The sequence below is a fragment of the Coregonus clupeaformis genome, chromosome 7, assembly GCF_020615455.1.
Source record: "Coregonus clupeaformis isolate EN_2021a chromosome 7, ASM2061545v1, whole genome shotgun sequence".
Lineage (NCBI taxonomy): Eukaryota > Metazoa > Chordata > Actinopteri > Salmoniformes > Salmonidae > Coregonus > Coregonus clupeaformis.
The window spans coordinates 37,535,008-37,679,186 of NC_059198.1; the positions used below are offsets into that span (position 1 = coordinate 37,535,008).

The 144,179-nt window shown below is 44.6% G+C and overlaps 5 protein-coding genes, 1 non-coding gene and 1 pseudogene across 10 annotated transcripts; 4 read left to right on the forward strand and 3 right to left on the reverse strand.

Annotated features, from left to right (window-relative positions):
• Positions 1-21,942: 21,942 nt before the first annotated feature.
• Positions 21,943-23,369, forward strand: LOC121570490 (arylamine N-acetyltransferase 2-like). The gene has a single exon (XM_041881950.2). It carries the CDS (start codon positions 22,445-22,447, stop codon positions 23,291-23,293), a length of 849 nt encoding a protein of 282 aa, XP_041737884.1. The 5' UTR covers positions 21,943-22,444; the 3' UTR covers positions 23,294-23,369.
• A 1,181-nt stretch (positions 23,370-24,550) lies between these two features.
• Positions 24,551-53,557, reverse strand: LOC121569335 (E3 ubiquitin-protein ligase MARCHF6). 2 transcript variants are annotated; one of them, XM_041880208.2, is made up of 26 exons: positions 53,208-53,557; positions 52,496-52,595; positions 50,367-50,440; positions 49,928-50,071; positions 48,791-48,863; positions 48,409-48,580; positions 48,159-48,327; positions 47,947-48,008; positions 47,798-47,830; positions 46,625-46,676; positions 46,440-46,498; positions 46,159-46,239; positions 45,978-46,046; positions 45,677-45,751; positions 45,409-45,543; positions 43,476-43,595; positions 39,082-39,182; positions 37,846-37,983; positions 37,219-37,435; positions 36,593-36,662; positions 35,332-35,513; positions 27,599-27,733; positions 27,388-27,477; positions 27,027-27,159; positions 24,979-25,123; positions 24,551-24,733 (listed from the first exon to the last, which is right to left on the reverse strand). In XM_041880208.2, the coding sequence occupies exons 1-26, from the start codon at positions 53,224-53,226 to the stop codon at positions 24,646-24,648; spliced, it is 2,736 nt and encodes a 911-aa protein (XP_041736142.1). In that variant the 5' UTR covers positions 53,227-53,557; the 3' UTR covers positions 24,551-24,645. The 2 variants fall into 2 exon arrangements, with proteins under 2 accessions (XP_041736142.1, XP_041736141.1); XM_041880207.2 differs by having other exon boundaries at positions 24,979-25,132.
• Positions 53,558-53,867: 310 nt separating this feature from the next.
• Positions 53,868-53,941, forward strand: trnat-agu. The gene has a single exon. It is a non-coding gene; the product is annotated as a tRNA-Thr (tRNA).
• cmbl (carboxymethylenebutenolidase homolog (Pseudomonas)) lies at positions 53,930-58,684 on the forward strand. The gene is made up of 6 exons (XM_041881949.2): positions 53,930-54,251; positions 56,130-56,344; positions 56,479-56,586; positions 56,948-57,090; positions 57,522-57,613; positions 57,860-58,684. Exons 2-6 carry the CDS (start codon positions 56,130-56,132, stop codon positions 58,040-58,042), a joined length of 741 nt encoding a protein of 246 aa, XP_041737883.1. The 5' UTR covers positions 53,930-54,251; the 3' UTR covers positions 58,043-58,684.
• Positions 58,685-65,756: 7,072 nt separating this feature from the next.
• pkia (cAMP-dependent protein kinase inhibitor alpha) lies at positions 65,757-80,420 on the reverse strand. 3 transcript variants are annotated; one of them, XM_041881948.1, is made up of 3 exons: positions 80,351-80,420; positions 66,489-66,666; positions 65,757-66,203 (listed from the first exon to the last, which is right to left on the reverse strand). In XM_041881948.1, exons 2-3 carry the CDS (start codon positions 66,637-66,639, stop codon positions 66,127-66,129), a joined length of 228 nt encoding a protein of 75 aa, XP_041737882.1. In that variant the 5' UTR covers positions 66,640-66,666; positions 80,351-80,420; the 3' UTR covers positions 65,757-66,126. The 3 variants fall into 3 exon arrangements, with proteins under 3 accessions (XP_041737882.1, XP_041737881.1, XP_045077598.1); XM_041881947.1 differs by lacking the exon at positions 80,351-80,420 and adding an exon at positions 69,224-69,274; XM_045221663.1 differs by lacking the exon at positions 80,351-80,420 and having other exon boundaries at positions 66,489-66,697.
• A 4,338-nt stretch (positions 80,421-84,758) lies between these two features.
• LOC121570181 lies at positions 84,759-102,849 on the forward strand (annotated as a pseudogene).
• A 19,481-nt stretch (positions 102,850-122,330) lies between these two features.
• On the reverse strand, positions 122,331-130,456 carry LOC121570485. 2 transcript variants are annotated; one of them, XM_041881946.1, is made up of 5 exons: positions 130,320-130,456; positions 123,616-123,682; positions 123,430-123,510; positions 123,209-123,328; positions 122,331-123,029 (listed from the first exon to the last, which is right to left on the reverse strand). In XM_041881946.1, the coding sequence occupies exons 2-5, from the start codon at positions 123,670-123,672 to the stop codon at positions 122,763-122,765; spliced, it is 525 nt and encodes a 174-aa protein (XP_041737880.1). In that variant the 5' UTR covers positions 123,673-123,682; positions 130,320-130,456; the 3' UTR covers positions 122,331-122,762. The 2 variants fall into 2 exon arrangements, with proteins under 2 accessions (XP_041737880.1, XP_041737879.1); XM_041881945.1 differs by having other exon boundaries at positions 123,616-123,744.
• Positions 130,457-144,179: the final 13,723 nt, after the last annotated feature.

Genomic DNA, 144,179 nt, shown 5'->3' on the forward strand with positions numbered 1-144,179 from the left:
TGTAATGTTCGTCAGATGTCTACAAGCCCATAGATCATCTCTAATAGTGATGGTCTAGATTTTGGAGCTGGAAAGGCTTTCTTACTTGATCTGCCCTTCTAAACATTCTATATTTGAATGTGTGATAATATACGGTATTTCTGGGAAACTGTATATCGTTGATCCTGAATTCCAGAAATAAACGATGGCATATCCTCATTAGGACCATAAAAATTCACAATAAGCACTTCTGCATTGCCCAATATAACATGTAGCAAAATTAACCAAACCGTTGGGGTCAACATTCTGAGACTTTATCTTGTGCTTAGTAGTATTCTTGAACAGCACTGTCACTGTGATGGGTGATTTAAAGGAGTCAGGCGCAGGAGGGTAAATCACAGAAAACAGAGTTTATTCCGGAATACAGAGTTACGCATAATAGTGTCTAACCATCCCGTGCGCAAAACAGGCGCACTGGAACAAAACAGGCACACGAGCTCAACCGAGCTACACTCTCCTCACAATAAACAATCACCCACAAGGACAAGGGGGCAGCGGGAACACTTATACACATACTAATGAGGGGATATGAACCAGGTGTGTGTAATAGACAAGACAAATGGAATGATGAGATGTGATGCGGCAGTGGCTAGAAGGCCGGTGACGACGAACGCCGAAGCCTGCCCGAACAAGGAGAGGAGGCAGCTTCGGAGGAAGTCGTGACAGTCACTCCTCGCGCTTTGGGTGAGTAAGATGTTAAATATATTTATCCATCCCAGTCTTTTTTAATTTGTTCCATATCTTGTCCCATTAAATGAGTTTCTTGCAACAGGGCTATGTCACATTTTAATTTCTTTAGGTAATTAACTATTTGTTTCCTTTTAATGTGATGTGCCATAGACTTCACATTCAATGAAACTATGTTCAATTCAGAACATTTCTTCTGTCTATTGACCATATTATTTTCTTCTAAAAGGACTAAATGAATATCATGCCTATAGTACCATAGGATGAAGTAGAATTTACTGTCACGATCGTTGGAGGAAGTGGACCAATGCGCAGCGTGATGAGTGAACATACTTTTATTTGATTCACCACACGAAACAAAACAACAAAACGATACGTGAAGTCCTAGGTAACAGACACAAACCATACACGGAACAAGATCCCACAAAACACTGTGGAAAACAGGCTGCCTAAGTATGGTTCCCAATCAGAGACAACAAGCAACAGCTGACACTCGTTGCCTCTGATTGAGAACCACCCCGGCCAACACAGAAACACATGAGCTAGATAACGAACCTAGAACACAAACACATAGAAACTACACACCCTGGCTCAACATAACAGAGTCCCAGAGCCAGGGCGTGACAGTACCCCCCCCCCCCCCCAAAGGCGCGGACTGCGACCGCGCCAAACATAAACCGAACAGGGGAGGGCCGGGTGGGCATTCCTCCTCGGAGGCGGTTCCGGCTCCGGGCTTGACCACCACCCTCCAACAATCCCCCCGTAGTGCCCATGGTCCGGTCTGGCCCCGCTGGCTGGAGCTGGACTGGACATCGGTGGAGCGGATTGCTTAGGCTCCGATGTGGAGCAGCTGACCGGTACCTGACCAGGCACCGGTGACCCAGGCACGGGCTGTGCCGGACTGACGACGCGCACCACAGGCTTGGTGCGGGGAGCAGGGACGGGCCGAACCGGGCTGACGAAGCGCACCACAGGCTTGGTGCGGGGAGCAGGAACGGGCCGGGACCAGCTGACGACGCGCACCCCTGGCTTGGTGCGGGGAGCAGGAACGGGCTGGACCGGGCTGACGATGCGCACCACAGGCTTGGTGCGGGGAGCAGGAACAGGCCGGGCCAGGCTGGCGACGCGCACCATTGGCTTGGTGCGGGGAGCAGGAACAGGCCGGGCCGGGCTGGCGACGCGCACCATTGGCTTGGTGCGGGGAGCAGGAACAGGCCGGGCTGGCGACGCGCACCATTGGCTTGGTGCGGGGAGCAGGAACAGGCCGGGTCGGGCTGGCGACGCGCACCATAGGCTTGGTGAGAGGGGCAGGAACAGGCCGGACCGGGCTGACGACGCGCACCATTGGCTTGGTGCGGGGAACAGGCCGGGCCGGGCTGGCGACGCGCACCGTAGGCTTGGTGCGAGGGGCAGGAACAGGCCGGACCGGGCTGGCAACGCGCATCACAGGCTTGGTGCGAGGGACAGGAACAGGCCGGACCGCACTGGGAACACACACCACTGGCCTTACCCGGGGATCAGGAATGGGCCGGACCGGACTGGCAACACACCTCAGTACCTCTCGCCGTGCCTCTACATTTTCCTTCCCTCTACTCACCAATGGCTCCCGTAACCCGGTGGCCTTCTCTCCTCGTCCACTAACTCGCCCCTTATCTGCCTCCAGCAGCCCCGTCGTCCACGGTGTGAGCCCCCCCCTAAAAATGTCTTGGGCTTGTCTCTCCCCCATGGCTATGGCCTCCATGGCTCTCGCCAGACTCTCCATCCTCTGCTCCCAAGTCCAACCTATCTCCTCCTCACGCTGCTTGACCCAGTCGAGGTGGACATCCGCTAAATTTACCTCCGGCGTGTACTCCTGGACACGCTGCTTGGTCCAGTATTGGTGGGATCTTCTGTCACGATCGTTGGAGGAAGTGGACCAATGCGCAGCGTGATGAGTGAACATACTTTTATTTGATTCACCACACAAAACAAAACAACAAAACGATACGTGAAGTCCTAGGTAACAGACACAAACCATACACGGAACAAGATCCCACAAAACACTGTGGAAAACAGGCTGCCTAAGTATGGTTCCCAATCAGAGACAACAAGCAACAGCTGACACTCGTTGCCTCTGATTGAGAACCCACCCCGGCCAACACAGAAACACATGAGCTAGATAACGAACCTAGAACACAAACACATAGAAACTACACACCCTGGCTCAACATAACAGAGTCCCAGAGCCAGGGCGTGACATTTACTAAACATAGGAATAAAGTTCATCATATGCAATGCTGACAAAATGTACTTTATATAACGTTTGTGCCGTTAAAAATTCAGAACAAAAACAGGAAAGACTAGAGACAACATTTTCACAACATACAAAACACACAATACCCTCTACCATCCTCCCCCCTGCCCTATGATCCAATTCCTGAGCAAACAAAATCCCTCCTACATCTCCCAAACGTATTTACATATGAAAACATATTTATAGTCTTATTTTAACGTTTTAAACCAGATTAATTCATCCACCTTTTATTTTTAAAGTATCATTGAGCCTAAAAGGCTCTCCCCCTGAAAGGGATTATAGATGGACATTCTGGGATAGCGCACCTGATACTAATAATTAGCTGGTTGATAAGCTGAATCAGGTTAGTTACAACTGGGGTTGGAGCGAAAACCTACAGGAGGGTAGCTCTCCAGGAACAGGGTTGGAGAACCCTGGTGTAGATGGTCAATCTAGCAAAATTAGGGGCTATATTGGAAAGCAACTGCTTTTCCTAAATGGGGTTCTTGAATGCAGGGAGAACTCTTCAGAGTTCCAGCAGGGTGATTCTAATCTAGAACCCTGGTAGCATGCACCCCACCTCAGTGTAACGAAGGTTACCATATTCTGAGTGACATTTCAGGTTAATTTGTTTATGAAGAGGGAGGAGATAAACAAACAATGACCATAGTCGGGGTCAGGAGGCCAAACCAGGAAATAACAACTAGAGGGAGTTCAAAGGTCGCCCACTCGAAGGCCCTATTCCAAATTAAACCCTTTGCCCATTAACCAAGGGCACTTCACCATATTGCTTATACCCAGTGCCGCCTTTAGCCTTTTGGGGGCCCCTAGGCGAGATTTGGTCGGGCATTGAACTTATCCCAGAGGCTGCTCCAAGACGCCGCCGGCAGAGAAGAGGTATTCGGAGTAAACTGTTAGTCCGACTCAGGAGGTGTACACACCATCCACCGCTTCCGAGTATATTACTCGCTAATGTTCAGTCCCTGGACAATAAAGTAGATGAGCTCAGGGAGAGACATCAGGGACGGTAACATACTCTGCTTCACGGAATCATGGCTCTCACTGGATATACTGTCCCCGTCCATACAGCCAGCTGGGTTCTCAGTACATCGCACAGAGAGGAATAAAGAACTCTCCGGGATGAAGAAATGCGGAAGTGTACGTTTCATGATTAACTACTCATGGTGTGATTGTGGTAACGTACAGGAACTCAAGTCCTTTTGTTCAGTCCTGGACTTCCTGGCGGTCCGCCCCGAGGTGGTGAAGGTAGGCAACAACACCTCCACTACGCTGATCCTCAACACAGAGGCCCCACAAGGGTGCGTGCTCAGCCCCAACTCAATCATCAAGTTTGCAGATGACAACAGCCTGATTAGCAACAATGATGAGACAGCCTACAGGGAGGAGGTGAGGGCCCTGACGGAGTGGTGCCAGGAAAATGACATCTCCCTCAACTTCAACAAAATGAAGGAGCTGGTCAAATCAAAATCAAAATGTATTTGTCACATACATGTGTTTAGCAGATGTTATTGTGGGTGTAGTGAAATGCTTGTGCTTCTAGCTCCGACAGACTTCAGGAGACAGCAGAGGGAGCACGCCCCTATCCACATCAATGTGGCCGCAGTGGAGAAGGTGAAAAGCTTGAAGTTCCTCTGCGTACTCATCACTGACAATCTGAAATGTTCCACCCACACAGACAGTGTGGTGAAGAAATTCATCTTTGCCCCTAAGACCACGCCTTCCGGATGAAGTTTAAGGGATCAGTACAGGTGCATCAAAGCCGGGACCAAGAGACTGAAAAACAACTTCTATCTCAAGGCCATCAGACTGTTAAATAGTCATCACTAGCCGGCCTCCACCCAGTATCCTGCCCTGAACTTAGTCACTGTCACTAGCCGGCTACCGCCCGGTTTCTCAACCCTACACCATAGAGGCTGCTGCCCTATGGACATGGGCATGGACCACTTTAATAATGGAGCACTGGTCACTTTAATAATGTTTACATACTGTTTTACCCATTTCATATGTATATACTGTATTCTAGTCAAGTCCATCCTATTCACCTATTACTGTACCTATACTATTCTATCCTACGTATTCTTCAGATATACTACATGTTCTATCCACATACTGTCTATAATGTCTATAAATCCCATTACATACAGTATATATATATATATATTTATACTCCGGACTCCGCACGTCCTAATATTTCTATATTTCTTAATTCCATTCTTTTACTTTTAGATATGTGTGTATTGTTAGATATAACTGCACTGTTGGAGCTAGGAACACAAGCATTTCGCTACACCCGCAATAACATCTGCTAAATATGTGTATGTGACCAATGAAATTTGATATGAAGTGTAACAAGATCTGGACGAATTACATAGTAATTAGCATTTTGCCTGTACTTTTCATAATAAAAATGTTTTTCTAACAGGCTTATATATTGTTTTGGAATGTTGTTTAAGACATCCATTAAGATTGAACTTGACTGTTATTTTTGCAAACACAATTATTTTGGATATAGCAGTCAGGCTAGCTAGCATGCTAGCTAACAATCATAATGGCAAAGACAGTACAGTATGAAGATATGCAGAAACTGATTCTCCAATAGAAAACCCCGATCACACTTTCAGGCGATGCGATGGCTGCGATGGCGACGTTGGCTAGCTAAGCTCATGTGCAGAAACACGTCATTGGGTTTAACGGTGTCATATCAAAGGCACTCTGTCGACATAAAGTTGATTTAGATGAAAATGAAAACATATCAGTTTGTCACTTTCACATGGGTGGAGTAGCCTAATAACATGTTCAACTTCTTAAGACATTGGTTCCCAGAAGTATTGCGATGTTGTGCCTCTGGGTTGAAAAACTATGTGATAATGGGTTTGGTTAGCTAGCTAACTAAGCTAGCCACTGTCGTCAGCCAGATTAGCATCTGAATTTGAATTATTTGGAGTGTATTGCAGTTGTTTGGTGACAATGGTATCAACATGCACTGAGTGTACAAAACATTAGAAACACCTTCCTAATATTGAGTCGCACCCTCTTTTGCTCTCAGAACAGCCTCAATTCGTCGCGGCATGGACTACAAGGTGTCGAAAGCGTTCCACAGGGATGCTGGCCCATGTTGACTCCAATGCTTCCCACATCTGTTCAGCTGGGCTTGTTAACGTTAGCCCTTGGAGCATTGCATCCTGGGAGTTGTAGTATAAGGTTATATTATAAACTAGTGGTTTGAGCCCTGAATGCTGATTGGCTGAAAGACGTGAGATATCAGACCGTATACCATGGTATGACAACATATTACTAGTTACTGCTCTAATTAACTTGGTAACCAGTTTATAATAGCAATAAGGCACCTTGGGGGTTTGTGGTATTCAACCAATATACCACAGTGAAGGGCTGTTGCATTGTGCCTAAGAACAGCCCTTAGCCGTGGTATATTGGCCATATACCACACCCCCTTGAGCATTATTGATTAATTATAAGAGGTGGAATTTTTAACACTTGACCTCAGAATGTAATGCTGCGTGCGCTTGTATGATGTAAACTCTGTGGTGGTATTGTATTTGTTAAGCTTGTGTTCCACACACTATCAAGAATAGTTTTGTTTAATTTACAAAGACTGAGTGGAGCTATTTTTTACTGCTAATTCGTAGCCTACTGATTCAATATTTCTTTCAAAATGCACACACTAATTATACATTTATTCAATGTGATGCGTAGAATATTCATTATTATATATAGCCTATTGTTCTGTATAGCCTATTAAAGGCAATTAGCTATGTTTGTATGATTTGTTGATCAGAAGTAACAAAGTGTAAATTGGCTCATCAGGCTAGGTTCACCAAGTAGCTACTCTAGGAATCCACTGAGGCAAAGCATCCTGGCTACACAATTCATGAAGCCAACGCAGTAAATTACACTAATCTGATCCTGTCAATTCATTTTAGGTCTGTATCAGCAAGTATTTACATTTAAGTCATTTAGCAGACGCTCTTATCCAGAGCGACTTACAAATTGGTGCATTCAACTTAGGATAGCCAGTGGGACAACCACATCTTGATCACAGTAAGTACACTTCTTCAAACAAGCAGCTGTGAGCAAAGTTAGTGCAATCAGGGACAACTACATCTCGATCACAATAAGTACATTTCTTTAAACAAGTCAGTGCTAGCAGGTGAAATAAGTCAGGTGTTAGATTAGACAAAAGACAGTGGTAGTAAAGGGGGGGTGGAAGAATGACTTTTATACTATTCCAGGTATTCCTTAAAGAGGTAGGGTTTCAAGTGTCTCCGGAAGGTGGTCAGTGACTCCGCTGTCCTGGCGTCGTGGGGGAGCTTGTTCCACCATTGGGGTGCCAGAGCAGCAAATAGCTTTGACTGGGCTGAGCGGGAACTGTGCTTCCGTAGAGGTAGGGGGGCTAGCAGGCCAGAGGTGGATGAACGTAGTGCCCTCGTTTGGGTGTAGGGTCTGATCAGAGCCTGAAGGTAAGGAGGTGCCGTTCCCCTCACAGCTCCGTAGGCAAGCACCATGGTTTTGTAGTAGATGCGAGCCTCAACTGGAAGCCAGTGGAGTGTGCGGACGAGCGGGGTGACGTGAGAGAACTTGGGAAGGTTGAACACCAGACGGGCTGCAGCGTTCTGGAAAAGTTGCAGGGGTTTAATGGCACAGGCAGGGAGCCCAGCCAACAGCGAGTTGCAGTAATCCAGACGGGAGATGACAAGTGCCTGGAATAGGACCTGTGCCGCTTTCTGTGTAAGGTAGGGTCGTATTCTGCGAATGTTGTAGAGCATGAACCTGCAGGATCGGGTCACCGCTTTGATGTTAGCAGAGAACGACAGGGTGTTGTCCAGGGTCACGCCAAGCTTCTTTGCACTCTGGGAGGAGGACACAATGGAGTTGTCAATCGTGATGGCAAAATCATGGAGCGGGCAGTCCTTCCCCGGGAGGAAAAGCAGCTCCGTCTTGCCGATGTTCAGCTTGAGGTGGTGATCCGACATCCACACTGATATTGGCTAGAGACGGCACGCTCAAGAGTTTTGGAGAGAAAAGAAAGAAGGGATACTGGTCTGTAGTTGTTGACATTGGAGGGATCGAGTGTAGGTTTTTTGAGGAGGGGTGCAACTCTCGCTCTCTTGAAGACGGAAGGGACATGGCCAGCGGTCAAGGATGAGTTGATGAGCAAGGTGAGGTAAGGGAGAAGGTCCAACACACCCAATGAGCAGCAAATGGGCCAATTTCAGTAAAAGCCATTCATTCACCCAGTAGAAAATCAATCCCATCCAATAGCCACTACTTACTCTTCTCTGCTATGCTGGGGATGGTGACTGCAGGAGGCAAAGGGGTGAAAGAAAGGAGAGAAAATAAATGTTAGGGGTTGCATTTCGTGTTCGTTGTGGGTGTCAGACTTACTGTATGTAGCTAGCTACAACAAGACACATTGCTGTGAACATTGTTGAATGGCTCATTATTTTTCTTGCATCAACATCAATACAGACGGAGGCGAGAGGAGGAGAAGAAGCCCATGTCTAGTGCCATTAATGCATGAAGATTGAACAGTTTCACTCGATATAGGTGGTTGGCAGTAGCAAGCTATCTGCTTTAGTTTTCGAGATGATCGGACCCTGGCGAGGGAGCAGCCGTTTTTCACATATTGTGTATATTTATTTCTTCTGAACACATTTCAGTTTGTTGTAAATTCCTGCAAATTGTTTCAAACTACTTACTTTTATGTTAGCTAGCTGTACAGGCAAACGCTGCCGAGTACTAAACTGTAAACCAATCAAAACTCATGCACTATCCATGGTACAATTCAATTCAATTTAAGGGCTTTATTGGCATGGGAAACTTATGTTAACATTGCCAAAGCAAGTGAAGTAGATAGTAAACAAAAGTGAAATAAACAATAATTATTAACAGTAAACATTACACTCAGAAGTTCCAAAAGAATAAAGACATTTCAAATGTCATATTATGTATATATAGTGTTGTAACAATGTGCAAATAGTTAAAGTACAAATGGGAAAATAAATAAACATAAACATGGGTTGTATTTACAATAGTGTTTGTTCTTCACTGGTTGCCCTTTTCTTGTGGCAACAGGTCACAAATATTGCTGCTGTGATGGCACACTGTGGTATTTCACCCAGTAGATAAGGGAGTTTATCAAAATTGGGTTTGTTTTCAAATTCTTTGTGGATCGCTGTAATCTGAGGGAAATATGTGTTTCTAATATGGTCATACATTTGGCAGGTTAGGAAGTGCAGCTCAGTTTCCACCTGTCTTCTCTTGAGAGCCAGGTCTGCCTACAGCGGCATTTCTCAATAGCAAGGCTATGCTCACTGAGTCTGTACATAGTCAAAGCTTTCCTTAAGTTTGGGTCAGTCACAGTGGTCAGGTATTCAGCCACTGTGTACTCTCTGTTTAGGGCCAAATAGCATTCTAGTTTGCTCTGTTTTTTTGTTAATTCTTTCCAAAGTGTCAAGTAATTCTCTTTTTGTTTTCTCATGATTTGGTTGGGTCTAATTGTGTTGTTGTTGTTGTCCTGGGGCTCTGTGGGGTCTGTTTGTGTTTGTGAACAGAGCCCCAGGACCAGCTTGCTTAGGGGACTCTCATCCAGGTTAATCTCTCTGTAGGTGATGGCTTTGTTACTATCTCTGTTGATCAGGTCTTTCAATCACGTTATCTGTATCTAGACAGCTGGTGACATCTCGAGAGAGATCTCCGGCAGACAAACTGCTATCAGGTAACATTTATATTATTATTATTGGTAATCGAACTAGTTACAGAAACGTGATAACATCAATGCAAGCTGTAAAATGACTCCCAACTTAGAACACAGCAACGTTAGTAATGTGGCTAGCTTGCTAGGTACAACAAGTAGATCTGTTGTTAGCTAACAGGAGCAGATAGCTTTATCACTAGCTAGCACAGCGGTTCCCAAACTAGGGGTCGCGGGAGAATTTTCAAAATCCTGGTTTAAAAAATATATATAATCTCGTCTTTGTCGCTCAAAATCATTCTAATGTGGTTAACCTTAATCTAAATGAATATTATTCTAATCTAAAAGTTAAAGTTCAACCAGAGAGCGCCCTTAGATCGTGTCAGAGGAAGGCCCTCAAAATTGTCAAAGACTCCAGCCACCCTAGTCATAGACTGTTCTCTCTGCTACCGCACGGCAAGCGGTACCGGAGTGCCAAGTCTAGGTCCAAAAGACTTCTCAACAGCTTCTACCCCCAAGCCATAAGACTCCTGAACAGCTAATCATGGCTACCCGGACTATTTGCACTGCCCCCCCACCCCATCCTTTTTACGCTGCTGCTACTCTGTTAAGTAAGTATTTATGCATAGTCACTTTAACTCTACCCACATGTACATATTACCTCAACTACCTCAACTAGCCGGTGCCCCCGCACATTGACTCTGCAACGGTACCCCCCTGTATATATAGCCTCCCTACTGTCACTTTATTTTACTGTATATATAGCCTCCCTACTGTCACTTTATTTTACTTCTGCTCTTTTTTTCTCAACACTTTTTTTGTTGTTGTTTTATTCTTACTTTTTTGTTTAAAATAAATGCACTGTTGGTTAAGGGCTGTAAGTAAGCATTTCACTGTAATGTCTGCACCTGTTGTATTCGGCGCATGTGACCAATAAAATTTGATTTGATTTGATTTGATTTGATTTGAAAAGTCTGCACTAGAACGTTACACTTGACTCATTCCCACGGTAAATGGCTATGCCCGCTACGCTATGAAACCACACACTATTGCAGAGACTTCGATATTACCGGACCCAATTGTTATGGTGAAAACAATGTGTGGGGAGGCAGAGGCACAGAAACTCACATCAATACCTTTGTCAGATAACACTGTGAAACTAAGAATTGATGCTATAGCTAGCAATCAAAAGGAAACTGACTGAACGACAAAAAAAAAAAATCCCCTTATGCTCTCCAAATAGACGTTACCTGTGAGGGCTGAGACGACCATGCATTGACTTTTGTTCGCTACATGTCAGGGGATGCTATTCACGAGGACATATTGTTTTGTCTCACGATTCCCGCACCGGGGATGTTCAGTGTGCTGCGTGGCTATATTGATGACAAACAGATTCCATGGGATCGAATGGTGGGCTTTTGCACAGATGGGGCTCCATCTATCACGGGACGGCGTGCAGGCCTCTACACTCTAGTTATGAATCTGTCTCCCACTGCCATATGGACGCTTTGTATGATACACACACTGAGCTATAATGGATCCACCGAGAGCAACTGGCGGCAAAAGAGCTGAGCGCAGAACTTGGAGATATGCAGCAGGTAACTTTGATTGTATACTACATCGCGCATGCCTGTTCGCAAAACTATGTGGAGGATATGGGATCAGAGCATGACAATGTTCTATTTCACACCGAGGCTTGGTGGTTATCGAGGGGACGCGTTGGAAATATTTTTTTAATTGAGAGATGAACTGTTGTCATTCGCAATGGATGTAAAAGACAGATTTTGTTGACTTTCTGTGTAATGAAAAGAGAATGTGGTTCCTTGCCTATGTAACAGACATATTTGGGAAACTGAACGCAAGCATGAAGGGCAAATACAAAAAAAATAGTGACCGAATCAGCGAAATCCGTTTGACTGTGATCCTGGGTCAGTTGACATGCCGGTAAGTTAAATCGAACAGCTGATCGAGCTGACAAATAAGAAATGCCACATTATCCCTTCCAATAGTTGGAGTAGGACGGCTGTCAGGATGTTAATTTTCTAGCTCACAAACTACATGCCTTTGCTTTGATGATTTATTTTATTCATTCTTGTCTCCCAATTCTGTCTCCCATGATCTATTCAGTTCTCATCTCCCTCCTGCTCCCAGAGATCAACCAAGTGCTATTCACCAAGCATGGGCTGATTCACTCATCTGTGAGGAGAACCATCCTACTGCAGTTTGAACTAGCCCTGCCGTCACTATTTAGACAATGGGACCACATATGCATTTGCCTGTTGTCTTTTCTTTCTGGATTTTGTCTTACACAGTCTAGTGCATTTTAGAGTTGAAGAACAGCCACTACAGATACACGTGCTTGTTTGAGCATCTTTATTAATTATTGTCTCTCATGATCTAGTCACCAAGTCCTGCAGTTTGAACTAGCTGTCACGAATTCCGCCGAGGCTGCTCCTCCTCCTTGTTCGGGCAGGCTTCGGCGTTCGTCGTCCCCGGAGTACTAGCTGCTACCGTTTGATGTTCTCTGTGTTTGTTTGGTTTTGTCTGTTTGGTGCACCTGTGTCTTATCCTGTCCTGATTATGTCACCTATACGTTTCTTTTGGTTTTGTTTGTAGTTGTGTGTTGTTGTACGCCTGTCCGTTGAGGTTTTGATTTTGCATTCTTGTATTTAAGTGTATTGACGCACTGTTTGCGCATCGCTTATGTTTAGTGTTTTACGCACTGTTTTGCGTATCGCTCGCCTCCGTTATTTGAGGCCCTTTATTTTGTATTGTCATTTGCTGACAAGTAAAGTCTGTTTGGACTAAGCTTCTGTGTCCTGCGCCTGACTCCAACACCACATCCACTTCAAACACTGACAGAACAACACACCATTCATGGAGTCAGCAGGAGCAGCGGCGGCGACCGAGTCGCTGGAGGATCGGGTCAGCTGCCAGGACGCCAGGATCCAGCAACTCGGCTCCGCCATGCAGGAAGTCATGAACACCCTGCGCCGATGGGAAAGGGGAGGCGTGCCCACACCTCCTCCTACAGTACCACCACCATCGGCCAGTCCCACCAGACCGGTTCCGGAATCCAGTGGGATTCGGCTCTCGCTCCCGAGGGCGTATGATGGCACAGCAGCCGGGTGTCAGGGGTTCCTCCTGCAGGTGGAACTCTACCTGGCCACCATACACCCGGCGCCCTCGGGATACGAGAGCGTGTCCGCCCTCATCTCCTGTCTCTCTGGCAAGGCGTTGGAGTGGGCCAACGCCGAATGGAGGGGAATAGACGCCGCCACCATCAGCTACGCGGAGTTCTCCCGCCGCTTCAGGGCTGTTTTCGATCACCCTCCTGAGGGTAAAGCGGCGGGGGAGCGTCTGTTCCACCTCCGACAGGGGAAGAGGAGCGCACAGGATTTCGCCCTGGATTTTCGGACTCTAGCGGCGGATGCGGGGTGGAATGAGAGGGCCCTCATCGACCACTATAGGTGTAGCCTGCGAGAGGACGTTCGTCAAGAGCTGGCCTGCAGGGACACCAATCTGTCCTTTGACCAGCTAGTGGACATGTCCATCCGGCTGGATACCCTGCTGGCCACCCGCGGACGTCCCGAGATGGGGCCGTCCATTCCATCCCCCAGCACCTCCGAGCCGATCCCAATGGAGCTCGGGGGTGCTGGCGCTAGAGGGAGAAGGAGAGAGAATCCGAGGGGTGCCGTCCCCTGCACCAGCTGTGGCCGTGGAGGACACACTGCGGCTAGGTGCTGGGGAGGGTCTCCAGGGAATGGGGACAACAGGTCGCGCACTGGAGAGTCATTTCAGGTGAGTAGGCGCCCCACTCACCCAGAGCTCTCTGTTGTTCACCTTTGTATACCTGTAGTATTTCCTCAGGTTGCATCTCATTCCCAGCATAAGGCGCTAGTCGATTCAGGCGCAGCTGGGAATTTTATTGATCGGAAATGTTGTTCTAGGTTAGGGATTCCCCTCCTGCCCGTTGATACACCCTTTCCTGTCCATGCCCTAGATAGCCGCCCGTTGGGGTCTGGGTTGATTAGGGAAGTCACAGCGCCACTAAAGATGAAGACGCAGGGGGGTCATGAGGAGATTATTCAGTTGTACCTAATTGACTCTCCTGCAAATCCCGTGGTGCTGGGGCTTCCTTGGTTAGTCACCCATGACCCCACCATTTCGTGGCAACAGAGGGCTCTCAAGGAATGGTCTGGCCAGTGTGTTGGGCGATGTCTAGGTGTTTCCGTGGGGGCGACCACAGTGGAGAGTCCGAACCAAGTGCCCGCAATGCACATTCCCCCTGAGTATGAGGATTTGTCACTCGTGTTCAGCAAGACGAGGGCGACACGATTGCCACCTCATAGGCAGGGAGATTGTGCGATAAACCTCCAGACAGGTGCGGCACTTCCGCGGAGCCATGTGTATCCTCTGTCTCAAGAGGAGACGGCGGCTATGGAGACATACATAGCTGAGTCCCTGAAACAGGGATACATACGGCCCTCCACTTCCCCTGCGTCCTCGAGTTTCTTTTTTGTGAAGAAGAAAGATGGAGGTTTGCGCCCGTGTATTGATTATCGTAGTCTCAATCAGATCACTGTGAAATACAGTTACCCTCTTCCTCTGATTGCGAGTATGTCTGAATCATTACGCGGGGTGCGGTTCTTCACAAAACTGGATCTCAGGAGCGCTTATAACTTGGTGCGCATTAGGGAGGGGGATGAATGGAAGACAGCATTTAGTACCACCTCAGGTCATTATGAGTATCTTGTCATGCCATACGGGTTAATGAATGCTCCTTCAGTCTTCCAATCATTTGTGAACGAGATCTTCCGGGACCTGCATGGGCAGGGAGTGGTAGTGTACATTGACGACATCTTAGTGTACTCTGCTACACGTGCCGAGCATGTAGCCCTGGTACACCAAGTGTTGGGTAGACTGTTGGAGCATGACTTGTATGTCAAGGCAGAGAAATGTCTGTTTTTCCAGGAGTCCATCTCCTTCTTGGGTCATCGGTTGTCCGCGTCAGGGGTGAAGATGGAGATTGACCGTGTGTCAGCCGTGCGTAACTGGCAAACCCCAACCACTGTGAAAGAGGTGCAGCAGTTTTTGGGTTTTGCCAATTACTACCGGAGGTTTATCCGGGGTTTTGGACAGGTAGCAGCTCCCATTACTTCCCTGCTGAAGGGGGGCCCGGTGCGTTTGCAGTGGTCAGCTGAGGCGGACAGGGCGTTTCGTAAACTGAAGGACCTGTTCACCTCGGCTCGGTGCTGGCGCACCCGGACCCCGCTTTAGCGTCCAGGTAGAGGTGGACGCGTCAGAGGCCGGTATTGGGGCAGTACTGTCGCAACGCTCAGGCACGCCACCTAAGCTCCGTCCCTGCGCTTTTTATTCTAAGAAGCTCAGCCCGGCGGAGCGTAATTATGACATAGGGGACAGGGAGCTGTTAGCCGTGGTTCAAGCCCTAAAGGTGTGGAGGCATTGGCTTGAGGGGGCTCAACACCCTTTTCTCATTCTGACCGACCATCGTAACCTGGAGTACATCCGGGCAGCTAGGAGATTAAACCCTCGTCAGGCTAGGTGGAACATGTTCCTGACCCGGTTCGTTTTTAAGATCACGTACATCCCAGGGTCCCAGAACGGTAAGGCAGACGCCCTGTCCCGGCAGTATGACACAGAGGAGAGGTCCATTGAGCCCACTCCCATACTGCCGGAGTCTTGTCTGGTGGCACCGGTGGTATGGGAGGTCGATGCGGAAATTGAGCGGGCGTTACGCACCGACCCTACTCCCCCAGAGTGTCCAGTGGGTCGGACGTACGTGCCGCTCGAGGTCCGTGATCAGCTCATTTATTGGGCTCATACGTCACCCTCCTCTGGACATTCAGGTATTGGCCGGACAGTGCACTGCCTTAGTGTTAAATACTGGTGGCCAACATTGGCTAAGGACGTGAGGGTTTATGTCTCCTCCTGCTCGGTGTGCACTCAGTGTAAGGCGCCTAGACACCTGCCCAGGGGGAAGTTACAACCCCTGCCCGTTCCACAACGGCCGTGGTCTCACCTCTCGGTGGACTTTGTCACGGACCTTCCCCCCTCCCAGGGGAATACCACTATTCTGGTCGTTGTGGATCGGTTCTCTAAGGCCTGTCGTCTCATTCCTATGCCGGGTCTCCCTACTGCCCTACAGACCGCTGAGGCTTTGTTCACCCACGTCTTCCGGCACTACGGGGTTCCCGAGGATATAGTGTCTGATCGGGGTCCCCAGTTCACCTCTAGAGTCTGGAGGGCGTTCATGGAACGCTTGGGGGTCTCGGTTAGCCTTACCTCGGGTTACCACCCGGAGAGTAATGGGCAGGTGGAGAGAGTAAACCAGGATGTGGGTAGGTTTCTGAGATCCTATTGCCAGGGCCGGCCGGAGGAGATGTCGGGGTATATCCCCTGGGCAGAGATGGCTCAGAACTCTCTCCGCCACTCCTCTACTAACCTGACTCCTTTTCAGTGTGTGTTAGGTTATCAGCCGGTTCTGGCACCATGGCATCAGAGCCAGATCGAGGCTCCTGCGGTGGATGAGTGGTTTCGGCGCTCGGAGGAGACGTGGAACGCTGCCCATGTCCATCTGCAGCGGGCCATCCGCAGGCAGAAGGCGAGCGCCGACCTCCACCGCAGTGAGGGTCCAGTCTACGCCCCTGGAGATCGAGTCTGGCTCTCGACTCGAAACCTGCCCCTTCGCCTGCCCTGCCGGAAGCTTGGCCGGCGGTTTGTGGGGCCATTTAAAGTCCTGAGGAGATTGAATGAGGTGTGTTACAGGTTGCAACTGCCCAATGACTATCATATTAACCCCTCATTCCATGTGTCTCTCCTCAGGCCGGTGGTAGCTGGTCCACTCCAGGAGAGTGAGATAAGGGAGACCCCTCCGCCCCCACTGGACATCGAGGGGGCTCCGGCGTACTCAGTCCGGTCCATCGTGGATTCGAGACGTCGGATGGGGGGTCTACAATATCTCGTGGAGTGGGAGGGGTACGGTCCGGAGGAACGGTGCTGGGTGCCTCGGAGGGACATTTTAGATCCATCCCTCCTGACTGAGTTCCATCGCAGTCATCCTACGCGCCCTGCTCCATGTCCTCCTGGTCCACGTCCTCCGGGGTCGGCGCACGGCTGTAGCCGCGCGTCAAGGGGGGGGTATTGTCACGAATTCCGCCGAGGCTGCTCCTCCTCCTTATTCGGGCAGGCTTCGGCGTTCGTCGTCCCCGGAGTACTAGCTGCTACCGTTTGATGTTCTCTGTGTTTGTTTGGTTTTGTCTGTTTGGTGCACCTGTGTCTTATCCTGTCCTGATTATGTCACCTATAAGTTTCCTTTGGTTTTGTTTGTAGTTGTGTGTTGTTGTACGCCTGTCCGTTGAGGTTTTGGATTTTGCATTCTTGTATTTAAGTGTATTGACGCACTGTTTGCGCATCGCTTATGTTTAGTGTTTTACGCACTGTTTTGCGTATCGCTCGCCTCCGTTATTTGAGGCCCTTTATTTTGTATTGTCATTTGCTGACAAGTAAAGTCTGTTTGGACTAAGCTTCTGTGTCCTGCGCCTGACTCCAACACCACATCCACCTCAAAACACTGACACTAGCCCTGCCGTCATATTTTAAAGTACTTTTAGGGGGATCTGTACTTTACTATTTATATTTTTTGAAAACTTTTACATCACTACATTTAAAGAAAATACTGTACTTTTTACTCCATACATTTTCCCTGACACACAAAAGTATATCGTTACATTTTTTATGCTTAGCAGGACAAGAAAATGGTCAAATTCATGCACTTATCAAGAGAACATCCCTGGTCATCCCTACTACATCTCATCTGGCGGATTCACTAAACACAGATGCTTCATTTGTAAATGATGTCCAAGTGTTGGAGAGTGCCCCTGGATAACAAGAAAATGGTGCTGCCTTTGAGGGTTTTATCTTACAGAGTCTAGTGCATTTTAGAGATAAAGCATACCAACTACAGATACACGTGCATGTTTGAGCACCTCGAAGACTAAATTAAATGTAGAATCAATTTAACAGGTGACAAACAGGTTACTATTGAAACATGCACTGAGGAGAATTATATTGTCCCCATCAGGAGCCCAGGCTTTTGCCATAGATGGAAGAGTTCTCATTTCTGGACCGCACAAGCTTTTAGATTGCATTCTGCTAAGGCACTTTTCTCTCTCTACATCGGTCAGCTACATTGGTGACCGGGTGGGATCCTTTCAATATGCCTATGGGTCCTGGGCACACAAATGCTCCTAGAGAGAAGGGGGAATACTGAAGCACGTGTTGATGACAGTTCTACAGTCTCCATCAGAGGCTCAGGCATTTGGCATAGCTCTCATTTCTGGACTGAAACATTGTAAGATTGTCCAGGATCTTTCTGAGCCTGTGTAGGGACCTGATTAGAACAGAAAGGTAGGCTGATTTAGTTTAAATTTCGTTATTGATTGTTTGTATTATTAGGTTTTACCCTGCATGTTTAACTTTTTGTGATCTTTATTATTCACCTGTACGTTACCCCTCGTGATGAAGACAGCCAATGGCCTGTTTCTATGAGAGTTCTGATTGGTTCCAAGTTTAGCAGTTCGGCAAATTTGCCTGAGCAGACGTTGTTGAAATACACATTTTATGAGAGAATGTGCAATAATTTAAGGTGCCAACAAATGCTACAGTCATCATAAGAATGTTTTAATGTCATATACAAAAATCAGCTCATCCCTCTAAGGGGATCGATCAACATCACGTTTTTCGGCTTCGGCCCACCACATAACGTTACCTAATAGCTTTTGCTAGCTAGTGAGACAGTTGATTTTGGCTAGCTAGCTCTACCTAGGCAGGACCTAAACCTTTGTTAGGTAACTCCATTCACTTGCTGTGCACAGCTGGCTAGCTAGCACAGATTCTAGTAACTTACATTTCAACATGTTGACTCAAAAGCTGCACTGACAGATAACGTTAAGCTAACTAACTAACGTGAGGGACTACCCAGTCTAGCTAGCAGTGCTGCTTCATTAGCAACGTAGCACACATTTTGACAGTACATGTATTGATGAGCTATCTGGACACTGAATCCAACTGCTGGAGCTCTGTTCACCACCCGACAAAGTAACACTAACTAACCAATTCACGTTACTGTCTAATCAAGTACTGTCCAAATATGTTAAAAATCACTAATAAAGATAGCTAGCTAACTTAAGGCTAACATGACGTTAGCTACTTTTGATAACATCAGCTCAATTAGCAATCTATCTGTTGAAAAAACAAAGCTAGATAGCAGAGTTAACATTTTTTTCCAATTTATAGAATATGGACATACGGAATTAAAGATGCAGCTCATCAAACACAGAGACTGAATGCATTGTGTGTGTTTACAATACAATTATTTACCATCTAGCTACATAGATGGGTTGGCTGACAACGTCACGAAAACGATGTGAGCGTTTCCATGTGGCATAAATCAGCCTGTTGTGTTTCTGGATGGCCAGATTGCTAGCAAGAGTGACACTGCCATGTGGGGAATCATAAGTGGCTTATTTCAGCATGTTTCATCATGTTATTGATACCATGTCTTGTTTTGAGGTGTTTTGACTGATTTAATGTCAATGCAAATATGGCTAAAATTCGCTAGCTAGCTAACCAACAACTGTAACAATGTATTTGAAACAACAAGTGGTCATGGTGCAAATGTATTTGTTTTCATTAAACATTGGAGACTAAATATAGCTTACATGTTAACAATCTAAGCCAACTTAATCTGTTTTGCCCCATGGTTGCACACATTTCGATTTTGTTGCTAATGCGACAGAGAGAACACAGGTATTGTGGTTAGTGAAGGGTAAAACAGTTGAACGTTAATCAGGTTTAAGATTGAGTGAACTGCTAATATGAAGGAACAGAAATTATCCCAGATTTTACCTTTAGCACAATTCAGGTAAACATTATTTGCCTGTTGTTCATATTGTGTGTGCGTATATTGCTTGTGTGTGTGTTTGTTCAGAATACTCCATATTGCTACGGCACTGATACTATGCCATCTGTAATAATATAGGAGATCCAGGAAAGCAGAACTTCAGACAGCAAGGAAGAGAGGGGAGCAGACAGGACAGAGAGAGAATACAGGAGAACATAGAGAGAGGGGAGGCCCACACAAATAATAATATGCCATTTAGCAGACGCTTTTATCCAAAGCGACTTACAGTCATGCGTGCATACATTTTTTTGTGTATGGGTGGTCCCGGGGTTCGAACCCACTACCTTGGCGTTACAAGCGCCGTGCTCTACCAGCTGAGCTACAGAGGACAAGACAAACATGGCATATTCCTCTCAAGCCAGAGAAAGTAGTCCTCGCTAAACATTACCTCTCAAAAAAAGAAAGATGCCACTTCTGACATGTCCTGTTTGTATAAATTGTTAGACCCTGATATGTTCCCATCACTGAAGGCAATCATGCAGGCCGCGCTGACCATCCCAGTTAGCAGCTCTGAGAGATCTTTCAGTACATGAACACGTCTACATACCTGGTTTAGAAGCCCAATGACCCAAGATCGAATGCGTCATGACAATTGACAATGATATACATACTAACACGCTTGGGAAAGAATGAAGTCATAGACAGGTTTGCACCTACAGTTTAATTTCTCATCTTTATGGATGGACTAACATCCTAGTACTGTGTAATTTAACTTGCAAACATTGTGAATATTTAGTTGGAGAAAGGATTGTATGCTGGTATGTACATGTGTGTAAAATTGTAAAGTGTTACTACAGGGGTGTATTTGTTTTTATTGTAATTAATTAGGTAGAAATATTGTCCTGTAGCTAATTGCGGTCCTCTGTAGCTCAGCTGGTAGAGCACGGCGCTTGTAACACCAAGGTAGTGGGTTCGATCCCCGGGACCACCCATGCACAAAAATGTATGCACGCATGACTGTAAGTCGCTTTGGATAAAAGCGTCTGCTAAATGGCATATTATTATTAATTATATTATAATTGACCTTGGAATATTTTATTTATTACCACAAATATTATAAGATCATGATTTTCAAGCATGTTTGGTGTGTGCGTTTGTACATATCTACATAAGTTCTCATCACCAACCACCCTACTCTACAGTTATAATGAGAGACTGGAAAACAGCCTCTATCTCAAGGCCATCAGACTGTTAAACAGCCTCTATCTCAAGGCCATCAGACTGTTAAACAGCCTCTATCTCAAGGCCATCAGACTGTTAAACAGCCATCACTAGCACATTAGAGGCTGCTGCCTATAGACAGACTAGAAATCACTGGCCACTTTAAGAAATAGAACACTAGCCACTTTAATAATGTTAACACCCGCAATAACATTAGCTAAACACGTGTATGTGACCAATACAATTTGATTTGATTGAATACAAGCCTACTGCTAATGTGGGTTTATGCCGTTCCAACATGATCCAGAGGATGGCAGCCTAAAATCCCAATCCTGCTATATTGCACGTAACGAGAACATGTTTTCATGCAAAGCATTAATTTGTGGTTTAGGCTGCCACCATTTGGGTTATTTTGGAACAGCACAGCGCGCGCAGCATGATTAGATCACATTAGTTAGCGGTAATGTGACCAACATCAACATTAGGCTTTTTTTTATGCCAATCCAATATTTGACAGTGTTTATGAATACATTGCAAGAAAATTAGAAATACTTTTTCCAACAATTTTTCTTCATGGAAAATTACGATATAGTTATGCACTTGTAATTTGTAGTTGCTAATGGATTAAAAAATATATCTTATTGACACCATATTCAATAATAATATGCCATTTAGCAGACGCTTTTATCCAAATTGACTTACAGTCATGTGTGCATACATTTTTACGTATGGGTGGTCCCGAGGATCGAACCCACTACCCTGGCTTTACAAGCGCCATGCTCTACCAATTGAGCTACAGAGGACCACGGTTCCATAGGTTTACTGACCACAATCCATTGAATTAATATCAAGAAGTGTACATTATTTGGCGTCAGGAGAGCCCCCCCCCCCCAAAAAAAAAATTATAATTTTTCTGTCTGTTGCAAAACACAACAGAAACCGGTTACTCCAAACGGAAAATGTTTTCCAACGGTAGGTCCCTCCCCGATTCGTCCCGTTCTCTGTTTGCTTCCGTTTGGTTCTTAAAAAACGATAAACTGTAATGAATACGCCCTGGCCCGAAAATAAAATTCGCGCAGAAGCGTTGGAGGTCCAGCTGTGTTGCATGATTTTGTTTATCTCTTGATTTTTAGTGTCGATTTTGGATGCCTTTGTAAAATTAGCCTTAATCAACACTAGACAGATTCTGCTAATCTAGGCTTCTCTTTTATTAGGATTGTATATTATATTAGTTTTAGGCCTGGGCCTACAGTACCTGCTTGCTGAATGAACCTGCTTGGGCTATTCTCCTTCAATCACTACCGATTGGTGTCCACCAGGAGGCAGGACGTCCGCTTACTAGGGTAACATTATAAAACCTCTGGCAGGGCTGAAAAGAAACTAAGGAAAATCCTCCACTCACGGGAACTGCAGATTTCTCCTATTCTAAATCCGAAGTCCGAGGCATAGCATGTCTTCCCTTCGCCATTTTGTTCTTTTAAGATAAATCGTATTTTGTATCAAGTTAAACAAATTCATTTTTTAAATATTTTTTTTAAACTTTCGATTATAAAGTTCCCGATTAGAAATGGATGTTCAGAAGTATTTGCTACGCATTGGGTACGCGGGACCAGCTTTGCCAACGCCGACCCTGGACGCGCTCCAGCGTGTACACTGCTGTCAACTGAGGACTGTCCCGTTCGAGAACCTCACCATCCACAGCGGGGGGCGCGTCCGACTCGACCTCCCGCACCTCTATGATAAAATTGTTAACCACCGCCGCGGAGGGTTCTGCTTCGAGAATAACGGGCTGTTCTCCTGGTTTCTGTCAGAAATGGGATTCGAGGTCACCATCCTAGCGGGACAGGTGAGAAACGCCATCACAGGGCGGTATGGCCCGCCGAACGACCACTTAATCTCAATGGTGATGCTCGAGGGGCACCGGTGGCTGAGTGACGTGGGATTTGGTGGGTCAGGGTTCGAGTTCCCCATGTCCTTAGAGACTGAAGAACCCCAGAAGCAGGGCCACAGAGTGTACAGGATCAGACAAGAGGGAGAGATGCGCTTTCTGGAGTGGCAAGATGAAGAGAAGAGAGAAACTGGGCTCTGGACTGAGCTATACAAGTTCACTCTGGATACACGCTGCAGAGAAGACTTCATAGAGATGTGTGACTACCATCAGAGCTCCCCTAGCTCCATCTTCTTCTGTAAGTCTCTCTGCTCCATCCTGAAGCCCACCGGGAGGCTCACCTACATGGGCCACAGACTCATCACCACCAAGTTTCCCTCAGAGGAAGGAGGGAATGTGACTAAAACTACCAGAGAGCTGACTGAGGAAGAGATTCCTGACATACTAAAGGAGGAGTTCGGAATCGTGCTGGAATCTCCACTTGTCCCAAAGGATGAAGCTATCACACCACCCCCCATCATGTATTAAGTATTTTTTCATGAAAAACAACAAGACAGAAACAAATTGTCTGTTTGATTTAATAAATTAATATACATACACTTAAGATGTACAATGGTCATTGCATTAATCAAAATAATTTAGAAACCAAAGTATTTACACATGTACAATTCTCAGGTTGCACTTAACACTTAGCAAGGCATGAACATGACTGAGAGGGGGGGAAGGAGAGAGAGAGAAGGAGAGCGGGAGGGAGGGAAGAAGGAGAGCGTGAGGGAGGGAGGAGAGCGGGCGGGAGGGAGGAAGGAGAGCGGACGGGAGGGAGGAGAGCGGGAGGGAGGGAGGGAGGAGAGCGGACGGGAGGGAGGAGAGCGGACGGGAGGGAGGAGAGCGGGAGGGAGGGAGGGAGGGAGGGAGGAGGGGAGAGAGCGGGAGGAGGAGAGCGGGAGGGAGGAGAGCGGGAGGGAGGGAGGGAGGGAGGGAAGAAGGAGAGCGTGAGGGAGGGAAGAAGGAGAGCGGGAGGGAGGGAAGAAGGAGAGCGGGAGGGAGGGAAGAAGGAGAGCGGGAGGGAGGGAGGAGAGCGGGAGGGAGGGAGGAGAGCGGGAGGGAGGGAAGGAGGAGAGCGGGAGGGAGGGAAGGAGGAGAGCGGGAGGGAGGGAAGAAGGAGAGCGGGAGGGAGGGAAGAAGGAGAGCGGGAGGGAGGGAGGAGGAGAGCGGGAGGGAGGGAGGGAGGAGAGCGGGAGGGAGGGAGGGAGGAGAGCGGGAGGGAGGGAGGGAGGAGAGCGGGAGGGAGGGAGGGAGGAGAGCGGGAGGGAGGGAGGGAGGAGAGCGGACGGGAGGGAGGAGAGCGGGACGGGAGGGAGGAGAGCGGGAGGGAGGGAGGGAGGAGAGCGGGAGGGAGGGAGGGAGGAGAGCGGGAGGGAGGGAGGGAGGGAGGAGAGCGGGAGGGAGGGGAGGGAGGGAGGAGAGCGGGAGGGAGGGAGGAGAGCGGGAGGGAGGGAGGGAGGAGGCGGGAGGGAGGGAGGGAGGAGGGAGGGAGGGAGGGAGGGAGGGAGGAGGAGAGCGGGAGGGAGGGAGGGAAGAAGGAGAGCGGGCGGGAGGGAGGGAAGAAGGAGAGCGGGGAGGGAGGGAAGAAGGAGAGCGGGAGGGAGGGAAGAAGGAGAGCGGGAGGGAGTGAAGAAGGAGAGCGGGAGGGAGGGAAGAAGGAGAGCGGGAGGGAGGGAAGAAGGAGAGCGGGAGGGAGGGAAGAAGGAGAGCGGGAGGGAGGGAAGAAGGAGAGCGGGAGGGAGGGAAGAAGGAGAGCGGGAGGGAGGGAAGAAGGAGAGCGGGAGGGGGAGAGAGGGAGAGGGAGAGAGAGGGGTGGTTTCCAAAAGCAAACTTGACTACTCTGGGATTGAGTTAGGGGGCAGGACAGAGCTGGTTCCCCTAGCCTTGCGTTCGTAGTTGACAAGCCGCTGGCCAACCAGGTACCTGCAGGAAGGCAAAGAGGGCACATGGGAAAAAATAGTCACATGTCAATCACAATATTAGAGCATTTACCTAGTTTGTGTGTCAGCTGCAGATCAAGACCTTGAATAGTTAAATCAGGTATGGTAGTGCTGGGCTGGAAAAAAAGCCAGCATATCCTGAAGCTCCCCAGGACCAGGGTTGGACTATCCCTGTACAAGGAGCTCTGAATGAACATGCCAGGTACGGAGATAGGGGTGGGTGCTTACTTATCGTTCTTGATGTGTTCGTAAAGGCGTTTGAACTGTCGTATCTGGAAGGACAGGATGCCAATGATGGACACCACCATCAGGAGGAATGGGTAGATCCTCCTCTGTATCAGAATCTGCATCTCTGGAGTCACACCTGACACACCTGACAGACCTGACACACCAGGAGGATATAGAGCTATTAACAGAGTTATCTCTGGAGTCACACCTCACACACCAGGAGGATATAGAGCTATTAACAGAGTTATCTCTGGAGTCACACCAGGAGGGTTATACAGTGGGGAAAAAAGTATTTAGTCAGCCACCAATTGTGCAAGTTCTCCCACTTAAAAAGATGAGAGAGGCCTGTAATTTTCATCATAGGTACACGTCAACTATGACAGACAAATTGAGAAGAAAAAAAAATATCCAGAAAATCACATTGTAGGATTTTTAATGAATTTATTTGCAAATTATGGTGGAAAATAAGTATTTGGTCACCTACAAACAAGCAAGATTTCTGGCTCTCACAGACCTGTAACTTCTTCTTTAAGAGGCTCCTCTGTCCTCCACGCGTTACCTGTATTAATGGCACCTGTTTGAACTTGTTATCAGTATAAAAGACACCTGTCCACAACCTCAAACAGTCACACTCCAAACTCCACTATGGCCAAGACCAAAGAGCTGTCAAAGGACACCAGAAACAAAATTGTAGACCTGCACCAGGCTGGGAAGACTGAATCTGCAATAGGTAAGCAGCTTGGTTTGAAGAAATCAACTGTGGGAGCAATTATTAGGAAATGGAAGACATACAAGACCACTGATAATCTCCCCTCGATCTGGGGCTCCACGCAAGATCTCACCCCGTGGGGTCAAAATGATCACAAGAATGGTGAGCAAAAATCCCAGAACCACACGGGGGGACCTAGTGAATGACCTGCAGAGAGCTGGGACCAAAGTAACAAAGCCTACCATCAGTAACACACTACGCCGCCAGGGACTCAAATCCTGCAGTGCCAGACGTGTCCCCCTGCTTAAGCCAGTACATGTCCAGGCCCGTCTGAAGTTTGCTAGAGTGCATTTGGATGATCCAGAAGAGGATTGGGAGAATGTCATATGGTCAGATGAAACCAAAATAGAACTTTTTGGTAAAAACTCAACTCGTCGTGTTTGGAGGACAAAGAATGCTGAGTTGCATCCAAAGAACACCATACCTACTGTGAAGCAATGGGGTGGAAACATCATGCTTTGGGGCTGTTTTTCTGCAAAGGGACCAGGACGACTGATCCGTGTAAAGGAAAGAATGAATGGGGCCATGTATCGTGAGATTTTGAGTGAAAACCTCCTTCCATCAGCAAGGGCATTGAAGATGAAACGTGGCTGGGTCTTTCAGCATGACAATGATCCCAAACACACCGCCCGGGCAACGAAGGAGTGGCTTCGTAAGAAGCATTTCAAGGTCCTGGAGTGGCCTACCCAGTCTCCAGATCTCAACCCCATAGAAAATCTTTGGAGGGAGTTGAAAGTCCGTGTTGCCCAGCGACAGCCCCAAAACATCACTGCTCTAGAGGAGATCTGCATGGAGGAATGGGCCAAAATACCAGCAACAGTGTGTGAAAACCTTGTGAAGACTTACAGAAAACGTTTGACCTGTGTCATTGCCAACAAAGGGTATATAACAAAGTATTGAGAAACTTTTGTTATTGACCAAATACTTATTTTTCCACCATAATTTGCAAATAAATTCATTAGAAATCCTACAATGTGATTCTCTGGATTTTTTTTTCTCATTTTGTCTGTCATAGTTGACGTGTACCTATGATGAAAATTACAGGCCTCTCTCATCTTTTTAAGTGGGAGAACTTGCACAGTTGGTGGCTGACTAAATACTTTTTTCCCCCACTGTAGAGCCATTAACAGAGTTATCTCTGGAGTCTCACCAGGAGGGTTATAGAGCTATTAGCAGAGCCAATAGAGCTAAACACGTCATACCACCCACACGTGTGCATGCAAACACTTCCCATAAACGTGCACGCATGCAAACAAACACACGCACACTGCTGACTTACCTACGGCAGGTACGACCCCGGCTGCTATGACATAGGGGACACAGAGGGACAGCAGCAGCACTGAGATGACAGGGGCAGCCAGCTTACAGATGATGAAATGGAGGTCGATGTTCCTGATGCCGTTAGCATACACCTGACAGGAGGAGAGGTGGCAATGTTATCCCTCACGGGTCACTTTACACAAGGTCAAACGCTGTATTGTTCACGTAGGGGGAAGAGAGAAATGTCTCATTCGCTTCCATTCCACAGGTTCAATTACCGGTAGTCAGAACGGAAAGAGTTGGTCAAACTTAAGTGTGAGATTGATAATAGTAGTTCTATATTAGGTTAAGGGATAATGACGTGGTGTAGGGTAACACACCTGTTCTATGACAGTCTTCAGCCACCACTGTGGACCCATGAGGGTGATGGCAGCGATGATTTTGGCATGGAGTACCCCCAGAGCCCAGTCCTACACACACAAAAGATACCATATAAAAAAAAACTGTGATCTTTACTATTGAACACACGCACGCACACACACACACACACACACACACACACACACACACACACACACACACACAGTGTACCTGCCAGGGGTAGAGGAGAGGCGTCTGGTCCAGAGGAACGCGTAGGGGAGCCACGATGACCAGTTCAAACAGCAGGCCCAGCAGTAGAGGGATAACACCAGCCACTAGCAACGCTACTACCAGTGTCTTCAGGATCTACACACACAAAAAGGTAAGACGTGACTGGATGTTGAAATATAAATGATCTTGGCATGGCCATCCACCTCCATAACTATTACAGGCTACTACAGTATATCTTCGTCCATATACAGTTCCGGCAGAGTGGATTTGGTATTTATTAGGATCCCCATTAGCCGCTGCAAAAGCATCAGCTACTCTTCCTCGGGTCCACATGAAACATTACGTAATACATAGTACAGAACATTATTAGTCAAGGACTGAAACACAATCTAAAACGTCACACAGTCTACATATGAGTACTGTGATGTCACGAGAGGCTGTGTCCTGGAGGGACGTTACATCCCCCTGAGGTGGCTGCAAACCCAGACAGCTATGGCTCCATCTGCTGGTATGGTCGGGAACTCCACCCCTCTATGGCCAATCTTCCCACGCAGCTGAAACAAATGAGGAGCTGATGAGCTGAAGGTTTGGGAAGGGAAGAGACACACTGAGGGAGTGTGGGGGGGGGTGAAGAGACACAGTCTCCAACCTGGGCTCTCTGGAGGACAAGAGTGCTGCACGTCCACTTCCATGAGGAATATAAGGATTTGGAGATACTTACCTTTGGGAAATACTCACCTTTGGATATATGCACCTGTGGAAATACGTGAGAGACATTTGGAAGGACTTTTTGCTGGGTTGGCCACTAGCTGCAACGTGGACTACAGTAAGGCTGGGGAAAAGTTATCTGAGCGAGTGAGAATTATGATTTTGGATGTGGAAGAGACATCCCTGAACTGTTAACCCTTAAAGAGCCACAAGAGAACATAATTTTGTTATATTTTCGTTAATTTCCCAAGACCTTTAATAAAATCCTTGTTTTGTTTGAACCTTGTCTCCTTGCACTACTTGAGCAATCCCGCTGAAAGCTGTGTAGCCTCTCGTGACGTCACAGATGGTGGAGAATACGGGCACGCTCAAGCGTTAATAGTGCATGTCAGAGGAGGATACCGAAGCTTTGATCACCCAGTTTTCCAAGTTGGCCGTAGGCTCCCCGCCGACTGAAATGGAGGACATATTGAAAGCCCTTGTTGCTGGCCAGCAAGCCCAGATGCAAGCAAACGTGGCTCTCTTGGAGGAGCAAAAGAAAGCCAACCTTCTGAAGGCAGAGGAATTGCAGTTGCAGAGACAGAGGGTTGTCCAAAATACCCGCCCAATAAAGGCAAGTGACTTTATATCTAAGATGGGAGCTACCGATGACATTGAGGCATACCTGCATGCATTTGAGGCCACGGCCACTAGGGAAGCCTGGCCCAAGCAACAGTGGGTTGGTCTGTTAGCCCCCTTTCTAACCGGGGAATCGCTGAATGCTGTCCGGGACCTGGGCCCTGACCAGGTTACTGACTATGATGCCCTGAAGTCTGAGATCCTCAGCAGATATGGACTCACAAAGTTTGGTATGGCCCAGCGCTTTCACAGCTGGACCTTCCAACCAGACCAACCTCCTCGGGCGCAGATGCATGAACTTGTCCGAATCGCAAGGAAATGGCTGGATCCGCAGAGGAATACAGCAGCGGCGGTGGTGGAGGCCGTTGTGGTGGATCGTTACCTACGCGCCCTGCCTTATGAGGCAAAACGGTTCATCAGTCAACAGGCCTTGACCACGGCTGATCTGACCGTGGAAGCTGTGGAAAAGTACCAGGCCACAGCGGAGATGCTGAATGCTTCTCGAAAAGACCCCAGGAGGGCGGCCCCACCACAAATGGGGAAGAACCCGTCCAAAGGACCCCAAGGTCTCGAACCCAGCCACGTCAGGACTTATCCCGGCTCCAGGGGGAGCCAGAAACCAGGCGGGTCCAAGAAGAGTACACCAGGAGGGGGAAACTCGACAGTGTTACCGGGGTGGGGAGATGGGACATATCTCCTGGCAGTGTGGGAAACCAGCCGATGAACCTATGCCCACTGCGGAGTCCTCCAGCTCAGCACCCACACACCGTTTTGACTCGCTCTTGGGAGTCGTAGATGGCGGCCCAGATCGACCCCCCCACCTGCCCGGTAACTGTGAATCACCATGATGTGGAGGCCTTACTGGATTCTGGTAGCCGGGCCACCCTGGTGCGTAAGGATTTGGTGGGCCCAACGTGTCTGACCCCGGGGAAAGTCCTCCCAGTTTCCTGTGTCCATGGGGACACCAGAGAATACCCCATTACTGAACTTACAATGACCAGCACACGGGGAACCATACACACGACGGCGGGGGTGGTTGATTCCCTCCCCGTCCCTGTCCTAAGTGGACGAGACTGCCCAGCCTTTTACCCACTCTGGAGAGAGTCTCAGGAGAGGATAACCCGAGTACCTCGGAAACGGAGAGGCAAGACTCATCCTGGGAAGGCTCCGGTGCAATCCTCCGAGTTACTCACTCCCGCCCGGGCTCGGATAGGGATGGCAGGTGCCCAGACCGACACAGAGACGGAGCTACATAATCTGGACAAAGAACTGTCTGGTCTGAAGGGGACCGCTGAGAGGTATCGTTTGTTAAAGCAACAGTTAGACATGAAGACAGAAGAGTTAGATATCCTCCAGGCTAAACTCCAACAGAGCTCCTTCCCTAAGCAACAGGAGGAGCTGGAGAGGCTGCGCAGGACCATCGAGGAGTGTGAGGAGACCCTGCGCAGTAGTAAGGAGGTCCAGAAGAAGGCAGAGGAGAAGTACAAGGTGTTGGAGAACAAGATGAAGAATGCGGAGGCAGAGAGAGAGAAGGAACTGAAAGCTGCTCAACAGAAGCTAAACTCTGCTAAAACCAAGGCTGATGCGTTCAGTAAGAAACTCAAGGAGAGACAACAGGAGGCTGAGTCCCTGGTCCTAGAGTTGGAGGAGTTGAAGAGAGAGCAGTCTGGCAAGCACCACGGCAATGCGGACGCCCTCTCCCGGCGTGATGCCTTCTTCGCTGCCTTTACCCCGACGAGGACGTCGGTCCCGAGGAGGGGGATGTGTGATGTCACGAGAGGCTGTGTCCTGGAGGGACGTTACATCCCGCATTGTCTCCGTACTCCGTACTGCTGTGCTGTTTGTTGCTACTTGGCTACCTGCCAAACTATTCACGTTTTACTTTTAATAAACGTTTAATCAATCTGGTTTGTGCTGTGGTGGAGACCTCTGTGGGCTATACTCGGCCTTGTCTCAGGATTGTAAGTTGGTGGTTGGGGATATCCCTCTAGTGGTGCGGGGGCTGTGCTTTGGCGGAGTGGGTGGGGTTATATCCTTCCTGTTTGGCCCTGTCCGGGGGTTTCTTCGGATGGGGCCACAGTGTCTCCGGACCGCTCCTGTCTCAGCCTCCAGTATTTATGCTGCAGTAGTTTATGTGTCGGGGGGCTGGGGTTAGTTGGTTATACCTGGAGTACTTCTCCTGTCTTATCCAGTGTCCTGTGTGAATTTAAGTATGCTCTCTCTAATTCTCTCGTTCTCTCTTTCTCTCTGAGAACCTGAGCCCTAGGACCATACGTCAGGACTACCGGGCATGATGACACCTTGCTGTCCCCAGTCCGCCTGGCCTTGCTGCTATTCCAGTTTCAACTGTTCTGCCTGCGGCTACGAAACCCCTACCTGTCCCAGACCTGCTGTTTTCAACTCTTTAATGATCGGCTATGAAAAGCCAACTGAGAGACCTGAGCCCTAGGACCATACGTCGGGACTACCGGCCGTGGTGACTCCTTGCTGTCCCCAGTCCGCCTGGCCTTGCTGCTATTCCAGTTTCAACTGTTCTGCCTGCGGTTATGGAACCCCTACCTGTCCCAGACCTGCTGTTTTCAACTCTTAATGATCGGCTATGAAAAGCCAACTGAGATTTATTCCTGATTATTATTTGACCATGCTTGTCACTTATGAACATTTTTGAACATCTTGGCATGGTTCTGTTATAATCTCCACCCGGCACAGCCAGAAGAGGACTGGCCACCCCTCATAGCCTGGTTCCTCTCTAGGTTTCTTCCTAGGCTTTCGCCTTTCTAGGGAGTTTTTCCTTGCCACCGTGCTTCTACACCTGCATTACTAGCTGTTTGGGGTTTTAGGCTGGGTTTCTGTACAGCACTTCGAGATATTAGCTGATGTAAGAAGGGCTATATAAAATAAAATTGATTGATTGATTGAGGTGGCTGCAAACCCAGACAGCTATGGCTCCATCTGCTGGTATGGTCGGGAACTCCACCCCTCTATGGCCAATCTTCCCACGCAGCTGAAACAAATGAGGAGCTGATGAGCTGAAGGTTTGGGAAGGGAAGAGACACACTGAGGGAGTGTGGGGGGGGGGTGAAGAGACACAGTCTCCAACCTGGGCTCTCTGGAGGACAAGAGTGCTGCACGTCCACTTCCATGAGGAATATAAGGATTTGGAGATACTTACCTTTGGGAAATACTCACCTTTGGATATATGCACCTGTGGAAATACGTGAGAGACATTTGGAAGGACTTTTTGCTGGGTTGGCCACTAGCTGCAACGTGGACTACAGTAAGGCTGGGGAAAAGTTATCTGAGCGAGTGAGAATTATGATTTTGGATGTGGAAGAGACATCCCTGAACTGTTAACCCTTAAAGAGCCACAAGAGAACATAATTTTGTTATATTTTCGTTAATTTCCCAAGACCTTTAATAAAATCCTTGTTTTGTTTGAACCTTGTCTCCTTGCACTACTTGAGCAATCCCGCTGAAAGCTGTGTAGCCTCTCGTGACGTCACAGTACATACACATAATATCTAGGTCTAATACATAGTTCAGTGCAAATTACAATATAGCATATATAAAATGGCTGTTTCTCTTCACAGTCCCCTTTGTGCAGTAAGGGAAGTTTTGTGGGGGTTTTTAAAACTGGTTTTATTGCTAGCTTGAATTACCTGGGGTGGCAGAGTTCCATGTAGTCATGGCTCTATTTAAAACTGTGTTTCCCAGCCTCTGTTCTGGACCTGGGGACTGTGAAGAGACCTCTTGGTTGCATGTCTTGTGTGGTACCGATGAGTGTCCGAACGGTGTGCCAACTGCTTGAACAGACCGTTCGGTTCCTTCAACACATCAATACCTCGCACAAAGACCAATAGTGATGCAGTCAATCTCTCCTCAACTTTGAGCCAGGAGAGACTGACATGCATGTTACTGATACAGTTGAAGTTGGAAGTTTACATATCCCTTAGCCAAATACATTTAAACTCAGTTTTTTCACAATTCCTGACATTTAATCCTAGTACAAATTCCCTGTCTTAGGTCAGTTAGGATCACCACTTTATTTTAAGAATGTGAAATGTCAGAATAATTGTAGAGAGAATGATTTATTTCAGCTTTTATTTATTTCATCACATTCCAAGTTTACATATACTCAATTAGTATTTGGTAGCATTGCCTTTAAATTGTTTAACTTGAGTCAAACGTTTCGGGTAGCCTTCCACAAGCTTCCTACAATAAGTTGGGTGAAATTTGGCCCATTCCTCCTGACAGAGCTGGTGTAACTGAGTCAGGTTTGTAGGCCTCCTTGCTTGCACACGCTTTTTCAGTTCTGCCCACAAATGTTCTATAGGACTGAGGTCAGGGCTTTGTGATGGCCACTCCAATACCTTGACTTTGTTGTCCTTAAGCCATTTTGCCACAACTTTGGAAGTATGCTTGGGGTCATTGTCCACTTGGAAGACCCATGAGACCAAGCTTTAACTTCCTGACTGATGTCTTGAGATGTTGCTTCAATATATCCATAATTAATCCTTCCTCATGATGCCATCTATTTTGTGAAATGCACCAGTCCCTCCTGCAGCAAAGCACCCCCACTGCATGATGCTGCCACCCCCGTGCTTCACGGTTGGGATAGTGTTCTTCGGCTTGCAAGCGACCCCCTTTTTCCTCCAAACATAATGATGGTCATTATGGCCAAACAGTTCTATTTTTGTTTCATCAGACCAGAGGACATTTCTCCAAAAAGTACGATCTTTGTCCCCATGTGCAGTTGCAAACCGTAGTCTGGCTTTTTTATGGCGGTTTTGGAGCAGTGGCTTCTTCCTTGCTGAGCGGCCTTTCAGGTTATGTCGATATAGGACTCTTTTTACTGTGGATATAGATACTTTTGTACCCGTTTCCTCCAGCATCTTCACAAGGTCCTTTGCTGTTGTTCTGGGATTGATTTGCACTTTTCGCACCAAAGTACGTTCATCTCTAGGAGACAGAACGCGTCTCCTTCCTGAGTGGTGTGACGGCTGCGTGGTCCTATGGTGTTTATACTTGCGTACTATTGTTTGTACAGATGAACGTGGTACCTTCAGGCGTTTGGAAATTGCTCTCAAGGATGAACCAGGCTTGTGGAGGTCTACAATTTGTTTTCTGAGGTCTTGGCTGATTTATTTTGATTTTCCCATGATATCAAGCAAAGAGGCACTGAGTTTGAAGGTAGGCCTTGAAATACATCCAGTGTGTACACCTCCAATTGACTCAAATTATGTCAATTAGCCTATCAGAAGCTTCTAAAGCCATGATGTCATTTTCTGGAATTTTCCAAGCTATTTAAAGGCACAGTCAACTTAGTGTATGTAAAAACTTCTGACCCACTGGAATTGTGATACAGTGAATTATATGTGAAACAATCTGTCTGTAAACAATTGTTGGAAAAATGACTTGTGTCATGCACAAAGTAGATGTCCTAACCAACTTGCCAAAACTACAGTTTGTTAACATGAAATTTGTGGAGTGCTTGAAAAACGAGTTTTAATGACTCCAACCTAAGTGTATGTAAACTTCCGACTTCAACTATACTTTCCCTCCGTGTACATCTAAGTGCGATACGTGCTGCTTTGTTCTGGAACAATTGCAATTGACCCATGTCCTTTGCCGCACATGACCACACAGCTAGGGCAGTAGTCAAGGTGCGACAAAACTACGGCCTGTAGGACCTGTCTGGTCGACTGAGATGTCAAGAAGGCAGAGCAACGCCCTATCATGGACAGACCTCTTCCCATTTGAGCAACCATTGAGCCTATACGTTTTGACCACGAAAGCTTGCTATCTAGGGTTACACCCAGCAGTTTAGTCTCCTAACTTGCTCAATAGCCACATTATTCAATAATAGATCTAAATTAGGTTTAGCGTTGAGCGAGTGATTTGTCCCAAAAATAATGCTTTTAGTTTGAGATATTTAGCACCAGCTTATTGCTAGTTTCCCATTCTAAAACTGACTGGAGCTCTATGTTAAATGTCTCAGTTATTTATTTTACTGTTGCAGCCGACATGTATACTGTCGAGTCATCAGCCTACATAGACACACAGGCTTTATTCAAGTTCAGTGGAAGGTAATTTGTAAAAACAGAAAACAATAATGGCCCTAGCCGGCTGCCCTGCGGTACACCACACTCAACTGAATTTGCATGAGAGAGGCTTCCATTAACGAAAACCCTATATATATATTTTTGGTCATTTAACAGAAGCTCTTATCCAGAGCGACTTAAAGTTAAGTGAGTGCATACATTTTCATACTGGCCCCCGGTGGGAAACGAACCCACAACCCTGGCGTTGCAAGCGCCATACTCTACCAACTGAGCTACAGGGGACTACATAATACATAATAGTATAACTAATAGATAATATAGTATAACTAATACATCTACTCTTACCATGAGGCTCCACTCCTGGACTTTGATCATGATGATGGTGCGTCCCTGGGGCATCCAGGCCAGTAGAACGGTGGCACCGCGGATGGACAGCCAGCACACGTACAGACCACACGCCGCTGTATACAGCTCATGGATCTTAGAGCTGCCTGTCCAGAACGACATCAGCCAACGGCCCGCAAACACTTCAACACATTAAAAACATAACGATGGCCTTTAGTGTCCTTTCGAGACATTCAGGTTAGTCATTCCAGGTGAGATTCCTGAAGAAGTACTCCAGTATTGAGATCAACAAAGTCCACTTTTTTCAGCTCAGTTCAATTAGATTTAAAACAATACTGCGAAGGTGTGTCGATAGATGAGAGCGAGAGTACGGTCAGTGTTGGGGAAGCTACTCTGAAAATATAGTTCACCAAGCTACCAATTACTTCACACTGGAAGAAGTTAAGCTACCCTTAAGAAAAATACAGTTTACTTAACCAAAGTTAATTTGAAAAAGTAGTTCACTACATCCAAACTACTTCGTGATAAATTATCATATCTAAACATATCACTATGGAGTCAGATGTTAACAGAATGTGTAATTTAGCCTATTAAAACACAAACAAATATGTTTCAAGTGAGAATTAGGCCGGTCTAATGCAGAAAAAGAAAGGAAATTCTTGACTATTTTACCCATATTTTTTTTCAGCAAAAAAAGTAGTGTATAGTTCCTGTTGTTAGCTACACTGCTATATGGCAAGTTAGTTAAGAACAATTTCTTATTCACAATGACGGCCTACACCGACCAAACCCGGACGACGCTGGGCCAATTGTGCGCCGCCCCATGGGACTCCCAATCACGGCCAGTTGTGATACAGCCTGGAATCGAACCAGGGGGTCTGTAGTGACGCCTCAAGCACGGAGATGCAGCCTTAGACCGCTGCGCCACTCGGGAGCCAATTACTGAAAACACTACCAAGATTTCAGTGGAGGCTGGTGGGAGGAGCTATAGGAGGACGGGGTCATTGTAATGGCTGGAATGCGATCAATGGAACGGAGTCAAACGTGGTTTCCATTTCTTTGCTGTGTTTGATAATGTTCCATTTATTCAATTCCAGCCATTACAGTGAGCCCGTCCTCCTATAGCTCCTTCCACCAGCCTCCACTGCAATATTTGAATTTATTTCAACGACCACCAAGCTACTGCAAAATCTAGTTAAATGACCAGTTGAACTACATGTAGTTCACTACTCCCCAACACTGACTAAGGTTGATGTCTCACCTGGTAACGTCAGACACACCAGACTGGACACCAGCAGGGTGACACACATGAACCCTATCAGCAGGACGATCTACAAACAAGAGAGAGAGACATTCAAGTGGTAACTTGTCCTGAGGGGAAAGTGGAAGGGTCGGTGGTAGGGGGTAGTGTAGGGCTGTCCAACCCTCTTCCTGGCGATCTACCGTCCTGTAGGTTTTCAGTCCAACCCTCTTCCTGGAGATCTACTGTCCTGTAGGTTTTCAGTCCAAACCTCTTCCTGGCAATCTACCGTCCTGTAGGTTTTCAGTCCAACCCTAATTTAACACACCTGATTCGACTTATTAGCTGCTCAACAAGACCTTAACTAGCTGAATCAGATACGCTAAGTTAGGGTTGGACTGAAAACCTACAGGACAGTAGATCTCCAGGAACAGGGTTGGACTGAAACCTACAGACAGTAGTGGAAGGGTTGGACGGACAGTAGATCTCAGGAAGAGGGTTGGACTGAAAACCTACAGGACAGTAGATCTCCAGGAACAGGGTTGGACTGAAAACCTACAGGACAGTAGATCTCCAGGAAGAGGGTTGGGCAGCCCTGGTTAAGGGTATACGGGTTAAGTGTTAAGGTAGTGTGTAGTGTAACTGACCCTAAAGGGGAAGCGTAGGGGCCGGTGGTAGGGTTGGAAGCCTATAGGTCCTCCCTGCTGTAGTATGGCCTGATGGGCTGCATGAAGCCCCTCCCCCACAGCAGGGGCGGGGTTAGCGTTGTTGTTATGGTGACCGGGAGCAGGGTTGTTGTTGTTGTTGACAGGCTGGTTAGCCTCGTCGTCTTCCTGTTCTCCCAGCAGGTAAGAGTGGAGGTCTCTGAAAGGGGAGAGGGGAGGAGGAGGAGGATAGGGGGGAGGAGTGGGGAGAGGAGGAGAAGAAGATGATTAGGAGAGGAGGAGGAGGAGGAGGAGGAGAGGGGAGAGGAGGAGGATTAGGAGAGGGGGTAGAGGGGCAGGAGGAGGAGGATAGGGGGGAGGAGGAGTGGGGAAAGGAGGAGAAGAGGAGAATTAGGAGAGGAGGAAGAGGATAGGGGGGAGGAGTGGGGGGAGGAGAAGAGGAGGATTAGGAGAGGGGGCAGAGGGGGAGATAGGAGAGCAGAATAAAGGTATAGAGAGTTAGCTAACAAATATATACTTCATGTTACGGGTCTGTAGTTACAATGAAAGAACACTTTGGGAGTGTGTATAAGTGTGTACAGGTGTAGTGTATAGTGTGTATAGACTTACAGTAGGTATCCAGCGGTTACGGTCCAGGCTCTGACCAGACCTTTGAGCCACTGGCGTGTGTGACCCTGTTCCAGGAGAGCTGGCAGAACCACCTGCAGCAGCAACAGCTCCAGAGACAGCTCACTGACTGGAGCATCACTGGAGGAAAGGAGAGAGGAGGGGGGAGAGAGAGAGAGAGAGGAGGGGGGAGAGCGGAGAGAGGAGGGGGGAGAGAGAGAGAGAGAGGAGGGGGGAGAGAGAGAGAGAGGAGGGGGGAGAGCGGAGAGAGGAGGGGGAAGGTACATCACTTACCGGGTATACATCTACAGTACATTCCTAGGTATTTAGATGCTGGGCTGGAAAAAAACCTGCACACAATGCAGCTCTCCAGGACCAGGGTTGGTGACCATTTCTGGCCACAGTTGAGCCATGTTAGTGTACCTGTAAAGCATGATGTTGTAGGGAAGGAAGGAGTGAGTGTACCTGTAAAGCATGATGTTGTAGGGAAGGAAGGAGTGTACCTGTAAAGCATGATGTTGTAGGGATGGAAGGAGTGAGTGTCCCTGTAAAGCATGATGTTGTAGGGAAGGAAGGAGTGTCTCTGTAAAGCATGATGTTGTAGGGATGGAAGGAGTGAGTGTCCCTGTAAAGCATGATGTTGTAGGGAAGGAAGGAGTGTCTCTGTAAAGCATAATGTTGTAGGGAAGGAAGTAGTGAGTGTACCTGTAAAGCATGATGTTGTAGGGAAGGAAGGAGTGTACCTGTAAAGCATGATGTTGTAGGGAAGGAAGGAGTGTCCCTGTAAAGCATGATGTTGTAGGGAAGGAAGGAGTGAGTGTACCTGTAAAGCATGACGTTGTAGGGAAGGAAGGAGTGAGTGTCCCTGTAAAGCATGACGTTGTAGGGAAGGAAGGAGTGAGTGTACCTGTAAAGCATGATGTTGTAGGGAAGGAAGGAGTGTACCTGTAAAGCATGATGTTGTAGGGAAGGAAGGAGTGAGTGTACCTGTAAAGCATGATGTTGTAGGGAAGGAAGGAGTGAGTGTACCTGTAAAGCATGATGTTGTAGGGAAGGAAGGAGTGAGTGTACCTGTAAAGCATGATGTTGTAGGGAAGGAAGGAGTGAGTGTACCTGTAAAGCATGATGTTGTAGGGAAGGAAGGAGTGAGTGTCTCTGTAAAGCATGATGTTGTAGGGAAGGAAGGAGTGAGTGTCTCTGTAAAGCATGATGTTGTAGGGAAGGAAGGAGTGAGTGTACCTGTAAAGCATGACGTTGTAGGGAAGGAAAGCAGGGAGGAGTAGCTTGATCATCCTGATGGGCAGCCACAACATCAGGAGAACGATAGAACCAAACACCACCTAGGAGAGGAGAGATCATACATCATACACCTTTTAATGATCAGAGCCATAGCTGCATATAACTACTTTTGACCAACACATCTGTCTGTAGATGAACGGACCACAGACTGGATGAACCTGCGGAGGCAGCATTTTTATTTACCGGACATTTAAGAAATTTACCGGACCCATATGCATTGGTTGCGTAACCTGATTAGGCCGTCCACCCACGTTTCTCAGAATGACAGAAATCACATTTAGTTTATGGTAATTCATCTTAACAGAACATGCAAGTCGGATGCAAATGGCGTGCATAATTCTTACCGAATTCCGATGAGATGTTAGAATGCATGTCCATAAGGCTAGGGGAAGCTTTCCCTAAAGTAAATTTAAATTGCCAAAATTATATAGCCTAATTAGCTTACCCCTGTCTATACAGAAATAAAAAAAATCATTCAAAATAGCCTAATACACCAAAAAGCATAATTTGGTCACAGAGGATCATTAACTTCTTTTTTAAATGTTTACATGTGGATTGTTTTAAATGGCATAGCCTACAGTCGGAAAGGCCTGCAATTTGGGCAGCGTGCAGTAAATACCAAATAGATGATTGTTGAGTTGCGACTGTCAGTGAAAAGCAGAGAGACCCAGCCAGGCATATCGCAATATTTATAAATACAATCGCGGAAAAACAGTTTGGGAAACAAATGGCTATTGCTGTAAAGAGAAGACTCCAATCTGTCTTTTAGTTATCAAAATTATCAACTTCATTGAGCGAAAAGTAGCCTATCCTATTGGCAACAGCGGAGAACATCAGCCATATCCCCGGTGAGTGTGCATATTCACTGTCTTCATCATTGGGTCTGTGCCACTTGTTTGTTTTTGGACAATAATTTCCTCCTCCAGGTTAGATGGACGTCATGTTGTATTTGTGTCTCCCCTGTTTGCAACGTCGTCTTTATTGATCTGTTTGTCAGTGTCAGCAGAGTAGGCTACCAAGTCATTTTTGTCGTATTAAAAAAAGACTCTGCTAATGTCTCCAGTCATATAAAGTGTAGCAGAATTGCATAAAATGCGTTTATTAAAGGCCAACATTTTCCTGTGCAAAGAAAGGAGAAGAAGTGTAGCCAAGGTCTACTCTAAGTCACTTATTGTATTTATTTTCGAATGACCAGTGAGATATACCTGCTGGAGCGCAGACTACGGGTGGGTGCTGCTATGGTGACCAATGAGCTAAGATAGGGCGGGGATTTGCCTAGCAGTGATTTATAGATGGCCTGGAGCCAGTGGGTTTGACGACGAACATGTAGTGAGGACCAGCCAACAAGAGCGTACAGGTCACAGTGGTGGGTAGTGTATGGGGCTTTGGAGACAAAACGGATGGCACTGTGATAGACTACATCCAATTTGCTGAGTAGAGTGTTGGAGGCTATTTTGTAAATGACATCGCCGAAGTCAAGGATCGGTAGGATAGTCAGTTTTACGAGGGCATGTTTGGCAGCATGAGTGAAGGAGGCTTTGTTGCGAAATAGGAAGCCGATTCTAGATTTAACTTTGGATTGGAGATTCTTTATGTGAGTCTGGAAGTTGAGTTTACAGTCTAACCAGACACCTAGATATTTGTAGTTGTCCACATACTCTAGGTCAGACCCGGTCGAGAGTGGTGATTCTAGTCGGGTGGGGCGGGTGCTAGCACGTTGGATTGAAAAGCATGCATTTAGTTATATTATTAGCCTAAATTATGACTATCCAATCTAAATCGTCACATTAGGAATAGTAGGCTCTCTTACATAAGTCTGCAAATGCTTTATTATACAGGTGCATTTCTATGGTGAAACTTAGCTTCCCCAAACTTGAAACCCACATGCCGCCTATGTTAGAATAACTGCCCACATTTACTTTTCCTCATCCAACAAGTAACGAACAGCAAAATTACTAGCCTATGTCAATCTTCTACCCCCCCCACCCCCACCCCCCACCCATAGTAGAAAAGTTGACCTATTCTATTGGTCAGCTTGTCGTTCTGTGCGAGAAAGAAATAACCTACTCCAAACTGACTCTGGGACGATAGATCCTAAATTCATCCAACCAGTATGCCTATGGTGCATCCCCAGAACGTAACAAAGCAATGAAGCTCATGCAACAGATCAGAACGTTTTGCATAAAATGTTGATAACCTATTATTTAATTCACATTTTAAGCGTGGCAATGCGCACAAGGCAGTAAGCTGCTCGCGAATGTTCGCTCCATAACGCAATTAGCAGAAAACACAATTTTGAGCGGTTTCATGTGACGGAGATGAAAAATATGTAGAAAGAGGGGAGATCTAAATATGCAACAACTAGCATTGGTTGCTAATATGACTAGGATTGTGCCTTTGGCTACTGGACAATGAAAGATAGTTGATTTGAAAAATCAATAGAACATGAGAAAAATAGGTTATTGGTTTCAATGGTATAGGGAAGTCTTCATAAAATAATTGCCTGCATATTTGGTTTGATTTTGGCTAAGTTACTTTGAAGCAAGGTAAGACATGCTTCATATGTAGTGAAACGTTCAAGGTTTAAAACACAAGTACGTTTTTAAAAAATGCATACCGCCTCCAGCTCATTGTAAAGTGGTGAGTGACACGCTGAAGCCTGGTTAGTTGCCGTTGTACTTGAATGGCGAATGGGAAGAGTGTTTCAATTACCAGTTGAGAAATAAAAATAGCAGCTCTTTTTAATGTTGGCCATTGTTGTTGTTTTGTTACATGCGATTGCCTGGTATTTCCATCATTCAACAGGCTAAAATTCATTAACTTCGCAATGGGATTACTTTTTCTTCTTCTCCCGAACAATTGCCGGCACCAATTTGATCAGCTTTTCATTTTTCAGGCCAACAGTCGGCTATTCCCGGCTAACGGAAACCCTGCTGCGGAGGTGTCTGTAGATGTCCAGTGCATTGTACATTTAGTTACATTACAGCCCTTTTCCCAAAATGGATTAAATAAAATAAAAACCCTCCTCTACACACAATACCAAATAATGACAAAGCAAAAACTGGTTTTTAGACATGTTTGCAAATGTATAAACAAAAAACAGAATACCTTATTTCCATCAGTATTCAGACCTTTTGCTATGAGACTCGAAATTGAGCTCAGGTGCATCCTGTTTCCAGTGATCTGGGGAAGGGTACCAAAAAATGTCTGCAGCATTGAAGGTCCCCAAGAACACAGTGGCCTCCATCATTCTTAAATGGAAGAAGTTTGGAACCACCAAGACTCTTCCTAGAGCTGGCCGCCCGGCCAAACTGAGACAATCGGGGGAGAAGGGCCTTGGTCAGGGAGGTGATCAAGAACCCGATGGTCACTCTGACAGAGCTCCAGAGTTCCTCTGTGGAGATGGGAGAACCTTCCAGAAGGACAACCATCTCTGCAGCACTCCACCAATTATGGTAGAGTGGCCAGACGGAAGCCGCTCCTCAGTAAAAGGCACGACAGCCCGCTTGGAGTTTGCCAAAAGGCACTTAAAGACTCTCAGACCATGAGAAACAAGATTCTCTGGTCTGATGACACCAAGATTGAACTCTTTGGCCTGAATGCCAAGCATCATGTCTGGAGGAAACCTGTGGGGATGGTTTTCAGCGGCAGGGACTGGGAGACTAGTTAGGATCGAGGGAAAGATGAACGGAGCAAAGTACACAGAGATCCTTGATGAAAACCTGCTCCAGAGCACTCAGGACGTCAGACTGAGGCATAGGTTCACCTTCCAACAGGACAACGACCCTAAGCACACAGCCAAGACAACGCAGGAGTGGCTTCAGGAAAAGTCTCTGAATGTCCTTGAGTGGCCCAGCCAGAGCCCGGACTTGAACCCGATCGAACATCTCTGGGGAGACCTGAAAGTAGCTGTACAGCGACGCTCCCCATCCAACCAGACAGAGCTTGAGAGAATCTGCAGAGAAGAATGGGAGAAACACCCCAAATAGCTTGTAGCGTCATACCCATGAAGACTCGAGGCTGTAAATCGCTGCCAAAGGTGCTTCAACAAAGTACTGAGTAAAGGGTCTGAATACTTTTTTTATTTTTTATAAATTAGCAAAACATCTGTTTTTGCTTTGTCATTATGGGGTATTGTGTGATGAGGATTATTATTTTTAAAATCCATTTTAGAATAAGGCTGTAATGTAACAAAATGTGGAAAAAGTCAAGGGGTCTGAATACTTTCCAAATGCACTGTACGTACCACAGACAGGATGAACCTGCGGAGGTGTCTGTAGATGTACTGACCACAGACAGGATGAACCTGCGGAGGTGTCTGTAGATGTACTGACCACAGACAGGATGAACCTGCGGAGGTGTCTGTAGATTGGTAGGTGGATCATCTCCTGGACTGGGTTGAAGTCTGGATCGTTCAGGTTTCTCAGAAACCACAGGACCCCAGGCCTCAGTACCTGACCCAACACAGCACCACAATATAGTCAGGAATTAATCAACAGCACACTACAACAAACCAGTCAATAACTACGTTTCCATCCAATTGGCAACAGAATTTCATGTGAATATTCAGAAATATGCATAAGGGAAATATGCAATTTTTTTGGGATAAAAATCAGTGAGTGATGACGTAATGCACATAAATTACTTTTTTCGCACACATTTTCATGTACCGAATAAAAGCCTAAAGTTTAATATGTTTCCATCGCATTTCAACAAAAACTGTTGCATTAAATAGCAAAGGTTTGTGGCACGTACGCTCTAGTCAACAGCTCACGGATACTGTGCAGGTCGGCTAGTGAAGAATCAATCATCACGTCACCAGAATGAGACCCTCAATATTTATTGGAAAGGAGCATCAAAGCTCATCACTGTGCACTTGCACCACCTTGTGAAGTTCATCATAACATTTTATCTGTAGCCGAATAAACTGCATGCTTTCCCGAGTCCTAGTGGGAGGACCACACAACATACACCACATGGCCAAAAGTATGTATCAGCCACAAGAGCATTAGTGAGGTCGGGCACTTATGTTGGGCGATTAGACCTGGCTCGCAGTCGGTGTTCCAATTCATCCCAAAGGTGTTCGATGGGGTTGAGGTCAGGGCACTGTGCAGGCCAGTTAAGTCCTTCCACTCCGATCTCAACAAACCATTTCTGTATGGACCTCGCTTTGTGCACGGGGGCATTGTCATGCTGAAACAGGGAAGGGCCTTCCCCAAACTGTTGCCACAAAGTTGGAAACACAGAATCATCTAGAATGTAATTGTATGCAGTAGCGTTGACATTTCCCTTCACTGGAACTAAGGTGCCTAGCCCGAATTATGAAAAACAGCCCCAGACCATTACCTTTACAGTTGGCACTATGCATTCGGGCAGGTAGCGTTCTCCTGGCATGAAGCTCCCGATGAAAAGCTATTGTGCTGACATTGCTTCCAGATGCAGTTTGGAACTCAGTAGTGAGTGTTGCAACTGAGGACACGCGCTTCAGCACTCGCCGGTCCCGTTCTGTGAGCCCTACCACTTCGCGGCTGAGCCGTTGTTGCTCCTAGATGTTTCCTCTTCACAATAACAGCACTTACAGTTGACCGGGGCAGCTCTAGCAGGGCAGAAATTTGCCGAACTGACTTGTTGGAAAGGTGGCATCCTATGACGGTGCCACGTTGACAGTCACTGAGCTCTTCAGTAAGGCCGTTCTACTGCCAATGTTTTTGCTATGGAGATTGCATGGCTGTGTGCTCAATTTTATACACCTGTCAGCAAAGCAACGGGTGTGGCTGAAATAGCCTAATCCACTAATTTGATGGGGTGTCCACATACCTTTGGCCACGTGAATCCAAGTTTATTTCGATATGATGTTTATTATATCAATATTTGAGCATAAAGGCGGTTCCCTTCGACATTCCACACATCATTAATTTGAGACACAAAAACAATCCCACCATATCAAACAAACAAATCGTCTGACATTTATTGAAATTGTACCGACATTTCCTGTTTCCATCAGCTCGGTCGCATCTTTTTAAATTTTTTATGTGTCAGTTAATTCACCCTCATGAATTGGCTGTATGGAAACCTGGTTATTGAGCATGTCCCAAATCACACCTTATATAATGCACTACATTAACTCTACATCACAAATGGCACCCTATTCACTATTTAGTGCACTAGTTTTGACCAGGGCCATATGGGCTCTGGTCCAAAGTAGTGCACTATAAATGGAATAGGGTACCATTTGTGTCTGGGCCCGAAGTGTGATCCGTCCCCTACCTCTCTCAGCAGGAGGATGAAGGATGCGAAATAGAAGACGTAGACCATTCCCACCAGCCAGTGCAGGAACATGGTGGTGCCTGGAGCAGACTTAAAACTCTGCTCTCTGTCCTTCAGAGACGCATCAAACATCTCCTGCAGAACGGACGGAAGAAAAGGTGGAAACTGTTAAAGGAAAGAAAAGGAGAGGGGTGGGGGAAATGGAGAGCACGGTTGGAAGAGAAGAGGGGGAGAGAGAAGAGGGATAGAACTAAATATTTGTACGTACTAAAGAGCAGATGTCGAGCCACCAGCCACAGATGAGGGGGAAAACTCCTATCTCCACGACAACAAGCAGTGAGACCTGGAACACAGACACACCACGTTAAACACCATCGACAGACATGACCTCAGGGACTATGAAGACCCAGGGGAAACTCAGGCAATTCAGAAATCATGCATTTATGTCAATGGGAGATTTACATTAAAAACGTTGACCTACGTCATTTATTTAGATTTGTTCTTATAGTCGAGTCGTTCTAGGGGTTTACAGTAATATGAAAAGCCTAGATTTAAAACCGAAACGTTACCTTGACAACGATGTAGCAGACCCCTAGTAGACGGCGGGACCTCTGAAACCTGACCAGAGCAGCGAACCCCTGAGAGACACCAGTTAAGGACAAACACACACTTTTGTACACAGTGGAAAGGTCTCCATGGAAACACTGCATGGTCACAGGAAGGGATCTCGGTCAGTAGGCGGAAGGATACGTGACAGAGGATGAGCGTCATGGCCAGCAGGATGTACCCTACGATGGTTGTGATCAGGCCCTCGAATTGGGAAGCTTGGACCTAGAGGACAAGACATAAGCATTCAACCATATTTGCTTTGTTGGTGAGGCCAACTTTGTTGAATGCAGAACGTAAACAGACTATTCTTGACTATATCGATTAAATATGCAATCATCTTTGTAAATACAATATATTTGTACTGTATATCATTATGTTTTGCACAGAGAGTCAGGAGTGGTATATTAGAGCATTTTTCTTACATATTCCTCAAAGCCAAGTCCCATGACAGAGAAGTGACCAATGTGGTATGGACAGAACGCTGGAAGAGAAAACAGAGAAGCGTCAAACCTCACAGCCTTCTACTGAGCACTATTACCATACCTGGCTAGTTGGTTTTAAGAAGGGTACTACTTTAGAGGGAGTTAGTGTTAGTTTGTGTACTCACCGAAGACCAGAATGAAGAGAGTGTTCAGAGAGACAACCCAGAACACATGCTCCTGGAATACAAGACACAAAGCAAAACGTCACCTCACTACTTTCAAAGCAAAACATCACCTCACTACTTTCAAAGCAAAACATCACCTCACTACTTTCAAAGCAAAACATCACCTCACTACTTTCAAAGCAAAACATCACCTCACTACTTTCAAAGCAAAACGTCACCTCACTACTTTCAAAGCAAAACGTCACCTCACTACTTTCAAAGCAAAACGTCACCTCACTACTTTCTAGTGCTACTGCTCATAGAACAGAAAACCCCTTCATTGCAATAATACCCCATACTAGGTGTATAAATACTACCCCATACTAGGTATATAAATACTACTCCATACTAGGTATAAATAATACCCCATACTAGGTGTATAAATACTACTCCATACTAGGTATAAATACTACCCCATACTAGGTATAAATACTACCCCATACTAGGTGTATAAATACTACTCCATACTAGGTATATAAATACTACTCCATACTAGGTATATAAATACTACTCCATACTAGGTATATAAATACTACTCCGTACTAGGTGTATAAATACTACCCCATACTAGGTATATAAATACTACTCCATACTAGGTATAAATAATACCCCATACTAGGTGTATAAATACTACTCCATACTAGGTATAAATACTACCCCATACTAGGTGTATAAATACTACTCCATACTAGGTGTATAAATACTACTCCATACTAGGTGTATAAATACTACTCCATACTAGGTGTATAAATACTACTCCATACTAGGTGTATAAATACTACTCCATACTAGGTGTATAAATACTACTCCATACTAGGTGTATAAATACTACTCCGTACTAGGCGAATAAATACTACTCCGTACTAGGCGAATAAATACTACACCATACTAGGTGAATAAATACTACACCATACTAGGTGTATAAATACTACTGCATACTAAGTGTATAAATACTACTCCGTACTAGGTGTATAAATACTACTCCATACTAGGTGTATAAATACTACTGCATACTAAGTGTATAAATACTACTCCATACTAGATGTATAAATACTACTCCATACTAGGTGTATAAATACTACTCCATTCTATGTGTGTTAATAACTATTCATACTAGTGTAAATAAATACGTACTAAGAACACCAAGGAGCCATCTAGTCCAAGCATCTGAGAGGTAAAGAGAAAGACATTAAGAGGTGATGATATAGTCATGGACAGTGGGGTGTCATGCACTTGATTCAGCACAGATGTGTTGGAGATTGCTGAAACTAAACCAGTCTTACCCTCTCCCAGGTGAGCTCCTCTGCTGCTCTGTCCCATTCTAGAGCATTCCAGTTCATATCATCTACAGACAGAGAGAGAAAGATAGAGAAAAATAGAGAGAGAGAAAGATGGAGAGAAATAATATGCAGAGAGAGAGATCTCATACTATATAACTTAGTATTGCTGTTGCCATATGTTGGTCATCAGCTGAGTTCTGGCCCTAGTCTCCTACCCTGAGCTCCGTTGTTGGCATCCGCATCTTCGGCAGCCGCCCCCTCCTCTTCCTCGTTGTCTTGTTCTGGCTCCTCCCCCTGTTCTGGGGGGCCGTCTGGGGGCTCTGGCTCTGCCTCGTGAGCTGGCGGGTTAGCAGGGGGTTCATCAGCTGCTCCCTGACCTGCAGCCTGCAGGATGGAGGGGCTGTAAATGTATGCGTGTGTGTGTGTGTGTGTGTGTGTGTGTGTGTGTGCGTGCGTGCGCGTTACCTCATTGGGCTGCTGTCCGGCTGCGTTGGGCTGGGGCTGCTGGTGGTGCTCCAGCCACAGGGGGGGGCCACCATGGACTATCTGCTCCCTGAGCCACACCAGGCTAATGAACGCACACAGTGTACACGTCACCACGAAACAGCCCTGCAGACAGTCTGCCAGCAGGTTATCTCTACAGGGAGGATGTGAAAATGTCAAAGAACTACAAAAAAGCACTCACACATCTTGTTGCGAAACTGGGAATAATGCCATAATATCTATGAGCTCTGACGAAGGCCAAGAGGCCGACACGTAAGCTTGAATAAACAGTGATACCATCTGATACAGGAAAGAGGTACAGAGTCTGATTGGTGAAGGAGGAGGATATGACGTCATGACTCACGTGGAGAGCATGTCCAATGGCAGCGTCAGGAGCGAGGTCACAGAGCCGGTAAACAGACACTTGTAGATTCGACCTGGAGAGAGAGAGAGAGAGAGGTGCTATGGGCGTCATCTCACCAAGGTAGGACACGCTGAAGAAAGAGGTAGGCCTTCAGGAAGGAAGATCTTGGTTAGGACTGAGGCCAAATGTATTTTCGGCGGGGGCAGTCTAAGTAATTGTTTGGTTCATCCTGGTATTGTAATCCTCCCTGTCCTAATAGAGTGGACAAACAAATCAACACACCAGTAGGATTAACCAAACTGGGAAAATCCCAACAGATTATTATAGATGGTCCATTTCTGATCCTATAAAACCATGTACACAGCGCTAGTGAACTTAGTGCAGGGCTGCCCAACCCTCTTCCTGGAGATCTACTGTCCTGTGGGTTTTCAGTCCAACCCTCTTCCTGGAGATCTACCGTCCTGTGGGTTTTCAGTCCAACCCTCTTCCTGGAGATCTACCGTCCTGTGGGTTTTCAGTCCAACCCTAATTTAACACACCTGATTCTACTTATTAGCTGCTCAACAAGACCTTAACTAGCTGAATCAGATATGCTAAGTTAGGGTTGGACTGAAAACCTACAGGACAGTAGTTCTCCAGGAAGAGGGTTGGACTGAAAACCTACAGGACAGTAGATCTCCAGGAAGAGGGTTGGACTGAAAACCTACAGGACAGTAGATCTCCAGGAAGAGGGTTGGACTGAAAACCTACAGGACAGTAGATCTCCAGGAAGAGGGTTGGACTGAAAACCTACAGGACAGTAGATCTCCAGGAAGAGGGTTGGACTGAAAACCTACAGGACAGTAGATCTCCAGGAAGAGGGTTGGACAGAAAACCTACAGGACCGTAGATCTCCAGGAAAAGGGTTGGACTGAAAACCTACAGGACAGGAGATCTCCAGGAAGAGGGTTGGACTGAAAACCTACAGGACAGTAGATCTCCAGGAAGAGGGTTGGACTGAAAACCTACAGGACAGTAGATCTCCAGGAAGAGGGTTGGGCAGCCCTGGTTAAGGGTATGTACAGGTTCTTATGTGAGTGATATTGTACCTAAGAGTTGACGCATTAAGGAGTGTGTGTACATCATCCCTCTACTCACATGCAGTGAGGGGGACCACCCCCAGCCATGCGAAGGCCACCAGTGTGTAGTGGAACCAGTATCGTATGGCCGTGCCCACACTGGCCAGCAGGCCAGCACAGATGTCCTGGATGGGCAGGCGGGTGGGCATGTCTGGGGAGTAGACTGGAGCAGAGCAGACAGAGAGAGAGAGGGATGAAACAATCATTTATGTTCAAAGTTTTAAACGTATTGAATAACAGAGCGAAAATAAAAAGGTTGAGACGTTTCTTATATATGTCTAGAACCTAAAAAGGGTTCTTTGGCTGTCCCCACAGGAGAACCCTTTGAAGAACCCTTTTGGGTTCCAGGTAGAACCCTTTTTTCTAGGAGTGTATTCAATGACAGAGCATCCCAGTCTGAAGTAAACCTCTTGCACATTTCTGAGACTGACAGGTCAATGCCATGGATGGGTACTTACTTGGTGTGAAAGCAAATCTGTGCTTGCATAATTCACAGTACTCCTTCCTGCTGTGCTTCAGCCACTGGACCAAACTGTAAACGACAACAACAACAACAAAGGTAAGAGAGGTGAATGTTAGGTGAGGAACTAACGTATGCAACAGCAGGCATGAAATACCATCTTTCTCACTCAAGGAGAGAAATTTAGTCCAACTCACATGGGGCGATGAGTGAGTGTGTGTGAGTGAGAGAGAGAGAGAGAGAGTATGTCACACACACACCTGGTGAATGAGAACTGGTCCACACAGAGGATCATAAAACACGGATTTTAATCATCATGAAAGTGTTCTTACTGCCCAGTTAGTCCTACATGTTAATAACACCAAAACATCCAAGTTAAATGTAACTAACTAGGCCTAGGTTACATGGTATCCATCTGTACATCTTAATGAATCATGTGTGACACACTACTCTGACCCAACAGGGGCTATTAAAGATGTAATATAATAATATAATATGCCATTTAGCAGACGCTTTTATCCAAAGCGACTTACAGTCATGCGTGCATACATTTTTGTGTATGGGTGGTCCCGGGGATCGAACCCTTGGCGTTACAAGCGCCGTGCTCTACCAGCTGAGCTACAGAGGACCACACAAAGATCAGTGATATTGTGCCAGAGCAGATGTTCCCAGAAATGGAATGATGACACAGTGCTCCAATGCACTACTCTACCCGGATCAGCAGACCACGTACAGTTGAAGTCGGAAGTTTACATACACCTTAGCCAAATACATTTAAACTCAGTTTTTGTCCATTTAGAAGACCCATTTGCGACCAAGCTTTAACTTCCACGTATGTGTAACCACGCCTGTAGTAACCTGAAGGCTTTTATCATGTTTCAAAATCTGGGCCTGCAGTAGTAAACCATGATTGTAAACCACATTATAGTAGTTCAATAGTGTTCAGACTGCTTCTCATCACGATTCTGAGTTCTAGCACAGTAAATGACAGATCAGAAATGTTCAGTCTTTTATCCTTCGCGTTATTTTGGCACACCTAGCTAATCGTTTTCCCCTTTGTTAGATCCACAGAGAAAACAGCTGTGATAGCAGAGACATCAGAGGGATGCTCACTTGGACGCAGGCCAACGTCATCGCCTCAGGACAGTCTTTTATCATCGTCTTACATGCTGACCAGACCGCGTGCGCGTGTTGGTTTTGTCCACCCACACCAGACGCGATCAGGACACGCAGGTTGAAATATCAAAAGGAACTCTGAACCAACTATATTAATTTGGGGACAGGTCGAAAACCATTAAACATTTATGGCAATTTAGTTAGCTAGCTTGCTGTTGCTAGCTAATTTGTCCTGGGATATAAACATTTAGTTGTTATTTTACCTGAAATGCACAAGGTCCTCTACTCTAACAATTAATACACAGATAAAAGGGGTTTCGTTTCTAGTAAGTTCGTTTCTAGTAATCTTTCCTCCTTCTTTAGACTTTATATGGCGGTTTGCAACCAACTTTAAGGTGCATTACCACAACCAACTGGACTGGAGTGTGGACCTCAGTTCATCTTTTAATCACCCACGTGGTTATATGCTCCTAAAAACCAATGAGAAGATGGGAGAAGCGGGACTTGCAGCACGTCACAAATAGAACCAAGTTCTATTTTAGCACCTGGCTACGCAGACGCTCATTGCCGCATGCGAGCAGTGTGGATGCAATGATTGAATAACATGTGTGTACATGTATTTTGCAGCGCTCGCGCACGCGACACGAGCGGTGGGGGTCAGCATGTTAGGCAATAGCCAACCCCTATGCTGTGTCTTTATATCAACATTACTTCCTCAAATGTTATTCTCCTACGGCCATTATATCAGAGGAGTGAGTAGGTTTCTCTATGGCTAGTATTGGGAGCGGGTGTAGGGGGCTAGGTATAGTCTGACTATAAATACTAGGCCTACATACAGTATATAGTTGACTCCTGATAATAAGTGCACTTAAGTGTAAAACAATCTTGAGGTCCCAATTCATTGACAATCTTTGAAATTGTTCCTGACGACTGCATGGTCCCAAGCCATGTCAATCATTCTTCAGGACAGGAGTTGACAGTGATTGAGTCAAGACAGAGAGAGACACTCACCATTCCTGGTGGATGAACTTGATACTTCCGGTACAGACACAGGGGTGGTACAGGGGTTTGTCTGGGGTCCCCTCGGAACGACACACGCGACATATATCCCCTACACATGAGAGTAGAGGAAGATGTTTGTCCATTGGTTCAGAGAGACAGACATAAGGACACACACAAACAGCCATACCGCCTACACATAGGAATAACAGCCTCCTGTAGTTGCAATCGATTTGAAGCTACCAAATTCATTGTTCCAGCGCTTAATCAAATAATATTGTACTTAGCCCCACACTGAAAAGATAAATGGCAACATCATTGATGTCATGAGAGCAGACATCAGTTAATAGCTAGCTAGCTATGGGGTTAGCTACGTTTCATTGATTACCTTGTTATTGTACCTAACGTTAGCTCCAGTTAGCTTAACTAGCTTCCATGCCAGTGCTAGCAGCCGCATCCATCTCTGTACTGGGGAAATGTGCTAGATTATATGACTAACTAGCATTGGTCTAGCTAACTAGCTACTTGTAGCCTATTGATTATCGATTGCTTCTAGCCAGGCCCTAACTGATGTCAATGTTTGGGTGTCAGTCGACGAACAATGTGCTAGCAACTGACGTTGGAAAGGTAGCCTAGTTAAACTAGTTAGTTACTGTACCCAGTCTCCAAAGCAAAATGTGGTCGCTAGCTAGCTAACGTTAGTGGACTGTAAAATGACATTTACCTTCGTCTGCAGTGTCCATCTTCCTAGATGAGGCTCTGCCCCCTCTTCTGTAGATATACAGTAGTTTGCTATCCCACACCCATCCACAACGAGAATGGCAATGTTTTTAGCCGATTTGGATCAGACTATCCTTGAAGTCAGATACATTGACTATCATAAAATGGTGTCCACTTTGAACACCAGAATCACTCCTGTTTCGTGACACGCTCGGACCATGTATGTTGGACCGGTAGCGACTCTCAAACGGAGATCGCTAGCAGACCTCTTCCTTGCAAATTCAACACGATCAAGGCGTCGAATGAGAAATGTACCCGACACAAGTGACACCACCGACAGTGCGCCGTTTTCCGTCAGCGGTAACAGCTTCCGGAGTGTGCGTCACATGTTAGCATTTTGTGGTTTCTGGCACGTGTAGATAGTGACATCCTGAGGTATTTAGCTGTTACTACATCATACCGATATGTCTGTGACTGAACCCCATTTCTTTATATTGATGTCTGATCCACCGCTTTACCACGTTTTGGAATTTAAAGTTAATCTCCGAATGTAATTGAAATCTGAACACAGCTGACTTTACAACAAGCTGTCTTTACAACAAATACTCACATTACCAAAGCTAGGTCAAGTACTCTTAACATATTTCATTCCTATGCTGTCAGAGGCGCTGTGGCTTAGTTGGTTAAAGCGCCTGTCTAGTAAACAGGAGATCCTGAGTTCGAATCTCAGCAGTGCCTTTTTCAGACGGTATGTTAGTAAAGTTCGAACGTCAGGACTAAGGCGACTTGATTGATTATTACACGTTTGCATTTTCTACACTCAAAATGCAGATTATAAAATGTTCAATTTTGGTTGGTTTTGACTTTGGACTGGGAAGCGCGCCCATGATCCATTTTGGTTGGTTTTGACTTTGGACTGGGAAGCGCGCCCACACGATTGAAGAGGGCGTTCCTTGCAGTCAGCCATTCACATGATTATTTTCACTTTTCCACCGCAGAAGAATAGACCCTTTCCAGAGTTTGAGTTTTAGCCAGAATAACAATAAAGGTAAGTGGTCAAATACGTGTTGTGTGGTATTGTAGTTTAGTTGCATCAAGAGCAGAAGTAGAACAATGTTTTTTTCCCTTCAGATTTATGCAAGAAGCTCTGCTAAATTGCTAATCCACATAGGCTACATTGATAAGTAACAGTGTTGTGGTCTAATGTAATAAAAAGCAGGACTAAAATCCCATGCAAGTAGCAATCTCAACATTCCCTGCAGATTACTGGTTATACAGTTGAAGTCGGAAGTTTACATACACTTAGGTTGGAGTCATTAAAACTCGTTTTTCAACCACGCCACAAATGTCTTGTTAACAAACTATAGTGTTGGCAAGTCGGTTAGGACATCTACATTGTGCATGACACAAGTAGTTTTTTCAACAATTGTTTAAAGACAGATTATTTCACTTATAATTCACTGTATCACAATTCCAGTGGGTCAGAAGTTTACATACACTAAATTGACTGTGCCTTTAAACAGCTTGGAAAATTCCAGAAAATGATGTCATGGCTTTAGAAGCTTTTGATAGGCTAATTGACATCATTTGAGTCAATTGGAGGTGTACCTGTGGATGTATTTCAAGGCCTACCTTCAAACTCAGTGCCTCTTTGCTTGACATCATGGGAAAATCAAAAGAAATCAGCCAAGACCTCAGAAAAAAATGGTAGACCTCCACAAGTCTGGTTCATCCTTGGGAGCAATTTCCAAACGCCTGAAGGTACCACGTTCATCTGTACAAACAATAGTACACAAGTATAAACACCATGGGACCACACAGCCGTCATACCGCTCAGGAAGGAGACGCGTTCTGTCTCCTAGAGATGAACGTACTTTGGTGCGAAAAGTGCTAATCAATCCCAGAACAACAGCAAAGGACCTTGTGAAGATGCTGGAGGAAACAGGTACAAAAGTATCTATATCCAAAGTAAAAATGAGTCTTATATCGACATAACCTGAAAGGCTGCTCAGCAAGGAAGAAGCCACTGCTCCAAAACCGCCACAAAAAAGCCAGACTACGTTTTGCAACTGCACATGGGGACAAAGATCGTACTTTTTGGAGAAATGTCCTCTGGTCTGATGAAACAAAAATAGAACTGTTTGGCCATAATGACCATCGTTATGTTTGGAGGAAAAAGGGGTTTGCTTGCAAGCCGAAGAACAACATCCCAACCGTGAAGCACGGGGGTGGCAGCATCATGCTGTGGGGGTGTTTTGCTGCAGGAGGGCCTGGTGTACTTCACAAAATAGATGGCATCATGAGGAAGGAAAATGTTGTGGATATATTGTAGCAACATCTCAAGACATCAGTGAGGAAGTTAAAGCTTGGTCGCAAATGGGTCTTCCAAATGGACAATGACCACAAGCATACTTGCAAAATGGCTTAAGGACAACAAAGTCAAGGTATTGGAGTGGCCATCACAAAGCTCTGACCTCAATCCTATAGAAAATGTGTGGGCAGAAAAAGCATGTGCGAGCAAGGAGGCCTACAAACCTGACTCGGTTACACACGCTCTGTCAGGAGGAATGGGCCAAAATTCACCCAACTTATTGTGGGAAGCTTGTGGAAGGCTACCCAAAACGTTTGACTGAGTTTAAATGTATTTGGCTAAGGTGTATGTAAACTTCCGACTTCAACTTTATATCCCATTGTATGGGGAAATAACTGAGGCTTGTAGGCTATAATGTTGCCCTCTAGAGCAGAGTCAGCATGACTTGCACTCAGTAAAGTGGTAACATTGTAATTACCCACTTATGTCGAAGGATTCTGTATTCCTGTATCGATGAATAGAATCCATGCGTGTCAGTGTACGTGTACCGGTATGCGTGTCTCTATACATGTTTGTATGGTTATGTGTGTAATTCTCAATGTTATCTCTTTCCAGATGGCCAATGAAGCGAAGCCGTGTCCTTGTGACATCGGAGACAAGATGGAGTATGGAGGTGTTGGCCAGGAGGTCCAGATAGAACACATCAAGGCCTACGTGGTCAAGCCTCCCTCTGATTCAGACAAGGCCGTCATCGTCATCCAGGACATCTATGGCTGGCAGCTACCCAACACCAGATACATGGCTGACATGCTGGCCTCCAATGGATACATGTACGTAACAATGCATACTTAACAATGCTGTTACTTACCATGTACTGTAATTCGTCAGTAAATGTCAGGTAAATAGTGAAAGAGACAGTAAAGTGTTACCAGTGTTCTCATGCTGGCTGTCTATCTCCCCCCAGTGCAGTGTGCCCTGACTTCTACGTTGGAAAGGAGCCATGGAGTCCATCACATGACTGGTCTACCTTTCAGCAGTGGCTGGAGGACAAGAAGCCCACCAATATCAACAAGTAATGCAAACATTCCCTTTGGCAAAGAGTAGTCTCAGAGAGCCAGACTCCACTCCATTGGCCAGCAGAGAGTACTATCACAAAGCCAGACTCCACTCCATTGGCCAGCAGAGAGTACTATCACAAAGCCAGACTCCACTCCATTGGCCAGCAGAGAGTACTATCACAAAGCCAGACTCCACTCCATTGGCCAGCAGAGAGTACTATCACAAAGCCAGACTCGTTAGTTTTATATTCTGGCAATAGAATGGAAACTAACTTTATCCCTCTGTTAACTTACAACTGAAATGTGCTTCCTGTACTCCACCAGTAACCCAACCCCTTCCTCCCCTCTCCCCCTGCTGTCTGTCTGTCTGTCCAGGGAGGTGGATGCAGTCCTGAGGTTCCTGAAGAGCCAGTGTGGGGCCCAGTGTATTGGGGCAGTGGGCTTCTGCTGGGGGGGTGTGGCCACCCACTACCTGGCTCTGCAGTACCCTGAGGTCAGGGCAGGGGTATCAGTCTATGGTAAGGGCAGGGGTCAGAGGGCTGTCCAATCAGAATACAGTAATAACCATGAGGTAGAGTGTCTACCAATGGTTGCAATCTAGGCTGACTACATTGCAGACGCCTGCCAGATCTCACAACGTCTAGCTAACCACATCATATGATGTGGTCCCGTGTAGCTCAGTTGGCAGAGCATGGCGCTTGTACGACAGTATGAAAAAATATGAAAATGTATGCACTCACTACTGTAAGTCGCTCTGGATAAGAGTATCTGCTAAATGACAAAAATGTCAATATATGATTTAGCAGACTGCGTAGTCGATAATATGAAACGCAACCATTGGTTGATGCAATGCAACAGCTGCAATGTAGTCGGTCTGGAACTCGACCGTTGTGCTTGCCGAGTAGGCTAGTAATGCTAATGGTGATTGGATGTGACGGCGTGTCTGCAGGAATCATCAGAGAGAGGGAGGACCGGTACGAACTGAAGAGCCCGACACTGTTCATCTTCGGAGAGAAGGATGAAGTCATCCCACTGGACCAGGTCTGGTATTATTATCAGTATATAAGAAAAAAGTCCATGTAGATCATACATATATTGGGAAACTATATTGAGCACCATTTTATTGCACGCCAGTGTGATCTCGAGTGAAATGAACCGTCATCATCAGCATCTGTCGGCTACTGGCCTTATATCACAATTTTAATGTCAGATCCAACCCCAAATGCTTTGAGTTGTGCTTCAACCATCCTATCACCTTTTCATTCATTCCCTGCTGTTTTCTTCCAGGTGAGTGTCCTGGAGAAGAACCTGCAGGAGAAGTGTACACGTGTAGACTACCAGGTGAAGGTCTTCCCAGGCCAGACTCATGGCTTTGTTCACCGGAAGAGAGAGGACGTCAACTCCACAGACCAGCCCTGCATCCAGGAGGCGAGGACAGACATGTTCAACTGGTTACAGAAATACATGTAGAATATCTACAGTGCGGTAGTCTTATCATCGGCCGTCCATGGTTAAGTGAACGGGAAGGATAAAAAACACAAATCCAATTTTCATCACTACACCACTAACGTGATTAAAAAGAAATAGCTCATGTAATTGCTCATCAGGTCTGAGGTTATTTCCACTTTTGTCCTTTCTGAATAGCAGCCTATCTGGTGATTATCATGTCCTTGATTTATCATGATCAAATTCAAGCTGATGGGGTGTTTTAATGTGGAATCTGCAGTTGCCATATTTGTAGTAGACTTTAGTTTTGTACCTTTTTCTTGCAGTACACTTATACCTTATCTGTTCATTGTATACATTATCTGTACATTTTGTATACGTGATCTCTTCATTGTATACATCTCTTAGTTTTATACATTTTGTACACATTATCTGTACATTTTGTATACATGATCTCTTTATTGTATACATTATCTGTACATTTTGTATACGTTATCTGTACATTTTGTATACATTGTATACACTATCAAATCAGACATTACATTTAACTGCAAAGTATCAATGTGCCTGCCATTATATAAATGCATGTATATTCTATTTATGATATGTTGTTTGTGTATAATATCATGTAATACCCAATGATATCAATAAAGATAGTATGCTTCATGTTAATGTATCATTGTGTAATCTCATGTGCATCATCAGAGGTTCCATCCGTGTGCTCAGAATCAGCAGTGTCATATCAGAACCACTAGAGGGCGACCTTATCCTGTATTCAGACTGGCTCTCAGTCTGCTCTCCAGACACAGGCGTTGTAGAGGTGTTTACTTTGGCTGACTAAGGCCACCACAAACAAAAACACAGGCCGAGCAGGAAGGGAGAGAGCTTCAACTAAAGCACAGGTTCACTTCTCCCACGGTCTTAAAGAACATCAGATAGTAACCTGCTATGACAATCTTTGGCACTTTGTTTTTTGTTCTTCTGTCAGAAACATGTTAAATTCCCATCTATTTAGGGCTGACCCCATTTAGTAGACAATCTCAGTAGGCTGTTGGTTGACCGATATTTATTTTGTAGAGCAGTTGCAATTTTTTTGGGCGAAAAAGGATGGCACGTCTTGATTGATGGCACACCAGTAGTACATTTACCATTAATTCCCATAATTTCTAATCTACAGTCGTGGTCAAAAGTTTTGAGAATGACACCGGCAAGGATATTGCTGCTAGTAAGATTGCACCTAAATCAACCATTTATCAGATAATCAAGAACTTCAAAGAGAGAGGTTCAATTGTTGTGAAGAAGGCATCAGGGCGCCCAGGAAAGTCCAGCAAGCGCCAGGACCGTCTCCTAAAGTTGATTCAGCTGCGGGATCGGGGCACCACCAGTGCAGAGCTTGCTCAGGAATGGCAGCAGGCAGATGTGAGTGCATCTGCACGCACAGTGAGGTGAAGACTTTTGGAGGATGGCCTGGTGTCAAGAAGGGCAGCAAAGAAGCCACCTCTCCAGGAAATACATCAGGGACAGACTGATATTCTGCAAAAGGTACAGGGATTGGACTGCTGAGGACTGGGGTAAAGTCATTTTCTCTGATGAATCCCCTTTCCGATTGTTTGGGGCATCCGGAAAACACCTTGTCCGGAGAAGACAAGGTGAGCGCTACCATCAGTCCTGTGTCATGCCAACAGTAAAGCATCGTGAGACCATTCATGTGTGGGGTTGCTTCTCAGCCAAGGGAGTGGGCTCACTCACAATATTGCCTAAGAACACAGCCATGAATAAAGAATGGTACCAACACATCCTCCAAGAGCAACTTCTTCCAACCATCCAAGAACAGTTTGGTGATGACCAATGCCTTTTCCAGCATGATGGAACACCTTGCCACAAGGCAAAAGTGATAACTAAGTGGCTCGGGGAACAAAACGTTGAAATTTTGGGTCCATGGCAAGGAAACTCCCCAGACCTTAATCCCATTGATAACTTGTGGTCAATCCTCAAGAGGCAGGTGGACAAACAAAAACCCACAAATTCTGACAAACTCCAAGCATTGATTATGCAAGAATGGGCTGTCATCAGTCAGGATGTGGCCCAGAAGTTAATTGACAGCATGACAGGGCGGATTGCAGAGGTCTTGAAAAAGAAGGGACAACACTGCAAATATTGACTCTTTGCATAAACTTAATGTAATTGTGAATAAAAGCCTTTGACACTTATGGAATGCTTGTAATTATCCTTCAGTATACCATAGTAACATCTGACAAAAATATCTCATAACACTGAAGCAGCGAACTTTGTGAAGACCAATACTTGTGTCATTCTCAAAACTTTTGACCATGACTGTACAATGTTTGTTTGGTTGCCGTAATTTCTGTTAATGCATTCAATACATTATTATTCGTGTTTTTGTTTTTCATTGTCGGTGTGGACAAGTTGTTTGCACAACCTAGGCTACACTTGTGTGAGAAACAAGTTTTAGTATATTTCGTTCCATTTACGAGTTGTCAATTTATTCATGGTGTTTTGTTTGGAGCGCTCCTGTCAATGTTGAGTAAGGACACGCACCTGATTATGCATAGAAGTAGGCCTATAGGCTACCTGGCCTGAGTGCAGATGTGGCTTTTAAATGTGCCCATTTGGGGATCTGATAGTATTTCTGATTGTCTTAAGTCACCACCACTGTGTAGCTTCTCAAAGTAATTTTTTCTTCACCTCAAACAGCAAGTAAACAAAGTCTATTGTCATTCTCAATGGATGTAAAAACAGTTCCTATTTGAAAAATCTTTCCAGCACTCTCCCTTTCGATAACCACTTAGCATGAAAAGGAAAAAAATGTAATGCTCTGATCTGGAAACTAAAGGGCGGCAGGTAGCTTAGTGGTTAAGAGCGTTGTGCCAGTAACCGAAAGGTCGCTGGTTCTAATCCCCGAGCCGACTAGGTGAAAAATCTGTCGATGTGCCCTTGAGCAAGGCACTTAACCCTAATTGCTCCTGTAAGTCGCTCTGGATAAGAGCGTCTGCTAAATGACCAATTATTTATTATTATATTATTTATTAAATAGGCCTACCTGATTACTTCTTATCCCTTGCACAAATAGCCAACAGCTGTGTCTGTTCAGAGCTCACTGGTGCAGAAAACTCTGAGGGTCCAGAATATTTTATACAATGTTGCAAGTTTGTTAGTGCAAACTTCAGGCTGGACCAAGTTGATACAATGTTTTAAGTTCCTTGCAGACAGGCCATGCGTAGCCAATGTGATTTATTTTTAATCAGGATATTTTCTACATGCAGGCTGCAAAGTTTTTATTTGTTGGCTTTATGTAGGCAATTTTTACATATAGTAGTTGGCAATGGAAGTTACTTTTAGATTTGTATAATTTTCATTTAGGTTTAGATATAATTTTTATTAATCACAATGATTTTGAGATATGTAGACTTTATTATAAAATAAATGAAACTGTTCCACAAAAATGTGCATATGAAAATCATAACTGGCACGCAGATCGGTAGAATTGGTAAGATAAATTGGCACTCCAAATGGGAAAGGTTGCTGACCCCTGGTGTAGCCTATTAGTGGGAACTTCAGGAGCATAATGGCTGAATCTGCAAAGGCCAGCAACAATGGGAGGTGGTGGTTCGGGAAGAGGTTTTTTTCTTCTGGTTAGGCTATCTGATCTCTGGTTCCCTCGAGTCATTTGTGTGTCTTTAATTATTTAATCACAGTGTGCTTAAAGCATCAGACAAGCTCAGTAGCCTACATATAGTTGATTTTATTAAAACACATAGGGTGTCTATATATGGACAAAAAAAAATACACGTTTTAAAACAGAAGACACTTGGTCGACCAAGATTTTTTAAAAGTTGGGGACAGCCCTACATCTATCGTCTCACTACGTTGTGAGTGTATATAAAAGAAGGGGACTGAGCATCATAGACTGCATCATTTCAGAATGAGGGGTGCTGTAGCTCTGCCTGTGTTGCTGTTCTGTCTGTCTGGGGTCATGGGGTCAGGGTCAGAGAGAATTACATCACAGTGAAGGGGGACTGAAGCTACAGAGACTACCCACAAACAGACGACCTGCCGGACCACCATACCTGACATCTGGACAGAGCTGAATGAACTGAACTGCAGCTCCAGAAGAACAAGGTGGAGGAGCTGGAGAGAGAATGCATGTTATGTTAACACCAGAACAATTTATTCTTAGCTATATTATATATTTTAAAAGACAGCCAGTGAGAGTGAGGTGGAGGCGCTGAAGAGGTAACAGTATTTACTGTGTGATCACCCTCTAGTGGTTCTGTATTGAGCTAAAATGAAGAGTCAGAAGGTTAGGGCTTCCTCTATGTGCAAATCTACTTCTCATAACCTTTAATAAAGGCATTACAAAGGCTTAATGTTTGTCTGTCTCATCATTGACTTCATATTTACATTCAGATGCTAGCATTAAACAACTATAACTGCTGCATCCTGATAAAGGTTGAGCTGATATGGCACACTGCTAGGTCTTATCAAATCAGTTGTAACTCCTGCACTGTCTGCTCGCTAGAGAGGCATAAGGTGAGACGAGAAACGGGTCATGAAAAATGGGCACATCTCCAAGAAACATTATCTAAAGGTTAAGTTTCAGTTTAATCCATAGCTTTCTGTAACTACAGTGTTGGAGGCCAGCCTGAGTGCCAGTGAGAAGGAGGCGGAGGTTCTGAAGAGAGAGACTGCAGGTAACACAGACATGACCCACTGGGCACAGACGTCAGTTCAACGTCTAGTTTTGATTTACATTTGGTTGACTTTTCAACTAACATGACTTCAACAAAAACATGTCACTGTCATTGAATTTGGGCTAAAAAAAAATATAAAAAATGCTCTTACGTTGATGACTTTCTGCTAATTCAATCAGTTTTCCACATTGATTCAACGTCATCACATTGATTATGGGGTATGAAATGATGTGGAAACAACATTGATTCGACCAGTTTTTGCCCAGTGGGGAACTGGTAAATTGGGTTTCTGAACACTGCTAATGTAACTTTCTAAATGCACTGCATTAACATGTTGTCTTGTGTTTTTCTGTGTTCACAGACATACCAAAAAGGTGGCCTTCTCGGTTGGTTTGACTGACTCAGGACCCGTCAATACACAAATCACACTGACCTACAGTAGAATCATCACATCACAACCCAACTGCAGGTAATCAACACACTAATCAACACACACTGAATCCAGCTACAGTCCAACATTATTAACAGTGTCTATGAGAGACAGACAGCGCTGATCTCTCTCTCTGCTTCCCCTCTGATGCAGATATCTTCACAGCACCAGTGAGAGGAGTCTACTACTTTAGGTTCACTGCCAGTCCACAATGGATTGGTGTATAACTTTACCAAAATGACCTGGTTATGTATAATAGGGAACACTGCCGGCGAAGTTGATGTGTACATAACTCATGGATTGTCTCTAGAGCTGAAGCAGGGGGATGTGGTCTACAGGAGTCTCCACCAATACATGGGTCTCTATGATACTGTTGATAACCACAGCACCTTCAGTGGGCTCCATGCTATTATGCTGTGAAGAACTCAGCTTTATGGATGTGAGCAGTTCTGGGGTTAAAGACCCCAATCTCTTTAACCAATAAACTGCATTCTAAAAAATGCCAGACTTTCTTTTGTACTTCATATTTGTTACTATTATGGGATGTTGATTTGGTTTTGGAAATGCACATCCTTGTGTGGCCAGTCCCCATTCATCCATAGGTCATTCATTCCACCAACCGGGTGCCTTTTGAGTAGTGTAACTTGGTGAAAGAAACACACACAAAACACGTTTGATTTTTACCTTATTTTAACGTTCTGTCATAAAGAGCACATGTTCAACTTAAAACACGTTTTCATCTCTTAATAACAAATACTATAGTAAGTGCCTGGTTGTTTAGCAACAAAACCAAGGCTTGCGCAACTATGGGGCAAACAGACACAGTTGGCTTAGAATGTGGACAACATGTAACCGATATTTCGTGTCCAATATTTATTGAAAACATAAGTCAATTTGTACAATGAGCACTTGTCTCTCAAATACATCGCTAGTTTTTGGTTAACTAGCTTGCGACTTTTAGCCATATTTGCACTAACGAGCCATTTACGATTCCCCACAACAGGCTGACTTCTGGTGACGTTGTCAGCTAACCTATCTATTAAGTGCCAAATAAAGTCACAGGGTTGACTGTAACTGGGTTAAATCCATCCCCTTGTGCCAGAGGGAATGGACGTTTGTTGTGTGCAACAGGGAAGTGCTATTAAAAAGTAACTTTCGCAAAAATATTGTAATTGTTCAAACATTTCTAGCCTGTCTATCTATGGGTAACAGGGTTGACATGTTCTGTTCGACCCGCTTGGTTTCCCACCACAAAACTACATAAAATGGCCCAAAACAGTAGAAACAGCTGATCTACTTTTACAATATGATTTGACAATTCAAGTTCAATGTTTTTTTTTTTTTAAATTTAGAAAGTTTCACCACATTATAACGAGGGTTCAGTTCTCCTAACAGGGTCACGTTAAAATGAGGTACAGATGTAAATGAATCACTAATGACATGAAATAAATAATACTCTTCAGAATGACTGTCACTTTGACCACAAGATGGAGCCCCTGTCCTTGAATAACCTCCCTCCAGTCCCTTCTCAACGATTCAGTCACGTCTCAATGATGGTCTTTATTTGTACATCCAAAACAAACAAATCAACAATGGCCTGGAGCCGGCATGTCAATCTCACCATCAAAACTAGTGCTCTTGTTGCGTTAATAAATAAATATGGAAAACGCTAGATGTAGAGTTCATACAGTAAGTAGGCTTTCATCATACACAGCATTTGACTGTACCATTTAGCATTGGACTGTACCATTAGCATTGGACTGTACCATTTAGCATTGGACTGTACCATTTAGCATTGGACTGTCCCACTAGGATTGGACTGTCCCACTAGGATTGGACTGTACCACTAGGATTGGACTGTGCCATGTAGCATTTAGGGCCGGTTTCATCATTAGAACACTTTTGAAGTATGAGAATATCTGACCAACTTTGATTTTGGGTTGAACTATCCCTTTAAGCATCCTTTACATAAATGTATGAGTTAGGATGAATAACTTGTTTGATAGAATACAGACACAAAGACATCACTCATTACACCTGGTGCAGTGAGTTAGACATTAGGACATGACCATGGGACAGCACACACATGCTGATCAGCCACACGCTTTGGAGGGGATATCAGTTAGCAGCGTAGGCCACATAAAAAAAATAACCTGTTGGAGACCAGCAAAACACTGCAGTGAAATGAACAGCCATGTTTTAGTGTGTCAGTGTCTCCAATTATCACATCATGGCAATGTACATGATGTTTTAGTTTCCAACAGCCTGCGATGCCAGGTCTCTGATAAAAGAGGTTCAACCTCAGAATATCTCCTGGTTGAATGAAGGTTCAATCATTTAGAGAGTTAAAGGGGGTTGTTGTTCCTGTAAGGATGTCCACATAATTGACAGGGGGCCCGGGCCAATGGCATCAGGGCAGAGAGGAAAGAGCAGGAGTCAGTGTCCAACCACTGTTCACTGTTCCGAGCGGCAGTCCTGTGTTAAGAATGGTAACCAATAGTGAATCCCCAAGGGTGGTTAGGGAAGTTCCACTTCCTCTGTTGAAAATGTATTCGGCCACGTCCCAATCACCTTAAATGGCTTCCTTTCCTCCTTTCCTTTCCTTTCCTTTCCTTTCCTTTAGGAAGGACCACTGAAGGGTCAATGGACTAGGTAGGATACTACCACATTGCTTTCATCTGCCACACCATATTAATCCCACTCCGTTCCTTCCCCTGTCCACACTTTTCATTTCAGCTTCAGTTGTTTAGAAGGAAAGGAAGCTTTTTAAGACTGTTGGAACGAAGACCAGCACAGAGGACTCAGTGTGCTGTGACTGCCTAAGTAACTCCAACATGGCAGAGTTTTGAGAGAGGTTTGGGAAGCACTACTGGCCGGTAGTAGGTAGAAGGCCTACAGTTCACAGATCAGTAGTTTGGAGAAAGAGCAGCGGTTTTGGTCCAGTTCTGGATCCTCTGCTAGCTCCCCTACTCTTTACCCCCCTCTTCTGGTTGGGATGAAGACTCTGACGGGGCCTTGCTCTTTTCAGCATCCTCTCTTTCACCTGAGAGAGCGAGACAGAGAGAGACACAGAGACACAGAGACACAGAGACAGAGAGACCGAGAGAGAGACCGAGAGAGAAGAAGGGCAGTTGAGTCTGTGTGACTATGTGTGTGTGTGTGTGTGTGTGTGTGTGACTGTGTGTGTGTGTGACTGTGTGTGTGTGTGTGACTGTGTGTGTGTGTGACTGTGTGTGTGACTGTGTGTGTGTTTGTGCACACGTCTACGTGTGTGCCGGTGTGCAGGCGTGTGTGAGTGCATGTATAAGCGTGTGTTCAATGCTCTGACCTGATTTGTTGATGTTGAGCTGTGCCAGGTCCTGTGATAGGTCGCTGGGTCCCTGTGCCTCAGGGGATTGTGGGATGTCGTGTACGGCGTTCCGTCGGCCGGTCCGCCGCGAAGCGATGAAGTCTTCATACGTCGCCTCCCCATCAGTCATAGCTGATACACCTCAACATAGCAGGGCCTGGGGGACAGGGGAACACACAGTATAAAACACACACCCCCTCTGTGTGAGTGTTCAATTTAAAATGTATGCTGAACAAAAACAATTGATTTAAAAGTTTAACATTACCATACATCTCTATGCACAAGGACTACTTTGAACAATTGACACAGTAAATAATAAATAAATAAATAAATAAATAACATTTACTGCAGATGCAAAGTTCGGTAACAGAATTAAAGTAAAATCTCCCTCAGTTTTATTCTGTTACCAAACTTTGCATCTGCAGTAAATGTTTATATATCTGCATAGTTCTTCCTGTAAATGTGTTTTTGTACAATTTTCAGTGGACATTTTTAAAAGTAGTCTTTTTGCATAGAGTTGTATAGTTTGTTAAACTTTGGTATACATTTTAAAGTGAAAAAACTGAGTATCAGCGTAATTCTGTTACCATGGAATTGCCCTACACCAGGGATCATCAACTAGCTTCAGCTGCGGGACGAGTTTTTCTTGAGCGGATGGTCGGGGGGCCAGAACATAATTACAAACAATTTGTAGACTGCAAATTGACCGCAAGAAGCTCAAACTGATAGACTGTTTGACTAAAACATAATCATTTCAAACCTTGCTTACATTTGTATATAATCACATCAAGAGTTGCTCCCCTTCTCAAAAAACCAACACTCGACCCCACTGATGTCAACAACTACAGACCAGTATCCCTTCTTTCTTTTCTTTCCAAAACTATTGAGCGTGCCGTCTTTAGCCAACTCTCTTGCTATCTCTCTCAGAATGACCTTCTTGATCCAAACCAATCAGGTTTCAGGACTGGTCATTCAACTGAGACTGCTCTTCTCTGTGTCACGGAGACTCTCCGCACTGCTAAAGCTAACTCTCTCTCCTCTGCTCTTGTCCTTCTAGACCTGTCTGCTGCCTTTGATACTGTGAACCATCAGATCCTCCTCTCCACCCTCTCCGAGATGGGCATCTCGGCGCGGCTCACTCCTGGATTGCGTCCTACCTGACCGGTCGCTCCTACCAAGTGGCGTGGCGGGAAGCTGTCTCCGCACCACGTGCTCTCACCACTGGTGTCCCCCAGGGATCGGTTCTGGGCCCTCTCCTTTTCTCCCTATACACCAAGTCACTTGGCTCTGTCATATCCTCACATGGTCTCTCCTATCATTGCTACGCTGACGATACACAACTAATCTTCTCCTTTCCCCCTTCTGATAACCAGGTGGCGAATCGCATCTCTGCATGTCTGGCAGACATATCAGTATGGATGACGGATCACCACCTCAAGCTGAACCCTGGCAAGACGGAGCTGCTCTTCCTCCCGGGGAAGGACTGCCCGTTCCATGATCTCGCCATCACGGTTGACAACTCCGCTGTGTCCTCCTCCCAGAGTGCGAAGAGCCTAGGCGTGACCCTGGACAACACCCTGTCGTTCTCCGCCAACATCAAGGCGGTGACCCGCTCCTGCAGGTTCATGCTCTACAACATTCGGAGAGTGCGACCCTGCCTTACACAGGAAGCGGCGCAGGTCCTGGTCCAGGCACTTGTCATCTCCCGTCTGGACTACTGCAACTCGCTGTTGGCTGGGCTCCCTGCCTGTGCCATTAAACCCCTACAACTCATCCAGAATGCCGCAGCCCGTCTGGTGTTCAACCTTCCCAAGTTCTCTCACGTCACCCCCCTCCTCCGCACACTCCACTGGCTTCCAGTTGAAGCTCGCATCCGCTACAAGACCATGGTGCTTGCCTATGGAGCAGTGAGGGGAACGGCACCTCTGTACCTTCAGGCTCTGATCAGTCCCTACACCCAAACGAGGACATTGCGTTCATCCACCTCTGGCCTGCTGGCTCCCTTCCTCTGCGGAAGCATAGCTCCCGCTCAGCCCAGTCAAAACTGTTCGCTGCTCTGGCACCCCAATGGTGGAACAAGCTCCCTCACGACGCCAGGACAGCGGAGTCACTCACCACCTTCCGGAGACATTTGAAACCCCACCTCTTTAAGGAATACCTGGGATAGGATAAAGTATTCCTTCTACCCCCCCCAAATTGTAAAGTGGTTATCCCACTGGCTATAGGGTGAACGCACCAATTTGTGAGTCGCTCTGGCTAAGAGCGTCTGCTAAATGACGTTAATGTGCCCTTGAGCAAGGCACTTAACCCTAATTGCTCCTGTAAGTCGCTCTGGTTAAGAGCGTCTGCTAAATGACTAAAATGTAAATGTAATGTCTCTCTATTATGCGTGGGAATACTTGGGAACAGATCTATTAAATGACAATCACTTGGAGCTGATTTCCTGGTGTTTTTTGTTTTTTTTACAGTCTTTTATGTCCAACAATTACAATTCCACACAAAATTTTATTTTATATATTTTTTTGCACAGAAAACTTGGGGGGGGGGGGGGCCAAATAAAACCACCAGCGGGCGAAATTCGACCCGCCAGCTGGGGAACCCTGCCCTACACCAGCCATCTGCTGAGTGGAGCCAGACAGTGGCGTGTATTCATAGACGCCAAGGGAAACCAGGCTTCCCCAAATAAATTACCAAGAAATAAAAAATGCATGTACCTTTCGTCGCTCTGTGTTTCATACATTTCCTTCAATTCGCAAGAGCGGCTGAATGTATCTCACCGGAGAAAGCCTCAGAGCGAGAGAAACAGCGCCCCTCTGTCTCTGTATGCGTAGCCCATCTATCTGATGCTGTGTGGTCAAAAAGAGAATGACATTGTTGCCGCCCGTAGCATTGAATGCAAGGGAAGCCAGCGAGCATTTGGACAACAAAAACAAAAACATTTGAACTGCATAACAGAGTCATAGACTGTTCAAGCAACATGAGAGGAGGATGACATTGGCGTTTCTTTACAAGTAGGGTGATTCAACATGGACAGACAGCATATTTAGTTTACGTTGATTGGACTAAATTGTTTTTGGTATCTTTTAGTTGTCACTAGATTAGCCTAAGCATAGGTGATTAGATGTTAAAATGTTGAAGTTGAAATGGTGCTGGAATAGTGGAGGCAGGTCCTGTTTTCTTTGTGACTTTCGGAAACTCTCCGTGGTTCTAATCAATAGTTGTTCAGTTGTCCGAAAATGTCGGAAACATTAACTTGCTTGACCATGCAGTAGGTCATGTAACTGTTTGTTACATGCAATATGCTTTGTGGACTTCACCAGACAGAGGTTGCTCTTTCCGGTTTTGTGATGAAACAAAGGTGAAGGTTGAATTTATTCTGCCACTGTGTCTTCTTATTGTCTTATATATCACAGTGTCAAGGCATATGAACTAACAGGTTATACAGCAAACAACGCAATCATCACAACACAAAGGTTGCAATATGGCTTTTTTTTTTCTGGCTTGGCTTCCCCAGTGATTTTCCCCACGCACCGCTGCTGGACCCAGAGGAAAAGCCTCAGTGATCTTTTGGTTAGTACCCAGAGAACCCAGTCCGTACAAACACACTCAGCCAGTGACAACATCACCATCATCACCTTCCCTTATGAACAGTTTTACACCTCTGAAAACCTTTATTCTAATCTATATTCTACAATTCTTCCCCCAATGAAGGAAATACTGTTGTTTAGTATTTAGTATTGGACGAAATCCACATCCTTCTTAAAAGAAAGCATGATTTCACATACAGTAACCACAAAGCCTGATGGGGGGGTGGGGGGGTTGAGAGTAACCAGCTGTTGGATAAGTAAACACTGGGTCACTCGCTACTAATGAGGACCCCAGTCACCCCACACTGGTCATACACTGGGGTTCCTTTGGATTGGTTGCTACGCCAACAATACTACAGGGTCTTTTTGTCAGACATAATCGAGAATAAGGTTAACTTGCAGAAAATAAACAGTTCTTACTAAACTAGAGTATTTGCACAGAGTATTTATTTGAGTGTTTACAGTATACAGACAACATCTCATTTATATGTCTAAATGTCCATGTGATCCACATGAATATCCTTATCTTTGTGTCAGAAGCACAAAATCAGGAATTGGAGGGGAACTGAGAGGGACGGCTGATATACAGTACCTATTACTGTAACTAGGCTGGTGTGGCGAATACACTTCAGACTATGACTGCGTGGCCACTCACGCCTCCAACTCAAATCATCAAGTTTGCAGACAACACAACAGTAGTAGGACTTACCAACAATGACAAGACAGCCTACAGGGAGGAGGTGAGGGCCCTGGCGGAGTGGTGCCAGGAAAATAACCTCTCCCTCAACGTCAACAAAACGACGGGACCGCAGTGGAGAAGGTAAAAAGCTTCAAGTTCCTCGGCGTACACGTCACTGGCAATCTGAAATGGTCCACCAACACAGACAGTGTGTTCACCCCGCTATCATCCAGAAGGCGAGGTCAGTACAGGTGCATCAAAGCTGGGACCGAGAGACTGAAAAACAGCTTCTATCTTAAGGCCACCAGACAGTTAAATAGTCATCACTAGCCGGCCTCCACCCAGTACCCTGCCCTGAACTTAGTCACTGTCACTAGCCGGCTACCACCCGGTTACTCAACCCTGCACCTTAGAGACCACTGCCCTATAGATTCACTGGTCACTTTAATAATGGAGCACTGGTTACATTAATAAAGTTTACATACTGTTTTACTCATTTCATATGTATATACTGTATTCTAGTCAATGCCATCCTATTTAACTATTGCTTTATATATACTATTCTATCCTACAGATATACTAAATATTCTATCCACATACTGTCCATTATGTCTATACATCCCATCACATACATATATACACACATATATATACAGTACCAGTCAAAAGTTTGGACACACCTACTCATTCAAGGGTTTTTCTTTATTTTTACTATTTTCTACATTGTAGAATAATAGTGAAGAAATCAAAACTATGAAATAACACATATGGAATCATGTAGTAACCAAAAAAGTGTTCAACAAATCAAAATATATTTTATATTTGAGATTCTTCAAAGTAGCCACCCTTTGCCTTGATGACAGCTTTGCACACTCTTGGCATTCTCTCAACCAGCTTCATGAGGTAGTCACCTGGAATGCATTTCAATTAACAGGTGTGCCTTCTTAAAAAGTTAATTTGTGGAATTTCTTTCCTTCTAAATGGTTTGAGCCAATCAGTTGTGTTGTAATAATAATAATAATATGCCATTTAGCAGACGCTTTTATCCAAAGCGACTTACAGTCATGCGTGCATACATTTTTTTTTGTGTATGGGTGGTCCCGGGGATCGACTACCTTGGCGTTACAAGCGCCGTGCTCTACCAGCTGAGCTACAGAGGATAGCCCTATTTGGTAAAAGACTAAGTCCATATTATGGCAAGAACAGCTCAAATAAGCAAAGAGAAACCACAGTCCATCATTACTTTAAGACATGAAGGTCAGTCAATAAGGAAAATGTCAAGAACTTTGAAAGTTTTCTTCAAGTGCAGTCGCAAAAACCATCAAGCACTATGATGAAACTGGCTCTCATGAGGACCGCCACAGGAAAGGAAGACCCAGAGTTAACTCCAAAAACAAATGACAATTTCTCTCAACCAGTGGCATATGGGCTTTTTAGGTGAGCGCTGATGCCACCCTATGATAAGCAGTGCCCACTTTGTCAAAGGCAGGGACGCAAAATATTTATCTTGTCCATTCCCAGTGTGCCTCTCCATTGCTGCGGCACTCCACCAACATTCCGTCAAAAATAAATAAAAATAAACATAAATCATGTAGCAGATATAGGATATGGCAGAAATAATATGCAGCCTTTTCTTTAACCTACAGGCTGGCGATAAAATGTATGACAATGTAATGACACAAACTTTTTAGGATACATCATGCAGGTTTCTCTGTTCAAATACACTGCTCAAAAAAATAAAGGGAACACTAAAATAACACATCCTAGATCTGAATGAATGAAATAATATTATTAAATACTTTTCTTTACATAGTTGAATGTGCTGACAACAAAATCAAACAAAAATTATCAATGGAAATCAAATTTATCAACCCATGTAGGTCTGGATTTGGAGTCACCCTCAAAATTAAAGTGGAAAACCACACTACAGGCTGATCCAACTTTGATGTAATGTCCTTAAAACAAGTCAAAATGAGGCTCAGTAGTGTGTGTGGCCTCCACGTGCCTGTATGACCTCCCTACAACACCTGGGCATGCTCCTGATGAGGTGGCAGATGGTCTCCTGAGGGATCTCCTCCCAGACCTGGACTAAAGCATCCGCCAACTCCTGGACAGTCTGTGGTGCAACGTGGCGTTGGTGGATGGAGCGAGACATGATGTCCCAGATGTGCTCAATTGGATTCATGTCTGGGGAACGGGCGGGCCAGTCCATAGCATCAATGCCTTCCTCTTGCAGGAACTGCTGACACACTCCAGCCACATGAGGTCTAGCATTGTCTTGCATTAGGAGGAACCCAGGGCCAACCGCACCAGCATATGGTCTCACAAGGGGTCTGAGGATCTCATCTCGGTACCTAATGGCAGTCAGGCTACCTCTGGCGAGCACATGGAGGGCTGTGCGGCCCCCCAAAGAAACTGACCCACCGCCAAACCGGTCATGCTGGAGGATGTTGCAGGCAGCAGAACGTTCTCCACGACGTCTCCAGACTCTGTCATGTTTGTCACATGTTCAGTGTGAACCTGCTTTCATCTGTGAAGAGCACAGGGCGCCAGTGGCGAATTTGCCAATCTTGGTGTTCTCTGGCAAATGCCAAACGTCCTGCACGGTGTTGGGCTGTAAGCACAACCCCCACCTGTGGACGTCGGGCCCTCATACCACCCTCATGGAGTCTGTTTCTGACCGTTTCGAGCAGACACATGCACATTTGTGGCCGGCTGGAGGTCATTTCGCAGGGCTCTGGCAGTGCTCCTCCTGCTCCTCCTTGCACAAAGGCGGAAGTAGCAGTCCTGCTGCTGGGTTGTTGCCCTCCTACGGCCTCCTCCACGTCTCCTGATGTACTGGCCTGTCTCCTGGTAGCGCCTCCATGCTCTGGACACTACGCTGACAGACACAGCAAACCTTCTTGCCACAGCTCGCATTGATGTGCCATCCTGGATGAGCTGCACTACCTGAGCCACTTGTGTGGGTTGTAGACTCCGTCTCATGCTACCACTAGAGTGAAAGCACCGCCAGCATTCAAAAGTGACCAAAACATCAGCCAGGAAGCATAGGAACTGAGAAGTGGTCTGTGGTCACCACCTACAAAACCAGTCCTTTATTGGGGGTGTCTTGCTAATTGCCTATAATTTCCACCTGTTGTCTATTCCATTTGCACAACAGCATGTGCAATTTATTGTCAATCAGTGTTGCTTCCTAAGTGGACAGTTTGATTTCACAGAAGTGTGATTGACTTGGAGTTACATTGTGTTGTTTAAGTGTTCCCTTTATTTTTTTGAGCAGTGTATGAATATTTGACAAGCTGATCATAGCGAATAAGAAAATACTTCTGCATTTCCCACTGTGTAAACACATTGCAAATAGGCTCAGGATAAAGCCTCCTGATAAAGTTGGGTAGCTGATATTTAGAGCTTAAAATAGCTAAATTGATTAGTCACAGGAGGCGGTGGGCTTACCACATTGATGGGAATTCATAAAATGTCATGGGGGGTGTGGGGGGGGTTTACAAACAGTAGGTCTACCATAGATGGGCATTCCTAAAATTAAATTTCAGGCGACACTGTAGGCCAGGGATGGGCAATCCCTGTTGCCCATCCCTGCTGTAGACTACACAGTGCCTTGCAAAAGTGTTCATCCCCCTCTGCGTTTTTCCTACTTTGTTGCATTACAACCTGTAATTTAAATTGATTTTTATTTGGATTTCATGTAATGGACATCCACAAAATAGTCCAAATTGGTGAAGTGAAATGAAAAAAATAACTTGTTTCAAAAAATTCGAAAAAATAAATAACGGAAAAGTGGTGCGTGCATATGTATTCACCCCCTTTGCTATGAAGCCCCTAAATAAGATCTGGTGCAACCAATTACCTTCAGAAGTCACATAATTAGTTAAATAAAGTCCACCTGTGTGCAATCTAAGTGTCACATGATCTCAGTATGTATACACACACCTGTTCTGAAAGGCCCCAGAGTCTGCAACACCACTAAGCAAGGGGCACCACAGAGCAAGCGGCACCATGAAGACCAAACATCTCAGGGACAAAGTTTAACCAATTACCTTCAGAAGTCACATAATTAGTTAAATAAAGTCTACCTGTGTGCAATCTAAGTGTCACATGATCTGTCACATGATCTCAGTATATATGCACCTGTTCTGAAAGGCCCCAGAGTCTGCAACACCACTAAGCAAGGGGCACCACTAAGCAAGCGGCACCATGAAGACCAATGAGCTCTCCAAACAGGACAGGGACAAAGTTGTGGAGAAGTACAGATCAGGGTTGGGTTATAAAAAAATATCAGAAACTTTGAACATCCCACGGAGCACCATTAAATCCATTATTAAAAAATTTAAAGAATATGGCACCACAACAAACCTGCCAAGAGAGGGCCGCCCACCAAAACTCACAGACCAGGCAAGGAAGGCATTAATCAGAGAGGCAACAAAGATAACCCTGAAGGAGCTGCAAAGTTCCACAGCGGAGATTGGAGTCTCTGTCCATAGGACCACTTTAAACCGTACACTCCACAGAGCTGGGCTTTACGGAAGAGTGGCCAGAAAAAAGCCACTGCTTAAAGAAAAAAATAAGCAAACACGTTTGGTGTTCGCCAAAAGTCATGTGGGAGACTCCCCAAACATATGGAAGAAGGTACTCTGGTCAGATTAGACTAAAATTGAGCGTTATGGCCATCAAGGAAAACGCTGTGTCTGGCGCAAACCCAACACCTCTCATCACCCCGAGAACACCATCCCCACAGTGAAGCATGGTGGTGGCAGCATCATGCTGTGGGGATGTTTTTAATCGGCAAGGACTGGGGAAACTGGTCAGAATTGAAGGAATGATGGATGGCGCTAAATACCGGAAAATTCTTGAGGGAAACCTGTTTCAGTCTTCCAGAGATTTGAGACTGGGACGGAGGTTCACCTTCCAGCAGGACAGTGACCCTAAACATACTGCTAAAGCAACACTCGAGTGAAACATTTAAATGTCTTGGAATGGCCTAGTCAAAGCCCAGACCTCAATCCAATTGAGAATCTGTGGTATGACCTAAAGATTGCTGTACACCAGCGGAACCCATCCAACTTGAAGGAGCTGGTGCAGTTTTGCCTTGAAGAATGGGCAAAAATCCCAGTGGCTAGATGTGCCAAGCTTATAGAGACATACCCCAAGAGACTTGCAGCTGTAATTGCTGCAAAAGGTGGCTCTACAAATATTGACTTTGAGGGGGGGGGGTGAATAGTTATGCACGCTCAAGTTCTTTTTTTTGGGTCTTATTTCATTGTTTGTTTCACAAGAAAAAATATTTTGCATCATCTTAGTGGTTGGCATGTTGTGTAAATCAAATGATACAAACCCCCAAAAAATCAATTTTAATTCCAGGTTGTAAGGCAACAAAATAGGAAAAATGCCAAGGGGGGTGAATACTTTCGCAAGCCACTGTACCTCAGTAAGCACGGACTGACGCTGACGGCTTTTGGACGTCCTTTTTATGCCCTGTCCGGACTGCACTTGTATTTTTGGTGCAGTCCGGACCAGCCTTGATTTCCACATAAGTTATTTTTCGTCCGGTCCGAACCAATCAGATTTTGGACCAGCCTTGATTTTGCCCAAACATAGACGTCTATAAATTGCATATTTTCAACTTTCATTCAGAACCGAAAATGAACCTGATTTCAACGTCCGGAAAATACATATTTTCACCTTTCACTCAGAGCCTAAATTGAATACCTTCAATATCTGGAAAAATACGTATTTCAGACGTCTTTACAACGTCATTTTGCTTACTGGGACTATTCTTGTAGAGGCTGCAATTTTTTGGTCTCACCTAGGGCAGCAGAAAGGACAGGACCGGCCCTGATGCAAGGCTTGGGAATCTCTCCTCCTCTGCCCCCCCCCCATGATGATATTTCTCTAATTCATTTTGAACGAATGTGGACTAGAGCACAACAGTGAGTGCATTTTGTTGTTACAACGTTTACATGCACACTCATAATTAGATACTAAAACGGATTATAGCAGTAGGCAGATTATGCAAGTCATGTAAACACTGTACGATGATTATCTTAAATCGGCATAAGGTCAAAATGGAAGTAAGCATACGCCGATTAAAACACCTGATTTTCTGAGCAAGCTTTGTAATTATTAGGACGTGTAAACACCTTAATCAAATCTAATAAAATCTAATTTTATGTCACATGCGCCGAATACAACAGGTGTAGACCTTACAGTGAAATGCTTACTTACAAGCCCTTAACCAACAATGCAGTTAAGAAAAATAAGTGCTAATTATACAATAGATAAGTAAGACAATGCAAATAGTCCAGGTAGCCATTTGATTAGCTGTTCAGGAGTCTTACGGCTTGGGGGTCAAAGCTGTTAAGAAGCCTTTTGGATCTAAATTTGGCACTCCGGTACCACTTGCCGTGCGGTAGCAGAGAGAACAGTCTATGACTAGGGTGGCTGGAGTCTTTGACAATTTGTAGGGCCTTCCTCTTTTTTTAAATTTTATTTAACCTTTATTTAACCAGGTAAGCCAGTTGAGAACAAGTTCTCATTTACAACTGCGACCTGGCCAAGATAAAGCAAAGCAGTGCGATAAAAACAACAACACAGAGTTACATATGGGGTAAAACAAAACATAAAGTCAAAAATACAACAGAAAATATATATACAGTGTGTGCAAATGTAGCAAGTTATGGAGGTAAGGCAATAAATAGGCTATAGTGCAAAATAATTACAATTAGTATTAACACTGGAATGCTAGATGTGCAAGAGATTATGTGCAAATAGAGATACTGGGGTGCAAAAGAGCAAAATAAATAACAATATAGGGATGAGGTAGTTGGGTGGGCTAATTTCAGATGGGCTGTGTACAGGTGCAGTGATCGGTAAGGTGCTCTGACAACTGATGCTTAAAGTTAGTGAGGGAGATAAGAGTCTCCAGCTTCAGTGATTTTTGCAATTCGTTCCAGTCATTGGCAGCAGAGAACTGGAAGGAATGGCGGCCAAAGGAATGTGTTGGCTTTGGGAATGACCAGTGAGATATACCTGCTGGAGCGCAGACTACGGGTGGGTGCTGCTATGGTGACCAATGAGCTAAGTTAAGGCGGGGATTTGCCTAGCAGTGATTTATAGATGGCCTGGAGCCAGTGGGTTTGACGACGAATATGTAGTGAGGACCAGCCAACAAGAGCGTACAGGTCACAGTGGTGGGTAGTGTATGGGGCTTTGGAGACAAAACGGATGGCACTGTGATAGACTACATCCAATTTGCTGAGTAGAGTGTTGGAGGCTATTTTGTAAATGACATCGCCGAAGTTAAGGATCGGTAGGATAGTCAGTTTTACGAGGGCATGTTTGGCAGCATGAGTGAAGGAGGCTTTGTTGCGAAATAGGAAGCCGATTCTAGATTTAACTTTGGATTGGAGATTCTTAATGTGAGTCTAGAAGGAGAGTTTACAGTCTAACCAGACACCTAGGTATTTGTAGTTGTCCACATACTCTAGGTCAGACCCGTCGAGAGTGGTGATTCTAGTCGGGTGGGCAGGTGCCAGCAGTGTTCGATTGAAGAGCATGCATTTAGTTTTACTAGTGTTTAAGAGCAGTTGGAGGCTACTGAAGGAGTGTTGTATGGCATTGAAGCTCATTTGGAGGTTAGTTAACACAGTGTCCAATGAAGGGCCAGATGTATACAAAATGGTGTCGTCTGCGTAGAGGTGGATCTGAGAGTCACCAGCAGCAAGAGCGACATCATTGATATACACAGAGAAAAGAGTTGGCCCAAGAATTGAACCCTGTGGCACCCCCATAGAGACTGCCATAGGTCCAGACAACAGGCCCTCCGATTTGACACACTGAACTCTATCTGAGAAGTAGTTGGTGAACCAGGCGAGGCAGTCATTTGAGAAACCAAGGCTATTTAGTCTGCCAATAAGAATGCGGTGGTTGACAGAGTCGAAAGCCTTGGCCAGGTCGATGAAGACGGCTGCACAGTACTGTCTATTATCGATCGCGGTTATAATATCGTTTAGGACCTTGAGCGTGGCTGAAGTGCACCCATGACCAGCTCGGAAACCGGATTGCATAGCGGAGAAGGTACGGTGGGATTCGAAATGGTCGGTGATCTGTTTGTTAACTTGGCTTTCAAATACTTTCGAAAGGCAGGGCAGGATGGATATAGGTCTGTAACAGTTTGGATCTAGAGTGTCACCCACTTTGAAGAGGGGGATGACCGCGGCAGCTTTCCAATCTCTGGGGATCTCAGACGTTACGAAAGAGAGGTTGAACAGGCTAGTAATAGGGTTTGCGACAATTTCGGCAGCTAGTTTTAGAAAGAAAGGGTCCAGATTGTCTAGCCCAGCTGATTTATAGGGGTCCAGATTTTGCAGCTTTTTCAGAACATCAGCTGTCTGAATTTGTGTGAAGGAGAAGCGGGGGGGAGGGGGCATGGGCAAGTTGCAGCGGAGGGTGCAGAGTTGGTGGCCGGGGTAGTGGTAGCCAGGTGGAAAGCATGGCCAGCCGTAGCAAAATGCTTGTTGAAATTCTCGATTATTGTAGATTTATCGGTGGTGATAGTGTTTCCTAGCCTCAGTGCAGTGGGCAGCTGGGAGGAAGTGCTCTTATTCTCCATGGACTTTACAGTGTCCCAAAACACACCATCTGGTATAGTGGTCCTGGATGGCAGTAGGCTTGGCCCAATGATGTCCTGGGCCGTACATACACACTATCCTCTAACGTGCCTTGTGGTCGGAGGCCGAGCAGTTGCCATACCAGGCAGTGATGCAACCAGTCAGGATGCTCTCGATGGTGCAGCTATATAACTTTTTGAGGATCTGAGGACCCATGCCAAATCTTTTCAGTCTCCTGAGGGGGAATAGGCTTTGTTGTGCCCTCTTCACGACTGTCTTGGTGTGTTTGGATCATGATAGTTTGTTGGTGATGTGGACACCAAGGAACTTGGCGTTCCAGTGGTGCATTTGATCTGCGCATGTGCTAACACCAGCCGAGCGAAGTGTGCTCGGTACAACTGAATGTATGGGTCTTTAAGAAGTCGTTTTCACATACAAACTTTATATGTCTGAACTCAGAATAAAATATGCTTCCCAAAAATAACATGTTCGCTGTGGTAGAAATAACGTTTATTTTGATTGGCGATGTTCTACATTTCAGAGCGCCATCAGGTAGCCTGATTTCAGATGTGTCCATGTAAACAGGGTTATTAGGGAAATCGTTCTTGCAAAGCATGTAAACGTTTTAATCGAACTATTAATAATCTGACTATCCACAATCGCATTATTGTGTACATGTAACCGTACTCATTTTAATGTTCCAACCCTGTAATAGCATTAACGTCCGCTGTTTGGCAACATTGTAATCAAATTTGTGGCGATGTATCATTTGCATAACAAGGGGACGAGTTTCAACCCGCCTAAATCAAAACAGCAGAAAATATCGGTTAGCATTGACAAAGACTTCTCTAAAATCTGTAGTTTGACAGCCTTTGAGGCACAGCGAAAGCGGCACCATTTAAACCGATTACATACACCGAAATTGAAGTTTGAAATGTTATTAAATCTTACCCTGTGTGTTGAGGACTTCCAAAAAAGCTGCTTTGCACGGTTAATCACACAGCGACATAAGCGGTCGTTAGTTTTCCGTCGCATCTACAGATGCAACTGCGCACGTGGGTATGACGTTTGCGCGTTGGGCACGGTTCGTGCACTGGCTCGCCTGTTTAATTAGTATACTAATGCAAGATGTAGAAGACCTATTTTAATAAATGTCATAAAATGACGTTATTCTTATTATTTCTGTTGATGATCACAAGTTTACTGAGTTTGTTGATGATCACAAGTTTACTGGAGAACGGAGACCAAGTAGAGACTTTCGGACAAGGTGGATAATTGTATAATATGAGGCAGTTTATTCAGAGGTAAAGATATCTGTAAATAGCGTGCACGGACCCGTTCGTCAACCTCGTAGGGAGATATCTGAGAGAGCGAGCCCCTAAACATTGTGTGCTGACATTTTATACAATAAAATAAAGTAGGTTGATTCTAATAGTTCTGATCTTCTGATTGGTCCTGATGAGTTGGTCGAGGTCACTTCCATTGCATTGGCTCTGAGTCGGGTTCTCTGTCTTCAGATGTTCAGCCTAAGAGAAGGGGTTTTTTGTGTGTGTGTGCTTAACAATGATGATGTGTGTGTGTGTGTGTGTGCGTGTGTGTATGTGTGTGTGTGTGTGTGTGTATGTGTGTGTGTGTGTATGTGTGTGTATGTGTGTGTGTGTGTATGTGTGTATGTTTAACAATGATGATGTGTGTGTGTGTGTGTGTGTGTGTGTGTGGGGGTGTGTGTGTGTATGTCCTCAGAGCAAGAAGTCGTGAGTTGGGAGAACTGAGAGACCTATGGCGTGGGTGTTGTCCATAGCCACCTGCTGATAAGGCCGACAAGATAGAAGTCTTTGTGCATTGTATTAAATCCAAAGGCCCAACACAAGATGGGTCATGCACAAGATTTTAGTCAGACCAAGCTATAACATAATATATTTACTACGACATTTCTTAGCCTAATAATTGATCTTCCAACACGACTCAATATCAGATAAAAACATCTGATAGGCCTACTATTAGGAATGAGAAACTACAGATATTTTCAGTTCCCTGTTTTCTTTTCTAATATTGTCAACGTGTGTGTGTGTCAAAGATACAGAGAAAGCGCGCACTCAGCAGTCAGTGTGTGAGATACTTGTGAGTGTAATGTTTACTGTTCTTAAAAAAAAAAAAAATGTTTATTTCACTTTTGTTTATCCATTTCACTTGCTTTGGCAATGTAAACATATGTTTCCCATGGCAATAAAGCCCTTAAATTGAAACTGAATTGATACTGACCGGCACAGACAAGAAGCAGGTCCGAGTTTGGGAAAGCCTCTCCTGGACAAGTCAGTTGCTACCTACCTCAATGGTTGCAACAGGAGCGACCGACACAGACAAGCGAGATGGAGCGCTTTGAGGGTAAGACGTTTAACGCTAGTAATTAATAAATTGAGGACATAACCAGTTATCGATTTGACTGTTTAATAAATGTAGTTTTTTTTTAATGCGACTTCGTATTTTGTGTTGATTTTCGGGGATTTTCTTTACCGACATCTTTATTTACTGTGTCTAGCCAAAACGGGGCGGACTAGTCTATGACTAGCTAGGGTGTTATGATAACATTGGTGGCACTGGTTGTTCATAATTAATGCTTTTACATTGATTTGAATAGTTGATTGCTATTTGGTAACTCAGAATCTATTTGATAGCCTTACATTTAGGCCACAGCGTTTGAGGAAAGGTCGTAATGTATGCTTGGAATGGCAGCCTCATGCTTACCGTCTAGCTAACATTGATCTACCGGTAGGTTATTCCATCTCACAACCAAAACAATAGCCTAAAAAGGGGCCTGGCAAAACGTACATGTAAAAATGCATTCCAGTCAAAAAAGTCACTTTCTGACCAATTCTCCCATGGGCAAACATGTATGGAAAGGGACTCTGTAAAAAAGTGTTGGAATTCAAAAGGATTTACCCTATAGATAGAATGAAGCATATTCTGACTATAGGGTAAATCCTTTTGAATTCAGTCATTTTTACAGCATCCCTTTGCAAACATGTTTACCCATGGAAGAATTGGTCAGAAAGTAACTTTTTGGACCTGAATGTATAAAGGTGCTCAAAGTTGACCTATTTTGCATACCATACCATGAGACATCCATGTCATCATCACTGGAAAAGATAAACGGTTTAGTTTGATATCATTTAAAAGCTTACAAACAGGGTTGCCAAACTATTTGTATCATATTTTTTAAAATGACATTTGTAACCTTTAACGTCAATTATCTCAACTCTGATTTTTTTCATATTTGCATATGTAGTTGCTATTAGACCCTACTTTACCTCATCTGAGGTGTTTGTTGTGCCTGCCGTCGGTTGATACACAACAAGCTCTTGAATACAGGGTGGGTGTCATTTCAATCAGCGAAATAGATTTCATAAAATGGACATATCCCTTCAAACCACTGCAATTTAGCTGGTACATTACATTTTAAATTGAATTGAAATTTAAACTTCTAATTAATACCACAAAGATGGCCGCCGGTCCACCCACCATCGAATGTCAACTTCTTCGTCTTCTTCTCCTATGATGTCATGGCGGTCCGCAAACAATAGTTTAAGTGGGAATGTACGCTCAATCATGATCTGTCCAATTATGTACTACTGTGTAAATACAATTAAACACCAAATAAATCCCTAACTTCTACCACACCCTCCCCCAAAAACCCCTCCCCAACCCCATTCAACTTTATCTACATCATGCTTTTCCATTTTCAGAATCTTCCCTTGCTGAGCCTGGCTACCACACAATATTAACAATCTTCCCTTTCCAATGAACCAAACTAATTTCACTTCACCTACCTCTTTCTCTATGTCATTAGTTAGTCGGATAGGGTGTAAGTGAGGCCCTGTGGTCTCATCAAACACTATCACCACTTTCCACTCCAATACATCACTACTCTTGCTTCCTACCTTGGCCCTCTTTATGCTTTCTATACTAGAGGCTCCACTTCTTTCTGTATCATGATCTCTCTTCTTCCTATGTCTTTCCACTACCGACCTTTCTGGTCCTTGACCCTCATCCTATCGCAGCATACCATCAGAACTGACCGCCATATGGTTCGCATTCCATCACAGCTGTTGCTTCACCAGCCTTTTCTCCATTTCCTCCGCACTACTGCCCACCATTTCCCATTAACCTCTAACCACATTTCTGCAATAGCAAAACAAGATTCAGCGATGATCAAACAACTCTCACTTGTGGTCTCGTTAGTTTCTAGTCTCGGTTCTCTGCCCTCGACTCTCGGCCGTCTCTCCACCCAAGGAGAAGTTCCTGAGGGTGTCCCCCGAATGTCAACTTAAATGGTCATGTGTATTCTATTATCTGTATTTCAATAGGTTTCCTATGGAGGATTGACAATATAATTTAAAACAACAAATAATATTCCCATTCAAGTCAACATTCTCTGATCAGATGTGGGCCTCCATCTTTGTGGTACCATTTAAAAAGTTGAAATTTCAATTTTATTCCCATTTTAGGACATTTATCAGCCAAAACATAACACCCAGCCTATATTCATTGTCTCAACTGATGGCAGGCACAACACAAAAAACCTCAGATGATGTCAAATAATGTCTAAGCTACAACATAGGCTAAGCAAATATGGAGAAATACTTTTTTATTGAGTTTACAGGTTTTTAGATAATTGACGTTTTAATAGGTTACAACATTTTACTTTTTATTAAACAACATTTTAAAATAGTTTGACAACTCTGTAAGCTTTTAATATGATGTCAATCTCAACCGTTTATCTTTTCCAGTGATGAAGACATGGATGTCTCATGGTATGGTGGGGTATGCAAAATAGGTCAACTTTGAGCACCTTTATTATCTTTGAGAACCTTTATCTGTTTTTGGCATTCAGGTCCAAAAAGTCACTTTTTGAGCACTTCTACCAGAGGAGGTTGGTGGCACCTTAATTGGGGAGGACGGGCCCGTGGTAATGGCTGGAGCGGCTTAGGTGGAATGGTATCAAATACATCAAACATATGGTTTCCATGTGTTTGATGCCATTCCATTCGCGCCGTTCCAACTATTTATTATGAGCAGTCCTCCCCTCAGCAGCCTCCACTGACTTCTACGATGGGAAAATATGTATGGAAGGTTTCGTTGAAATCAAAAGGTGTGCTGTCAGAAAGTGATGGAATTCAAATAGATTTACCCTATATAGTCAACTATATTATGCAGTTATTTATGCTATTTTGAACCAGTGCATTATAGTGTTTGTTACTTGAATACATTTAGCTTGATCCTGGCTTTGATGTTGCAGGCTGATAATTTATAATAAAATTAGATAAAGTAAATTTCACACAAACCAACAAATGACATTGCGATGTACAGAAAGCGAAACACTCCATCCATTCCTTCCTGCACTGACGTGTTGGAGGCTCCGCCCTCCAACGGAGATCTGATCCCTTGTAAGTTCTGTGGAAGGACCTTCTACACTAAAGTTCTGGTAAGACACACACACACACACACACACACACACACACACACACACAGAGATTTGTGTACAGATTAATGTTGCTTTCTCTGATGAGCTACAGCTGGCTCACTGATATACATATCCCCCATGCTTCATAATTACACCCTTCCCTCTGCAGCAGAGTAAAACTGGGATTATGTTTTGATATGCTTACCGAACACTGGTGAGGTTAAATAGCCAATGTTTACAGTAGCTAGAAATGTGGAGGCGGTAATGAAATAATGACCACTGTCTGTGTTTTGGTGATCGTTTCCACGGCAGTGGAAGGACAGAGTCAGCAGCAGCTGCTAGTCATTCTGTTGTTGTGTTGCTGACTGAGTTAAGGTGTAGCTCCCTCCAGAGGGTAGCAATCTACACACACACACAGCTCTATTTCTGTGACATTTCAGGACTTTTTTGGGGAGTTTGACCATTACACATCTTATTTTCCCTAACCCTTAACCTTAACCCCAAAACCCAAAACCTAACCATTGAGCTTAAAATAGCATTTGAACAAATTCAGGACATGAAAAAAGGCATGACTTTTTTCAAAAAAGTTGTTGTTTTCCTACCTCGTCAGGACATTCGGGTGAATTGTTAGATAAGGTAGGAAAACAAGTACACACACACACACACACACACTCTATAGCAGTTGCATGTGTGTATTGAGGTTTAAATCTCCCTGTCCCTTTCCTTGTCCCCCTGTAGAAGAAACATACCCCCATCTGTCAGAAAGCAGCAGCTAAGAAGAGGAAGGTGTTTGACTCTGGCAAGCAGAGAGTTGAGGGAACAGAGATCTCCACTATCAAACCCATCAAACCAAAGGTGAGACAACACAATATAACACACGGTTCATCATAAGAAAACAGCTCCAATAACCATACCATGACCACTGTGAAAGAGGCTGTTGAAGGGACCTAGTGATGAATTTAACTAAGACAAAGACCCACTCTACTGTAAAACAAGCCCACATTTGTTAGCTAAATGTGACCTACACAATATATACAAAAGTATGTGAACACCCCTTCAAATTAGTGGATTCGGCTATTTCAGCCACACCCGTTGCTGACCGGTGTATACAATTCGAGCACACAGCCATGGAATCTCCATAGACAAACATTGGCTGTAGAATGGCCTTACTGAATAGCTCAGTAACTGTCAACGTGGCACCGTCATAGGATGCCACCTTTCCAACAAGTCAGTTCGTCAAATTTCTGCCCTGCTAGACCTGCCCTGGTCAACTGTAAGTGCTGTTATTGTGAAGTGGAAACGTCTAGGAGCAACAACGGCTCAGCCGCTTAAGTGGTAGGCCACACAAGCTCACAGAACGGGAGCTCTTAAGAACAGATTGCCGTTCTCCCAGGGTCAGCTTGATGAGTTTTAACAGAACGGCAAGATGACAGCAATCTGTAAATCATTGAGAGAGGACATTTATAATAATAATAATAATATGCCATTTAGCAGACGCTTTTATCCAAAGCGACTTACAGTCATGTGTGCAAATATTTTTACGTATGGGTGGTCCCGGGGATCGAACCCACTACCCTGGCATTACAAGCGCCATGCTCTACCAATTGAGCTACAGAGGACCACCCAAATTTACATTTACATCATTTAGCAGACGCTCTTATCCAGAGCGACTTACAAATTGGTGCATTCAACTTATGATAGCCAGTGGGACAACCACATATATACACTGCTCAAAAAAATAAAGGGAACACTAAAATAACACATCCTAGATCTGAATGAATGAAATAATCTTATTAAATACTTTTTTCTTTACATAGTTGAATGTGCTGACAACAAAATCACACAAAAATTATCAATGGAAATCAAATTTATCAACCCATGGAGGTCTGGATTTGGAGTCACCCTCAAAATGAAAGTGGAAAACCACACTACAGGCTGATCCAACTTTGATGTAATGTCCTTAAAACAAGTCAAAATGAGGCTCAGTAGTGTGTGTGGCCTCCACGTGCCTGTATGACCTCCCTACAACGCCTGGGCATGCTCCTGATGAGGTGGCGGATGGTCTCCTGAGGGATCTCCTCCCAGACCTGGACTAAAGCATCCGCCAACTCCTGGACAGTCTGTGGTGCAACGTGGCATTGGTGGATGGAGCGAGACATGATGTCCCAGATGTGCTCAATTGGATTCAGGTCTGGGGAACGGGCGGGCCAGTCCATAGCATCAATGCCTTCCTCTTGCAGGAACTGCTGACACACTCCAGCCACATGAGGTCTAGCATTGTCTTGCATTAGGAGGAACCCAGGGCCAACCGCACCAGCATATGGTCTCACAAGGGGGTCTGAGGATCTCATCTCGGTACCTAATGGCAGTCAGGCTACCTCTGGCGAGCACATGGAGGGCTGTGCGGCCCCCAAAGAAATGCCACCCCACACCATGACTGACCCACCGCCAAACCGGTCATGCTGGAGGATGTTGCAGGCAGCAGAACGTTCTCCACGGCGTCTCCAGACTCTGTCACGTCTGTCACGTGCTCAGTGTGAACCTGCTTTCATCTGTGAAGAGCACAGGGCGCCAGTGGCGAATTTGCCAATCTTGGTGTTCTCTGGCAAATGCCAAACGTCCTGCACGGTGTTGGGCTGTAAGCACAACCCGCACCTGTGGACGTCGGGACCTCATACCACCCTCATGGAGTCTGTTTCTGACCATTTGAGCAGACACATGCACATTTGTGGCCTGCTGGAGGTCATTTTGCAGGGCTCTGGCAGTGCTCCTCCTGCTCCTCCTTGCACAAAGGCGGAGGTAGCAGTCCTGCTGCTGGGTTGTTGCCCTCCTACGGCCTCCTCCACGTCTGCTGATGTACTGGCCTGTCTCCTGGTAGCGCCTCCATGCTCTGGACACTACGCTGACAGACACAGCAAACCTTCTTGCCACAGCTCGCATTGATGTGCCATCCTGGATGAGCTGCACTACCTGAGCCACTTGTGTGGGTTGTAGACTCCGTCTCATGCTACCACTAGAGTGAAAGCACCGCCAGCATTCAAAAGTGACCAAAACATCAGCCAGGAAGCATAGGAACTGAGAAGTGGTCTGTGGTCACCACTTGCAAAACCAGTCCTTTATTGGGGGTGTCTTGCTAATTGCCTATAATTTCCACCTGTTGTCTATTCCATTTGCACAACAGCATGTGAAATTTATTGTCAGCGGATAGGTCTAGAAGGATGAGAGCAGAGGAGAGAGAGTTAGCTTTAGCAGTGCGGAGAGCCTCCGTGACACAGAGAAGAGCAGTCTCAGTTGAATGACCAGTCTTGAAACCTGACTGGTTTGGATCAAGAAGGTAATTCTGAGAGAGATGGCAGGAGAGTTGGCTAGAGACGGCACGCTCAAGAGTTTTGGAGAGAAAAGAAAGAAGGGATACTGGTCTGTAGTTGTTGACATCGGAGGGATCGAGTGTAGGTTTTTTGAGGAGGGGTGCAACTCTCGCTCTTTGAAGACGGAAGGGACATGGCCAGCGGTCAAGGATGAGTTGATGAGCGAGGTGAGGTAAGGGAGAAGGTCTCCGGAAAGGGTCTGGAGAAGAGAGGAGGGGATAGGGTCAAGCGGGCAGGTTGTGGGGCGGCCGGCCGTCACAAGTCGCAAGATTTCATCTGGAGAGAGAGGGGAGAAAGAAGTCAAAGGCAGACGTAGGGAGGTTAAAGTCACCCAGAACTGTGAGGGGTGAGCCATCCTCAGGAAAGGAACTTATCAAGGCGTCAAGCTCATTGATGAACTCTCCAAGGGAACCTGGAGGGCGATAAATGACAAGGATGTTAAGCTTGAATGGGCTAGTGACTGTGACAGCATGGAATTTAAATGAGGAGATCGACAGATGGGTCAGGGGAAAAAGAGAGAATGTCCACTTGGGAGAGATGAGGATTCCTGTGCCACCGCCGCGCTGACCAGATGCTCTCGGGTATGCGAGAACACATGGTCAGATGAGGAAAGAGCAGTAGGAGTAGCAGTGTTTTCTGTGGTAATCCATGTTTCCGTCAGCGCCAAGAAGTCGAGGGACTGGAGGGTAGCATGGGCTGAGATGAACTCTGCCTTGTTGGCCGCAGAACGGCAGTTCCAGAGGCTGCCAGAGACCTGGAACTCCACGTGGGTCGTGCGCGCAGGGACCACCAGATTAGAGTGGCAACAGCCACGTGGTGTGAAGCGTTTGTATGGCCTGTGCAGAGGAGAGAACAGGGATAGACAGACACATAGTTGACAGGCTACAGAAAAAGGCTACATTAATGCAAAGGAGATCGGAATGAAATGAACTAAACATCTGGGAAAGCGAGAGAGCGTGGCCTCCCTCACTTACGTTTCACTGAAACACTCAAATATAACTCTCCCAACTTCCACTTTAGAAATTATAGTTGTTGTAAACTACAGCGGTTCTATGTTTCTAGGAATAGACTAACTTAGTTTATTCAGCTAGCTAACTTGGGACAGTATTCTTCCGTGAAAACCGTCCAGGGCACCGAATCCTATGACGCCAAAGCCAACTAGCATGCCAGCCTCCAATAACACGGTTTAGCACCAATACTCGGTTACAACAAACCACCAGTGTGTTAACACGCCAAGCAGATCATTCGTGTCCGTGTCTAACGTTGTGTAAAGTTTTGGGTTAGTTTTGACAGTTTGAGTGAGTACGTCGTCAACTTATTCAGCCAGTTAGTTAGCTAGAATAGTTAGCATACTAGCTAGCCATTGCTCTCTGCCAACGAGCTAACCCCTCCTCCCACGGCACGAACACACAGAGAGCCAAGCTAACGTTAACTAGTCACCCATGTCCCGAATTCCCTTGAACGACTCTGGTTACCAGTATGTAAAAACAAAACAAAAATAAATGTAGGTTATAACTTACCCTTAGTAGCTACTGTTAGCCAGTTAAGTGCAAAGCTAGCCACTGAATCGATTCAGCCAGTTCGCGTATGTCCCAACGGAGAGAACGCGTCTCCAAATATTAAAGCTAGGTCGTTCCAGCTATTGTTTAATTAGCTATCCAGTTAGCTACATTTCGAGTACAGTAGCTAATAACTACCTAACGTTAACGCTTCAGATAATGAGGTTAGAAAAACAGCTGAATGGTAGGTAGCTAGCTGGCATAATCACAGGTACTCTTAAGCGTGAAATAACATCAGTTCTGTATGTGAATCCATGATAACAATGACGGACAGAGAAATCAGATTATCTCGAGGGACAACCAAGGCGGAACAACATGGTTGTGGACGGAATTGGAGAATCTCCACACGAGACCTGGATGGAGTCTGAGGACAAAGTGAGGGAAAACTGAAGATGGAACTTATCCCAGCCATGAAAGCTGCCAGAGCACGTGGGGACATTGCTTACATCCGCTATGACAGGCGCATTGTCCACCCTCCCTCCCAAAAGCTTGGAAGGGATGAGAGAGCCAAGCCTATGGGTTCGTAGCTTCAACCCTGCAGCACACACACACACTTACACACACCAACTGATTAATGGACTGCCGAATGTATGTTTTTCTCTTGCTTTGTTTGCTCTTTTCCATATTATGTCTATCTCTGATAAGCTACCCAGGAAAGGGCTGAAAATAGCCCATATTAATACAGTGGGGAAAAAAAGTATTTAGTCAGCCACCAATTGTGCAAGTTCTCCCACTTAAAAAGATGAGAGAGGCCTGTCATTTTCATCATAGGTACACGTCAACTATGACAGACAAATTGAGGAAAAAAATTCCAGAAAATCACATTGTAGGATTTTTAATGAATTTATTTGCAAATTATGGTGGAAAATAAGTATTTGGTCACCTACAAACAAGCAAGATTTCTGGCTCTCACAGACCTGTAACTTCTTCTTTAAGAGGCTCCTCTGTCCTCCACTCGTTATCTGTATTAATGGCACCTGTTTGAACTTGTTATCAGTATAAAAGACACCTGTCCACAACCTCAAACAGTCACACTCCAAACTCCACTATGGCCAAGACCAAAGAGCTGTCAAAGGACACCAGAAACAAAATTGTAGACCTGCACCAGGCTGGGAAGACTGAATCTGTAATAGGTAAGCAGCTTGGTTTGAAGAAATCAACTGTGGGAGCAATTATTAGGAAATGGAAGACATACAAGACCACTGATAATCTCCCTCGATCTGGGGCTCCACGCAAGATCTCACCCCGTGGGTCAAAATGATCACAAGAACGGTGAGCAAAAATCCCAGAACCACACGGGGGGACCTAATGAATGACCTGCAGAGAGCTGGGACCAAAGTATCAAAGCCTACCATCAGTAACACACTACGCCTCAAATCCTGCAGTGCCAGACGTGTCCCCCTGCTTAAGCCAGTACATGTCCAGGCCCGTCTGAAGTTTGCTAGAGTGCATTTGGATGATCCAGAAGAGGATTGGGAGAATGTCATATGGTCAGATGAAACCAAAATATAACTTTTTGGTAAAAACTCAACTCGTCGTGTTTGGAGGACAAAGAATACTGAGTTGCATCCAAAGAACACCATACCTACTGTGAAGCATGGGGGTGGAAACATCATGCTTTGGGGCTGTTTTTTTGCAAAGGGACCAGGACGACTGATCCGTTTAAAGGAAAGAATGAATGGGGCCATGTATCGTGAGATTTTGAGTGAAAACCTCCTTCCATCAGCAAGGGCATTGAAGATGAAACGTGGCTGGGTCTTTCAGCATGACAATGATCCCAAACACACCGCCCGGGCAACGAAGGAGTGGCTTCGTAGAAGCATTTCAAGGTCCTGGAGTGGCCTAGCCAGTCTCCAGATCTCAACCCCATAGAAAATCTTTGGAGGGAGTTGAAAGTCCGTGTTGCCCAGCGACAGCCCCAAAACATCACTGCTCTAGAGGAGATCTGCATGGAGGAATGGGCCAAAATACCAGCAACAGTGTGTGAAAACCTTGTGAAGACTTACAGAAAACGTTTGACCTGTGTCATTGCCAACAAAGGGTATATAACAAAGTATTGAGAAACTTTTGTTATTGACCAAATACTTATTTTCCACCATCATTTGCAAATAAATTCATTAAAAATCCTACAATGTGATTTTCTGGATTTTTTTTCCTCATTTTGTCTGTCATAGTTGACGTGTACCTATGATGAAAAGTACAGGCCTCTCTCATCTTTTTAAGTGGGAGAACTTGCACAATTGGTGGCTGACTAAATACTTTTTTCCCCACTGTATATGTAGCCTTAGAAATAAAGTTAAATAAATCAATAACTTGCTGACATCAGATAACGTTAATATATTAGCCATTTCTGAGACTCACTTAGATAATTAATTTGATGACACAGACATTTACATTTTAGTCGACGCTCTTATCCAGAGTGACTTACAGTTAGTGAGTGCATACATTATATATATATTTTTTTGTTGCATACTGGCCCCCCGTGGGAATCAAACCAACAACCCTGGCATTGCAAATGCCATGGTCTACCAACTGAGCTACATCCCTGCCGGCCATTCCCTCCCCTACCCTGGACGAATTGTGCGGCGCCTCATGGGTCTCCCGGTCGCGGCCGGCTACGACAGAGCCTGGATTCGAACCAGGATCTCTAGTGGCACAGCTAGCACTGCGATGCAGTGCCTTAGACCACTGCGCCACTCGGGAGTCAAGTAGCAGTAGCAATACAAGGATATAACATCTATAGAAGAGACAGGAATGGTTATGGAGGAGGTGTTTCTGTATTTATTCAGAGCCATATCCCTGTTATGCTTAGAGACGATCTAATGTCTAGTGTTATTGAAGTGTTGTGGTTGCAGGTTCACCTTTTCTTTTGGGGTGTTGCTATAGGCCACCAAGTGCTAACAGTCAGTATCTAAATAATATGTGTGAAATGCTTGATAGTGTATGCGATACTTTCTTGGGGACCTGAATATTGACTACTTTTCATCAAGCTATCCGCTCAAGAGGAAGCTTCTCACTGTAACCAGTGCCTGTAATCTGGTTCAGGTTATTAATCAACCTTTACAAACACTACAGGAACAAGATCATCCACATGTATTGATCACATTTTTACTAATACTGTAGAACTTTGTTCTAAAGCTGTATCCGTACCCATTGGATGCAGTGATCACAATATAGTGGATATATCCAGGAAAGCCAAAGTTCCAAAAGCAAAAATATTAGTTGGTCTGATGTGATTAATAAGGAGCATCCAGACACTGCACTTGATGAATTTATGAAATTGCTTCTTCCAATTATTGATAAACATGCACCTGTTAAGAAACTGACTGTTAGAACTGTTATGGCTCCATGGATGGATGAGGAATTGAAAAACTGTATGGTTGAAAGAGATGGGGCAAAAGGAGTGGTTAATAAGTCTGGCTGCAGATCTAACTGGCAAATTGAGAAATTATATGACTAAACTCTACAAAAAGAAGAAACTGTATTATGAAGCCAAGATCAATGATATAAAGAATTATGGAAAAAAACTTTGGAGTACTTTAAATGAAATTATGGGCAGAATGACAAATTCAACTCCATCGTTCATCAAATCAGATGGCTTATTCATCACAAAACCATTTGATGTTGGCAATTATTTTAATGATTATTTCATTGGCAAAGTGAGCAAACTTAGGCAGAAAATGGCAACAACGAACAGTGAGCCATCGTATTCATGCATAAAATAACAAATAATGAAAGAAAAGCATTGCAAGTTTGAATTTTGTAAAGTTAGTGTGGGAGAGGTGGAAAAATTATTATCGATCAATAATGGAAAGTTACTGAGGATGGTAGCTGACTCTATAGCCACTCCTACTGTATCTGTCATATCTTTAATCTGAGCCTAGAGGAAAGTCTTTGTCTTCAGGCCTGGAGGGAAGCCAAAGTAATTCCACTACCCAAGAATGGTAAAGCGGCCTTTACTGGTTCTAACAGTAGACCTATAATCTTGTTGACAGCTCTTAGCAAACTGTTAGATTTTTTTGTTGTTGACCAAATACAATGCTATTTCTCTGTAAACAAATTAACAACAGACTTTCAGCATGCTTATAGAGAAGGTCACTCAATATGTACTGCACTGACAGAATTGACTGATTGGTTGAAAGAAATTGATAATAAGAAGATTGTGGGAGCTGTACTGTTAGATTTCAGTGCAGCCTTTTGATACTATTGACCATAACCTGTTGTTGAGAACTTATGTTTTATGGCTTTTCAACCTCTTCAATATCGTGGATTCAGAGCTATCTATCTAATATAACTCGGAGTGTTTTCTTTATTGGAAGCTTCTCTAATGACAATCATGTAAAGTGTGGTGTACCACAGGGCAGCTCTCTAGGCCCTCTACTCGTTTCTATTTTTACCAATGACCTGCACCTGGCATTAAACAAAGCATGTGTGTCCATGTATGCTGATGATTCAACCATATATGCATCAGAAACCACAGCTAACCACAGTCACTGAAACCCTTAACAAAGAGTTGCAGTCTGTTTTGGAATGGCTGGCCAGTAATAAACCGGTCCTGAACATCTCTAAAACTAAGAGCATTGTATTTGGTACAAATCATTCCCTATATTTTAGACCTCAGCGGAATCTGGTAATGAATGGTGTGGCTGTTGAACAAGTTGATGAGACTAAATTACTTGGCGTTACCTTAGATTGTAAACTATCATGGTCAAAACATATATACTGAACAAAAATATAAACACAACAATTTATAAGATTTTACTGTTAGAGTTCATAGAAGGAAATCAGTCAATTGAAATAAATAAATTAGGCCCTAATCTATGGATTTCACATGACTGGGCAGGGGCGCAGCCATGGGTGGGCCTGGGAGGGCATAGGCCCACCCACTGGGGAGCCAGGCCCAACCAATCAGAATGAGTTTTTCCCCACAAAAGGGCTTTATTACAGACAGAAATACTCCTCAGTTTCATCAGCTGTCTGGGTGGCTGGTCTCAGACGATCCCACAGGTGAAGAAGCCGGAAGTGGAGGTCCTGGGCTGGCGTGGTTACACGTGCTCTGCGGTTGTGAGGCCGGTTGGACATACTGCCAAATTCTCTAAAACGACATTGGATGCGGCTTATGGTAGAGAAATGAACATTCAATTCTCTGGCAACAGCTCTGGTGGACTTTCCTGCAGTCAGCATGCCAATTGCATGCTCCCTCAACTTGAGTCATTTGTGGCATTGTGTTGTGTGACAAAACTGCACATTTTAGTGGCCTTTTATTGTCCCCAGCACAAGGTGCACCTGTGTAATGATCATGCTGTTTAATCAGCTTCTTGATATGCCACACCTGTCAGGTGGATGGATTATCTTGCCAAAGTAGAAATGGTCACTAACAGGGAAGTAAATACATTTGTGCACAAAATTTGAGAGAAATAAGCTTTTTGTGTGAATGGCAAATTTCTGGGATAATTTTTTTTTGCCCATGAAACCTGGGACCAACACTTTACATGTTGCGTTTTATATTTTTGTTCAGTATAGAGTTAATGGTTGTAAAGATGGGGAGATGTCTGTCCGTAATAAAGAGATGCTCTGCTTTCTTGACACCACACTCCACAAAGCAAGTCCTGCAGGCTCTAGTTTTATCTTATCTTGATTACTGTCCAGTCATATGGTCAAGTGCTGCAAAGAAAGCTCTAGTTAAGCTGCAGCTGGCCCAGAACAGAGCGACATGTCTTGCTCTTCATTGTAATCAGAGGGCTAATATTAATACTATGCATGCCAGTCTCTCTTGGCTAAGAGTTGAGGAAAAACTGACTGCGTAATTTCTTGTTTTTATAAGAAACATTAATGTGTTGGAAATTTCTAATTGTTTACATAGTCAACTTACGCACAGCACTGATACACACACTTACCCCACCAGACATTATTATTATTATTTTTATTTTTATTTTTTTCACCTTTATTTAACCAGGTAAGCCAGTTGAGAACAGGTTCTCATTTACAACTGCGACCTGGCCAAGATAAAGCAAAGCAGTGCAATAAAAACAACACAGAGTTACATATGGGGTAAAAAAACATAAAGTCAAAAATACAACAGAAAATATATATACAGTGTGTGCAAATGTAGCAAGTTATGGAGGTAAGGCAATAAATAGGCTATAGTGCAAAAATAATTACAATATTATTAACACTGGAATGCTAGATGTGCAAGAGATTATGTGCAAATAGAGATACTGTGGTGCAAAAGAGCAAAATAAATAACAATATAGGGATGAGGTAGTTGGGTGGGCTAATTTCAGATGGGCTGTGTACAGGTGCAGTGATCGGTAAGGTGCTCTGACAACTGATGCTTAAAGTTAGTGAGGGAGATAAGAGTCTCCAGCTTCAGAGATTTTTGCAATTTGTTCCAGTCATTGGCAGCAGAGAACTGGAAGGAATGGCGGCCAAAGGAGGTGTTGGCTTTGGGAATGACCAGTGAGATATACCTGCTGGAGCGCAGACTACGGGTGGGTACTGCTATGGTGACCAATGAGCTAAGATAAGGCGGGGATTTGCCTAGCAGTGATTTATAGATGGCCTGGAGCCAGTGGGTTTGACGACGAACATGTAGTGAGGACCAGCCAACAAGAGCGTACAGGTCACAGTGGTGGGTAGTGTATGGGGCTTTGGAGACAAAACGGATGGCACTGTGATAGACTACATCCAATTTGCTGAGTAGAGTGTTGGAGGCTATTTTGTAAATGACATCGCCGAAGTCAAGGATCGGTAGGATAGTCAGTTTTACGAGGGCATGTTTGGCAGCATGAGTGAAGGAGGCTTTGTTGCGAAATAGGAAGCCGATTCTAGATTTAACTTTGGATTGGAGATTCTTTATGTGAGTCTGGAAGGAGAGTTTACAGTCTAACCAGACACCTAGGTATTTGTAGTTGTCCACATACTCTAGGTCAGACCCGTGAGAGTGGTGATTCTAGTCGGGTGGGCGGGTGCCAGCAGCGTTCGATTGAAAAGCATGCATTTAGTTTTACTAGTGTTTAAGAGCAGTTGGAGGCTACTGAAGGAGTGTTGTATGGCATTGAAGCTCGTTTGGAGGTTTGTTAACACAGTGTCCAATGAAGGGCCAGATGTATACAAAATGGTGTCGTCTGCGTAGAGGTGGATCTGAGAGTCACCAGCAGCAAGAGCGACATCATTGATATACACGGAGAAAAGTGTCGGCCCAAGAATTGAACCCTGTGGCACCCCATAGAGACTGCCATAGGTCCAGACAACAGGCCCTCCGATTTGACACACTGAACTCTATCTGAGAAGTAGTTGGTGAACCAGGCGAGGCAGTCATTTGAGAAACCAAGGCTATTTAGTCTGCCAATAAGAATGCGGTGGTTGACAGAGTCGAAAGCCTTGGCCAGGTCGATGAAGACGGCTGCACAGTACTGTCTATTATCAATCGCGGTTATAATATCGTTTAGGACCTTGAGCGTGGGTCTTTTCACAGTCCCCAGGTCCAGAACAAATTCAAGGAAAAATACAGCATTATACAGAGCCATGAGTGCATTGAACTCCCTTCCATCTTATATAGTGCAACTGAACAGCAAACCTGGTTTCAAAAAACAAATAAAGCAACACCTCATGGCACAACGCCTCTCCCCATGTGACCTACTTGTTGTGTGTATGTACTGACATGTATGTGTAACTGATAGATGCGCACACACTACATGTTAATGTTTTTAAATGTATGTATTTTGTCTGTAATGTCTTTTTTTTGTTATGTGTCGGACCCCAGCAAGACTAGCTGTCGCCATTGGTGTCGGCTAATGGGGATCCTGATAAATCAAATCAAAGCTAGCCACACTGCCTGACAGCTAACTGAGAGCTAGCCACGCTGCCTGACATCTGTGAATTGTTAGATGCTACTGCACTGTTGGAGCTAGGAACACAAGCATTTCACTACACCCGCGATAAATATGTGTATGTGTCCAAAAATGATTTGATTTTGACATCTAACTGATCTAACCACGCTGCCTGACATCTGACTGATCTAACCACGCTGCCTGACATCTGACTGATCTAACCACGCTGCCTGACATCTGACTGATCTAACCACGCTGCCTGACATCTGACTGATCTAACCACGCTGCCTGACATCTGACTGATCTAACCACGCTGCCTGACATCTGACTGATCTAACCACGCTGCCTGACATCTGACTGATCTAACCACGCTGCCTGACATCTAACTGATCTAACCACGCTGCCTGATCTAGCCACGCTGCCTGACATCTGACTGATCTAACCACGCTGCCTGACATCTGACTGATCTAACCACGCTGCCTGACATCTGACTGATCTAACCACGCTGCCTGACATCTGACTGATCTAACCACGCTGCCTGACATCTGACTGATCTAACCACGCTGCCTGACATCTGACTGATCTAACCACGCTGCCTGACATCTGACTGATCTAACCACGCTGCCTGACATCTAACTGATCTAACCACGCTGCCTGATCTAGCCACGCTGCCTGACATCTGACTGATCTAACCACGCTGCCTGACATCTGACTGATCTAACCACGCTGCCTGACATCTGACTGATCTAACCACGCTGCCTGACATCTGACTGATCTAACCACGCTGCCTGACATCTGACTGATCTAACCACGCTGCCTGACATCTGACTGATCTAACCACGCTGCCTGACATCTGACTGATCTAACCACGCTGCCTGACATCTAACTGATCTAACCACGCTGCCTGACATCTGACTGATCTAACCACGCTGCCTGACATGCATTTTAATGGCAACTGAAAAGGAAAACAATGCTGTATTATGTCTTGGATTGCTGTCCCCTCCCTGCTGGCTACCAGAATAATAATTGGTTAGGGTGCATCTCAAATGACACCCCATGTCCTATAGGTACTTTTGGGACGGAACTAGGTGTGTTCTCCTGTAGTATAGTTTTCATGGGGTAAATCATATGTAGGTAGACTCTGTGGGTAAGAGGTAGGCATGCAGTTTGGTACCTTTAACATTAATTCTCATTTAGGAATCTATTACACACTGTCACTATTCTCCAGGGCTTAAAAACATGCGCTCTTTGGCTTGCAGGCGCTTAAACATTATGGTAAATGCAATGGCTTGGGACGGCCCCTTAATGAGCGTACCAAACCCGGAGCATGCAGATATCTGGAGGAGATCATTTATTTGAATTGGGACTGGTGAACCGCACTGCACTTAAAGGGAGTATGCACTCATTGGATGTGCATATATATTGTAGTCTGTATTAAAACCCAGTTTAATCACTGAGGGAAACAAGCGTGTGATCTGAGCTGTAACCAGATATGAGGTGACTGGGGGTGTCGTGACCAACCGTGAAGTGGTATGACGCTGAACCACTTCAGTCACTAGTGGTCAATCTCAGAGTCCAGGAAGACCGAAAGCACTGGTATAGTGGACTTTACAATATATGCTGGCCAAATAACAACATCACAATCAGTGGACAAAACAGTTTCTTAGAAGCCAGTGTGAGACATTGCTCAGAGGTTTCTTGGTGTTGCACAAGGCTAAAAAAACAACACACTGTGACATCACAGAACGGCACCACCTTGGATCCAGTTAACCCTTTATCATTCCAGACCAATGGGTCACTGAAGTGTGTGTGTGTGTGTTCCAGCCAGAGCCTGCTAAGAAGCAGTCCAACTGGCGTAGGAAACACGAGGACTTCATCGCCACCATCAGAGCTGCCAAGGGCATCACTCAGGTCATGAAGAAGGGGGGCCCTTACCCCCTCCCTCACCACCCTCCTAAAATAATATCACGAGGAATAAATACACAATGAGTAATGATAACTTGGCTATGTACACGGGGTAACAGTACTGAGTCGATGTGCAGGGGTACGTGGTAATTGAGGTAGATATGTACATATAGGTAGGGGTAAAGTGACTAGACAACAGGATCAGGGTCGTAACAAGGGTTTTAGTGAAGTCCGTAATTTACTGCATTTCTATACAAAAAATCAATACATTTAAATGCTATTTAGAGAACAGCAAAAACAAGCCAAAATGACCCCAGCCATTATCACCTTGGCTGCTGTAGGTTCATTCACCTCAGTCCATCTACAAACACAGCCTATTAGCTATACAGCTGTAATGCTATACCCCTGGAAGAGGGGAAATATGAGAAATGATTCACACTGACACGTGACATCAGTGATGAAACAAGTGTTTGCATTTTGATTGCATTTTAATGTAGGCCTAGGTTTATGGGAGGCCCATGTGGAGATGTTCATATTGAAACAGATCTTATTTTTCCTAACTTGTTTGATAAGATTAGTGCAGATTTTCTCATGGGACCCCCAACCCCAAGTTTGGGAGCCACTGTACTACCCTCTCTCTCTGCTTGCTCCCTCTCTCTGTCCTCTTTGCTTCCTCTCTCTGTCCTCTTTGCTTCCTCTCTCTGTCCTCTTTGCTTCCTCTCTCTGTCCTCTTTGCTTCCTCTCTCTGTCCTCTTTGCTTCCTCCTGCACTGCAGCTTGCCTCAGCCTCACCACTGAGCGCTGTAAAGCAAAGTTATTCTGAGAACTGTGTGATTGTGTTGTCCCAGATTACGACCAGTGTCCATACTGCCAGCGGAAGTTCAGTGAGAATGCAGCAGACAGACATGAAATTCTGTAAGGAGCAGCACGCTCGCATGCAGAACAAGTTACCTGGGGCCGTGGAAGCCAAGAAAACACCTGCATGCACACAGGTAGGAAGGACATGGGTATGCGTGTTTAACGGTTCGTTAAGTGTGTGAGCCGTACACAGTGAATGTGTTGCACAGCATAGAACAAAGTGTGTGTGTGTTCGTGCACGCACACACTCTACAGTTCAAGCCTCCTGCTCCTGTGACGAAGGCCAACTCTCCTACTGTGTCCTCCTCTTCCTGGCCTGGGCCAGCATTCAGGTAACACACACACACACACGCTGGTTCTCACAGTCAGATGATGGTAGAGATATGTGTGTAACCCAGGGCTTATTTCACATACTTGTCTCTTTCTGCTCAGTCTCTTTTAGAAAACTTTCTCTGTCTTCCAGAGGACATCTCCATGTTGAGCCAGTCTCTTCTGTGCTAGGCCACACTGACTGAAACTAACACTGGAGCTAGTATTCTGTACTACTAAAACTAATACGAGCTAGTACTCTGTAGTACTAAACTAATACAAACTAGTACTCTGTAGTACTAAACTAACACTGGAGCTAGTACTCTGTAGTACTAAACTAATACGAGCTAGTACTCTGTAGTATTAAACTAATACAAACTAGTACTCTGTAGTACTAAACTAACACTGGAGCTAGTACTCTAGTACTAAACTAATACGAGCTAGTACTCTAGTACTAAACTAATACGAGCTGGTACTCTGTATTACTAAACTAATACAAACTAGTACTCTGTAGTACTAAACTAATACGAGCTAGTACTCTGTAGTACTAAACTAATACGAGCTAGTACTCTGTAGTACTAAACTAACACTGGAGCTAGTACTCTAGTACTAAACTAACACAACCTCTTGGGCTGGGCAGCCATCAGCCATTCAGATACAATGTCACTGAACTAAAGCCACTTTGCTGGAGAGATAGGACTGTTTTTATGTCTACACTGTGTTCCTCTTCGCCTCATCTCTCCTCTCCTCCTTACCGCTCCTCCTCTCCTCCCCTCTCCTCCTTACCGCTCCTCCTCTCCTCCTTACCGCTCCTCCTCTCCTCCCCTCTCCTCCTTACCGCTCCTCCTCTCCTCTCCTCTCCTCTCCTCCTTACCGCTCCTCCTCTCCTCTCCTCCTTACCGCTCCTCCTCTCCTCTCCTCTCCTCCTTACCGCTCCTCCTCTCCTCTCCTCCTTACCGCTCCTCCTCTCCTCCCCTCTCCTCCTTACCGCTCCTCCTCTCATCTCCTCTCCTCCTTACCGCTCCTCCTCTCCTCTCACCTCCCCTCTCCTCCTTACCGCTCCTCCTCTCCTCTCCTCTCCTCCTTACCGCTCCTCCTCACCTCCCCTCTCCTCCTTACCGCTCCTCCTCTCCTCCTTACCGCTCCTCCTCTCCTCTCCTCTCATCTCCCCTCTCCTCCTTACCGCTCCTCCTCTCCTCTCCTCTCCTCTCCTCCTTACCGCTCCTCCTCTCCTCTCCTCTCCTCTCCTCTCCCCTCTCCTCCTTACCGCTCCTCCTCTCCTCTCCTCCTTACCACTCCTCCTCTCCTCTCCTCTCCTCCTTACCGCTCCTCCTCTCCTCTCCTCTCCCCTCTCCTCCTTACCGCTCCTCCTCTCCTCCCCTCTCCTCCTTACCGCTCCTCCTCTCCTCTCCTCTCATCTCCCCTCTCCTCCTTACCGCTCCTCCTCTCCTCTCCTCTCCTCTCCTCCTTACCGCTCCTCCTCACCTCCCCTCTCCTCCTTACCGCTCCTCCTCTCCTCCTTACCGCTCCTCCTCTCCTCTCCTCTCATCTCCCCTCTCCTCCTTACCGCTCCTCCTCTCCTCTCCTCCTTACCGCTCCTCCTCTCCTCCTTACCGCTCCTCCTCTCCTCTCCTCTCCTCTCCCCTCTCCTCCTTACCGCTCCTCCTCTCCTCCCCTCTCCTCCTTACCGCTCCTCCTCACCTCTCCTCTCCCGTCCAGTAAGGTTCCCTCTGCAGGATCAGTGAGGAGCAGCCCTTCTGGTTACTCTCCTAACCGCACTGCGGCGTCTGGCCTCACTAGTCCACCTTCAGGGTTAGTACACACACACACACACACACACCCCCACACCACCGGTCAATAAATCCTGTCAATATGTAACACACATTATAAGTGTAAAACCCCCAGTAAAAACTATTCCCTTCCCTTTGCCTCCTTCTTTCCCTCTCATTGGTTGTCCTCTCATTGGTTGTCCTCTCATTGGTTGTCCTCTCATTGGTTCTCCTCCTCTCAGTGTTGGAGGTAAGCGCTGTCCAGTAGGTTCCTATGGCTCTGTGAAGAACTGTCTGTCAGCAGGGGGACTCAACAACAGGAAAGCAGACAACTCCAACTCCAGGCAGGAAAGGGCCTGTCTGAGTGACTGGGAGTGTAGTGTGTGGTGATTGTAATGAAGTGTTAGACAACTCCAAGTCTATAGAATTAATACTGACCTCTTGTGGTATTGCTCAGCATAATTAAAACACTGCAGTGGTTGCCCTCTCTTTGCCTTTTTATTTATTTTTTATTTCACCTTTATTTAACCAGGTAAGCCAGTTGAGAACAAGTTCTCATTTACAACTGCGACCTGGCCAAGATAAAGCAAAGCAGTGCGATAAAAACAACAACACAGAGTTACATATGGGGTAAAACAAAACAAAGTCCAAAATACAACGGAAATATATATACAGTGTGTGCGAATGTAGTAAATTATGGAGGTAAGGCCTTTGTCTACTTCAGGAACGATGCCAAACGTGAGAACGAGTACCCTGTAGACTGGGCCATGTTCTGTTGTGAGTGTGGGATCCAAGTAGCCTGTAGACTGGGCCAAGTTCTGTTGTGAGTGTGGGATCCAAGTAGCCTGTAGACTGGGCCAAGTTCTGTTGTGAGTGTGGGATCCAAGTACCCTGTAGACTGGGCCAAGTTATGTTGTGATGTGGGATCCAAGTAGCCTGTAGACTGGGCCAAGTTCTGTTGTGAGTGTGGGATCCAAGTAGCCTGTAGACTGGGCCAAGTTCTGTTGTGAGTGTGGGATCCAAGTAGCCTGTAGACTGGGCCAAGTTCTGTTGTGAGTGTTCGATCCAAGTAGCTTGTAGACTGGGCCAAGTTCTGTTGTGAGTGTGGGATCCAAGTAGCCTGTAGACTGGGCCAAGTTCTGTTGTGAGTGTGGGATCCAAGTAGCCTGTAGACTGGGCCAAATTCTGTTGTGAGTGTGGGATCCAAGTAGCCTGTAGACTGGGCCAAGTTCTGTTGTGAGTGTGGTATCCAAGTACCCTGTAGACTGGGCCAAGTTCTGTTGTGAGTGTGGGATCCAAGTAGCCTGTAGACTGGGCCAAGTTCTGTTGTGAGTGTGGGATCCAAGTAGCCTGTAGACTGGGCCAAGTTCTGTTGTGATGTGGGATCCAAGTACCCTGTAGACTGGGCCAAGTTATGTTGTGATGTGGGATCCAAGTAGCCTGTAGACTGGGCCAAGTTATGTTGTGAGTGTGGGATCCAAGTAGCCTGTAGACTGGGCCAAGTTCTGTTGTGAGTGTGGGATCCAAGTAGCCTGTAGACTGAGCCATGTTCTGTTGTGAGTGTGGGATCCAAGTAGCCTGTAGACTGGGCCAAGTTCTGTTGTGAGTGTGGGATCCAAGTAGTCTGTAGACTGGGCCAAGTTCTGTTGTGAGTGTGGGATCCAAGTAGCCTGTAGACTGGGCCAAGTTCTGTTATGAGTGTGGGGATCCAAGTAGACTGTAGACTGGGCCAAGTTCTGTTGTGAGTGTTCGATCCAAGTAGCTTGTAGACTGGGCCAAGTTCTGTTGTGAGTGTGGGATCCAAGTAGCCTGTAGACTGGGCCAAGTTCTGTTGTGAGTGTGGGATCCAAGTAGCCTGTAGACTGGGCCAAGTTCTGTTGTGAGTGTGGGATCCAAGTAGCCTGTAGACTGGGCCAAGTTCTGTTGTGAGTGTGGGATCCAAGTACCCTGTAGACTGGGCCAAGTTCTGTTGTGAGTGTGGGATCCAAGTAGCCTGTAGACTGGGCCAAGTTCTGTTGTGAGTGTGGGATCCAAGTAGCCTGTAGACTGGGCCAAGTTCTTCTGTGATGTGGGATCCAAGTAACCTGTAGACTGGGCCAAGTTCTGTTGTGATGTGGGATCCAAGTAGCCTGTAGACTGGGCCAAGTTATGTTGTGAGTGTGGGATCCAAGTAGCTTGTAGACTGGGCCAAGTTCTGTTGTGAGTGTGGGATCCAAGTAGACTGTAGACTGAGCCATGTTCTGTTGTGAGTGTGGGATCCAAGTAGCCTGTAGACTGGGCCAGGTTCTGTTGTGAGTGTGGGATCCAAGTAGCCTGTAGACTGGGCCAAGTTCTGTTGTGAGTGTGGGATCCAAGTAGACTATAGACTGGGACAAGTTCTGTTGTGAGTGTGGGATCCAAGTAGCCTGTAGACTGGGACAAGTTATGTTGTGAGTGTGGGATCCAAGTAGCCTGTAGACTGGGCCAAGTTCTGTTGTGAGTGTGGGATCCAAGTAGCTTGTAGACTGGGCCAAGTTCTGTTGTGAGTGTGGGATCCAAGTAGCCTGTAGACTGGGCCAAGTTCTGTTGTGAGTGTGGGATCCAAGTAGCCTGTAGACTGGGCCAAGTTCTGTTGTGAGTGTGGGATCCAAGTAGCCTGTAGACTGGGCCAAGTTCTGTTGTGAGTGTGGGATCCAAGTACCCTGTAGACTGGGCCAAGTTCTGTTGTGAGTGTTCGATCCAAGTAGATTGTAGACTGGGCCAAGTTCTGTTGTGAGTGTGGGATCCAAGTATTCGGTAGACTGGGCCAAGTTCTGTTGTGATGTGGGATCCAAGTACCCTGTAGACTGGGCCAAGTTCTGTTGTGATGTGGGATCCAAGTAGCCTGTAGACTGGGCCAAGTTCTGTTGTGAGTGTGTGATCCAAGTAGACTGTAGACTGGGCCAAGTTCTGTTGTGAGTGTGGGATCCAAGTAGTCTGTAGACTGGAACAAGTTCTGTTGTGAGTGTGGGATCCAAGTAGCCTGTAGACTGGGACAAGTTCTGCTGTGAGTGTGGGATCCAAGTACCCTGTAGACTGGGCCAAGTTCTGTTGTGAGTGTGGGATCCAAGTAGCCTGTAGACTGGGCCAAGTTCTGTTGTGAGTGTGGGATCCAAGTAGCCTGTAGACTGGGCCAAGTTCTGTTGTGAGTGTGGGATCCAAGTAGCTTGTAGACTGGGCCAAGTTCTGTTGTGAGTGTGGGATCCAAGTAGCCTGTAGACTGGGCCAAGATCTGTTGTGAGTGTGGGATCCAAGTACCCTGTAGACTGGGCCAAGTTCTGTTGTGAGTGTTCGATCCAAGTAGCTTGTAGACTGGGCCAAGTTCTGTTGTGAGTGTGGGATCCAAGTATTCTGTAGACTGGGCCAAGTTCTGTTGTGATGTGGGATCCAAGTACCCTGTAGACTGGGCCAAGTTCTGTTGTGATGTGGGATCCAAGTAGCCTGTAGACTGGGCCAAGTTATGTTGTGAGTGTGGGATCCAAGTAGCCTGTAGACTGGGCCAAGTTCTGTTGTGAGTGTGGGATCCAAGTAGCCTGTAGACTGAGCCAAGATCTGTTGTGAGTGTGGGATCCAAGTAGCCTGTAGACTGGGCCAAGTTCTGTTGTGAGTGTGGGATCCAAGTAGACTGTAGACTGGGACAAGTTCTGTTGTGAGTGTGGGATCCAAGTAGCCTGTAGACTGGAACAAGTTCTGTTGTGAGTGTGGGATCCAAGTAGCCTGTAGACTGGGACAAGTTCTGCTGTGAGTGTGGGATCCAAGTACCCTGTAGACTGGGCCAAGTTCTGTTGTGAGTGTGGGATCCAAGTAGCCTGTAGACTGGGCCAAGTTCTGTTGTGAGTGTGGGATCCAAGTAGCCTGTAGACTGGGCCAAGTTCTGTTGTGAGTGTGGGATCCAAGTAGCTTGTAGACTGGGCCAAGTTCTGTTGTGAGTGTGGGATCCAAGTAGCCTGTAGACTGGGCCAAGTTCGGTTGTGAGTGTTGGATCCAAGTACCCTGTAGACTGGGCCAAGTTCTGTTGTGAGTGTGGGATCCAAGTAGCCTGTAGACTGGGCCAAGTTCTGTTGTGAGTGTGGGATCCAAGTAGCCTGTAGACTGTGCCAAGTTCTGTTGTGAGTGTGGGATCCAAGTAGCCTGTAGACTGGGCCAAGTTCTGTTGTGAGTGTGGGATCCAATTAGCCTGTAGACTGGGCCAAGTTCTGTTGTGAGTGTGGGATCCAAGTAGCCTGTAGACTGGGCCAGGTTCTGTTGTGAGTGTGAGATCCAATTAGCCTGTAGACTGGGCCAAGTTCTGTTGTGAGTGTGGGATCCAAGTAGCCTGTAGACTGGGCCAAGTTCTGTTGTGAGTGTGGGATCCAAGTAGCCTGTAGACTGGGCCAAGTTCTGTTGTGAGTGTGGGATCCAAGTAGCTTGTAGACTGGGCCAAGTTCTGTTGTGAGTGTGGGATCCAAGTAGCCTGTAGACTGGGCCAAGTTCGGTTGTGAGTGTGGGATCCAAGTAGCCTGTAGACTGGGCCAAGTTCTGTTGTGAGTGTGGGATCCAAGTAGCCTGTAGACTGGGCCAAGTTCTGTTGTGAGTGTGGGATCCAAGTAGCCTGTAGACTGTGCCAAGTTCTGTTGTGAGTGTGGGATCCAAGTAGCCTGTAGACTGGGCCAAGTTCTGTTGTGAGTGTGGGATCCAATTAGCCTGTAGACTGGGCCAAGTTCTGTTGTGAGTGTGGGATCCAAGTAGCCTGTAGACTGGGCCAGGTTCTGTTGTGAGTGTGGGATCCAATTAGCCTGTAGACTGGGCCAAGTTCTGTTGTGAGTGTGGGATCCAAGTAGCCTGTAGACTGGGCCAAGTTCGGTTGTGAGTGTGGGATCCAAGTAGCCTGTAGACTGGGCCAGGTTCTGTTGTGAGTGTGGGATCCAAGTAGCCTGTAGACTGGGCCAAGTTCGGTTGTGAGTGTGGGATCCAAGTAGCCTGTAGACTGGGCCAGGTTCTGTTGTGAGTGTGGGATCCAAGTAGCCTGTAGACTGGGCCAAGTTCTGTTGTGAGTGTGGGATCCAAGTAGCTTGTAGACTGGGCCAAGTTCTGTTGTGAGTGTGGGATCCAAGTAGCCTGTAGACTGGGCCAAGTTCGGTTGTGAGTGTGGGATCCAAGTAGCCTGTAGACTGGGCCAAGTTCTGTTGTGAGTGTGGGATCCAAGTAGCCTGTAGACTGGGCCAAGTTCTGTTGTGAGTGTGGGATCCACAGGATGTTGATTTAAAGGAGTCGGGAGGATAGAGACGTGTAGAGAAGAGAGGAGAAATGGAAGGGAGGAGGGAGATGGGAGAAAAGAGAAGTGGAGAGGAGAGAAATAGGAAATGAAATGAAAGGGTGGTCCTTTACTGGAACCCTTGGCTATATTGGTGTTATGACACATTACTGTTACCTAGCTACAATAGCACTTGGCAGCAAGACATTTTATATAACAGCATAGTCAATTTGGCATCAGTTGTCATAACTTTTTATGACATTATTAGGACAGGGTTATGTTGGCTTAATGACAGAAGGCTCAAGTACAGAATTACCCAAAATGTCCACTATAAACAGCCTATCCCATCCAGACCCTATTAACCATGGTCTACAAACCCTCGACAATACAACCTAGGTTAGCGACCCACACTCTCATCCCATTCACTCCGTCCCAACCGTTTCTCTTCTGCCTTACATAGTCAGTGTGTTACTATTGAACTGCAATATGATTGACTGCTGATTTAAAAAAGGAGATTCATTATTTTATAATGAAGTTGAGTGGAATGTGTATTTTGGCAAAGGGGACTCATTATTTTCATTGGGTCATGAGTAGAATGAAATGTTATGTATTTGGTAAATACATTGTTTTCACTGGGACTAATGTGAGGCTATTGCTGTTAAATAGTTGTGGTACAGGTCAGCGTTTTAAACCCCACCATTTCAATAAATGATATGGTGGTCCCCTGTAGCTCAGTTGGTAGAGCATGGCGCTTGCAAAGCCAGGGTTGTGGGTTCGTTTCCCACGGGGGGCCAGTATGAAAATGTATGCACTCACTAACTGTAAGTCGCACTGGATAAGAGCGTCTGCTAAATGACTAAAACTTAAAATTTAACATATACAATACAAAGCTTTGAAATGGACCGTAATTCATACCCTGCTATTTCCACATACCTGGGTAAGGACTGTAATTCATATCCTGCTATTTCCACATACCTGGGTAAGGACCGTAATTCATATCCTGCTCTTTCCACATACCTGGGTAAGGACCGTAATTCATATCCTGCTATTTCCACATACCTGGGTAAGGACTGTAATTCATATCCTGCTATTTCCACATACCTGGGTAAGGACCATAATTCATATCCTGCTATTTCCACATACCTGGGTAAGGACCGTAATTCATACCCTGCTATTTCCACATACCTGGGTAAGGACTGTAATTCATATCCTGCTATTTCCACATACCTGGGTAAGGACTGTAATTCATATCCTGCTATTTCCACATACCTGGGTAAGGACCGTAATTCATATCCTGCTATTTCCACATACCTGGGTAAGGACCGTAATTCATATCCTGCTATTTCCACATACCTGGGTAAGGACCGTAATTCATATCCTGCTATTTCCACATACCTGGGTAAGGACCGTCATTCGTATCCTGCTTTTTCTATGTACTTGGGTAAGGACCGTAATTCATATCCTGCTATTTTCCACATGCTTGGGTAAGGGCTGTAATTCATATCCTGCAAATTCCTCATACTTGGGTAAGGACTGTAATTCATATCCTGCTATTTCCACGTACTTGGGTAAGGACCGTAATTCATATCATGCTATTTCCACATACTTGGGTAAGGACTGTAATTCATATCCTGCTATTTCCAAATACTTGGGTAAGGAAATTGACTAAAATTGTTACATTTTTCATCTTTGTGTTTGTTAAAATGTCTTTTAGTTTTGTGTTTTTGTAAAAAACTTTTTCGGTATCTACCTACATGTGTTCTCTGTGTTTGATTCAGTGTTCATTTTGAATCAGTATTGGGCCGGTACATAAACTGACCAGTCCTCACCAACACTGTCCCTGTAGGTCTCATTCAGCCAGTTCCCTAGATCACCACATTAATCATCTTAAATCACGGTCCTGGGGACCCACAGGTGTGCAGGCTTTTGCACCAGACCAGCACGAACACACCTGATTCTACTGATCTGGACGAGGCTCACGGAGGTTCATTTAGCTGAATCAGGTGTGTTTAGTACCGGGCTGGAACAAAAGCCTTCACACACTGCAGCCCTCCAGGACCTGGGATGAAGAACATGTTCACTATAATCCCTTCCAACCACACCTGTCAGTTGCTATCTGGAGAAAAACTAAGGCGTACTGTATCTGCCTGCTACACAGCTCATTGTAAATAATCATTTTACACTAAACTTAACAAATTTCATCACTATCATTAACATTATTGTAGTCATCTTTAGTATATTGAGCTGTATCAAAACATCTTAATGTGTCATTTTAAAGAACTTGCAATGACTGTAAATGATGCAGGCGTTATTTACATGATATACAATGCTTACCTGACTGGATAGGACATTCCTATACTGAATATTGACTTGAGATGCTCTAATATGGACATGTTTTAATGCCACTTCCATCCGTTAAATTTAACAATAAACATTGATGAAGAATCTTCTGTGTATTTGTCCATCGGTGTGTGTGTGTGTGTGTGTGTGTGTGTGTGTGTGTGTGTGTGTGTGTGTGTGTGTGTGTGTCTTTAGCTAGTACAAACAGCAGACTGTTTTTAGGTGTCCTTTAAGTTGCAGGTTACTTGGTCTTTAAAGAAGGAATATAACATAGAAGGTATTTGCTGTTGAATATAAAAATATACCCTGAACAAAAATATAAAACCAACATGTAAAGTGTGAACTTGTTCCAAGGATCAAGCAGAGCTCATTTTCCAGTTAAGAGTTTATTCAAGCAATTGCAAGGAAGTTAACTCTCCGGATATACCGTCTTTATATACACTATATATACACAAAAGTATGTGGACACCCCTTCAAATTAGTGGATTTGGCTATTTCAGCAACAACCGTAGCTGACAGGTGTATAAAAAAAAAAAATATCGAGAACACAGCCATGCAATCTCCATAGACAAACATTGTCAGTAGAATGGCCTTACTGAAGAGCTCAGTGACTTTCAACGTGGCACCGTCATAGGATGCCACCTTTCCAACAAGTCAGTTCATCAAATTTCTGCCCTGCTAGAGCTGCCCCGGTCAACTGTTAGTGCTGTTATTGTGAAGTGGAAACGTCTAGGGAGTGCTGAAGCACGTAGCGCATAAAAATCGTCTGTCCTCGGTTGCAACACTCAATACCGAGTTCCAAACTGCCTCTGGAAGCAACGTTAGCACAAGAACTGTTTGTCGGAGCTTCATGAAATGGGTTTCCATGACCAAGCAGCCTAAGATCACCATGCGCAATGCCAAGCATCGGCTGGAGTGATGGAAAGCTCTGTGCCATTGGACTCCGGAACAGTGGAAACGCGTTCTCTGGAGTGATGAATCACGCTTCACCATCTGGCAGTCCAACGGACTAATCTGGGTTTGGTGGATGCCAGGAGAACGCCACCTGACCCAATGCATAGTGCCAACTGTAGAGTTTGATGGAGGAGGAATAATGTTCTGGGGCTGTTTTCATGGTTCGGGCTAGGCCCCTTAGTTCCAGTGAAGGGAAATCTTAACGCTACTGCATACAAATACATTCTAGATGATTCTGTGCTTCCAACTTTGTGGCAACAGTTTGGGGAAGGCCCTTTCCTGTTTCAGCATGACAATGCCCCTGTGCACAAAGCGAGGTCCATACAGAAATGGTTTGTTGAGATCGGTGTGGAAGAACTTGACTGGCCTGCACAGATCCCTGACCTCAACCCCATCGAACACCTTTGGGATGAATTAGAACACCGACTGCGAGCCAGGCCTAATCTCCCAACCTCAGTGCCCGACCTCACTAATTCTCGTGGCTTAATGGAAGCAAGTCCCCGCAGCAATGATCCAACATCTAGTGGAAAGCCTTCCCAGAATAGTGGAGGCTGTTATAGCAGCAAAGGGGGGACCAACTCCATATTAATGCCAATGATTTTGGAATGAGATGTTCGGCGAGCTGGTGTTCACATACTTTTGGTCATGTAGTGTACTTCATCTACAGAAAGAGCTATACTCCCTTATAGGGGGAGGTAAGCTAACAACATAGAAGGGATAATAGGTTCCACTTCCTTAGAAGAATGGTACAAACAAGAACCGGTTCTAACCAGTTCTCACAGTGTCGAAGATAGGGGAGTGATACGATCTTTAGAGACAATAACAAATCACTCCTTTGTGCGGTGTATGAAGAGGTTACTGGACAGCAGGGGAAATGACCGGTGAATAGCACTATTCAACTAAAACATTTCATAGCATTTAGACTAACAAAAACATTTCACCCCCACACTACCTTACAAAGCTTGAAGTCAAGATAAGCATCATTCATCAAATAAGGGGAAAAGACCTGCACGATGGCTATGGCTGAGTTTCACAGGTTCTAACTTGGATTGAAAGTTTTTTGGAAGGCTTTAGTAACTTGGATTTCAGTTAAGACACCCGAGTTGAAAGCAAACATTCAGCCTTGTATGTTTGCTTTGGGATAATTGCACTGTGCCACAGGCTTATCATTGCAACAGAACACCTCCCATTTTATTTTATTTTACGCGTACATATTTTCCCCTTTGTCTATTATATACTGAACAAAAATATAAAAACGCAACATGCAACAATTTCAAAGATTTTACTAAATTACATTTAATACAACGAATACAGTCAATTGAAATAAATTCATTAGGCCCTAATCTATGGATTTCACGACTGGGAATACAGATATGTATCTGTTGTTCACAGATACCTTAACAAAAAGGTAAGGGCATGGATCAGAAAACCAGTCAGTATCTGGTGTGACCACCATTCGCCTCATGCAGCATAGAGTTGATCAGGCTGTTGATTGTGGCCTGTGGAATGTTGTCCCACTCCTCTTCAAACATGCTCAATGGGCATTTTACTCCATACATTTTTCCTGACACCCAAAAGTACTTGTTACATTTTGACAGGAAAATGGTCCAATTCACACACTTATCAAGAGAACATCCCTGGTCATCCCTACTGCCTCTGATCTGGTGGACTAAACACAAATGCTTCATTTGTAAATTAATGTCGGAGTGTTGGTGTGCCCCTGGCTATCTGTAAATGAATGTTGGAGTGTTGGTGTGCCCCTGGCTATCTGTAAATTAATGTCGGAGTGTTGGTGTGCCCCTGGCTATCTGTAAATGAATGTCGGAGTGTTGGTGTGCCCCTGGCTATCTGTAAATTAATGTCGGAGTGTTGGTGTGCCCCTGGCTATCTGTAAATTAATGTCGGAGTGTTGGTGTGCCCCTGGCTATCTGTAAATTAATGTCGGAGTGTTGGTGTGCCCCTGGCTATCTGTAAATTAATGTCGGAGTGTTGATGTGCCCCTGGCTATCTGTAAATTAATGTCGGAGTGTTGGTGTGCCCCTGGCTATCCATAAATTAATGTTGGAGTGTTGGTGTGCCCCTGGCTATCTGTAAATGAATGTCGGAGTGTTGGTGTGCCCCTGGCTATCTGTAAATGAATGTCGGAGTGTTGGTGTGCCCCTGGCTATCTGTAAATGAATGTCGGAGTGTTGGTGTGCCCCTGGCTATCTGTAAATGAATGTCGGAGTGTTGGTGTGCCCCCTGGCTATCTGTAAATTAATGTCGGAGTGTTGGTGTGCCCCTGGCTATCTGTAAATGAATGTCGGAGTGTTGGTGTGCCCCTGGCTATCTGTAAATGAATGTCGGAGTGTTGGTGTGCCCCTGGCTATCTGTAAATGAATGTCGGAGTGTTGGTGTGCCCCTGGCTATCTGTAAATGAATGTCGGAGTGTTGGTGTGCCCCTGGCTATCTGTAAATGAATGTCGGAGTGTTGGTGTGCCCCTGGCTATCTGTAAATGAATGTCGGAGTGTTGGTGTGCCCCTGGCTATCTGTAAATGAATGTCGGAGTGTTGGTGTGCCCCTGGCTATCTGTAAATGAATGTCGGAGTGTTGGTGTGCCCCTGGCTATCTGTAAATGAATGTCGGAGTGTTGGTGTATTCCTGGCTATCTGTAAATGAATGTCGGAGTGTTGGTGTGCCCCTGGCTATCCATAAATAACAAATAAAATAACAATTGTGCCGTCTGGTTTGCATACTATAAGGAATTTGAAATTATTAATACTTTCTTTTACTTTTGATACTTAGTATATTTTAGCAATTCCATTTACCTTTGATACTTAAGTATATTTAAAACCAAATACTTGTAGACGTTTACTCAAGTAGTATTTTATTGGGTGACTTTCACATTTACTTGAGTCATTTTCTATTAAGGTATCTTTACTTTTACTCAAGTATGACATTTTAGTATTTTTTTCACCACATGTCTGGTGAGTATGAAGGCCATGGAAGAACTGGGACATTTTCAGCTTGTACAGATCCATGCTGAAACATGAGGTGATGGCGGCGGATGAATGGCACGACGATGGGCCTCAGGATCTCACGGTATCTCTGTCAATTTCAAATTGTCATTGATAAAATGCAATTGTGTCGCTGTTGGTAACTTATGCCTGCCCATACCATAACCCCACAACCACGGGGCACTCTGGTAACAATGTTGACATCAGCAAACCGCTCCCCCACACGACGCCATACACGTGGTCTGCGGTTGTGAGGCCGGTTGGCCATACTACCAAATTCTCTAAAATGACGTTGGAGGCGGCTTATGGTAGAGAAATTAACATTCAGTTATCTGGCAACAGCTCTGGTGGACATTCCTGCAGTCAGCATGCCAATTGCACACTCTCTCAACTTGATACATTTGTGGCGTTGTGTTGTGTGACAAAACTGCACATTTTAGAGTGGCCTTTTGTCCCCAGCACAAGGTGCACCTGTGTAATGATCATGCTGTTTAATCAGCTTCTTGATATGCCGCACCTGTCATGTGGACTATATACTATATATAGACTATACTACCTTACAGGATTATACTACTTTACAGCACTATATACTATATATAGACTATACTACTTTACAGCACTATATACTATACAGTGGGGAAAAAAAGTATTTAGTCAGCCACCAATTGTGCAAGTTCTCCCACTTAAAAAGATGAGAGAGGCCTGTCATTTTCATCATAGGTACACGTCAACTATGACAGACAAATTGAGAAAAAAAAATCGAGAAAATCACATTGTAGGATTTTTAATGAATTTATTTGTAAATTATGGTGGAAAATAAGTATTTGGTCACCTACAAACAAGCAGGATTTCTGGCTCTCACAGACCTGTAACTTCTTCTTTAAGAGGCTCCTCTGTCCTCCACTCGTTACCTGTATTAATGGCACCTGTTTGAACTTGTTATCAGTATAAAAGACACCTGTCCACAACCTCAAACAGTCACACTCCAAACTCCACTATGGCCAAGACCAAAGAGCTGTCAAAGGACACCAGAAACAAAATTGTAGACCTGCACCAGGCTGGGAAGACTGAATCTGCAATAGGTAAGCAGCTTGGTTTGAAGAAATCAACTGTGGGAGCAATTATTAGGAAATGGAAGACATACAAGACCACTGATAATCTCCCTCGATCTGGGGCTCCACGCAAGATCTCACCCCGTGGGGTCAAAATGATCACAAGAACGGTGAGCAAAAATCCCAGAACCACACGGGGGACCTAGTGAATGACCTGCAGAGAGCTGTGACCAAAGTAACAAAGCCTACCATCAGTAACACACTACGCCGCCAGGGACTCAAATCCTGCAGTGCAAGACGTGTCCCCCTGCTTAAGCCAGTACATGTCCAGGCCCGTCTGAAGTTTGCTAGAGTGCATTTGGATGATCCAGAAGAGGATTGGGAGAATGTCATATGGTCAGATGAAACCAAAATAGAACTTTTTTGGTAAAAACTCAACTCGTCGTGTTTGGAGGACAAAGAATGCTGAGTTGCATCCAAAGAACACCATACCTACTGTGAAGCATGGGGGTGGAAACATCATGCTTTGGGGCTGTTTTTCTGCAAAGGGACCAGGACGACTGATCCGTGTAAAGGAAAGAATGAATGGGGCCATGTATCGTGCTGGTGACTCTCAGATCCACCTCTACGCAGACGACACCATTTTGTATACATCTGGCCCTTCATTGGACACTGTGTTAACAAACCTCCAAACGAGCTTCAATGCCATACAACAATCCTTCAGTAGCCTCCAACTGCTCTTAAACACTAGTAAAACTAAATGCATGCTTTTCAATCGAACGCTGCTGGCACCCGCCCACCCGACTAGAATCACCACTCTCGACGGGTCTGACCTAGAGTATGTGGACAACTACAAATACCTAGGTGTCTGGTTAGACTGTAAACTCAACTTCCAGACTCACATAAAGAATCTCCAATCCAAAGTTAAATCTAGAATCGGCTTCCTATTTCGCAATAAAGCCTCCTTCACTCATGCTGCCAAACATGCCCTCGTAAAACTGACTATCCTACCGATCCTTGACTTCGGCGATGTAATTTACAAAATAGCCTCCAACACTCTACTCAGCAAATTGGATGTAGTCTATCACAGTGCCATCCGTTTTGTCTCCAAAGCCCCATACACTACCCACCACTGTGACCTGTACGCTCTTGTTGGCTGGTCCTCACTACATGTTCGTCAGTCAAACCCACTGGCTCCAGGCCATCTATAAATCACTGCTAGGCAAATCCCCGCCTTATCTTAGCTCATTGGTCACCATAGCAGCACCCACCCGTAGTCTGCGCTCCAGCAGGTATAGCTCACTGGTCATTCCCAAAGCCAACACCTCCTTTGGCCGCCATTCCTTCCAGTTCTCTGCTGCCAATGACTGGAACGAATTGCAAAAATCTCTGAAGCTGGAGACTCTTATCTCCCTCAATAACTTTAAGCATCAGTTGTCAGAGCACCTTACCGATCACTGCACCTGTACACAGCCCATCTGAAATTAGCCCACCCAACTACCTCATCCCTATATTGTTATTTATTTTGCTCTTTTGCACCCCAGTATCTCTATTTGCACATAATCTCTTGCACATCTAGCATTCCAGTGTTAATACTATTGTAATTATTCTGCACTATAGCCTATTTATTGCCTTACCTCCATAACTTGCTACATTTGCACACACTGTATATATATTTTCTGTTGTATTTCTGACTTTATGTTTTTTACCCCATATGTAACTCTGTGTTGTTTTTATTGCACTACTTTGCTTTATCTTGGCCAGGTCGCAGTTGTAAATGAGAACCTGTTCTCAACTGGCTTACCTGGTTAAATAAAGGTGAAATTAAAAAAATTAAAATCGTGAGATTTTGAGTGAAAACCTCCTTCCATCAGCAAGGGCATTGAAGATGAAACGTGGCTGGGTCTTTCAGCATGACAATGATCCCAAACACACCGCCCGGGCAACGAAGGAGTGGCTTCGTAAGAAGCATTTCAAGGTCCTGGAGTGGCCTAGCCAGTCTCCAGATCTCAACCCCATAGAAAATCTTTGGAGGGAGTTGAAAGTCCGTGTTGCCCAGCGACAGCCCCAAAACATCACTGCTCTAGAGGAGATCTGCATGGAGGAATGGGCCAAAATACCAGCAACAGTGTGTGAAAACCTTGTGAAGACTTACAGAAAACGTTTGACCTGTGTAATTGCCAACAAAGGGTATATAACAAAGTATTGAGAAACTTTTGTTATTGACCAAATACTTATTTTAAATAAATTCATTAATTCATTGTCTCCCGAGTGGCGCAGTGGTCTAAGGCACTGCATCGCAGTGCTAACTGTGCCACTAGAGATCCTGGTTTGAATCCAGGCTCTGTCGTATCCGGCCGCGACCGGGAGACCCATGGGGCGGTGCAAAATTGGCCCAGCGTCGTCCAGGGTAGGGGAGGGAATGGCCGGCAGGGATGTAGCTCAGTTGGTAGAGCATGGCGTTTGCAACGCCAGGGTTGTGGGTTCGTTTCCCACGGGGGGCCAGTATGAATAATAAAATGTAATGTACGCTCTGGATAAGAGCGTCTGCTAAATGACTAAATTGTAAATGTAATTAAAAATCCTACAATGTGATTTTCTGGATTTTTTTTTCTCATTTTGTCTGTCATAGTTGACGTGTACCTATGATATAAATTACAGGCCTCTCTCATCTTTTTAAGTGGGAGAACTTGCACAATTGGTGGCTGACTAAATCCTTTTTTCCCCACTGTATATAGACTATACTACATTACAGCACTATATACTATACATAGACTATACAATGTCACCCATAAGACTATACTACCTTACAGGACTATCAAATCACATTTTATTTGTCACATGCGCTGAATAAAACAGGTGTAGACCTTACCTTGAAATTCTTAATTACAAGCTCTTAACCTAAAATGCAGTTCAAGAAATAGAGTGAAGAACATATTTACTAAATAAACTGAAGTAAAAAATAAAATAAAAACTAACAAAATAGCAATAACGAGGCTATACAGTGGGGAGAACAAGTATTTGATACACTGCCGATTTTGCAGGTTTTCCTACTTACAAAGCATGTAGAGGTCTGTAATTTTTATCATAGGTACACTTCAACTGTGAGAGACGGAATCTAAAACTAAAATCCAGAAAATCACATTGTATGATTTTTAAGTAATTAATTTGCATTTTATTGCATGACATAAGTATTTGATACATCAGAAAAGCAGAACTTAATATTTGGTACAGAAACCTTTGTTTGCAATTACAGAGATCATACGTTTCCTGTAGGTCTTGACCAGGTTTGCACACACTGCAGCAGGGATTTTGGCCCACTCCTCCATACAGACCTTCTCCAGATCCTTCAGGTTTCGGGGCTGTCGCTGGGCAATACGGACTTTCAGCTCCCTCCAAAGATTTTCTATTGGGTTCAGGTCTGGAGACTGGCTAGACCACTCCAGGACCTTGAGAGGCTTCTTACGGAGCCACTCCTTAGTTGCCCTGGCTGTGTGTTTCGGGTCATTGTCATGCTGGAAGACCCAGCCACGACCCATCTTCAAGGCTCTTACTGAGGGAAGGAGGTTGTTGGCCAAGATCTCGCGATACATGGCCCCATCCATCCTCCCCTCAATACGTTGCAGTCGTCCTGTCCCCTTTGCAGAAAAGCATCCCCAAAGAATGATGTTTCCACCTCCATGCTTCACGGTTGGGATGGTGTTCTTGGGGTTGTACTCATCCTTCTTCTTCCTCCAAACACGGCGAGTAGAGTTTAGACCAAAAAGCTCTATTTTTGTCTCATCAGACCACATGACCTTCTCCCATTCCTCCTCTGGATCATCCAGATGGTCATTGGCAAACTTCAGATGGGCCTGGACATGCGCTGGCTTGAGCAGGGGGACCTTGCGTGCGCTGCAGGATTTTAATCCATGACGGCGTAGTGTGTTACTAATGGTTTTCTTTGAGACTGTGGTCCCAGCTCTCTTCAGGTCATTGACCAGGTCCTGCCGTGTAGTTCTGGGCTGATCCCTCACCTTCCTCATGATCATTGATGCCCCACGAGGTGAGATCTTGCATGGAGCCCCAGACCGAGGATGATTGACCGTCATCTTGAACTTCTTCAATTTTCTAATAATTGCGCCAACAGTTGTTGCCTTCTCACCAAGCTGCTTGCCTATTGTCCTGTAGCCCATCCCAGCCTTGTGCAGGTCTACAATTTTATCCCTAATGTCCTTACACAGCTCTCTGGTCTTGGCCCTTGTGGAGAGGTTGGAGTCTGTTTGAGTGTGTGGACAGGTGTCTTTTATACAGGTAACGAGTTCAAACAGGTGCAGTTAATACAGGTAATGAGTGGAGAACAGGAGGGCTTCTTAAAGAAAAACTAACAGGTATGTGAGAGCCGGAATTCTTACTGGTTGGTAGGTGATCAAATACTTATGTCATGCAATAAAATGCTAAATTTATTACTTAAAAATCATACATTGTGATTGTCTGGATTTTTGTTTTAGATTCCGTCTCTCACAGTTGAAGTGTACCTATGATAAAAATTACAGACCTCTACATGCTTTGTAAGTAGGAAAACCTGCAAAATCGGCAGTGTATCAAATACTTGTTCTCCCCACTGTATACAGGGGGTACCAGCACCGAGTCAACTATATATAGACTATACTACCTTACAGGATTATACTACCTTACAGAATTATATACAGTTGAAGTCGGAAGTTTACATACACCTTAGCCAAATACATTCAAACTCAGTTTTTCACAATTCTTGACATTTAATCCTAGTAAAAATTCCCTGTCTTAGGTCAGTTAGGATCACCACTTTGTTTTAAGAATGTGAAATGTCAGAATAATAGTAGAGAGAATGATTTATTTCAGCTTTTATTTATTTCATCACATTCCCAGTGGGTCAGAAGTTTACATACACTCAATTAGTATTTGGTAGCGTTGCCTTTAAATTGTTTAACTTGGGTCAAACGTTTCGGGTAGCCTTCCACAAGCTTCCCAAAATAAATTGGGTGAATTTTGGCCCATTCCTCCTGACAGAGCTGGTGTAACTGAGTCAGATTTCTAGGCCTCCTTGCTCGCACACGCTTTTTCAGTTCTGCCCACAAATATTCTATAGGATTGAGGTCAGGGCTTTGTGATGGCCACTCCAATACCTTGACTTTGTTGTCCTTAAGCCATTTTGCCACAACTTTGGAAGTATGCTTGGGGTCATTGGCCATTTGGAAGACCCATTTGATTTGAGATTTTAGTCATTTAGCAGACGCTCTTATCCAGAGCGACTTACAGTTAGTGAGTGCATACATTTTCATACTGGCCCCCCATGGGAATCGAACCCACAACCCTGGCGTTGCAAACCCCATGCTCTACCAACTGAGCTACACAGGAACCAAGCTTTAACTTCCTGATGTCTTGAGATGTTGCTTCAATATATCCACATAATTTTCCTTCCTCATGATGCCATCTATTTTGTGAAGTGCACCAGTCCCTCCTGCAGCAAAGCACCCCCACAGCATGATGCTGCCACCCCCGTGCTTCACGGATGGGATGGTGTTCTTCGGCTTGCAAGCACCCACTTTTTCCTCCAAACATAACGATGTTCATTATGGCCAAACAGTTCTATTTTTGTTTCATCAGACCAGAGGACATTTCTCCAAAAAGTACGATCTTTGTCCCCATGTGCAGTTGCAAACCGTAGTCTGGCTTTTTTATGGCGGTTTTGGAGCAGTGGCTTCTTCCTTGCTGAGCGGCCTTTCAGGTTATGTCGATATAGGACTCGTTTTACTGTGGATATAGATACTTTTGTACCTGTTTCCTCCAGCATCTTCACAAGGGCCTTTGCTGTCGTTCTGGGATTGACTTGCACTTTTCGCACCAAAGTACGTTCATCTCTAGGAGACAGAACACGTCTCCTTCCTGAGCGGTATGACGGCTGCGTGGTCCCATGGTGTTTATACTTGCGTACTATTGTTTGTACAGATGAACAAATGATGTCAATTAGCCTGTCAGAAGCTTCTAAAGCCATGACATCATTTTCTGGAATTTTCCAAGCTGTTTAAAGGCACAGTCAACTTAGTGTATGTAAACTTCTGACCCACTGGAATTGTGATACAGTGAATTATAAGTGAAATAATCTGTCTGTAAACAATTGTTGGAAAAATTACTTGTGTCATGCACAAAGTAGATGTCCTAACCGACTTGCCAAAACTATAGTTTGTTAACAATACATTTGTGGAGTGGTTGAAAAATGAGTTCTAATGACTCCAACCTAAGTGTATGTAAACTTCCGACTTCAACTGTACTATATATAGACTATACTACCTTACAGGATTATACCACTTTACAGGACTATATACTATATATAGACTGTACTACTTTACAGGATGATATACTATATATAGACTGTACTACTTTACAGGATGATATACTATATATAGACTGTACTACTTTACAGGATGATATACTATATATAGACTGTACTACTTTACAAGACGTTTACTATACACTTTCTTTTTACAGTTACTGTATACATTTTACAGTAATATCCCTTTCATACACAGACCAAAATCCCACTAATTGACCTGCATTTTTATACCAGATGTTTTGTTTCCATCTACATGTCGGATTAAAACAAATGTCATGACAGGCCTGATGGAAATAGCTAATTTGTTGGTAAACTTTCCAAATGTCGACAAAACAAAATACGCTAGACAAGGTGGGATCTTTGTCTGTAAAATTAATTATGTGAGAAATGGCAGTGAAAACGGCATATTGATATAATAATCATCATCATATCGAATTAAAGTTGGAGTATCGCGATGATATGTTGTGTGGTCCTCCCACTAGGACTCGGAAAAGGATGCAGTTTATTAGGCTACAGATGAAATAAGTTATGATGAACTTCACAGAGTGCAAGTGCATGGTGATGAGCTTTATGCTCCTTTCCAATAAATATCGAGGGTCTTATTCTGGTGAAATGATGATCGATGCTTGGCTGCTCTTTGACAAACAAAAATAATCTAGCTCTTTTGTCCATATTAATCTCATCATGTAGGCTATACCCGCACTGTATCTGCGAGCTGTTGGCTAGAACGTACGCGCCAATACCAGAGAGGACACATTCACTATATAAAGCACATTTTTTTTGTGACAAAACCATCAGTAGAGTTAAAAATGCAATGGAAACCCATTTAACTTGTATTTAACTGCAAAAGTAATTTTTATGTGCACTACATACGCACAGCCTTTTATCCGCAACAAGTACATTTGATGGAAACGTGTCTGGTGGGAAAATGTGCATATTTGTTTTAATGTGGATTTTAGAATATTCACATCTGTCGCCAGTTGGATGGAAACCAAGCTTATGAAAGGGGGTAAGGGGTAGAAAGCATGGGAAATAAAAAATCACCTAAAGACCTAGTCATGATTCCTGAATTTTCACAGACCCTGTAACTAAAATACAGGTATGAGTCTGTGAGAGTGTTTCTCTCTGCTTTTTTGCAGGTAAATTCATTAACACTTCCATTGTTTAAACCCTCCCTAATTTGAACTGCAACCAGCCCCCATGGTTTAACAACACCCTCCACCCCTCTCAATTTGCCAGTTAGCCACTGAAATGTATGAAGGGGTATACCTGCAAGAAAGTGGTAAAGAAGGGGCTGTTTGAAAGGGGGTCATATAAAGTCTTGGTGCGGTTAGTTCGGGCCGCATCTCTCCTCTCATGTCAGGTCTCCATGTCTCTCAGCCAGGGACATGTAGCACTCCTTCAGGCTGTCCACAAACACCTTCAGTCCACACTGTCTCCTCCTCTCCATGGCCTCCGTGCTCCTACTTCTCTCTCGTCCCTGCTGTTTCCCACTGTCCAACCTCTCCCCTCCTCCCTCCATGGTCCCTCTGTTCTCCTCCGTTCTCTCTTTTTCCTCCACCCTCCTGGCTTCTCCTCCTGGCTTCTTCTTCTTTCTCCTCTGATGCTGATGTGAACATCTCTGGATATTGAGAAACAGGAACATTGACAACACAATAATAATAATAATAATATGGTCAATCAATATATATGGCCAGTAATAATACAGTGATTAGATGTAAGGAGAGAATCTCAACATGTGTAAGAAAGACATTCTGTACATGTAGCGTAGTTGGTTAACTGCTAATGAATGGATCTCACCTGTTTTCTAGGACAGTGGTGGCCCAGTGAGCACAGGATGTCTCTCTTCATCCTCTCTAGCTTATAGAATCTGATAAGTCTGCCATGGCTACACATCATGTTGTGAATAAACTGTCTCTCCTACAAAACAATGTGACCAGAGCAATGATTTAGACAGAAGGAAGTCAAGAGTCGATTTTTAAAAGAGACGGGTGGTTGTTCAGAATATTGTAAATACTCACGTTATCCTTCTCACATACAGGCATTTCCTTCTCTGTGCAGCTTTTATCAGCCACTTTTAATGATTCAGTGATGATGTTCTCCTAGGAGTGAGAGCAGAGAGCTCAGTTTAGCACAGTTTAAACTCCATAAACTCTATTGATATCTTCACAGCAACATGAAAACTCCTTGTCCGTCATGGTACTTACAAGGTTCTGAAGGAGCGGGGAGATGACGGCCTCGTAGTCCTCAGCGATCTCTCTCATAGTCCGGTTGCTGTCACAAGACAACACCAGAGGTAGCAGCATGAGAGAAAAGACAGAGACGCCAAGAAGATGCTGTGTGTGTGTGATGTGTGTGAGAGAGAGAGAGAGAGAGAGAGAGAGAGAGAGAGAGAGAGAGAGAGAGAGAGAGAGAGAGAGAGAGACGGAGACGGAGAGAGAGAGAGACAGAAAGGTGTACAAACATCAGTCATATAGCATTATCCACACCAGTTAAAATAAGACGTTTTTGTCTTGACCTATTCATACTTTACCGATCCAGGTGAGTGCCATTGAGATCTTTTTTTTTACAAGGGACCTCTGGTCTGGCAGTAGCCTAGCCTACAGTGGAACTACAGACGGATGGTCGCATGTTTTCTGAATTCATCCATAGATGATACAAAAATAAAATATGCCTGTACATTTACAAAACACCTCAGTTTGATTACACAAAAGACTAGAGCATAATAATGCTAGGCTATTTTGTCAGGAGTCTGCTTTCAACACTATCAGCGTTCTTTGGAAAATAATGAATGACGTGGAAGGTGGGTTCCACGTCGCACAAGCGGAGAGGAACTGACCTTCCACAGAGTTGCATTATTTTCCAGAGAACGCATAGAGCCCCGAGTTGATTATCCCCTTTATCCCATGGCTCTAATTTCACACATTTGCCACAATTATGTTTTGTTTTTTTTGCCGGTAGAAATGTGTTCAACATCCACTGAAGTAGCGAGCAAGTTTACTAGATAGCTATGGTAGTTGCCATTGGTAACCAAGCAGACTTGCTAGTTTAGCTAACCAGACCATCAGTCCTAGCTTGCTATTATGAAAATCGAATTCAACAATACTAATACTGTTTTCAATTCGATTTCTGCTTTCAAAAGCAGCTCAAACAAAATATGTAAAAATTAACTATAGACATTGAATTCTACTGTGCAAATGTATAAGTTATTGGAAATTATACAATGGGTGGGTCTAATCCTGAATGCTGATTGGTTAAAACCGTATTCCAGCCGATGTCTATTCCACAAGTTAAAACCGGCTAAATCTATGACGTTAAAATACCTATTTACTCTGTTCCATCTGACTCATCAGCCCAGCCAGGCAATTTATAAACTTGATCTCCACTATAAAAAGCATCTAGACATGATCTCACATTTCTTTTAGACTAACATTTAGTTTTCAACAGCAGAGATTTGTATAAACCTTGCTGTCTGTCTCTCCGACATTTGCAACATTGTTTCAATATTCAAATTCGATCTCCAACTGTCGCATAGTAACAAACGTGTCGGGATGAGACAGACAGGCAGGCAGCTTTTCTCAGCCAGTTGAAATCATGAATCAGCATCATTTTTACGGACACATACAAATAACTATCCATAAAAAAAACTGTTAAAACAAAACGAAGTGCAGCTAGTTTGCAGTCTTTCCAGCTATCCAGTTATTGTGTTAGCTGTGTTGTTGGCTAGCTCCTCTGAACAACAGTGTCCTGACGAGAAAGTACATTTTCTATGCCAGGCGAAATTGCGCATCATTAGCTCATTGTTATGGATGTATCCAAATAAATGTCACCTAAAAACAGCTTAAACAAACGCAAATGCAGATACTTTGTTATTCTGGCTGCACTGTTTGACATGACTGTAAATTAGCCGTAGTCGGCTAGCTAGGAACCAAGGGATAAGAATGTTGCCAACCAGTATGGCAATAGAACATTTAGAACGAATGACTGGGTCGTGTCGATAGATACAGAACAAAAAGACAACAACTGGGTCGCGTCTCTGGCAACCGAACCGATAGAACGAGCGACGAGCCGGCTTGGGTAGTAACCCAGATTTGTGTCAGGACTATATCTTGTGGAAGGATGAAATAGTATGAATAAATTCATCAAAATAACGTTTTTAATGAAAATATGTAAATCATTTACATTTTAGTCATTTAGCAGAAGCTTTTATCCAGAGCGACTTACAGTGGTGAGTTCATACATTTTCTCGTACTGGTCCCCCATGGGAACCGAACCCACAACCCTGGCGTTGCAAGCACCATGCTCTACCATCGGAGCCACACAAGACCTACTTGTTAGCATATGTTTGAACATATTGGTAACCCGTTGTATAAAAGTGATAACGCCCTCGAATCCGGTGTTTGGAGGATATATTAGCACAGTTTGCAACACCCGTGCCAATATATCCTCCAAACACCGGATTCGAGGGCGTTATCACTTAAATAATGCAAGCTCTAGCATGCCCTTCAAGCCAATCAGAAAGCAGTATTCAACAATGCCACGGTATAAAATACAATTGACTGTCAAGCCTACATTTTACCAATCTACATACAGCTTGAGCTTCAATAAACCTACAATGTTACTCACTTGTTGCGATAAATCACTCCATCAGGACTACTGTGCTGAATGAAATCACAGCACACCTATTTAGCCTGTTGCCTAGGCTATTTAATTAGACTTTGCATCTACAGTACTCCGCTACTTTCCGTGTTCATAGATGTATTTCTAAGTTTCCCTTTGACTGTGAGTAAACAATAGGCCAAAGCCAGGGGGATTCCCGCTAGGAGAAAACTAGCAACCCGACACGACTCTTGGTCAGTCACTCAGTCAGTCAGTAGCACAGCAAAGAACAGTGAAGAAAAAGCTGGCCGGCTTAGCAGGTAGACTAAGGTTTCTTTCAGATATTTCTATTATATAGGCTAGGCTTCTGTAAGCGCTATGCTTATAGACCTAGAGGCTATGTGTTTTAGGCAACTTCTATTGTAACAGAATGCAATCTGTAGTCCCAATATGTACAGTGAGGGTATTAAGTATTTGATCCCCTGCTGATTTTGTAAGTTTGCCCACTAACAAAGACATGATCAGTCTATAATTTTAATGGTAGGTTTATTTAACAGTGAGAGACAGAATAACAACAACAAAAATCCAGAAAAACGGATGTCAAAAATGTTATAAATTGATTTGCATTTTAATGAGGGAAATAAGTATTTGACCCCTCTGCAAAACATGACTTAGTACTTGGTGGCAAAACCCTTGTTGGCAATCACAGAGGTCAGACGTTTCTTGTAGTTGGCCACCAGGTTTGCACATATCTCAGGAGGGATTTTGTCCCACTCCTCTTTGCAGATCTTCTCCAAGTCATTAAGGTTTTGAAACTCGAACCTTCAGCTCCCTCCACATATTTTCTATGGGATTAAGGTCTGGAGACTGGCTAGGCCACTCCAGGACCTTAATGTGCTTCTTCTTGAGCCACTCCTTTGTTGCCTTGGCCGTGTGTTTTGGGTCATTGTCATGCTAGAATATCCATCCACGACCCATTTCCAATGCCCTGGCTGAGGGAAGGAGGTTCTCACCCAAGATTTGACGGTACATGGGCCCCGTCCATCGTTCCTCTGATGCGGTGAAGTTGTCCTGGCTAAGGTTGAGAGCTTCAGGTTCCTTGGTGTCCACATCACCAACAAACTATCATGGTCCAAACACACAAAAACAGTCGTGAAGAGGGCACGACAACGCCTATTCCCCCTCAGGAGACTGAAAATATTTGACATGGGTCCTCAGATCCTCAAAAAATTCTACAGCTGCACCATCGAGAGCATCCTGACTGGTTGCACCACTACCTGGTATGGCAACTGCTCGGCCTCCGACCGCAAGGCACTACAGAGGGTAGTGCGTACGGCCCAGTACATCACTGGGGCCAAGCTTCCTGCCATCCAGGACCTCTATACCAGGCGGTGTCAGAGGAAGGCCTTAAAAATTGCCAAAGACCCAGCCACCCTGGTCATAGGCTGTTCTCTCTGCTACCACACGGCAAGCAGTACCGGAGCGCCAAGTCTAGGTCCAAAAGGCTCCTGAACAGCTTCCACCCCCAAGCCATAAGACTGCTGAACAGCTAATCAAATGGCTACCCGGACTATTTGCATTGACCCCCCCCCTCGCTGTTTATTATCTATGCATAGTCACTTTACCCCTACCTACATGTAAATATTACCTCAACTAACCTGTACCCCCGCACATTGATTCGGTACCGGTACCCCCTTTATATAGCCTCGTTATTGTTATTTTATTGTTGGTCTTTTAATTTTTACTTTAGTTTATTTAGTAAATATATCTTAACTTTTTTTTTTTTTTTTACTGCATTGTTGGTTAAAGGCTTGTAAGTAAGCATTTCACGGTAAAGTCTACACCTGTTCTTTTCGGCGCATGTGACAAATACAATTTGATTTGATTTGAAAAAAGATTGACTAATAACTTTGATTTGACACCCAATTTAACATGCTTCTATGAACTTCAAATGTCGGTGCTCATGGGTCCTTTAAGATGGAAATGCCCCTAGCTAGCGAGATTTCTCTCTCCAGAGACCACCAAAGAAAAATCCTGATTGGATTTTTTTTTTCTCCTCAGTATTAACTATTTTCCTTTCCAACACAAACTGAATAGATTAAATCAGAATGGCAATGACCACATTTACATGCACACCAATATCCCGTTATTATTAGGGATACTCAAGTATTCTGTTTTTGAGTTGGCACATATAAACATCATATCCCATTTACAATAACCCGAAAAAGCTTGTATCCCTGTTATGAGAATCCCGGATAAGATTCCTGGTATATGCTGATCTTAGACGGGATACTGTGGCATGTAAACGTCTTATCCCGTTTACAGTTGTTTTTTACGGTCAGTGCAGGCTCAGTTTCACATATCATGGGTGTTGTGTGATGATGTTTTCATCTGATTGTCAAACAAATCACTTCAAAAAGTAGGCTACCTGCGCAGTTCGATCCACCATAATAATTCCACAATCATTTATTTTGCTCATACTCCATACTGGACAGTATAGCCTACTTGCTATTTTCACCCCTAATTTAGGAACTTTCTGCTTATAATTTCTGACATTTGGTAGGCCATTGTTTGTCAACTATAGTTAGATACATGCAGCTTCTCTTCTGTCATAACTTGTTGCCCCAGAAGACTAAAAAGTAGTGCTCACCAGAATAATGTCTTACATTGACAGAATGAATGCATTAGTAATCTAGTTAACACTGCTAAATGTTTCTATTTATTTTAGGGACCAGGGAGAAAACGCAATAACTCCAAAATAGTGGAAAGGTTGGTCCCGTGCAAAATGTCCAAATGTCATCAGTTCGACCGGTTTTAAGAAAATGAAAAGCTGAGAAAACGATTAAACCCTTCTGATAAGTTACTGTCTGCTTGCATAACAGTGTCAAACATAACACTTTACATGCACATTTGTATTTTCTCAAGAGATTGAAATATTTTTGAAAGGGTAAATAGAAATTAAAATGACATTTATATTTAAAAAATACAACAATTATTTTATACATCCATGGGCCTTCTGTTAAGGCCTACAAGGCCTTGATAGTTCTCCACTACTGTAGTCATGGTAGCATCCACATTCATGTAGAATTGTTCAGAAACATTCTATTCTTATTTACAATAACATTCACTAAAAAATGACACACTACATTATTTACCATTCATTTATATTGGGCACAACATAATCCAAAACACAACCAAAACAAACTGCACATCCAACAAGTTTGTAGAGTCACTATCTACAGATTGTAACACCATATAATGTGATTTAACCAAACATTTTTGGTATCCATCTTCTCTGATTGATTGAGACAGTGCCGCATGTCATGATGACTGACACCTGTCTCGATCAATGAAAGAAGACTTGAAATAGACAAGATGGCAGCGTACACATTGTTGGATTATTTCAAGGAGGAAAAACTATAATTATTTAAATAACAGAGCATTTTCTAAATTCAAATAGATCCCCTGCAACTGGACACAGATATTTTATGAGAATGTTTCCACTACGAATTGCTGCAAAGAAACCACTACTAAAGGACACCAATAAGAAGAGACTTGCTTGGGCCAAGAAACACGAGCAATGGACATCAGACTGGTGGAAATCTGTCCTATGGTCTAATGAGTCCAAATGTGAGATTTCTGGTTCCAACCGCCGTGTCAGCACCCCCACCCGAAAACATCTTCCCGCAGCCATGAAGAGAAGGCCAATTTACCTGGGGCACCTCCCCGGTCAGATAATTTGGTGGCCTGCTTGAAACATGAGCCAAATATATTAATACGTCACATTTTCGGAGAGAGATTCACATGGTTATCAAAACGTCCCACCAGGGACACGAAACACAGCCCTTATTATAAGTGTTTCTAAAATTCCCCATGGGAAAAATGAATGGTGGAAAAACGATTGGAACCATTTCCCAGTTTGACCACTAGGTTTTATGGGTATTATGACTCATACTGTGGTACTCTATTCCTGTTTAACTGCTATCGGGCTTGATTTCTAAACGGTAAAACAGATAAATACCTTCGAATAAAATGTGACATTCTGTACTATACTATCGCCTCCTATAAAAACATTTGCTCTCAAATCCAAAATGCTGGAGTAGGTTATATCATCAAATTAAAACGTTTTAGCTTCACTGTTCAAGTAAACACAGATGGGAAAGTATAAAGTGTTTACATTGCGCGCGCTTTACAGAAACGATTGTCCCCTCCGTCTCCCCCATCCTCACGTGCCAAGCCCCAAACGCGCTGTTAGAATGAGTCCCTGACGCCGCGCGTGAGATCACCGGAAACACCAATGCAGTCGACCTACCTGTAGTTTTGGTCCGCTCATACTCCAGCCAAGTGACCAACACGCGGGACAACACTTGACGAGAGAATCGACACTGAGAGCTTTCCTTGTCAAACTCTCCTGAAATCCGCCCATTGGGATGTCCCACACTGGGGGGAGACCGAAGCAAAGGAAAGTCAGTCGATTGCAACACCTGGAACTCCTCCAATCAGAAACAAGCTAGAGTGAAGAAACCAGCATTTGTTCTTGAAAAGTTAGTCAAAAATCCTGCAGGTTTTATGGGCAAATGTTTGTTTTTTAGGGGTGAAAGTAACTTTTCCCACCAGCTGTATTTTTCTTGTACTGTCCTGAGCCTAATGTCCAATAATCCAAACTAGTATACATTTACCTTTTAGTCATTTAGCAGATGCTCTTATCCAGAGCAACTTACAGTTAGTGAGTGCATATTATTATTTTTTCATACTGGCCCCCGTGGGAATCAAACCCACAACCCTGGCGTTGCAAGCGCCATGCTCTACCAACTGAGCTACACAGGGCCAGTATTATATGTTGGCTAAACCTTGACATGATTGACGTGTGTCAATGACGTTATCCCTTGCAAAGAACATGAGGTTTTGTCATGGGTTTCGGGCAATTTTGTGAGTGTGTGTGTGTGTTTGAGAGGGAGAGATTGTGTGTGTGTGAGAGAGAAGGTGTCAGTGGAATGGCCTAATTAAAGTCATCCATCAGAATTTGATAGAAGGTAACTGGTGCATCCTGAGAAACAGAACCTAAATGGGGTAACCATGACAACCAGGGCTTGACTTGGGCAGGAGCTCACCAGGGCTTTGCCAGGAAACCCAACATTGAATTGCATAGAATTCTACATCAGGCAGAAATGAGTTTGAATAAGGAAAGTTTCCTCTCACGCTCTACAAGCCAGAATGTTCAATACAAATACATTTTAACGTACTTTACCGGTTGTTCGTGTGGTTGGTCCTTTTGGTGGTAGGAATGTGAGACAATATATTCACAGGAAAGTATAATTACATCAACTTTTCAAAGCGCTGGTAGTGCTTTCAGATTTCTATCAAACAGAGCTGTGTACTGGCACCTTAAATGTTCTACTGCTTGAGCTTCTGTTCCTTTTTAGAATATTATCTCCTGCACCTAAATATTAACAGTGCCAGCACCCAAAATGAGTACCGACACGTATTTCAGTTCAAGTCAAGCACTGATGAAAACATAGTCATCAGATTCCAGGCTGATGTTTCCCAACATGATTACTCTTGTCCTCATTCATAGGAATTGACATTGGCGAGGCAGCACAGATCTACTTTCATGCAATGCACCCACTTCCTTATCAAATGTGTGATATGTTGAATGTTATGGGTGAGTTATGTAGCCTTGCTCCAAATCCTCAGCCAATAATAACAAGCCAATAATAATCTGGGAACTAGTACGTTACTGCCTTTCATCATAACTGTGTGTTTATCTATCACCCTGTTCAGTCCAAATCACTGCCCTTTTTTCTTCTTAGGTGAAAGCAGTATGGTGGAAAACTGACTTGGGGTCAGGCTCGTGGTCAATTTGAATTGATGGTAGTCAATTCAGGACTTTAATTGAAAAATAAAGACTTCTCAATCAGCTGAAAATGAGAAGCTATTCATGTCAAAAGTTTTTTTTCTCCATTTTAAATTCATCACTTCCTGAATTAACTGCCTTCAACCCTCTCAAGCAGGGTTGGGGTCAATTCAGTCCATGGGGTGGAAAGAAATTACATAAAATAACCAACCGAGGGCTTGATAATCAATTGATTAGTTGAATGTGTTTGTGCTGGGCTGGAACAAAAATGTGCATCTCTTGGGAACAGAAACACTTTTCAGTCCTTGAATTGGAATGCCAATAATTCATTGGTCACCCCTGCTACCATATTCTCCCCTCAGTATTCATCCTCGATAGGAAAGGAAGGTAATTGTTTGAGAGTAATCAGACATAGATCCACTTTCCCTGATGTGACAAGTCTGTGTGTAAATTAAAAGGGATGTGAGACAACTGTTGTCTTTGAGAGGATGTGGGTGTGGTGGACTACGCCTCAAATACAGCCGACCAGTTGCATAATTTCCGAGACAGATGGCAGAATGAGGGAACCCTTACCAGAGCTACGGGTATGAGCATTGTGCATTGTAACACATCAATACATCTAGTCTCCACCCCTTCGTTTGAAACCTTCCAACATACACTACCAGTCAAACGTTTGGACACACCTACTCATTCAAGGGTTTTTCTTTATATAACTATGAAATAACTATGAAATAACTCATATTGAATCATATAGTAACCAAAAAAGTGTTAAACAAATCAAAATATATTTTATATTTGAGATTCTTCAAATAGCCACCCTTTGCCTTGATGACAGCTTTGCACACTCTTGGCATTTTCTCAACCAGCTTCACCTGGAATGCTTTTCCAACAGTCTTGAAGGAGTTCCCACATATGCTGAGCACTTGTTGGCTGCTTTTCCTTCACTCTGCCATCCGACTCATCCCAAACCATCTCAATTGGGTTGAGGTCGGGGGATTGTGGAGGCCAGGTCATCTGATGCAGCACTCCATCGCTCTCCTTCTTGGTAAAATAGCCCTTACACAGCCTGGAGGTGTGTTGGGTCATTGTCCTGTTGAAAAACAAATGATAGTCCCACTAAGCCCAAACCAGATGGGATGGTTTATCGCCGCAGAATGCTGTGGTAGCCATGCTGGTGCCTTGAATTCTAAATAAATCACAGACAGTGTCACCAGCAAAGCACCCCCACACCATAACACCTCCTCCTCCATGCTTTATGGTGGGAACTACACATGCGGAGATCATCCGTTCACCCACACCGCGTCTCACAAAGATACGGCGGTTGGAACCAAAAATCTCACATTTGGACTCCAGACCAAAGGACACATTTCCACCGGTCTAATGTCCATTGCTCGTGTTTCTTGGCCCAAGCAGGTCTCTTCTTATTATTGGTGTCCTTTAGTAGTGGTTTCTTTGCAGCAATTCGACTATGAAGGCCTGATTTACACATTCTCTAATGAACAGTTGATGTTGAGATGTGTCTGTGACTTGAACTCTGTGAAGCATTTATTTGGGCTGCAATTTCTGAGGCTGGTAACTCTAATTAACTTATCCTCTGCAGCAGAGGTAACTGTGGGTCTTCCATTCCTGTGGCGGTCCTCATGAGAGCCAGTTTCATCATAGCGCTTGATGGTTTTTGCGACTACACTTGAAGAAACTTTCAAAGTTCTTGAAATGTTCCGTATTGACTGACCTTCATGTCTTAAAGTAATGATGTACTGTCGTTTCTCTTTGCTTATTTGAGCTGTTCTTGCCAGAATATGGACTTGGTCTTTTACCAAATAGGGCTATCTTCTGTACTGCAGGTTAGGGTTAGGTTAGGGTTAGGGTTAGGGTTAGGGTTAGGGTTAGGGTTAGTAGATGGTTAGTTGAAATGTTACTGATAATCTAGAGCATCTACATTGATGGACTATCTAAATAAAGTGTTACCAAGTTTTTCATTAAGAGTTGTGAAAATGTACCTCATGCTTGTTGAAAATTGCAGCAAAGTGATAAAAAAATACTGTAAAGTGGACTGTAAACTGAATCTATGGAATTTCCATAGATTTCAGAGATTCAGAGTGGTAATAGTGACATGTACAGGGTTGCAGGTGTGATTGCAGGGTACAGTGAAAATCTTAGGCTTGGATCTCCAACATGCAGGACTGAGTGAAGTAAAATAATGAAAATGGAAATAAAAAAACAACAATATAAATAGAACTACAGTGAGGGAAAAAAGTATTTGATCCCCTGCTGATTTTGTACGTTTGCCCACTGACAAAGAAATGATCAGTCTATAATTTTAATGGTAGGTTTATTTGAACAGTGAGAGACAGAATAACAAAAAAAAATCCAGAAAAACGCATGTCAAAAATGTTATGAATTGATTTGCATTTTAATGAGGGAAATAAGTATTTGACCCCTCTGCAAAACATGACTTAGAACTTGGTGGCAAAACCCTTGTTGGCAATCACAGAGGTCAGATGTTTCTTGTAGTAGGCCACCAGGTTTGCGCACATCTCAGGAGGGATTTTGTTCCACTCCTCTTTGCAGATCTTCTCCAAGTCATTAAGGTTTCGAGGCTGACGTTTGGCAACTCGAACCTTCAGCTCCCTCCACAGATTTTTTATGGGATTAAGGTCTGGAGACTGCTTAGGCCACTCCAGGGCCTTAATGTGCTTCTTCTTGAGCCACTCCTTTGTGGCCTTGGCCGTGTGTTTTGGGTCATTGTCATGCTGGAATACCCATCCACGACCCATTTTCAATGCCCTGGCTGAGGGAAGGAGGTTCTCAACCAAGATTTGATGGTACATGGCCCCGTCCATCGTCCCTTTGATGTGGTGAAGTTGTCCTGTCCCCTTAGCAGAAAAACACCACCAAAGCAGAATGTTTCCACCTCCTTGTTTGACGGTGGGGATGGTGTTCTTGGGGTCATAGGCAGCATTCCTCCTCCTCCAAACGCGGCGAGTTGAGTTGATGCCAAAGAGCTCGATTTTGGTCTCATCTGACCACAACACTTTCACCCAGTTCTCCTCTGAATCATTCAGATGTTCATTCGCAAACTTCAGACGGGCCTGTATATGTGCTTTCTTGAGTAGGGGGACCTTGCAGGCACTGCAGGATTTCAGTCCTTCACGGCGTAGTGTGTAACCAATTGTTTTCTTGGAGACTATGGTCCCAGCTGCCTTGAGATCATTGACAAGATCCTCCCGTGTAGTTCTTAGCTGATTCCTCACCATTCTCATGATCATTGCAACTCCACGAGGTGAGATCTTGCATGGAGCCCCAGGCCGTAGGAGATTGACAGTTCTTTTGTGTTTCTTCCATTTGCAAATAATCACACCAACTGTTGTCACATTCTCACCAAGCTGCTTGGCGATGGTCTTGTAGCCCATTCCAGCCTTGTGTAGGTCTAGTCTTGTCCCTGACATCCTTGGAGAGCTCTTTGGTCTTGGCCATGGTGGAGAGTTTGGAATCTGATTGATTGATTGCTTCTGTGGACAGGTGTCTTTTATACAGGTAACAAGCTGAGATTAGGAGCATTCCCTTTAAGAGTGTGCTCCTAATCTCAGCTTGTTACCTGTATAAAAGACACCTGGGAGCCAGAAATCTTTCTGATTAGAGGGGGTCAAATACTTATTTCCCTCATTAAAATGCAAATCAATTTATAACATTTTTGACATGCGTTTTTCTGGATTTTGTTGTTGTTATTCTGTCTTTCACTGTTCAAGTAAACCTACCATTAAAATTATAGACTGATCATTTCTTTGTCAGTGGGCAAACGTACAAAATCAGCAGGGGATCAAATACTTTTTTCCCTCACTGTATATATACATCATAACAACTGTAGCAGTGATGAATAAATAAATGTCCATTGGGTTGGAGGCAGAGTAAAGACTGAGGGGGTGGGGTTATTGAAGTGGGGAGAACTGAGCTTGGTTGGCTGGGGTCCCTGATGATCTTCTTGGACTTCCTGTAGGGCAGGCAGTGTGCACCCAATGGTGCGTTCGGCTACACGTAGCACCCTCTGAAGAGCCTTGCGGTCCGCGGCGGTGGACCCGTACCATGTTGTGATGCAGCCCGACAGTATGCTCTCGACGGTGCTCCTGTAGAACACTGAGGGCCCTCGGGGACAGGACTAATTCCTTCAGCATCCTGAGGTTGAAGAGTCGCTGTCGTGCCTTCTTCACTACGGTGTCCATATGGTTAGACAGCTTCTCTGAGATGCGTACACCGCGGCCCCGTTGATGAGGATGGGGGCATGTCCAGCCTGGTTCCTTCTGAAGTCGACAAGCCGCTCCTTTGTTTTACTAACGTTGAGGGAGAGGTTGTTTACCTGGCACCATGCCGTCAGAGTGCCTACCTCCACCCTGTAGGCTGTCTCATCGTTGTTGGTAATCAGGCCTACTAATGTCGTGTCTTCAGCTAAAATGATGGATTTGAAACTGTGTGAGGCCACACAGTTGTGGGTATAAAGGAGGGGACTGAGGACGCACCCTTGTAGGACCCCCGTGTTGAGGAGGTAACCTTTACCACCTGGGGGGCGGCCCATCAGAAAGTCCAGGACCCAGTTGCATAGGGAGGAGTTCAGACCCAGGGCCATGAGCTTTGTAATGAGCTTATAGGGAACTATGGTACCCGAAGGCCGAGATGTAGTCGATGAACAGTAGCCTCACATATGCATTCCTTTTGTCCAGGTGGGTAAGGCAGTGTGCAGTGCAATGGCGATTAAGAGTTTGTGCTACTTGTCCTATTCAATTTGATATTTATACTAGACCTGGGTAAGGTGACCAGGGTCAAATATGTCAAATTCTTTCACGTTTGGGACTATTCCATTGGTTTCATCATACTGAGCAAACTAAGTCAAGGGCAGCTCAAGGATTTGAAAGTATTTGACCGATGCAGTGAATTTTCAAGTTCAAATGCACCACCTATTGGCCATTTACAGACACACAGACACACAGACACAGACACACACACACACACACACACACACACACACACACACACCCTGTCTCTGTCCTATAACAGAGTATTGTAGTGACAGTTGACCCCAGAGAGATTTAGGTTACAGTGTTCCCATGAGAAGAAGCTTCACAATGTAAACATGCAGAGACTCACTGATACTACAGACCTGATATCTCATAACCTCGCCTCATTGAGATGTCCATCAGCGGCGTTGTGAAGCTTAATGGCCCCTCTGTGCAAGGTTGGGGTCAATACAATGTCAACTAGCATATCCATTCATCTCTCTGGATGAGTCTCCAGCCATCTCACTAACTTACACCCTATTCCCCATATAGTACACTACTTTTAGCCAGAGCCACATAAAGCTGCTATTTGATATTGGAGTTTGTTTTACTGGGTTGATTGGTGTCAGTGGCACACTGTCATGTTCCTGTGATTATAGCAATGCCCAGCTAGCATATTTGGTTCCTTGGAAGTTGTGGGACCATACGTTTTTGGTTTCCCATTGATTCTGGGAATGAACCCAGTAGTTTCCTGACCGGTAAAACTGAACGTTTTTTTTAAATGTTCTGAAAATGTCGCTTGTTCTGGGAACGTTAATTTTTCAGTTGCAGGGAGGTTCTGAGAACATTTGACTATGGTTCCCTGAAAGTTTTCCTGGAAGGTTTTATTAACATGCTGAGAACGGAAATTATAGCTTATTTGAAGGTACTTAAATAACGTTCAGAGAACATGTTTCAATAAGACTTTTTTTAATAACACTGCTAGCTTAATTTGGTTAACTGTTCTGAACTCCAAACACAGATACGACACATGGAAATTAATTTGCTTAGGTATTAATCATGCAAACACAATTATTATATATTTTGTTTGCACAGTGTTAGTGAGATTCAAACCTATGATCTTCTGTTCTCTATCATGGAATCAGTTCACTGCGCCACCAGGATTGAGCTAGCATGTTTTTAAATAACAACATTCTTAGAACGTTAGTTTAATAGAACCATGAGGAAACCTGTAGGAAATGTTATGCTGAAGTACTGAAATTCCCACCTAAGAAACATGGTTCTCATAACATTATGTGCTAGCAGGGTATCCTGCACCATTCCCATAATGTTGTGGGAAGGTTATATGCAAAATAACCACGGGGAAGGTTGTATGTAAATAATAACCAGCAAGACAACCACGCTCTCAGCAAGCTCTAAGAAACGTATGGTTCTCAGAACATTATGTGCTAGCTGGGTGTTCTCTTTTCAATAAAAACTATATGATGAAGTCACGTACTGACCTGATGTTATTTCGCAAAGTGTGAATTCCTATAGTGTGTGTGTGTGTGTCAATGTGAGTTTAAAATACAGTGGGGAAAAAAAGTATTTAGTCAGCCACCAATTGTGCAAGTTCTCCCACTTAAAAAGATGAGAGAGGCCTGTAATTTTCATCATAGGTACACGTCAACTATGACAGACAAAATGAGAAAAAAATTCCAGAAAATCACATTGTAGGATTTTTTATGAATTTATTTGCAAATTATGGTGGAAAATAAGTATTTGGTCAATAACAAAAGTTTCTCAATACTTTGTTATATACCCTTTGTTGGCAATGACACAGGTCAAACGTTTTCTGTAAGTCTTCACAAGGTTTTCACACACTGTTGCTGGTATTTTGGCCCATTCCTCCATGCAGATCTCCTCTAGAGCAGTGATGTTTTGGGGCTGTCGCTGGGCAACACGGACTTTCAACTCCCTCCAAAGATTTTCTATGGGGTTGAGATCTGGAGACTGGCTAGGCCACTCCAGGACCTTGAAATGCTTCTTACGAAGCCACTCCTTCGTTGCCCGGGCGGTGTGTTTGGGATCATTGTCATGCTGAAAGACCCAGCCACGTTTCATCTTCAATGCCCTTGCTGATGGAAGGAGGTTTTCACTCAAAATCTCACGATACATGGCCCCATTCATTCTTTCCTTTACACGGATCAGTCGTCCTGGTCCCTTTGCAGAAAAACAGCCCCAAAGCATGATGTTTCCACCCCCATGCTTATTTAATTTAATATTTAATTTAATGCTTCACAGTAGGTATGGTGTTCTTTGGATGCAACTCAGCATTCTTTGTCCTCCAAACATGACGAGTTGAGTTTTTACCAAAAAGTTATATTTTGGTTTCATCTGACCATATGACATTCTCCCAATCCTCTTCTGGATCATCCAAATGCACTCTAGCAAACTTCAGACGGGCCTGGACATGTACTGGCTTAAGCAGGGGGACACGTCTTGCACTGCAGGATTTGAGTCCCTGGCGGCGTAGTGTGTTACTGATGGTAGGCTTTGTTACTTTGGTCACAGCTCTCTGCAGGTCATTCACTAGGTCCCCCCGTGTGGTTCTGGGATTTTTGCTCACCGTTCTTGTGATCATTTTGACCCCACGGGGTGAGATCTTGCGTGGAGCCCCAGATCGAGGGAGATTATCAGTGGTCTTGTATGTCTTCCATTTCCTAATAATTGCTCCCACAGTTGATTTCTTCAAACCAAGCTGCTTACCTATTGCAGATTGTCTTCCCAGCCTGGTGCAGGTCTACAATTTTGTTTCTGGTGTCCTTTGACAGCTCTTTGGTCTTGGCCATAGTGGAGTTTGGAGTGTGACTGTTTGAGGTTGTGGACAGGTGTCTTTTATACTGATAACAAGTTCAAACAGGTGCCATTAATACAGGTAACGAGTGGAGGACAGAGGAGCCTCTTAAAGAAGAAGTTACAGGTCTGTGAGAGCCAGAGATCTTGCTTGTTTGTAGGTGACCAAATACTTATTTTCCACCATAATTTGCTAATAAATTCATAAAAAATCCTACAATGTGATTTTCTGGATTTTTTTTCTTCTCAATTTGTCTGTCATAGTTGACGTGTACCTATGATGAAAATGACAGGCCTCTCTCATCTTTTTAAGTGGGAGAACTTGCACAATTGGTGGCTGACTAAGTACTTTTTTTCCCCACTGTACAAGTTATTTGGAGAGGTCATGGAGAGTTCATATTCAGTAGGCAATGTGCCAAAGTATCTCTCATCCCCGGGCGGCAGGTAGGTTAGTGGTTAAGAGCGCTGTGCCAATAATCGAAAGGTCGTTGGTTCTAATCCCCGAGCCGACTAGGTGAAAAATCTGTCGATGTGCCCTTGAGCAAGGCACTTAACCCTAATTGCTCTGGATAAGAGCGTCTGCTAAATGACTAAAATGTATGTGACAAAAGCATAAATACTAATATGGAAGAGGCGCAAGACCGACGATGACCAACTTCCTTCAGTTTGTAATGTCAGAAATAAATAACTGACAAAAAACAACAACACATATGACTGTAGAAAATGACCTGGGCTAGAGGGATGGAATGATTTGACCCCAAAATCTGTCCGGCAGACTTTTTACACAACCGTGTGTGTGGGCTTTTCTTTCTCCCCACAGCTAGCCACATCTATGTAGATAATGATAAACACGCTGTCATGTGTTCTAAAATAGCCAACAAACGGCAGCATGTATCCTTAAATGGAGTGGTTCATTTCATTTTTCTAGTGTGATGAGCAACCTTGCAGTGGCATGTATTCATTGATGCCAAGGGATGCCAGGCTTCCCCCCCAAAATAAAAATAAAGAACATAAAATGTATTTTGTCTCTCTGTGTTTTCATAATTTTCCTTCAATTCTCACCGGAGGAAGCATCCGAGCAAATGAAACAGAGCCCACCTGTATGGAATGCCGTTTGGGTCTTTGCATGTCAAAAAAGCTTATTTGACACATCAAATAACACAATTCTATTATAGAATGTTGTGTGTGCTGAATTTGCACGTGCAAGCCAAGCGCCACCATTACGATCACTGTCAAAGCTGTACAATACTGCGTTGGTAATAAGGCATTATTTGTTCGACCGAATGGGAAAACGTTTTTGTGAGCATTTGAAATTAGATCAGGATCAAACAAGCAGGATCAAAAATGTTTGCAAATATCTTTGATACAGATGTTATTTGCAACTTCTGGGGTAGCTAGCTTTAGCTTAGTACCTAGCTAGCTCCAATGCAACCAGCCTGAAAACAATGACCAGTAGAAACTGCAGTCATTTTCAATATTCTTAGCAATGATTTAGGAATCCATGTGAGTAAGTATTAGCTCGGTAGCCACTTGTTGTTCTCCTATTGAAATAACTCTGTAGCCAGCTACTTAACCCTGTTGTCCAAAACTAATGTCATAAGCAGCCAGCTAGCTTCATCTGACTAGTATGGGTTGTTGCCAACTCCTCAGTAAGGAAAGTAGCTATTGGCTGTCCTAAAAGTCGCTAAATTTGCATAATTTGCCATGTGCATGTAATTGTGATGGACACTGTAGGAGAGAGGAATAACGTCCTGGGAGAGACAAAAAGTGAGTAAAAAACATTTCATTCATTTGTAGTCTGGACGCGGAGGGGTGAACGTCTCCTGCTCTGACTGCAGCTGGGAGGGACTGCTGCGTGAGGACTGGGCCGCCTGTGAGTGCTTTGGGACAGGGGTGGGGCCCGGGTGGGGCCCACGGCAGCACCCACTGCTCGTTAAGAAGAGTAAGAACGATACGTGCTTCCACGTCAGAGTCTCCAAAAGTCTTCAATAACACCAGAAAAAGTCGCTAGATTTGTCGCTAGTCGCTTTTTTGAAAATGTGTCGCTAGTGGGGTCTGAAAACTCGCTAAATATAGCAATAAAGTCGCTAAGTTGGCAACACTGGACCGGACCGAGTTATGTTTTGTGAAGCTAGCCACAATAGTGGAATTTGCGTTTCGTCTTCAAAATATAAGTCCCTATTTGAAAGTGATGCAGAAGGTTACAATTGGTGGAATCATGCCATATTTAGACATTTTTTACATTTAGCAGACACTCCAGAGTGACTTACATTTTATTGTCATACTGGTCCCCCGTGGGAAACAAACCCACAACCCTGGCGTTGCAAATGCCATGCTCTAGAAACTGAGCTACACGGGACTACAGGTTGTAGTGTTGGAATGTGGAGCAATGAAATGGAGTATCAGTCTACTTGGTGACACCCACAGAACACAACTGTGAAGAGTTTAAGTAAATATTAGGGTCGTAGCTCTTATTGCGGGACTTTGACTGTGGGAAATCACCTCCCCAGTCAGCCTATTGTGCGTATTGACATCCATATTGCACTGTTCAGCCTTACCTAAGGGTTAGGGATCAGTGAAATGGTGTATCAGTCTACTCAGTACCCAAGAGCTTTTTTACCAACGTCCTCCTCAGAGATATCAGACTCCAAAACATCCAGGATGTATTGTTTTTCCTCTGGAATAGTGTTCAATACACATCCAGCTGAACTCGCCTTCCTCTCAGAGTATGCTGCCACCAGGAGCCCAGTTGCAAAGGACATCAACATGCTGCAGACTGAAACCAATGTCCAGATGGGGTGGCTACTTCCAACTGTCAACCTGCTGATCACAAAACTTGACAGAATCAAGTTGTCCCTGAAGTACTGTAAGCCTCTGGTGGATGCGCTACAACTGGGACTGAAGATGCGCTTCTGCCACATGTTTCATGTACCGGTAGTCCTGTGTAGCTCAGATGGTAGAGCATGGCGCTTGCAACGCCAGAGTTGTGGGTTCGATTCTCACGGGGGGCCAGTATGAAAAATGTATGCACTCACTAACTGTAAGTCGCTCTGGATAAGAGCGTCTGCTAAATGACTAAACTGTAATGTAATGTAGGTTGACTGGTACAATTTTATGTGGCTCAATTCACAGTTGTTTCAGAGTCCCGCAATAAGAGCTACGACGCTAATATTCTCTGGGTGTCACTGAGTAAACTGATACCCCATGTCATTGATCCACAATCCATAGGTAAGGCTGTTCAGTTAAATATGAAAAATAAAAAGAAATGTATGCACTCACTAACTGTAAGTCGCTCTGGATAAGAGCGTCTGCTAAATGACTAAAACGTAAAATATATATATAAAAAAAATAAGTATGCCCCCAATGCAATTCTAAAGTCTAAGATTTTTGTCAAATTAACAAATAGTTGTCTTTTGTTGATTTTATATAACAACATTCCAACCTCGTTTAGCATGATCTTTTCAATTATGGCATAATTCTACTATTTGTATTCATTTGCATCACTGTCAATGACATACCTTTATTTTGAAAGCTAACCGCAAAGTCCACTATTGTGGCTAATCCTTATTGTGGCTTGCTTCACATAGATGGGTCCGACCACCATTAATCAAATAACAACTGTCTTATAAATTAGGGTTATTTTCGATGATGACACCTAGCTAGATAGTTAGCTAGCTAACTATAGCTACTGAAACAGATTATGTCGTTTTGCTATGTTTTTTGGGGAAAACATTGTTTGCATCCATCAGTTAGCTAGCTTTTTAAATGACCATCACCGTATGTGCGCGAGAAAAAAGTTTACCAGCATCATAGCATACATATCGATGAATCGTTGTGACATGAAATACGAGTGATAGTGTAATCAATGTGTAATAATTACGTAAAAAATATATGAACGCGTTAAAATATTATGTGACGTGCAGTCATATTCAGGTCCTGATTGGTCAACAAGCTTATTTGACGTCAAATAGTGTTATATGACGTGTATCTTTTTGGACACGCAAAGACCCAAACGGTGTTCCATACCCCTGTCTCTGTATGTGTAGGACATCTATGTGATGCTGTCTGGTCAAAAAGTGTATACAATTGTTGCCGCCCTTAGCATTGAATGCAACAGAAGCCAGCGAGAATTTGGCCTCTCTTGATAAAAAAAGTATAAAATAATAGCCAATCAGTGTTGAGCTAAATTGAGTGAGCTCAACTGTGAATGGTCCTGGCGCACCAAAAAAAAAAGTGTCAAGGGAAGCCAGTTTGTATTTGGCGTCACTCCTATCACATTGCATTGAGATAAATATGTAATTGACAGAAACAACTTCAATTGTTGCATCTCATGTTGTTGTCCTCCGGTGGCTAACAAGCTAGCTAAAATTGTCCCTTTCCTAAATTAGCCATGGATGGAGATAGGGATTTGGTCGTGAGGTTTTACCTAATTCTTCGTACTGGCCAATGATTATAACGGCGATTCTGATCCAACCATAAATTCATACATTGTGCCCCTGGACTGAGAGGATGGAAGTTCAATATGTAGCTAGATATAGAAGGCTAATGTTAACTAGCTAACGTTGCCCATGAAAAGAAGTTAGGCTAGTGAGCAAGCCTTTTAGCCTTTTAGCATTTGAGCCTTTTAGCCTTTTAGCCTTTTAGCCAGGTAGCCTAGGACAACAAAAAATAAATGTATGTACTGTATGACAGAGTTATAGACCATTTCGTCAAC

What these genes read in the sequence shown, in the direction of transcription:
- LOC121569335 (XM_041880207.2), bottom strand. An exon ending in AAGTTCATCCACCAGGAATG is followed by an intron (nt 50,441 to 52,495) that starts GTGAGTGTCTCT and finishes TGTCGTTTACAG; the next exon opens with TTTGGTCCAGTGGCTGAAGC. An exon ending in TACAACGTCATGCTTTACAG is followed by an intron (nt 37,984 to 39,081) that starts GTACACTCACTC and finishes CCTTTCCTCCAG; the next exon opens with TGATGCTCCAGTCAGTGAGC.
- LOC121570490 (XM_041881950.2), top strand. Translation starts at nt 22,445, where the DNA reads ATGGATGTTCAGAAGTATTTGCTACGCATTGGGTACGCGGGACCAGCT.
- cmbl (XM_041881949.2), top strand. Translation starts at nt 56,130, where the DNA reads ATGGCCAATGAAGCGAAGCCGTGTCCTTGTGACATCGGAGACAAGATG. An exon ending in CTGGCCTCCAATGGATACAT is followed by an intron (nt 56,345 to 56,478) that starts GTACGTAACAAT and finishes ATCTCCCCCCAG; the next exon opens with TGCAGTGTGCCCTGACTTCT. An exon ending in GGCAGGGGTATCAGTCTATG is followed by an intron (nt 57,091 to 57,521) that starts GTAAGGGCAGGG and finishes GCGTGTCTGCAG; the next exon opens with GAATCATCAGAGAGAGGGAG.
- LOC121570485 (XM_041881945.1), bottom strand. Translation starts at nt 130,433, where the DNA reads ATGGGCGGATTTCAGGAGAGTTTGACAAGGAAAGCTCTCAGTGTCGAT. An exon ending in TGAGCGGACCAAAACTACAG is followed by an intron (nt 123,745 to 130,319) that starts GTAGGTCGACTG and finishes ACACACACACAG; the next exon opens with CATCTTCTTGGCGTCTCTGT. An exon ending in ACCACTGTCCTAGAAAACAG is followed by an intron (nt 123,030 to 123,208) that starts GTGAGATCCATT and finishes CTCAATATCCAG; the next exon opens with AGATGTTCACATCAGCATCA.
- pkia (XM_041881948.1), bottom strand. Translation starts at nt 66,639, where the DNA reads ATGACTGATGGGGAGGCGACGTATGAAGACTTCATCGCTTCGCGGCGG. An exon ending in GCTCAACATCAACAAATCAG is followed by an intron (nt 66,204 to 66,488) that starts GTCAGAGCATTG and finishes TCGCTCTCTCAG; the next exon opens with GTGAAAGAGAGGATGCTGAA.